The sequence below is a fragment of the Thalia democratica genome, chromosome 1, assembly GCF_965202585.1.
Source record: "Thalia democratica chromosome 1, ktThaDemo2.hap1.1, whole genome shotgun sequence".
NCBI classification, from domain to species: domain Eukaryota; kingdom Metazoa; phylum Chordata; class Thaliacea; order Salpida; family Salpidae; genus Thalia; species Thalia democratica.
Genome location: NC_139165.1, coordinates 44601555 through 44729273, shown reverse-complemented (window position 1 = coordinate 44729273; position 127719 = coordinate 44601555). Strand labels below are relative to the sequence as shown.

General features: G+C 26.6%; 7 protein-coding genes and 1 long non-coding RNA gene across 9 annotated transcripts; 5 read left to right on the top strand and 3 right to left on the bottom strand.

Moving 5' to 3' along the window:
• Positions 1-18024: 18024 nt before the first annotated feature.
• Positions 18025-30553, top strand: LOC145836368 (uncharacterized). Its single transcript, XM_082944180.1, has 21 exons — positions 18025-18159; positions 19144-19284; positions 19599-19798; positions 20097-20307; positions 20363-20563; positions 20950-21214; positions 23990-24095; positions 24168-24309; positions 24897-25150; positions 25421-25622; positions 25855-26398; positions 26560-26723; positions 27079-27143; positions 27205-27340; positions 27571-27663; positions 27966-28168; positions 28514-28708; positions 28974-29173; positions 29338-29489; positions 29685-29930; positions 30347-30553. The coding sequence occupies exons 1-21, from the start codon at positions 18042-18044 to the stop codon at positions 30475-30477; spliced, it is 3969 nt and encodes a 1322-aa protein (XP_082800306.1). The 5' UTR covers positions 18025-18041; the 3' UTR covers positions 30478-30553.
• A 1842-nt stretch (positions 30554-32395) lies between these two features.
• On the bottom strand, positions 32396-37910 carry LOC145843128 (uncharacterized). Its single transcript, XM_082950593.1, has 5 exons — positions 37029-37910; positions 36144-36277; positions 35751-35891; positions 35224-35380; positions 32396-33419 (listed from the first exon to the last, which is right to left on the bottom strand). The coding sequence occupies exons 1-5, from the start codon at positions 37883-37885 to the stop codon at positions 33086-33088; spliced, it is 1623 nt and encodes a 540-aa protein (XP_082806719.1). The 5' UTR covers positions 37886-37910; the 3' UTR covers positions 32396-33085.
• An 8123-nt stretch (positions 37911-46033) lies between these two features.
• LOC145848481 (uncharacterized) lies at positions 46034-48018 on the bottom strand. The gene is made up of 2 exons (XR_014371987.1): positions 47861-48018; positions 46034-46466 (listed from the first exon to the last, which is right to left on the bottom strand). It is a non-coding gene; the product is annotated as an uncharacterized LOC145848481 (long non-coding RNA).
• A 13758-nt stretch (positions 48019-61776) lies between these two features.
• On the top strand, positions 61777-71365 carry LOC145833962 (uncharacterized). The gene is made up of 14 exons (XM_082941252.1): positions 61777-61954; positions 62398-62539; positions 62740-62894; positions 63265-63402; positions 64043-64205; positions 64653-64816; positions 65481-65630; positions 65862-66042; positions 67028-67215; positions 68197-68313; positions 68728-69012; positions 69509-69660; positions 70155-70281; positions 70664-71365. The coding sequence occupies exons 1-14, from the start codon at positions 61777-61779 to the stop codon at positions 70945-70947; spliced, it is 2424 nt and encodes an 807-aa protein (XP_082797378.1). The 3' UTR covers positions 70948-71365.
• Positions 71366-75238: 3873 nt separating this feature from the next.
• Positions 75239-80951, top strand: LOC145847772 (uncharacterized). Its single transcript, XM_082953706.1, has 16 exons — positions 75239-75321; positions 75738-75872; positions 76098-76256; positions 76323-76437; positions 76498-76652; positions 77173-77358; positions 77732-77825; positions 78670-78821; positions 79077-79166; positions 79396-79543; positions 79613-79721; positions 79925-80086; positions 80173-80326; positions 80400-80501; positions 80605-80699; positions 80898-80951. The coding sequence occupies exons 1-16, from the start codon at positions 75271-75273 to the stop codon at positions 80923-80925; spliced, it is 1935 nt and encodes a 644-aa protein (XP_082809832.1). The 5' UTR covers positions 75239-75270; the 3' UTR covers positions 80926-80951.
• Positions 80952-87039: 6088 nt separating this feature from the next.
• LOC145847786 (serine/arginine-rich splicing factor 9-like) lies at positions 87040-91484 on the top strand. The gene is made up of 5 exons (XM_082953711.1): positions 87040-87204; positions 89538-89716; positions 90094-90266; positions 90614-90765; positions 91001-91484. Exons 1-5 carry the CDS (start codon positions 87047-87049, stop codon positions 91119-91121), a joined length of 783 nt encoding a protein of 260 aa, XP_082809837.1. The 5' UTR covers positions 87040-87046; the 3' UTR covers positions 91122-91484.
• A 5339-nt stretch (positions 91485-96823) lies between these two features.
• LOC145836357 (sulfotransferase ssu-1-like) lies at positions 96824-99263 on the bottom strand. The gene is made up of 6 exons (XM_082944169.1): positions 99039-99263; positions 98429-98567; positions 98154-98296; positions 97909-97994; positions 97453-97585; positions 96824-96997 (listed from the first exon to the last, which is right to left on the bottom strand). Exons 1-6 carry the CDS (start codon positions 99261-99263, stop codon positions 96824-96826), a joined length of 900 nt encoding a protein of 299 aa, XP_082800295.1.
• Positions 99264-116154: 16891 nt separating this feature from the next.
• LOC145844385 (uncharacterized) lies at positions 116155-118176 on the top strand. Of its 2 annotated transcripts, none has more exons than XM_082951793.1 (4): positions 116155-116251; positions 116329-116437; positions 116646-116766; positions 117546-118176. In XM_082951793.1, the coding sequence occupies exons 2-4, from the start codon at positions 116331-116333 to the stop codon at positions 117582-117584; spliced, it is 267 nt and encodes an 88-aa protein (XP_082807919.1). In that variant the 5' UTR covers positions 116155-116251; positions 116329-116330; the 3' UTR covers positions 117585-118176. The 2 variants fall into 2 exon arrangements, with proteins under 2 accessions (XP_082807919.1, XP_082807911.1); XM_082951785.1 differs by having other exon boundaries at positions 117487-118176.
• The last annotated feature ends 9543 nt before the right edge of the window (positions 118177-127719 follow it).

The window sequence follows — 127719 nt, the reverse complement described above, 5'->3', positions numbered from 1 at the left end:
CTTGGGTAGCAAACTCTACAACTGTTTGGTGGACCTACAAACTGGAAATCAACCCGACAGTTGGTGAAAAAATTTGGAGTTCTCTGTCAATTTCAACGACAAGTCGACAGCACATTTTCAGAAATCTAAAGCCTTCGACGTTTTACAAAATTACAATTCATCCGTACTCAAGGACGAAAAAGTTACAACCAACAAGTTTTGTTATCAATACAGGTTTTGAAATTATTACAAATTGTTTTTAAAGAAAACTGATTTGATTTTGTTTGCTTAACAAATGTATAAAACAGAGTCTACTAATCCGAAAAGTGTTAAAGCAAACCAATTAAAAGATGGAAAAAATGTAAGTTAATATGTAGAAAAGCTGGTCTTATTTTATTTTATTTTTATTTAATTTTCAGATAGCTCAAGTAAATTGGCTGGGAGATAACAGTATAACTTCATATTACGTTAGTTTTCCTTAAAACCTTTTATAAAGTTTCTGTAATGCTTTATGTTTCTTATTGGTTTTAAAATAATTAAAGATTACAACAAACCCCAAAAGTAAACCAGTACAAATAGCTGCTTCAACTACTTCCAAACATGAAATATCCGGATTTTTGACTAATTTGAAACTAGGTTACCGGTATCAGATTTTTGTGGAATCTAAAGCACCTCGTCAACTGAAATCAAAAAAGTCAAGAACAAATCTAGTTATTGGTTAGCTTAAAAAATAGTTTGAATACATATATTTCAGCTTAAGTGGTTTTGTTGATTACATGGTTATAATTAAGCAGCTTGTACACTGTTCTTAAAGAACTGATAATAATCACTACATATGTAAAATAGATTTTTGAGCAATTTTTTATAAAGTATTTTAAACGATAAAAGTAATGAGATAACTAAATATTTAAACTGTTGCTCATTCAACAGCTCCAGATTCAGTACGAAACCTGAAAGCATCTAAAACTGACGAACTGACTGTACTTGTCGAGTGGCAAGCACCTAAAACAGGAATATACGACTCATTTGTCATAGTTTTAAAAGATGACCTAAAAAGGTACGTTGAAAACATAGAGCACATTTAATAAAGTTAAATTACATCTATAAGTTATCTATTTTATTATACATATATTCAATAAATAAAGCTAGTTTAACATTCAATTTTTTTTGGTTTAAAAGTAGTCTGAGTAAAACATCAAAGTTTTTTATATGTTATTTAAGTGACAGGTGTCAGCAAGTCGGAAATGAAATGTAATTTGATAAATTTTCCATAGCGACTTTGAAACCGCAGCTATTTCCCTAAAATATTCAAACTATTAAGAACTGTTTCTTTTACGTTTTTAAAGCTTAACGTTTATTTATTTCAAAAAACTGTTCTAAAACTTAATATTTTTTATATTTTAGTTTTAGAACAAAATGTGTTTACTTTTTTTTAAACGTTAACAAACATTGCTTCAAAAAATACTACTTACAAATGATTTTTTTCTGAAGGAAACCAATCACCAAACGCATGAAGGCAAAAAGCGTAGCCGATGACGAAACTTCCTCGCAATACAACTGTACGTTTCGGGTTGATGACGCAACCCACAACATGCGAGTTTTCGTGCACACGTCATCGTTCAACGTCATCAGCATGGAGACGCCGCAAACTCGAGTTAATCAGAGCGAAGGGAATTCCGCAGGTAATAAGCTTAGAGTTCTGTACCAATGATAAGCAATTTAAAAGCATTTGAAAGTGAGAACATTGTGGTTAAAAACCTATTTTTCAGATTGACAAGACTTTTATGAACAACATAGAAATACTTTTATAGCTTTGAATTAAAATGTCAAACTTAAAAGTATAAGACAGCTTTATTTTCTATCAAAATAAAAAAATATACTAACATTTAAAAAATCATAATACCAGTATAAAGTCTAAACATCTTGTTGGTGTTCTCATAAATTAAAAATTTGTAAGTACTTAACACATAATTGAAACTTATACTATGCTTTTGTTTTAGGAACACTGTTAATATCTGGGTCTGGTGGTATATTTTCTTATAAACTTGACAATTTGAACACACAAACTGTTTATAAAAACCTCACTGAGCCTTTTGAACTTGACCAAGAAAGCGGCTTGAATGTTTGTTTTTTTTTAGTTTTTATAAAATTACTTTCTTTGTTTCAACATAACTAGAAAAAACTATTTTTAATTACATAACAAAAGCTGCTACAGATTAAAAACCAAGTAAAAAATTAGCTGAGTTGTAAGAAGGCTAATAAATAATTTTTCATGTACTTATAATTTCTAATGTTTTTTTTAATATTAATATTTGTCGCTTTTGATACTTTTGAAAATAATTTTATTTTTGTTACATGAAAAAAAAATAAACATGACATACTAAAGTAAAAATAGATACAGAAATTACTAAAAAGTTTGGAGTTTGCTTTTACAATTTAAATACTTAGAAAAATTAAACAACATAAACCCATTACTTATATTTTCATCAAATAATAAACGAGTGTGACCTTTTACCTTTTTAAAGTAAAACCACAAAAAGCAATCGTTTTGAGTTTTTTTTTTTTGCACATCTTTCTTATAAGCATCATGACAGTAAATGCAAACAAACACTTATTCAAAGAAAACTTTCCAGAAACTGGTGGACGTGCCGAGCGGTGTTGTGAGCTCCGTTTTGCACAATGACGGCACAAAAAACTTCATTATCTGGATCGATCGGTCGACGACTTCCATAAGGTCGACTACGTTGGACGAAAAAAACGAAACTTCTTCGATGTTTCTCGTGTCAGGTGCGAAAGATGCACTTTGTTTGTAAACAATCTGAGATTCTCAAAACTGTAAAAGTGTTTATAATGAAATGAAAAATAATGAAGTCGTTTAACTAACTAGCATTTAATTTTATCTTGTTAACTTTATAACGCTGAGAAAAATCTCAATAGTACCGAAAAACAGTAGTAGGGTATAAAACATAACTACTGAATATATATGCAGTTTTAAAAATATAGAAAACAGCATTGAAATTTACTGTTATGAAAAAAAGTTGAAAGTAATTTTATACTAATTTATCAAATAAAAATCATATACTTGTAAGTTTCGCAAGCTCAATTAAATAATTGTCAATTCATAAATTTTCGTGGCTATCGTTTACTTTGATGGTGTTGAAGTGGTTTTACTTTCTCATTACCTCATGATAAATATGTCATTTTAATCTATATTAAAAGCACATTTAAAAATTTCTTAGAAACAGAAACTTGTTCACAGTAAACTTTTGTACTCTTTAATTTAAGCAAACAGTTTTAAGAGTATCACGAAGAAAATTTTATTTAGGTCTTTTTCGTCCAGTGGCTCTTGCAATAGACAGTCTCGACCACAACCTCTACTGGTCGGACGTGCAAGCCAAGACTGTCGGAGTTTTGAGTCTTAAAATACTGACTGAAAGCTCGAGCAAAATCAAAACTAAGTACATCAACAAAAACTTGATTAAAAATGACATGGAAAACGTTGTTACGTTGGCTGTAGATCCTTTTGGAAGGTTTTAAAGATGAAAAATTTTAAGTATCATTTTAATATCTCTGCAAACTAAGAAACACTAACTGAGTATATAATTAGCTTCTTTTATGAAAAGTATTTAATTTATTTTTGTAAATTACAAGTAAAAATATTTTGTTTGGTTCTCATTGAAAAGCCTAACAAACTTTAGTTGTTATGATTGTTTACAGTGTTTAACATTTTAGGTATTTGTTCTGGAGCGATATGAATGGTAAAATAGAAAGAAGCGATCTTGACGGAGAAAACAGGGTAATTTTGTTGAAAAATAAAAACAGAAGGTACTTTGCGCTGACGTTCTGTTCCAAGTTGAGAAAACTTTATTGGATTGATTTTCAAACAAGTGAAGTTCATTCCATGAGGTACAACAACAAATATTAAATGAAAAAGTGTTAAAAATAAATTTATTGCACTTTTGTTTACCTTAATTTAAACTTTGTAAAAAGTTCTTTTAGTTAATCTTATTGAAATCCTAAAAAAGTGGTAAAAATATACTATTAAGCTAGTATGACGCTATTGTAGAAGCTAAAAGAGCGTACTTTTTATATAGGTATTTATATATATTGTCAGCTTTAAGTCGCTTGTAACATTATGAAAAAGCTTTTAGCTTCCTACTTTTTAAGATTAACCAAAACGTAAAAAATTACTTATTAAGCTAAAATTTCAAAGGTCAGACGGAAGTAATAAAACAGTTATAGTGTCAAGCGAAATTGACCAGCCGGAAATGTCACCTACTTTCATAACTTCAATCGGTAAGAAGCTTATTTGGCTGAACTCCATGTACAACAGCTTGATTGTTTTCGACACCGCGTCGGAGACTAAAACTGAGAAATTGCTGCATGGAATTTCGGAAATAACCTCGATAAGCTCGTTTGACGTTGCTCTGGAAGGTCAGTTATCACGATAAAGCAATACACCGCCTTAATTTTTAAAATACTTAGTTGCTTCAGTTTAAAAGAAACTCATAAACTTCGGAGCTTAACTTTCGAGCAAAACCTTAAAAATTCTAATTAACTTCATTAACAAATGTTTAGTTCAACAATTAAGCTTAAATAAACAAATTAAAGATCTTGTGTACAAAACGTTTTCACCGTGTTCCCTGCCGCAAGCTTGTGACGACATTTGTATTTCAATGGCTTCTTCCACAACCGTCTGCAGCGGGCCTTGCCAACCCTGGGAAAGTTTTTGTCCCGACAGGTTTTCAAACATTCCTATGCTAATTTAAATTTAGTTATTAATTATTTATCATAACAAACACCAAAAAAAATTGTTAGTTACAAATGCGTGAGCAAAGCGTTGTTTTGCGATGGCGTGGAAGACTGTCCTGGGGGCTTGGACGAGGAAAATTGTCACCAGCGGGAGAAGTGTCATTCCTTGCTTCAGTTCAAATGCGATTCTTCGGCGAAGTGCATTCCGCTTGAAAACATTTGCGACGGAAGGCTCGATTGTAGAGACGGGTAAGTTTTATTTAGTTGATTAGTTAGAATATTATAATATTGTTAACTTTAATACACTATAAAAATAGCGTTTTAAGTTATAAGTAGGTTATTGTTGTTTTTTTTGTTATGCGTAATTTTAGTGGTTAACCGTCAGATGCTTTTAATCAAGTAACTACTTATAAACTTGAAAGAAAATCAGTCGACTTACTTTACTAGTTTGTTATGTAAATATTACATATGTTAGATATACATTTGATTATCGTTTTGTATAAAAAAAATTTTCAAAGTTTAGTCAAAAAAATTTCAATCTAAAAAAAAATTAAAAAAAGACTTCAATCATGAGATTTAAGTATTTATAAAAAGAATACTTTACAAAACATCACGTGAATTATTAAAATGAATTATGCAAAGTTTTACTACAAATGAGGTTAAAAAAGTTTTATATTTGTCAAAACACTTGTTAACTTACTTAAATGTTTTTCTGATAGAAAACTTTCGTAACTTTTACAAATAATTTGGTATTATTTTAGTCGGTGCAAAGTTGTGCTAGTGTAAAGTTTGACAGCAGTGTTAAATACCATTTCATACAAAAGCTATACTCATACAATTTTATCCTTACTTTTTCGTCTACTTTTTAATTTTACTTTCTGTTTATACTGCCAGTAAAAATCGTGATATATTTAATTATGATTTTAAAAGACAATATCTACTAATTGATAATTAGCGGCCGTTTTTAGTGGAAATGATAAACAATAGATAAACAACAAACCAGTAAACTTCAACAGCTCTGACGAAGATGGTTGCCCTCAAAACAGCCAGTTTTGCAATTTCGAAGACGGATTTTGCTTGTGGAGGCAAGTAGATGTGGACGACTTTGATTGGATGATTGGAAGCAGAAACACGCCATCCAATCACACAGGGCCAAGTATCGACCACACGAACAAGCAAACAAATGGTGATGATTTGTCGTTGCACTAATTTGACTATTATGGATTGAGTTTACTAGTTTCAAGAAAAAAAAAGTTTAAGATTGTTTTTAACTTAATTTCATGTTTTGATTAAGATAAACCACTTTAAATTATCATAGCTCAATAATTTTTTTATTTTAACAGGTTTATATTTGAATACAACACATTGTAAATACTAAAAAAATCTTGATTTAAGCTTTTCAAGCTAAAAAATTATTCATCGCAATGAAACCATCTAAAATGTGTGTTGTATTAATATGTATAAGCAATAAAAACAACCTGTTGAAACAGTATTTTGTGAGCTCAGCTTTGTTAATTAATTTCATTTAAAACTATTACAACTATACTAAAATAAATATTGTTTTAAGGGCGCTAAAAATAGATAATATTATTTGGTTTTTACCGCTAATTTAATAAATCAGCAAAGTTTCTTTAAGTTAAATATAATACTTTATTGCTACTTAAAAAAAAGTAATTACTATGAGAAAAATTGCTATTTAAAAATTACAAACGGTACGTCTGCATATAAGATTTATAAACAACAGTTAAACATGTTTTTTTTAATAATAACACACCGATCGACTATTTATTATGATAGTATCAGTTAATATTACCAAAATATTTTACGTAGTTTATGACATAATTGGTAATACAAACATAATTATAGTGTTTTTACACAATTAATTCAAAATAAAGCATGTTTAGTACTTTTTCAAAATAAAAAACTTTCGTTAAAGCTATGATAAAATTTAAATACTTGATCCTTCACAATTTTGCTTAGTTTAAAATAAGTATAAAAATTAAAGTGTAATAAAATTAAACACTAAACTTTTAAGGATCTTACTTATATGCCGAGGCAACAAACAGGGAAATGAACTCAAAAGCGCAAATAGAATCGGTTTGGTTCACAACACCAACATGCGTAAGGTAAACTTATACATTTATATTCTACAGCAGAAAACTTAATTCGAATTTAATGAGATGGAAGTGTATTTAGTAATTGTTTGGAAGAAAAAAAAAGTATTTACTTGTCTTAAGCTGTAAATTTTAAATAGTTTTAGTTTAAATATAAAAAATTTTGAACGCTGTAAAACTAACTAAACTTAAGTAGATATATGTACTCTAAAAAACACTAACACTTATACGTCATAAAACAAATTCAGTTTCTTCTATCACATGTTTGGTAAGAACATGGGTACACTGTCCCTGAAAACAGAGGGTCTAGAGAGAAAGTCTAAAACTTTGTGGTACAAACGCGGGAATCAAGGCTTTTTTTGGAACAAAGCTAGTGTCTCAATAAAACAGCATGGACTGTATAAAGTAATTTTTTATTTTAATAAAAAAAACTTTACTATATTTTAAGCTTGACTTCTAAAAATTTACAACTTAAGGTGCTTAAGTTTTATAGGCCTTTTTCGAACCATAAAAGTTTATATTAGCGGTGTACTCATTTCAGGTTTTATATAATTCAAACTTAGGTAACTAAAAATAAAAAATAGGCTTGAATCTCTTAAAATACAAAGTGGTGCTTGTAACTTGCAAAACATAAAAAGCGCGAAATCGATTTCTTCGCACGCTCGTGTCAATTTCGGTTATTTCCCGAATCGTGCCGCTACGAACCAATTAACGAGTCGAGTTGCCTGCAGATAATTTTGGAGGCGACGCGCGGCGAGGACCACCGCGGTGACATCGCCATTGATGACGTCACGATAAAAACAGGTCTGTGCGATGTGCCGACGGGTTGCGACTTTGACGACTTGGACTCCTGCGGTTACGAAACAGGTAAGTTTTAACTCAATTGTGAAAACTGATGTTTTCAGTTTTCAAGTTTAAGTTGTTTATTTTAGAAAATTGGAGAACAGCCTTAGAGTTAGATGCGGCAACAAATACCGAAGACGATGACATAATTAAGAACTATGAATTTTTTAGCGGTCCGACGAACATAGTTGAAGAGGTTGTTTCGACTGTACAAAACAAATTATTATTTTCAATAAAAAATAAAAGAGTAACTAAAGTAGCACTTTATTTTAAGTTCGAGCTAATGAAAAGGTCACAACAGAATACTTATTCAATTATTATAAATCTATACTGTTACAGTTGTTTGTTTTTAATAGAATCCGTTCGGTGGCCTCGGGTCCGACTGGTTTTTCTACGATTTCAAGTTTGACGACAGCAGCGAGAGTTGCAGCGACTGCAACGGCGCCAAATTGATCAGAGAAATAAAAAAGAGCGGGAAAGCGAGGCTGGCTGGTGTCGTGTTGTGCGATGCATCGAGGCAAGTAGAAAATGTGATAAGAAACACATAATAGTAGAAATTAATATCTAAGTATATTCTATAATTTGTCTACTTTTGCATTGCATGTTTTGAGTGTTTTAATTTTAAACTTTAGTTAGCTAAAAAAGTGGAAGGTGATTGTTCTACCTTTTAAATTTTGATTTTCGCATTAAGCTTTTATAAAAGCCTTTTCAAGTCGGATTATTATACAAAGCAGAAATTTATTTAATTGTATAAATCATAATTACATATATTTGTTTTACAGGTTATTTTTTGCTTATTTTATGCTTACCAATTTTTAAACTATTGAAACTCAGGTATAAAATATATTTGGGAGACTCGCTTAACAGCAAGTTCAAGAACATAGCCGACGGAGCGGGTAACGGGGAAGATCATTGCGAGTTCATCGGGGGAAGCTCATTTGCATACGACGTGGGAAACTACCAGAAGTGCAAAGGTAACTGGATAAGTAAAAGTACTTAACTAATTGTATACAAACAACTTTTTTTTATACAGCTTTATATGTATAGCTTTATAAATTTTTCAAAAACATTCGAGAACTGCTATTTTTAATACGATGCTATTAATTAAAAAAACTATCAGTCTTTTATTTTTTTATGCAAATGATTTAAAAGTTTCATTAAGCAAACAATTGTTTTTATATTCATATACATTTCGAGAATGTAAACAAGTTATAATTAATTTCGAATTTGTTAAAAATATCTTTAAAGATAAATTTAATCAAATAACAGTGTTATTATTCATAAAAATACTTGGTTATTAGGTGCGTGGAAAAAGATTAATGAGTTTTTGTACCTGATTAATTGCGAAAATTGCCTTTACATAAGGATGAATCAGAACAGGCAAAAATACGATAATAATTTTTATTACAACACTGTTCAAAAGTGTAAGAGCTTAAACTAGTTCGGAAAACAAGACTTTCTTTATAAAAAATTGACTTAACATGACGACACGTCAAGTATTAAATCTTGGCGTGTTCAAAATTTTGGCGATTGCTAGCTACGATAAGTTACTAAATGCGTAGTTATCGCTATTATAAATTGAACGAACAATTTACATGTGAGGATTAGTATTACTCTCGTTTTAAACATAAATTACTTCTGACAGGAACGATGGATAACATAATAAATTATTCTTAAGTTTTTCTTAGTTTTAACTTTTATAACTATTATTTAATTAAAGAAGTTTATCAAAGTATTTTGTTTTGATTATGTGTTATAAACAATTCTCAAAAAAAATCAAGAAAAGTAATAAAAATTAATTGTTTATGAAATTAAATAAACAACGAACATCTAATTTAGAAATTTCATGTGAACTAATTTTTCAATTGTCTTTCATTTAGTTATTTCAGACTAAAAAAATAAGTTTCAGTTTTTTTCTAAACTATAGTAGAAAGAAACTTGGTTAATAATAAAGCTAGTTAAATAAAATAACTATCGATAAAAATAGTTTAATAATAATGTTGCTTGCTATTTACGATACAAAGTGGACATTTTTAACTTTTTCAATCTACTACTCATTGGCCTCAATGTATAGTTTTGTAACTTCCTATACACTTTTAAGGCAGCAGCGGGTATTTGAGAAGACTGTGGTTTGAAAAGGTCGAAGACGGCAAGTTTGGCCCTCAAACCTCGTACTTCTCCCCATCATACTACTCTTGCGACCTCGTGTTCCCAAACAAAATTCTACAAATCGATCCAATAAACAGCAACAACGACTCGATTGCGCACAAAAATAAAGTCATGGCTTTCCTTCCGTCTGATGAAAACTTTGAGGCAGTTTTGATCATACCGGCTTATCGAAAGACAAATAGTAAGGACAATGTCGACGAAGCGAGTGAAGCTCAATCTTTTTTGCTCACTTTTAGGTTTGTTTTACACTTTTAAAGATTAAACCTAAGATAAATGTTTTTGATAAATGTTAGGTTAAAATTGAAGGTGGGAATATCAAAGTTCGTTTTTAAATTAACCGTTTTTATAATGGTTCAGATAAAAGTTTGAGCTAAGTTTTAAGTTGTTTAAAACATAATGTTTATTTTATGCAAAGTGGAAATCATCTTTAAATTTATCAGCTACGTGACTCACGGAACTTATTTGAGTGTAAAGTTGAATGGAGACCAAACAATATGGAAAACAGACAGAAATTCAAATGGTTGGAGAAATGCAACAGCTTCCATACCTAACAATCACATAAAGTAACTTTAACAGTTTAGTTCAGTAAAAAATGATAGTATATGTGATTGTTAGTAACTCTAAAAGATAAGATTTGAAGTAAATTAAAAAAAAAAAACTTCTAAATCTGTTTTTTTAATATGAGTATAATTTTGACCTTAGCTTAACTTTTTATTTTTTTTGCTATAGCTGAGCTTATACCATAAGGTTTTAGTTTTATAACGGTCCCAACTTTAAACTTTACTTTATAAACTTTACAACTTTCGCTATAAGAGCTGCAAACTAAATTTTATTAATGATTTATCAAGTTTTAACACTTAGTGTAAACAAACTCATGAAACTAAAAAAATCTGCTTTACTCTTCAGGTATGAATTGAAACTAGCCTCGGGTAAGTTGCGCAATGCAATCAGCAGTTACGCATTAGTGGATGATATCACAATTTCCACTACATCGGTCAAACGAAAATCCCGCACAGTTTGCACGTTTGAAGACAATTTGAGGAAAAACTGTCACTTTGATATTATAAATGGTAAAACTTATGCTTAAATTTTTGTTTACAGTTTATACGGGTTATGCTTTTAAAAATATCTAATTTATTTAAGCTTAAAAGTTTACACCTTGTTTGTTTTGTAGATCACATGATAAAACATCACGTCAACGAAAATCACGAGTCACCACTCTTGGATAGGCATGACGTTTTTGTTCCTGAAATTATGAGGAACTTGTCAGAGCCTTGCGCGTATATTTCTGTTTGTTCTAACTGCTCGCAGATAAGTAACGTAGTGGGCGGTTTGCAGCAAATAAAAATATCAGCAACTTCTCTACCTCCGGTCAACTTGTACTATCCGAGCTACTGCGTCATGGTTGAATACAGGCGTGTTATTAAAAGTGTTTTCAAGTGCAGTTCTAATAAAACTTTAGCAGAATATTTTATTTCACATTACTGGATTCAGAAACGCTCATTTTTTTTTTGTAAATTTATGATGTTTAACTGTGTAACATTTTTCACTACTAAAGCCATATTTAAAAGATTAACATAAGTTTTAGTTAACAAAGTTATTTTCTACTACTACAATATCCTAATTGTGTCAGCCTTAAAGCAAATTAAAAACTTTGATAAAAATTGTAGGCGGCTGACAACATCAGTTGAAATAGAAGTTCTGATCAGGTTGAAAAATGACCAGCGGTATATGGACCATTTGGACGGGGGCAGAGCATCACCGCCCATGTCAAATGCTGCCCTTGAAATCAAGTCAATAAGAGACAGACTGGGACCTGAAGTTCAGCCTTGGGTCAGAATGTTTCAGGAAATTAACGAAGCCCAACTACTCGCCTACAACGAATTTATTTTAGGTAACATTTACATAATGACAAACAAATTGACAACATTACTACGTTTAATGTATGTATTATACTAAACGTCTTTCTATTTTAGTTAAAACTAAATTAAGCTACAGCTATAAAAATATATAAACTTAAGATAAAAAATGGTAACAAGTGTGCATGTTATACACATTAATTATATACGATTACTTAAAAAATGTAATAACAACATATTTTGGCATATGTTCGTAATTAAACATCTGGTGTGAAACAGGTTTTAAACTTATTTACTTTATAAAGATTGCTTTCCTTTCTCTTTTAAATAAGTTGACTTTTTTTACTTATAAAGAACATTTAAGTACATTATAAATACGACAAAAAATATCAGTATGAATTTTGCAGACTTCATTCTTCAGCCAGGAATTCAAATATCGCAAATAAGGGTGGATACAAAAAGATGTCCGAAACACGGAGAAAATGTTTGCAGTCACGGACTCACATGTTCCTTTTCAAACAAATGCGTTGTTCCCGAACAGCTCTGCGATGACATCAACGACTGTGGTGACTGGTTAGCTGTTTAAAATTTGATATTTAAATGAAAAAAATTTCTTGCATATAGTTCAAACTGTAGAAGATATTGAGTATTTTCTACTACAGATTTTATGCATAACAAGATTTATCTCTACACTTAAAACCTAAAACTAAGTAAAACAAAGTGATTTCACAGCCACATAAATCAAATATTCCATACGTTATTACACTTGAACGGTTTTTCAGGAGCGACGAAATCGGGTGTGCTTCGGGTTGTGGCGGCGTGGCAGACGTGTGGGTGAGTGAAACCGCCACGACAATAATGAGCAGCCTGGAAACTCCCATGAAGTCTTCAGCTTGCTTGTGGAGACTGAGAAGCAGCGCTCCTGATCCTCAAACAAAAAGTCTTTTAAAAGTTGTGTTGAGAATTGACAGAGAAAAAGCGTTCAATTACTCCAGCTCATCATTGGTAAGAATTGAGTTTTTATAAAAAATTATCTGAAGTATAAAAACAATCAGTAATTTCATAAATAGTATAACTTATGTTACCCATTATTCAGTTGACTGTGTACGATGGCTTAGTCGGGAATTTTAAAACTTCTATTTCTTCTGAAATCACTTATTTTGAACTAGATAACATCAAAGCTCTATCAGAAAGCCAAGAAACGTTTACTTTTGTCTTTGAAGAGAGTCAAATGTCTCTTCTACTCAACTCACAAAAGTCAGTGAAGTTTAAACTTTAATAAGAAAACTGTTTATATACAGTTGTTTACTAAGTTACTCGTTTAAGTATTGTTTCGTTGCTCAAAAATTACCGTAAACACTACGGGATCACAGTAAAGAGCTGCCTCGTTTAGAAATCACAGTGACGTTGATCGACGAGGAGGTTTGCGGTCACGTGTGTCCGGACAGCATGTGTCTCCGTGGAAACCACAGGTGCGACGGAAAGCGGGGGTGTTTGGACGGAAGCGACGAAAAAAACTGCACGTCTTTCGTGACCGTTGGAAACACTCAGGTCGATTTTAAAGCTTACTAATGGTAAAAAACAAATAGCTTTTATTTTTACGGATTTTTAGATTTTGCTACAAAAAACTAACAATCTATTGCTTTGTTTATAAAAAAACCGAGTAGTATAAAAGTTATAAGGTTTTTAAGAGTTGACAAATAAAAAGCAATAAAGAAAACTACATTTTCAGTATTATATATTTTATATAATATTATTATACTTAATATATTAACTATATAATTATATACTTTTAATTAAACTTATATCTTAAATAGTTGTAATAAATATTCAATATCAATAATTACCAATGAAATTACAGTTGTTCCAATTGAAACTACACGACAAGGACTTTGGAATAGTAGTTGGGGAAAGCATAAGTGAGGATTTTGCTAATTCTGCATGCCAACAACAAGGTTTTCAAAAAGCTACTTTGCCATTAAAGCTACTACCTGCTTTGTCTTTTAAAGACTACTTTCGTCAGTTTTACACTCTTAAGCAAAGTAAGTATATTTTTTTTGTTTGAAATTAGTTTTTATTTTCTTAACTAGCTGAAGTTACTTATAATGAAAAAATGTATATTACATTAAAAGTTTGTTTTTATTCAAACCAAATATGTCAATAAATATACTTTTTTCTTATTTCATACTTTGATGTTAAGCATTTATTCTTAACTCTACAATTTTTTTTTCTTACTATTTACTAATTTCTTTTTGTACTATACTTGATTAAAGCTTGTAACTTGTGTTTACATTTATTTTTTAAACTTATAAACAGAAAGTAGTCAAAATAGTGAGTTTCCACAAAGCCTTGTAGATTCTTTAAACAATGAAGACTCGTTTGTTCTAACTTTAGAAGGTAAAGGTTATAAAAAAATTAAAACTTTGGTTAAACTACAAACATTTACTAATATATCACATTACAAAGATTATAATAAGAAATAATTTTTTTTTCAAAAAATATTAATAAATGCAAACAAAATCAAAAAAAAACTTTTAATTTGTTTAGATAAAGTATGGGAGGCAAAATGTTTGCCGTACCAATGTGGAACAAGAACAAGTGATGTGGAAAAAGAAGACTCCGTTATTTTACGAATTATTGGAGGACAGGACTCTAAACCTAGACACTGGCCTTGGATGGCTTCATTACAAGTTTATTATAAAAAAAAAAAAAAAATTAAAAGTATTAAAAATAATTTTAAATAATATACCGTTTTTTTAATAATTGATATATTAAAAAACTTGAATACTTGTGAGTTTGGATAAATTTTTGAATGCGCAGTATTATGTCATAAATTAGTTATTAGCTCACTACAAATTGTAGGCGAAAGGCGTGCACCAATGTGGTGGTACTGTGATTTCAAACAAGTTCGTACTAACTGTCGCCCACTGTTTTGACGGGTTGGATCCGTCGTTATTTTATGTCATAATGGGCGACACTCGCTTGAAAGCGAACATGTACAGAGAAAAACATCAGATCAAGCGAACTATAATACACAAGTAAATTTTGACTTGTAAAGAATATTTATTTCAAATGATATAAATTTTAAATGATTTAATTTCTTAAAGATGCTTTTTAGCCTAAAAGTTTCATATATATCAAATTTCAATTTTAACTTTTAACAGGGAGTATAAGAGCTGGAAACACATACCAGATTGGGATGTTGCGTTGGTTGAACTGAAGAAAACCATTGAGTTTAGTAACAACATTTCCCCTATTTGCCTTCCTGATGTAGATAACCAACCTTTGAGAGGTTTGTTACTTCAAAATTTACTTTTTGTGCACATTATAGAAGATTTATTTCCTTAAGCATTTCTCGTACATACTAATCAGTACTAAGAAAATCAGAATAAAAACTGTGCTAGACAATACTTGATATTTTTGCGCTGTGATTTTATTTATACACTTATTTAAAAAGGACAAGTGTGCACAATCCTGGGGTTTGGAAGGACTGTGGAAAACGGTAAGCCGTCCAACGTTCTCAAAGAGGCGTCGGTCCCAATCGTCGACTACAGAGAATGTGAGGAAAAGTGGTACGCCGGAATGGTGACTCCCAGAATGCTGTGCGCTGGCTATCCGGACACTGGAGGAGTTGGAATTTGTCACGTGGGTTTACATGCTCGTTGCTTAGGGAGAAAAATTCAAAGTTTTGCTAACTATTGTCTAAATGATCAACTAGTTTTAGCATACATTTTTAATTTTTTTTTGTTTCACCGCTTACGCCATAAAAAAATTAATCTCTTTTTTAATTACGCCTACATACTTTTTCATATTTAAAAACTCAGGGAGACAGCGGAGGGCCACTGATTTGCCGAACTGAAGACGGCAGGTTCGAGCTGACCGGAGTCATCAGCTGGAGCACCGGTTGCGCGGTGAAAAGCAGCCCGGATGTGTTCTCTTCCGTTCGCTACTTTCTGAGCTGGATTTCACAAAACACAAACATTGGTTTGTTTCTATTGAACTTTTAAATACCATTTAGTATGCCTGACATTGACTTGATTTAATTTTTTAAATTATTGTTTTGTTATTGTTAATAAATTAAAAACGTGTTAGGTGGTACAAGTAAAAACTAAGGAAAAGTTTTTAAATACTTGTTTTAAAAGCAATGTTGTTTGCTTTATTAAAATGATCTAAAGCTTTTTTGTTAAACTAAATCTAGACGTACCTGTATCTCTACCGAAAAAAGAAGGATTCTGTAGCAAAACATTTTTCAACGTTAGCCAAGGCTATATTGCTAGTCCTGGTTGGCCAGAACCTTATGATAACGACATCAGGTTTAAAATAACTTAATGAAAAACTATTCTAAAACTTTTTAACTATTTCTTTATTTTTTTTCAAGGTGTGAATATAGAATACTGGGTCTGCTTGGTCAAAGCGTAGAACTGCATTTCGAAACATACTCTTTGGAAAACGATGAAGATTTTGTTCATGTTTACGAAGGAAGAGTTAACGATGAGTCTCTTCTTGCAATACTTACTGGGGAAGACTCCCACAGTAAGTTCGGTTTAATACTTTTTACAAAATTTTTAAGTTGCTGTTAAATGTCTAATTTTTTAGCGCATAACTGTTACGCATCAAAACATTTGTTAAGGCAGTTTTTAAATACTATATACAGTTTATTAAAGTTGTTCGTGTTAATTTTAGCTGTTTTGAAGTAATATTTTATAAATTAAATAAACATGACAATTGATTATTTAATATTTCAAGAGATAATCAAAGGAATTACTGGCTCGGCTGTAATAATTTTTGAATCAAATTGGAGTGTCGTTTCATCTGGATTTTTTGCTACTTTTAGTATTACGGGTGCAACTTACGACTTCGAAGGTTTCTTAACAAGACGCCTTTTTTTACTGTTTAATGTTTTAATATTTCGTTTTTACATTAAGAAAGAGTTTTAATTCGTCTAGTTAATATTTTATTTTAAAACATAAGAGTTATTAAACTTTAGTAGAAAAATTATTAGTTATCAATTTTTTTTTTTATTAATGACAATTTTTAGTATATAAAAAGCTTAATAATTTTTTCTTAATATCTTAAAAACCGTAAAAAATTTAAAGCATGTTAAACGTTTTCCCCATGTTCTTCAACTCTCAAATACAATCAATATACACAGTTTTTCAAAGTTCCTAAACCTACTAACTTAAATAAATTGACGCTGATACTTTAAACGTAATTGATAGGTCCCGACCATTCAATAACGCTAGAGGAACACAGACTAAAAAGCATACCTGAAAATTTAATTTCGTTTTACTACCCGACTAACAGTAAAATAGACCTATTTATCGGAACTTACGATTATGATGGAACTAACTTCGGGCAACGACCATCTTATACCCAAGTATTTTCACATTTAAATGATTTAAGTAATTTTTATTTTTTAGTTAAACCTGAAAAAGTTCAAAATAATAATATACTTCACAACATTTTGTATGCCTACAGAATAAACCAAACAAGACTGATATTCAACATAAACTATTTTATCATGAAACATCAGGCCAGTGGAGAATAGTTAGAACTAGCGACAACGGTATAGTACTATGTTTACTTTTTTTTGTATTTGTAAAGCGTTTTTTCGTAGGATCATTTATTTTTACAAAATAAATTTGAGGCAAAAATTAGGTAAAGTTTATCTAATATTCTTAACATGATAATCCATTTATTTTTAACTTCTTTTGTAGTCTAGGAATATCTTAATCTGAAAAAAAAATTTTGTTATAAAATAGGTAATTTTTCATTGTTGAAATCAGAAAAAGTACAATATTTTTGTTTTAAAAAAATATCATTTGTATAGTTACTATACTACAGTATATGCAATGTATATAGAGTAGTACATATATATTTATATACGAAGCTTAAACTTAAAGACTAACCTTAATTTATTTTTATACGAGTTCAATTAGATTTAAAAAACCAAATTTTTATGGTAAAGAGGAAAAACCCAACGACGTATGGATATACTGCAACGATACGGCACTCACGCCGTTCGACATACAACTCACATACTGGTTTGTAATTAACAACAATGGAGCTGACGAATTTGACATCAAAATACAACCTGTATACGGTTTGTTGATTATGAGTAACAAATAAGTCTTAAATACTCTTTATTGGATGTTAAAAGTTTATAGTCAAAAATTAAAACGAGTTGTTTGAGGCATAAGTCAAATAAAATTATATTGTATTAAAAACTGAGGGTATTATTTGTACAAACATTTTTATTTATGTTTAACTGTGATGTTTTTAATAATATCAGTACTAAAAAACTGTTTTAGATTCGGTATTTGACATGTCTAAACCTTTAATTGAAGATGAAGCATCAGGATTAGAGGATTTAGGTTTCATTGAGCAATTTGACGAGAAAACTTCAGATTACAAGCCTTATAAAAAACAAGAAATAATGCCAAGTAAGCGAAGTTTTATTCTAAAGTACTTTTGTTCATTTAAAAAGGTATATTCTAATTTTTGCAAAATTATTGCTTTATATTTCATCGCTAACAACTTAAGCTTTGTTGCCGGTTGAATTTACACTTCTGAGTCAAAAACTTAGTGATAAAAATGCGCTTTATCTTCTAATCTGAACATTTTAAAAATTTCTAACTTGACATGAATAAAAAAAATTTGTATACTTTAACCGAGTTGAACGGTTCTAAATGTAGAATAAACAAAATGTAACAAGATTAGGTAAAAATATGAATAGACATAGTATGTTCTTCAAATATATTTAACACTTCGTGACTGGTTATGAATATGTCCATATTGAATGCCCTATAAATGTATATGATTCTTTTATCATTGAGTCCCTTCAAGCTAAACCATAATTAAAAATAAATATGCTAAAAATCATATTAACTTTTATTTGTTTACAAAAATGAGAGAACATCGCGATTCAAATTTATTTAGAACTAAGCACTTAATTTAATTAATAAACTTTAAATTACAACTGGAGAGTCCGTTGGGGCAAAATCAACGTTTTATATTTAGAATTATTAATGAAATCTTAATAATTTGTCTCCCTCTTTATCTGCGAAAACGGAGAACTTTTATTGTTTATTTTAAAACTTAATACTTAATACCATAACTAAATAGTGTTGAATTTTTTTCTTATAGTAGCTCGTTTGGGGCAAGCATGTTCTTTTTGTTGTTAACAAAACGGGTTGAAACTTTCCGAATAACATGAATTTTAATAAAAATTAAATAAGATTGACGAGTTTAAAAAACATAATTGTTTGCGGAAGTTAAGGTTTAATGTATTATAAATAAAAACTTTCCTACTTGACAGTTCGCGTTTGTCGAGTTCTCATTTTTGTATTGTAGTCTAAGTTCGTAATCAGGTTACTCTATTTAAAACTAATCGAAGATCTCCATACCAACTTTTAAACTTTTATAAGTTGTTTTGCCTGAAACAACGCCATCAAGCGGACAAGTTATCTATGCAGTATCAAACTTGCAATCTCTTTATCCTAATTGGTTTACTTCTAATGAAAACAAAGCGGAACAAATGGCGGGAAATAAACACAATGTTGCACAAAGTTTGTGAAATTAAACTAGTAAATAGTAGTAGATTGTTTTAATAATATTTTTTTACTCTAGAATTTTTCATCTACAGTCATTTAAAAAAAAGATAATGTTAATGTTTTATTTCATTTTTCAGTTTAATTGTTGCAGTGTTTTGTATTTTATATGTAAAAGAAACATAACTCAAACGATTTACACAAAATAAGTATGTATAGAAAAATATTTAACACTAAAATTACTTTATAGTAATAAATATTGTCCTTTTTAAATGCTTACACTACACTATACTTTTTGTTTTTTAAATTAGATACGTTTTTTACATTTATAGAAAAATTGAAAAGCTCTAATGACTACGAAGACTATAAAGACGCTGATGTCAATGACGTAACAATAGAGGCGTCGTGCAAAGACACTTTTGAAGTACACGACTCTAAAAACCAGGTTTTCATTAAGTCACCACGCTATCCTGAAAACTATCCATTAGCAACCAAATGCACATGGAGAATAGTTGCTCCTGAAGGTTTCAAAGTTAGTCATTAGAAACACAATCATAATTAGATAGTATTATTAATTAGTAACACTTTGTGATTATTTCAAGAACTACTATTTTACTTGTATGTGTATCTAGTTTTGTATCAAATATAAAGGTCCTGGACAAGACGTCAAAAGGTATCGTTGTGCGCGACTACATGACCGAAAGGTCTTTTAATTTACCAGGACCTAGGACCAAATACTTAGAGCTAATTATTTTGTCGTTCAATAAACAGTAACCATTTGTACAATACAAATTAGCTTTTTTTTTCGTGACCCTCGGGTTAAACTTCAGGTTCATCTCGAGTTTAAAGTGCTGCAGCTTGAGCGACACCTTTCTTGCGAGTACGACTACATTCAAGTGTACAGTCACAAGTCCAACGACGACTTTGCCATTCTACATGGAAAGTTCTGCGACAACCTTAACGTCATGGACTCAGTTTACATTTCAGAAGAAAATATTCTTGTCGTAAAGTTTTTTTCAGACGAGCTCATTACTAAAAAAGGTTCGTATTTATGTTGTGTTATCAAAGTTTTTTGTTCACATAAAGAAATTGTTAGGGTTTTTGGCAACTGTAAGAGGTATTAAGCGCCAAGAGAAACAAGTGTCAATGTTTGAATGCGACTTTTCCAACGGAATTTGCGACATGAAGGAAAACAATGACAAATATTCTACAAGAGGCTACACTTGGTGGCTTCATCAAGGTCCCACGTTCACTCAAAACACTGGACCGAGGAGAGACGCGTCTGGACAAGAAAAAGGTTATATGGAAGTTTTTGATACAAAACAGGTCTAAAGAAAGTTTTTATAATTTAGTCTACAAGTGCTGCAAACATTTGAGGTGTTAATTAGTTTTAGAACTGTAGACTTTTCTAAAGACTTATACGACAAGTTTAAAAAGAGGTATTAAGTTTTATTGAGTCAATACGTCAGTATAATTGTTTTTTACTAAAAAAAAATTACTTGTCTAAAAAATTAATACTAGACTTTATGTTTAACAAAGGTTTTTTGACTCACTACGTTTGAAAAAAAAAGAGATCTAACGGTTCTTATTTGTAGTTCAAGTCAAAAACAAAAAGCTGTTTGTGTTGAGCTCTAAGCTTTATTTATATGAAATACTAATATATAGGACATAAAACACCTGCAGGTTCTTACTTGTACTTGGAAACGTCTTACCCTTGGAACAGTGGGGACAGCGCGCGCGTCGCGACCCCTCTGTTACCTCACAACAGCGGTGAGAAGGTCTGCCTCACGTTCGCGTACGACATGTACGGGAGGAGCATCGGCTACCTCAACGTGCTCGTTCAAATGGTGTCACGTGACAACTTCACAGCGGAAGAAGGTTGGTACGAAGGTGCTGATTTCGTTAACAGACACGGTCTCGGGGTTTCGCTGCCAAACGAAGATTTGAAGTGAGAACTTTGTATTAAATACAAGCTTTGCTTTAAATTTTTTTTATCCTAATAATTTTAAAGTTAGAGTTTTTGTTTAACATTTTTAAAGGTATTTTTTTAATGAAACTTAACTGCCAATTTACAACTACTACTAAAGTGTAGACGTCAAGTGAATAACGTTCTATCGACAACCTTTACATGATATAGAAAATCTTTTAACATTAAGGTACAAAAAAGTTTTTTTGTTACTAAACCCTATTTCGCAAAGTTAAATTAATTGACTTTAAAATTTTCTATTAAAATGCGACATGCACAGCTTATCCATCTTGAAAAGTTTGATTTAGATGTAAAAACAAGTTAAAAGTTTCAGCAACTTAAACTTTTTTTAATTCATCAAATACACATGTTGTAATTTTTTAAACTTCAGCTGTATTTTTATAATTTGTATGTATTTCTGTGGCCACTTTGATTGATTTGTTTATTAAGCTTAATCTAATTGTAGATGGGAATTTTAGAAATATGACGGTTATAATAGTATTTTGAAGCAAAAAAAAAAACTATATGGTTTTAAATAGTAAATTCTGTGTTTAAAACAAAATTTAAACAATAAAGGCTTAAAATTGATTTAAACTAGATATAAAAAAATTAAGTTAACACGAAATTAATAAAAAAATATCTAATAAAAAGTACGAATACTGTCATAAGTAAAAGTTTGAAACTTTATATTTAAAAAAAATTAATAAACAAATATACACAGCTTTTTAACTCGAAAAAACTAAAAAAAAATTCATGGAATACACCAGTTCTTTAACAGCACGTCTACAAGGCTCTAGTCAATACACTATATTTAAAGTGTATTATAAAATAAATAACTAAATATAAATAAAAATGTAATATAAAAATTCCAACTGTGCAGCAAATCTAATACTTAACAACTAAATTTATACACATCAGTAATAAGCCACAAATACTTTTTAAAACTTGTAGACTACCAAGTTTAGCAAAGATATTTTTACTGTCAATCGTACTAAAGCAAAAAATAGTTAAGCTTTCCTACTCATCGCATGTAGTATGAACAATCTTTATTATAATCTGATACAGTGTCCTTTTCACAAATTTTTTTTCTGTTTATGGACAAAAACTACTTAGTAGGATAATATAGAAAACTATCTATAAAATGTTGACATTGATTCATGAGAATAACGACAAGTTTACTATGTCGTTACTTATGGAGGTATTCTTTTTTCAACTTATTATATGTAAAATGTAGGCTAGCCAAACATTATTTGATTTATAAAAACAATTGTTACTATTTTTTATCATTTTTTGCATGTTTTTATTTTTTGAAGATTAGTTTTTTAATGCCAATTTTCTTTATCTCAAAATAGGTTTATGAGCGTCGATATTTATTTTGTTCAATAAATTAAGCTTGTGTAGCAGTGCACTGATGTTAAATAATTAAATTAGCATTTTAATAAGAAAAAAGTTTAGCATTACACAAATACTTGAAAGTGATTTTCCTTATGTTAATACTTCTCTTTTTTTTTTATTGAACTTTAAGTAAAATGTTTCATATATGCCTGCTATAGTATATTTTCAATAGTTTTACAATTCATAAAACCTTTAAAAATAAATACTAATTGGTCAAGGAAACAAAAAATATTTTTAATTAATTTCAGACACTTTATTTATTTAAGCTGCAAAGAAGTAATCTTATTGAAAAACTTACTAGTATGCACAGTGAAATCGTTTATCTAGGGTTTGAATTGAATACATATTTAATTCTTTTAAAGTCTGCTTTTATTTTGAAACTTATTCAACATCAATCATACTTCTTCAAACATACTGTTGTCCACAGCTGTTTTATAATTTTATCTTTAAGCTTAAGCGGCTTAAATACATAAAACTGATACTATAGTTGCTATACTACTGAGGTTTTTAACCTATCGTAAAAGTATACTTTTGATGAGGTTTTACGTGCAACTTTGATCTGTTTTGAGTTTAGAAACGTAAGTTTATTATTAGTTTAATAAATTTTTCTTAATAGAATGGTTAAAAAACCTATAGTATTTTTCATAAGTTTAAATTTTTCGATAAAGTTAACTTTTGTACTTGAAATTTTTTTATGCTTTATGTTAAGATAATATTGAAATTACGAAAAATACAAAAAAGTTTAAGAAAGTTTAAAATGTTAACGTTGGTATAAACTTCTTCATTAAAATAAATAAAACTCCCAGTACTTTTTGTCTTAAAAATTTTTACAGTTACTTTTTTATACATAAAGTGATATAAAAAAACAGAAAAAGAAAAATATTCTAAAAAATTGGATTCTTTTGCGTGACTTTTTTTCGGATAATCTAATTAGAACTTTATTTGTTTTTTTGTTCAATTTTATATACATTAACCTTTTTAAAATGAAGTTTTAAAGTTAACTGTCGAATAAAAATTACTTTATGTACTTAACAAGTTACAATGGAAAGTTCAACAAATAAGAATAAGTACAAAAAATAAAAGATAACGTTATTTAAGTTTTATTTTTAAGATACAATTTAAATTAGTTTTTTAGAAAGATAAACAAAAAAAGTTTTCAAGGAGCTAAATTTGAACAAACGATAGAATAATGTGAAAAAAATGTTAGAATAAAATACTAAATCCTGCTATTTACGCCGACTTTTGCTTATAACAAAACATAGACATAACTTTTAATTTGGTGATACCCACGTTAAGATGTAGAAATCGTTAATCTTCAATTAAAAAAATACTACATAAACTAAACAACCACAATATTTTTAGCAATCAGCTTTACTTGGTTTGGAGTAAGTATGGACCACAGCGCCTACATGCGGACGGAAAATGGAAACTGGCATCTGTTGAGATTCAACCTCACAAAAACTTTAAAGTACAAATTATATCTTGCCTAACAATACTTAAACACAATTTTCTTGTATCTTTTCTAAACTTACAACTTTAGGTTATTTTTGAGGGAGTTAGAGGTTACGATTTTCATAGTGATATTGCAATTGATGACATAAAAATCACGCAAGGAAAATGTTCTGAAGAGTGCACCGTACGCAGCAGTCAAATATTTTGTGAAAGTCAATTTTCTGAAAACGGTTGTTAGTCTTATCTTCGTATATTTTTATAAACTTTGACTTTTTATCGTTTAAAATGATAATGCCATTAACTAGGCAACTATAGTAAAAGTAATTAAGTTTCTTAGTAAAAAAATATCAGATCTTAACATCTTTTTAATTAAAAATTACTTTTGATAACTTTTGTACAAATAAAAAAGATACAAAAGTTAAGCTTCAACTTTCTCAATCTTTGTTTAAATTAAGTATTTATACTTTAATGTTTTAGTTTTCTTAATTTGCTTTGAAGTTATAAAAGTTCTTATAAAAGTTACTTTACATGAAATAATTACAGTCTGTTATCCAAGTGAAGTTTGTGGAGAAGTAATAAACACATGTGCCAATAGAATAGAGTGTGGTGAAAGAATTTCAGTAAAACAGCATTTGTGTAATCAAGGTTACACATTTTTAAGTACTAGAACGAATGAAATAAGTGTTTTATAAGCATTATAAACAATTTTGTATGAACAACTTTCTTAAGAAAAGCACAATTATGAGTATAACTTATTCTTATAAGTTAAAACTTTTTAGTCTTAAAACTCATTTAATAGTATTAAATAACGTTTCAGAAGTTTCAACGGAAAACGTAGACGTAAAAGACTTTATATGTACGAGCCATCACATAGTTTGCAATGTAAAACCTCACGTGAAAAGTTTTGATGACATAATATGCGATGGTAAAGTGGATTGTTTTGGAGGTGCTGACGAAAGTCAGTGTTCAACTTTTAAAAACAGAGAAGAAAGCTTGTTTGAAACCCTCAATGAAAAATGTGGTGGTAGAAGTGAACTAGATAGCATAAACGAAGAACTTAACGTAGCTCCGGTAATTTTTTGACAAAAGTTAATTAAAAAGTATTTAAACCAAAAACATTTTTTACTCCTGATGTAGTTTACTCACAATGTTCTTTAGTTTTTTTTTTTTTGAAAAGTTTTACAAATGTATTAGCTTGAATTATTTTTGTTTAGTTTAATGTCAAAATAAATTTTAAGCAGTTGAACTAATCAGGGTTAGACTGTTCTTTAGAAGTACTAATAAAGTATTAGTTAATTTATAAATAAGGAAAAAAAACATGTCTAATCTTTTTTTATTAAGCACCATACTTCACCAACCAATTGGCCTTGGATCGGTAAATTGTTCTTGAAAGGAAACGAAAGTTTTTCTTCCTTGTTTCTGTGCACTGTGGTTTTGCTCGATGTTAATTGGGTGATTTGCCCGGCTCACTGCCTCGCCCAATCAGAATTCTTGATGCAGCATAATCAAATAAAAAATGAGAATACTTTGTACCCTTTACATGGTGAGTTTACTATTAAGCACGATAATGAAATACTTGTTAAAAATAAATTAACTTAAGTTCAGTTATTTTCTGTTAAGATGTATATCACTGATCAATTCTGTATCTACTATTCTATTTAATGTTTTATTATTTCTAATACAACAAGGACTTAATTAAACTATAATACTAAAGTATTTTTAGGCTTTAATGCAAATAATGATTTTTACTCAAAAAGATTACTTAAAACTTTCAGACTACTTATCCAGCAGACTGAATCAAATTCAGAAAAACGAAGAATCAATCGGCAGCCAACGAGTAGAAATTCCTGATTCAAACAATGTCGGAGGAGAAAAAGTTAAAATCGACAAAAAAGAAGAGGAACCTCCTGTCTACTACATCACATTCGCCTCCGGGAAGACCGAAGAGGACGAGAAAATAGACGTGGAAAACGTGGTGGTGCACCCCAACCACGAGAAGAAAGACCGGGGCCTGAAAGACGACGACCATTTTTACCGATGGACCCACGACGTCGCGCTGCTCAAGCTGAAAATGCGCTCGACCGAATCTGCTTTGGCGCCTTCTGAAGAGATTGAAGTAACCGAAGACGAGTTTTCGGATTTTTACGAGGAAGAAGGTTATTGGATGTACGACAGCGTTGAAAATAACGTCTTTGAAAACCTGGAAAGAGAAGTAGCCTGCGTGAGGAACAGCTATCGAAAGTTTGAAGAAAATTCAGATTTGTTCTTTTTTGGAGAAAGCGACGGTTCGAACTGTGTAGTCGTCGGACATCATCAAGTGTAAGTATGATTTTAGTAAAACACTGATTTTTTTGTATAAGAATTGAGTTTTAGCTATATTATTTTAAGTCTTTAAGTAAAAAATATAATTTGAAACTAACAAACGTACATTTAACTAATACAGTTAATCTAGTTTGTTTTTGAACAACAAACTTTTTAAGATTTGATGAAGGAGAAATCAGTAATTGGAAGCTACACGAGCAGTACATAAATGTCAAGTCTTCGTTTAGCACTTGGGTGAAGCATTGGTGCTCTCTTCAAGTACAAGACGCAATGAAAGAAAGGCTATGTACTCAAGATTTAGACAGATGGAATAATACTTCAGGTTAAACTTTTTTTATCTAACAGCATTTTAAACTATTGATTTTTATAATTTTGTGTGATTTATTTGTTTTGAAAAAATACTAACGAAAATTGAACTCAAATTTTTTCTATAATTGTTTTACCAGTTTAAATATAGGATTAGATTACTAAAAAATTAGGTATGTATTTAAAAAAAAAGTTTATATGTTTTTCAAACCATAAATATCTATATAATAAAGTAAAAAAAGAAGCTTTTGTCTAGATAAGAATAATTTTTTGATGAAAGAAAGAATTTAAAAGTCCAATTTAGTGTTTATTAAACTAGTTGAAAATATAAAGCATTAGTATAAACTTGTAAAACTAAGTATAAAAAATAGGTACTGATGTGAAAAAATACTTTTTAACGAGTGGGTATCAAAGTCTAAAGGACACTTCTTTCGCTGTAAGTTATAAAGCTGTTAAATAAAGAATTAATAGTGTTTGTTAATTTATATTTTCTACAGCAAGATCCCGGTACATCTCTGTTTTGTAAGCGTTTTGATGGAAAATGGTACCTTGTTGCTTTGTACAACAGCATGAATTTGATGATGAACTCAATTAAAAATGATTTCACAACCATAAGTGAAGCAACTAAAAAAAGTTATTTTGCCTTATAACTTTATTATTTTTATTATTTTATACACTCTTAAAAATAAGTAAATGTAATCTTTAATCTTAGAAGTTGCTGTTTACATAAACAAGTACTAAAGTTGGGTTAAAATAGAAAAACGGTTTTATTGAAATGAAGCTGTCTTCCACCAAAAATATAGTTTAAGAAAATTGCTTCACATTTTCCAATCAATAATTTTTTTAAATAATAACTTCTCCAGCTGACTTTATGGGAGGTATTGAAATGGGTAAAACGCATCTGACACGTATCACTAGCGACATCAGCCGGTGGATTGTTTCTACTGTTAGAGAAGGTTGGCATTGTTGTAATTTGTTAATATTTTCATACTATAAAACAAACAAAATAGTAAGAAGGCTTTTTTTTTGTAAGAATACTGAATCAACTTTTTGTTAATGTAATACTAATAAATATTTAAAAGTAATTAAGAACCAAATTTTGTACTAGTAAGTAGATTACCTCATTTATCAAAAATAATTATAAACTCTTGAGTTGCCCAGTCTTAAAAGTTTACAATAAAATAAATTCACTTTAAAGTAGAATAGTTCTTACATTGAATTCATTTTCAACAATCGACACTGTATATTTTACAACCAGTTTGTCCTGGAGGAATCGTGTGTTCTGAATCTTTGAATTCTGACGACGGCATAAAGTGCATCACTGAATCGCAAATGTGTGACGGAAAGTTTGACTGCGAACTGACTTACCAAGACGAGATTTCGTGCTCTTCCGGTGCTTACTATGACGTCACAATAGACCCTTACCGAAACTACTATGCTGACTTAATCAAGAAAGAAAAGGTATAAATTTATGTTCTGGGCATTTTTACTTTTTGACTTGAGTATTTTTAGAACTTTTAATATTTAAAAATATTATTAAAGTTAAATATAGTTAAAAATAAATACAAAGTTGGATTTGAGCTAACACTTTAAATATTTTACAACTTAAGATAGTTTTAAATTGACTTATATTTCAAACCGATGTCCTGGTTATATGACATTTTGATTAATAAAACGTTACTAATATGTCAGTTTCTTATAGTTAAAGAAAAATTGCCTGTTTTAAATCTTGTGGTTTCACAAACTAAAATGATAGCAAAAAATTAAAAAAACTGTTATTTTGTAATACATTGAAAAACAAAACAGGTAATGATGAGCAACTTGACCGAGAGAGAAGACTTATTGCTTAAAACACTAGCAGACGGCAGCAGGTCAGTTGACGAAAGAAATTTCTGGATAACCCCTGACAGCTCTGGCAAAGTCGAAACTGTAATTTTTAATTCAATAGACCCAGATTCCGTGGAAATCGAGTCATTGAGATGGATAATAAAAGCTTCCAAAGTAAGCTTTAAAAGCACGACACACTAATTAATATCTTAAAAAGTTGCTTTTATAACTTTTCCTAATAATAAAACATACCACAGACTGATTTTCATTAAACAAATTAACTATATCTTTTAAGTTAAAATGAATGAAATTTTTTGCATATAGTTAAATTCAATTACAATATTTGTCTGTAATATATTTTAGTTTTTATAATACAACTGGCTTCATTTAAAAAGGTTGCCCGTATTCGAAAAAAACATTCAAGTTTTAACTATCTCAGGAAAAGGTGGCCGTAGTTCGAATTCCAAAAACGTACTCGAACATTGTCGAGGGCGGTGGTGAGTTTTCGGTGATAGTTGACGGACACAAGGTCATCCACCCGTGGACGTACGACACTCACTACTACACGTCCAAAATTGACGGATCAATCGCTCTTATGATCACTCCGGTTTCGACTTCGCCTTTTCTTAAACGCTTAAGGTACTTTTTTTTGATATGTTTAGTTTACTTATACACCATTGTCAACTAAAAAACTAAAACTCTAACGAGTAATTTAATTCTTTATGTAGTTTTTTTCTGTACAGTATCACTTATAACTCTTTAACGTCAAACACTTCAACAACAGATATACTTATTTTACACAGAAGCTCCTTCACGTTTTCCTACTGGGAAGAGGAGTTTGGGGCGTGCATGAACCAGCACAAGTGCTCCGACGGGACATGCGTGTCTCCTCTCATGGTGTGCGACGGTCAGCTTGACTGCAGCGACTTCTCAGACGAGCAAGAATGCTTTTCCGGTAAGATCTTACAGTCAACAGTGATCACAAAAATTACTTACACATCATGAAAATTATGACAAGAACGATCAACTAGTTAGAGATTTTTTAAAAAAGATCAAACTGACGATTTATAAATCTACTAATCTAAATAAAAAGTTTGAACTTTTGACCTTAAAGGCCTGTACTGAATGTACCAAACTTTCATTTCACCAGGCTGCCACGGTCCGAGCTTGCACGTGAACGAGAGCAGGGTGCAACTGATGAGCGCCAACTACCCGCACCCCCACTCCGGAAACGGCGACTGCATCTGGAACGTCGTCGCTCCGAACCACGTCATCGACGACTATCACGTCATCAACGACACGCTGGTGGCCGTCATCAGCTTTGAGGAATTTCACACGTCATACATGGATGAGTTTTTTGTTTTCGTTGAAGAGGAAAGTATAACCCGTCTTTATGGTTTGTATGAACGTTTATATATGCTTAAAATATGTTGTTGAACTAGAATTATATATTTTCTTACTTTAATACTTTTATTGCTTTATTTATTATTTGATCGAAAAATATTGAGTTAATGGTCTTAGCTTTTTTAGTTTTTACAATGCTGGTTTTTTTACTATTGTAAGCATTACAAATTCTGATACTTATAACAAAACATTGCATTTATTAAACAAACAATAAAGCTTAAAATTTTAAGTTATTTAACGTAGCATTACATACAACTTATAAACTTATTAAAGTTGAAGAACAGATGTATTTTGAAGGTCTTTAAAAAAATATAGTTATAAGTAACCAATAATTTACACAGAACTATAACGCGTAGCGTAAAAAAAGCAATTAGAGTTTTTTTGCATAGCGTTTTTATTTGTTTTCAGGCAAATTCTCTGGAAGTTTGGGTAGCAAAAATTTTGAAGTGATAGCGGAGAAAATCACCTTGGTGATGAGGAGTAACGATATGATAGGAGAAAGGAGAATAAAAGGAAATTTAACGTGGATTTTCAAGTGAAGTGTAACTACCAAATAATTTCTTTGTTTTTATCCGTTAGTTGGTGCACTAGGCTGCTACTTGCAACATCAGTATCGAATTGAACGCGTTTCTCAAACTTTTGGTTGTTTAAGTCATCGCTTAGAGATTCTGTAGATGTTACTTTTCCGATATTCAGGTTTATTGTTTCATCTGTAAGCGTTTTAATATTTATAGGTTTTGTGCAACAACTATGAAATAACTAGTAATAAAATTCAACATTTTTTTACGTGTAAACGCTTGTATAAAACGTATTATAAAACCGGTTTTTTATAATAAAAATGTTTGTCTTTGTTTAGGAACCTTTCTGACTTATTTATTTATATTTTTCCCTTCTTGTAGTTAAAGTTTTTAGTTTTTCTGTTTTTATTTTATTTTAAATTAAAGCTGTAATTCGAAATATATAAAATAAAATAAATAAAGCTTTTTACATGCAACGAACAAAAATTTAACAAAACAGTATATATATTACTATGTGTACAAGTCTAGTTTATTTTTTTAACACAGTTTCAATGTAATATATCATTTTCCGTGTGTTTCTAAATCTGTTATAAAAGTTAACTGTTTGATAATAGAATCCTTTTATCTCAGAGCTATTTTTTGTCTTATAACTATTTTTTATGAAAATATGCTTATGTTATAAGACATATATTTTTTTAAATTAATATTTAACAGAATGATATTTTAAATATATGTAGTAAAGTTGATTTTATCTATATTTAAAATAATTATTCTTGTTTCATTTTAAATAGAGTTTTAAAACTTTAGCTTTTAATCGACAAAATTGAAGTTGTACATTCTAAAAAACTTTTGATTGTAAACATATTGAAACTGAGGTAATCTCTTTAAAACTTCAGAAAAATCTATAGAAGTTTAAAAAAAAGATTAAAAAAAAACAATTAACTTTAAAATAGTTTTTAAAAAACTTAAGAAATATTTTTGATTCACAATGTCTATGGAAGTTAAGAGGGTAGGTTAGCTGCATTCTTATTTTAATGAACAAGATTTCTTATATCTTACTTGTTTTAAATAAGTATTTGTACATACTTACAAACTAACACAATTATCTCTTTTCCTACTCTTAATATACTAAGGTTTTACCTCAAAAATACTAGTTTTTTTTTTAATTTCAGTGAAGAAGCTAAAGAATAGGTTTGTTAACTTTTAAATTTCAATAAACGCCTAATAAAATAGACTAAAAAATATAAATCATTATGCAAATTTCAAAAAAATCAAACAAACATTTTATAGTATGCATAAGGTTTTTAAACCTATTCAAAGCTAGCTGATAAGAATTAAGTAACAGTTATTAAAATGCATTAAGTATGTGTATAAAGAGTGGTTGAATTTTAAAACAAAATACATACTGAAAACCAAATTTCTAACTTGATTTTTTATAATAGTTGCTTTACAATTTGATTAATAAGACTAATGGTAGCTGATAAACTAATGATAGCTTTTGTATCGATAATTAAAGAATATAACTATAGTTTCGTTATGAGCAGTATTTAATAAAGATATATTTAAAATATAAGATATAACGTAATGAATTTTAACAGTATGTTATAACCTTTGTATAATTAAAGCATATCAGACATATATTTTTTAACTAGAAACCTTTCAATAGCACTTGTTGTAACAGAAAAAGACTTGAAAAGATAAACAAAAGTTTTAAAACAACAAAATTATATGATTCAAATTAAATTGATGGTGAAGTACTTTTTTTAAACAGCTTGAAGTTAACTTTTAATATTGTTCTTACAGTTTCAATAAACATGCGTAAAATATTAAATTTATTTAAAAAAAAGAGTTTTTTTATTCCTTTTTAAATGTTAGAAAATTCCAAAAAATGGTATAAACTAGCTTATTAAGTTCAAAAAAACTTTTTTAGTACATGCTGATAAAAAAAAAATACTAACTTGTAACATTATAAACAAAACTTACTGCAAAGTTCTCTTAAAAACTGAAGGCAGAATGTTATCACAAATATGCATACGGAAATTGTTTTGTCAACAATAAAGTATAAAACTTCTAGAAACATTGCAAACGAAATTGTAATTGTAATTAGCAATAGTCTAGAAACAAGCTTGAAGTAATTTACTTGAATACTTTCATCAAAAATATGATCCATTTTTAATGTAAGGCTTGAGTTTTACTTGAACATTAAGAAATAAAAAACTTTCTATTTAACTTGAAACCGCAAAACTTATTATGACGTAAAACCTAATACTTACGTACAAATCGTCTTGAAAATAATTAAAACTTAATAAAGCTGACCTTAGACCTGGTTGTTATAGGAAACGTTTAAAACACACCCTTAAAAATTTTCCTTCATTCACATAAAAAATTAATGAGCAACTTAAGCATACCAAAGCAATTTTGCTCAACTGTTAACTGAACAAAAAAAATGTAATTGCATAAATAAAAAAATTCGGAAAAGAATACAAACAATAGTTTAAAAGGATAATTCGTAATGGCCTTAAATAAAAAATTTCATGATATATACAACTTATCTGTATGTATTCAATAAATAATACAAATTACTAAACTATTTCTTTTATTGATTTCAACGATTTAACTAAACAATGTATCATAAAACGGAAGCGACTTCCGATAACAGAAGGGAATAACCCTCGGTTGAAACTTGTTGCGACAGTTGCGGCAACGTCATCATGATGTCACTGTCGCATGTGTTTTTATTTCTTGTTACGTCACAGTTATGCCGCAGTAGACTTCGCAGCCCGGGGTCGATGTTGAGCTTGCTGAGCAACTTCGAGGAAATGGACTCGATTATGTAAGGGTTGTCATCGTGTAGCTGGTGCTTTTGGTAGTCGAGATCGTCATTGGTGACCAGTGTACTCTTTTCGACTTCCGTTTCAACTTGGTCATTTTCGACAATTGACTCGGTTGAATTTCGTTCCAAGCTGTCATAAAAAATAAGTTTAAAAATTTTCAAACACTAAGATATGTATACATTTTAAGTAGAGTATACTTTCATAAACTAAGTTTAACGAACTATCAAGATGTTGTAAAAAAACTTGAAAAGTAATAAGTTTTTAATACTCAAACATAATACAATTAAATAGAATGTAAAGAGTACTTTACAGAAGTCTACATTTTTATCGTCATTGAGATTGTTTACTTGTTTTTTTTTAAAAACCGTTTTACCAAGCTCTAAACACTACTCGAAAAATGAAAATAATACTGGTGATTAATTGAAAATTTACAAAAGAATTCTATTTGAAGTCGAAAGTAAACAAATATTTCATCAGCGTCTCAAGTACATTGTTTAACAAAAGTCCTACGTATTATTTCCAACCAACATATCCAACTTTCTTTGTTATGACAACATAAACATACATTGTTCTCCCGTCAAATATGGCTGGTAAATTTTACTGCCTCATTAAATTACGAGCCGTTTTTTGATAGTTTTAAACAAGACTTTGGAAAAAAAAAATACATGGAACTTGACATGTAGATAATAAAGTTTTTGTGCAAATAAAAATATTCAAAGTTTTTAAATCGAGCTGCGTAAATTATATACAAGTATATCAAATTTGTGTATTACTTTAACACAATTAAAGCCCGAATATATAGAATATTAAAACTTCAAAAAATAAGTTGTACCTTAAAACTTACAATATTTTTCATAGTTTAGTAGTATTAAAGTTAATAAATAAAAGATATCATAAAAAACAAATCAAAAATTTACAAGTAGTTTTTGAAGTTCAATAAATCAAAGTATGCAATTAGGCGATACATTTTAGCGGTGAAGTAATCTATGCAATACAAAAGACTTCATTTCAAATTCAACTTAATCCAACAAATTACTTTTTACATCATACGGGTGTACGAAGTATTTTAAACAGGGAGGTGTGGGGTTGAAATGATAAGTTACAAGGCTAATTATATGCTCCAGTGGACCAACGTTCTTATACGAGCTTTCTAGTTTGAAAATATTAAAGTGAGCGCAGCTTGGGTTGAACAGGTTTAAAGAGAATTTTACAAAGCATGTTTTAATATATGCTTATCGATAAAAAATAACACAGCACAACATAAAACATTTAATTAAAATTTAGAATTTAGTTTAGGTTTTGAATGAAAAAAGTACATATTGTTATTTACTTGTTTAAGATTATAACATTACTACAAAATTTTTCGAAAAATTAAAACAAACTCTTAGATGATAAAATTATATAAACATATTTTTTTTTAACTTATACAAACATTTAAAGAAAAATAAGTTTTTAAATAATACCTTTTAATTAAAAAAAAAAACGAGAAAGCTAAATATTTTAAATAAAAGGTATGCAAACAACCTGGAAAATAATAGTTAAATGAGAATACAGGATTAACTAAAACTTTCTACACTTCAATAAGTATGCAAGGATTAAAATAACGCATTGGCATTTATGTTAATTTTACTTAAGAAAAATTCTTAAAACGAATATTTTTATATAGGTTATTAAGTACGTTATAAACACTGCATTTAAAAAAAATATGTATGATTCACACGTTACCGCGACAAAAAAAAATTCTCAACTAAACATTTCTAAAGTGAATTTTTTTAAAGGTTTAAATAACATAAAAGTTTTAGTACAATTAGATACTAAATTTTAAGTAAAATTAAGACTTTTTTGAAACAATTTTACTTTAAGTACTTTTTCTTTAAGTTTAAAAAAAAGTTAAACTACAACCGTTTTAACTAGATATCAAAAAACGACCTACCTCTGGTTATGCTTTCTTTCAGCGGAATTGTTGTTGAGTTCAGATTCTACATCTTCGAACAACTTCCACAACAAGTTCACGTCTCCAGTAACTCGGACTTCCTCTTTTCTATCCTCGTAAACTTCGTTGTTTTGTCTATTTTCTACAGGTCGAATACCTGCAAGATAAAAAATACATGAATCTTAACTAATTTTATTAAAATGAAATAGTGAAAATTGTGGAGATTATAATTTGAGTTTGATTAATTTAAAAGTAATTTTTTAATTTTTTAATGATTTTACAAACTTCATAAAAATAATTATATGAAGTTTTCAAGCATATAAAGATTATAAGATTAAATAGTTAATTATTATTAAATCAGTAAAGCTATTCATTTTCTTTTAATTAAGCTAGATACGTAAAAGTTAACATGTTCTCAAAAGTCTACACTAGCATTGCATTTGTTGACTAAAATAACAGATTAATAACAATCCTACAATCAAAATAATTTAAATTGTTTTTTATTATCAAAACAAACTATGACGTACTTGTGACGTCATCGCTGTGTTCGAACAGCGGTTGAACTGGTGGGAGTGGAGGGAGGACGTTGTAGCTGTTCTTCACTTTTCTCTGTGGCTCCTTCCAAAAAGAATCTGGAAGTTGCCGCAACCGAAGCGGCACGATTTCATCTGTTAATGATAAATGTTTTGAAACATCTATAAACTACTTAAACATACTTTAAAAACTTTTAATTTAGCAGATTTATTTTTACTTTTATTTATTTGTTTTTTAAAGTAATAAAGTTCTGTATAAAAGTTTGGAAGCTTATGAGTGAGTATGTACAACTTTTAAATACTATAAAAAAAGATTTGATAAAAATAAAACAATTTATAAAACTGAATCTCTTGATTAATTAAAGTTAATTAAGTAAAGTAAGTAACCTTTTTCATTTTTAATAGGTACCGAAAGCGTGTTTACTGAACTGCTAGCATTTTCACTTTGCTTAACAATATATTCTTCTCTCCGTAAAATTTTTCGTCTTCTAAACTTTTTAACTAACGATGAAGTTTTTTCTCTATAAAAATAAAAATCAACATCGATTAATCAAACGAAATACACACTTTAATTCCTTAACGCTATATTTATTCTTGCAATCAATCTTTTAATTTAAGCTATTACACTAGAATGTTTACTTATTGACTAACGCGCGGTATTTATTGTATAAGTTATTTCCAAATTATCTTTAGAAATAGACATATTCAGTTTATAAGATAATTATAGTTTTGTAAATTAAGTACATGACTTAGCAAATAACTCTATGGAGTAATATACATTACTTCATAAAATTTTTATTAGTTTGTGTAACTATTAAAATAATTAAACTATAACAAAAATAGTTTAAATAAATATATGGTTTATGCTCAAACAAATTTTAAGGTTTTTTTACGTTCACCGTTTTTTAAAAGTTTATAAAACAGTTAGTTTTTTAGTTTACAGACTAAAAGTTTGATGCAGTCAATTTTGTTTTTCATAGCGATTATTAGTTAAACAAGTAACTTAAAAATCATTTAAAGTATTTTACAAAACTATTTTATTTTTGATATCAAAGATTAAAAAAATTTTCTGAAAAAGTAAGTTAGACATGAAAAAAATTAATATCAACACTTTGACAAAATCTAAGTCATTTTTATTTATTCAAATAAGTATTCATTTTACAAATAATAAAACTAAACAAACGATTTTAAATAACTTTCGAATTAGTACCTTATCAAAAAAAGATTTTGTTACAGTTTAAAACCACTTTTTAAATATTAACTTTATAAAACCTCGGTGCGGAAGGCGGCTTCACTTGCGGGTTGTTCTTATTCTCCTTCAACTTCAGACCGCCTTCGTTGTCGGAGCAGTCGGGGGAACTCCCCGAAGACAAACTGCACTCTGCAGTCCTCTTCTCACCAGAAGCCGGCCTCGAAGCCACCTTACCATTGGACGACGGCTTCAGGTTCGACCTCCTGGTCGTGTCCACGCAAAACTCGAAACAGCCGAAATCGTCGTGGTCGTGGCCGCTGGGGTCGCTGTTCCTGTGGACGCTGGCCACCAGGGAGTGCCACGCCGCCGTCAGCTTGTCGTTCTCCACGTCGAAGCTCGCATCCGGCTCCCCGTCCTCCTCGACGGGACTTTCCCGCTTCTGGTTCTTCTTCGGCCTGTTCCTCCGTCGCATCCTCGGCTGCGAGGTGCGGCTGTTTGACATGAAGATGATCTGGGTCTTGTGCGGGACGCTGGGGCGCGGCTTGTACGAGGGCTTGATGGGCTCGAGGACGTACTCGCCCCTGCGTATTATTTTGGGCTTTTGAGCGAAAATGGACGCTTCCTGCTTCGGCTTCTTTTCGGCTTGCAGCATGGGCTTGAGGGCCGGGAAGTAGCTTTTCAGATGTTTCTCCCTCGAGCCCACCTTGTTGGAGCCCATCTTGTTCTTGTTGACTTCGAAGAGCATCTTGTGGTTTTGCAGCTGCCTCGTCAGATTTTCTCTTTCAAATCTCGTGTTGGATTTTGAAATAATTTTGTCTGCATTTTTGTAACTTTTGTTTATGCGGATCACTTTTATCGGGCCAGTTATCAGTCTTGTCTTGTGGACGTTTTTCAGTTTTATTACGTTGTTGTCTTTTTGTGGCATGCAGGTTTCCATTTTTATATATAGACAAAAAACATCAACAAAACCTGTTACAAAACTTTTATTTTACTACTATAAATTGTTAATGACAAAAAAACACTTTAAAGCTCTGGTAACTTTATATGACAAATTTAAATACTTTTAGTGAGGATTAAAGAATAAATAAAAGCTTTCGTTAAGTTTAAAAAATGCTAAAAACAACCAATAAAAATACTAAATTATTTTTGGTATAAAATTTATAGTACTTTAAGTGTTAGCGAACATTCATTAAAAATTGTGTAGTTAATATTTTCAAATTTTTTCAAAAGTAAGTTTTACAGAGTTTAAAAAATTCTATTAATAACTTTTTAACAAAGTATACTTTATAAAAAATATTTAATAGCAAGTCATTTGAAATCTTAATTTGTTTTCGTAAAACATTTGTAAACATATAAAAGAAAACGAAACTAAAAATTTATACCAAAGTTAAAAGTTTACTAGTTCATACACGTTAAAAAAATGAAGCTGAGAAATTTAAATGGACGAAAAAATGCAATATTTTTAACTGGTTAACAAGTTTGTACGCTTTACATAACACTTGAAATAATGTGTAGTAAATAAAAACTACACAGTAAACAAAATAATTTACATTTATGTAATCAACTTAAAACCAATTGAGATTCTACTTGAACACTTTCAAGCGGGCTTTGATTAAAAAACATTAATTGTGTCTAATCTTTGCTGAGTAATTAGTTTGAAACAAAAAAAGCTTTTCAAACCACTTCAAAGATAGTTTTTAGATTAAAAAATGCTTACTAAATTATATTTACATATATTTAAACTGTTTTCTACGCTGAAGTTAATGAAAGTTTCGTTTTACAAGATTTGTAAAGCATTCTGCGTAAATAGTGAACAAAAAAAAAAAGTAAGCTTTACACTTATGTATGTTTTTAAGAAAAGATGTAAATAATTTATAAACACGCTAAGCGATAAGAAAGCTGTATGAACATTTGACAAGTGCTTAAAATAGCTTTTTGTATCATTTATTCTATTAAACTTCTCTAACTAGTCAATGAAAACAAACATTTTAAAGCTTCATACTGTTTTAATCTTTCTGACTTACACATGTCATAATCATTACTATCAGCTGTTCATTCAGAAAACATTATAATTTAAGCGAAATGGAGCTGTTTTATTTGACTTGACTTTTGTGCGTCAAGTCCATTCATGCCTTTTCACCAACTGCTGCTCGTATTTGTAAACACGCCGCATCGCTAGGCGACTTGAAAAATTTCCGTGTTTCAATTTGCTCAAGCGCGAAGCAAGCGGTTAGTTTGTTTCAACACATTGTTCTTTCGTATACATTTTATTATTTTATTATATATTCGTAAAAAAAATATTAATTAAAACCATATTTTTATTGTTATAAACTATTTAATAGTATGGTACTCAATGATGTATGCATTTAATATAATATGGAGCTTACGTATAATTATCACTATAGTTTGAAAATCATATTTAATAACAGTATACGTGAAAGTTTAATATTTTTAATAAATCTTAACTTTCTGTATATGAAAAATAACTTAGTTGTATTAAAACTGGGCTACTAATTTGAATGTTTTACTGCTTTATAAATTTGTACAAACTTACTTATTAAATTTTGTAAAGCATAAAACTATTTTTGAATATTTTAAATCAAGTAATTTAGTTATTTTCTTTTAAATACTCTGTAAAAAACTATCTAAATAAAACTACAGTTTGTAATCGACTTACTTTTTATAAAATATAAACTTTTGCTGTTTTCTTATTTTTATGCGAAGCTTTTAGAGTAATTTTTTAATACTTCACCTGCATAATACAACTGTTAAAAAAACCAACTACAATACTAAGATTTTATATCTACCTAACTGAATTTATGCAATAAAAGTAACAGATACCTTTATATAGAAATCAAAAAGGAAACAAATACATACTTTACTACGGATATTTCGAAATCTTTAAAATTAGTATTTTTTCAATTTAAAAACTATATATAACACTATAAAAAATTTATACTGTTTGATGAAAAGCAAGGAGTACTGAAGCTAACTTTTCATTATTAATATCATTAAAACTTTGATATTAATTTAACTGAAGCTTTTAGTAAAACAAAAGTTAATGTGTCAGGAAAAATGAGTTTGGCCAATAGTACTGGTCGCTTTCTAACTGAAGTATAACTTTTTTTAAGTAATATTACTAAAAATAACTTATTAAAATTGATAAAACAAGCTTATAACTATTTCAGTTTTTTTTATTATTATTGTTAAAAGTTTTAAAACCTACCACTTAATTCGAAAAATTTATAAAAACTGAAACAAGTTTAGAATAATTTCTGTTGTAAAATAACAAGTTTAAGTCACTAGATTTTGAGTAATACTAAATAATATTTTAAAATTTCTATTACTTGTAGATCTAAAATGTTTAAAATGACTCTTGTTAGCTATATAAACTGTAAACTTAGTAACATGTATGAATTTTAAAAGGTTAATAAACTAAAGGTTATAAAGCAACAATAAAACAGATAAGATTATTAAACTGATAAAGATCATAAATAAGATATACTACAACAAGATTTATTTCAGTAGTTTTCAATTTTGTATTTTTGTCTTTTGGTATTATCAGTTGTACTTATGCCTAAGTTTGAAAAAAACGAACAATAGTTAATAATCTAAGCAAATTTTTATTATGTATATTTAAGTTTAAAATAGTTTATATGTTAAAAATTTTCAAAAGATCCCAATACTTGCAAATTTGATAATAAAAATTCTGTGATTATAACTTATGATACTTTTAAATACTAATTAGGTTTAATAACAGAAAATAAAAACTTAAGAAATTTGTGCTTGTTTACGTAAACATTTAACTTTAAAGTTTAAACAAAATGCCTTGAAAAAAATACTTTTGATCATTAGCATGAACATTCTATCTATATCATTGATAATTCTATGTTTTGTAGTCCAAAATTAATTTAGTTTTGTTTATATCTGCATTATCTTTAACTTATATTATGGTTATATAGTTACAACATTTAGTCATGTGTCATAAAGTAACTTATACTTTGGGGTCGGCTGCAGTTGTAAGTTTTTTAAAATGTATTCGTTAATAACATTATGCAAATTTATGCAAACGAGGTAAATTGATAATAAAGCGGAATATTAAAATCATTATCCCTAGCCCATCTTACCCAAAAACTTTAATCTACACTTTTATCCCTAACCTGCCTTACTCAAATATATAAAAAGTAAACCGGAAAAAAAAGTTTTATTACTTAAAATAAAAATGAGTAAAATATTAGCCAATCAGAAGGGACCTTAGAACTGCAGCCGACACTATACTTGGTAATTATTTACATCAGGGTTTCCATAACTTGTTTTAAAAATCGCTTCCTTAGGCAATGAAAAGTTCAATTACATTTATCCATGCAAAACCTGTCAAAACTTTTCCGATTTAAATACTCTTTTTAAAGTTATAATCAGAGGCAAGAAGAAAGATTTACTAAGCATAGAAGCAATATTAATATTAAAAGAATAACAAAAGCGAAAAAGTCAGACTGAACTTTTGCACTTGTTTTAAATTACTGTTTTGACTTTTTCGCAGCACTCAATAGCATCCTTAAATTTAAGTTGTTATACTCATAATTTGTTTAACGCTGATTAGATTTAGCAAAGCCAACTAGTATTTAAGAACTAAATATTTAGAAATAATTCATTTTAAAGTAATTTAGTCTGTTTTATATGACATTTTTAGAAAACCGTTTTAAATATTTAAAGTTGTACACTGTCTTTTTTTACGATAGCAAATGACTTACAAGTTCAATTTTATTTGAAAAAGTAGCTTGTAAAAATTGAAAACAAAATTAAGATTCAAAATAATCATTTTACTTTTTTATTTAACAAAAAAGTTGCTTGTGTCAGTTAAGTTTGTTTTGCACAAGATTTCCTGTGTAAGTGAGTGGGTTTTTTCTGTTCTTAACACTACAGCTTACAGTTAAAGTTAAAAAACATAAGCTTTAAGCTTTTAAAACTTTTGAAAATTCATAAATAATGCAATAAACCAAAAAATAACTAATGAAAAACTAATAAAAACAATAAAGATATCGACGCTTAAAAAATCTTGTCAAAGGACATGTTTATAGAATTAATTTTTAGTCATTGATCTGAATACTAAGATAAAATATAGAGTAACATTAAAAAAACTTTTAAAGTTTTAAAAAATAAAGCTGAAAAATAAAATTTTATTATTAGAGTATTTGAAACTATTTAGGACTTAAAGTAACATTTTTATAATTATTTTAAACTGTACAAATTATCTAAAACCAAACAAAAGTTGTAATAAATTGACATTGTGTGTTATGTTTTTAGCTTAAAGGTTTTGACACTTTTAGTTAAGCTTAAAAATTATCTTTAAAAGTTGTTTTTTTTTTTTTGTAAAATGTCTGCTTTTTATTATAAATTTAGTCTTATAATCAAGAAGAGTTTCATTAAAATAAATCTATGAGACATAAAAACAGAACCGAAATTTATGTTTAAAACAACTAAATTTATTTACAAGTAAAAATTTGTTTATAACAATATCATTATATTGCAAGTAGTTTTTTAGTACTTTTATTTAACTATTTTAATCAAAATAAAGATTACACCTTCTAACTCAGCTAAAAGAAGTTATAATAATATGAAGAATACTCTAAAGCGTTTATTTGTAAGGCTTAAAAAAAACAGTTTTTGATAATAATTATTGGCTTGGAATATAGTTCTTATTGATAATTTAGTTATATAAATTGAAATAAAAAGTTTAAACACCTAGTTTTGTTATATAAAAGCGTAGATTTGCCATCTATTTTTATCACTACTTTAAGAAAATAAATTTGATATCATTACGTACGTTAACGTTAAAAGTTGTTCTAAATATTTTTGGTTTTAAAAAATTTTAATGGTACCTTTTTTTTTAATTCTTCCGATTGTATTACTTTAAATAAAAGTTAAAAGAATAGAATTGGATACTTTTACTGACGTGAATAAAAAAATAAAAGATTAATTTCAACTTTTATTTAGAAATTAATAGTTGCTAACGCAGGGAAATTATAGTTTTCTCTGAGTTTTTTGTTTTTTTGTTGCTATAAACCAGCTGCTTAGTATTGTTTTTTCTTAAAGTTTAAAACTGATATGTTTCTAAAAAAATTATACATTTCAATAAGACGAAAATACTTATTTATTAGTCTAGAGAGGTATATTTTTAATAAACAACAAAGCGGGCCGAAATCGCGTTTAATTGGAAATAGCAAGTAAATTATCTACAAAAATTAAATTTGATTTCAATGTATTCTAAAGTTGTATCTGTTGAATTTTCAAAACTAAATTAAAAATTCTAGTAGACAAGTTATTTTACTTTAAGTAGTAGCTCTTATGAAATGTTTTTTTGATTACAAAATATCTTTGGTTTAAAAATAAACTTAAGAAAAAAAACTATAATTTTACAAATTTAACTTTTTACAAGCTTTAAGATTTTGGTATATAGTAAATACAAAGTTTTAAAAATAAAAAAGAAATCATTTTAAATACCAAAATTCTTTCATTTAAGCTTTTCTAATAGATTATATAACCTATAAAGTTTTTTTGAAAAAAAATGTTGTCTTATTCATTCTAGAATTCTTCTTATTGAAAATATTCGGCTTGAGTGGAACATGTTTTGTTAGTGTTTTTTTAATCTACTAAATCTGAGTAATTTAAAAATATATTCATATATATACTCTACCCCTGCAAAAAAGCTATTATTTTAAAACTTGTAGTAAACAGCAATAAATAAAATGCTTTACTCATATAGTTTGTTGAACAATAAAAAAACGCTCAAAATATTTGGTCCTATGACCTTGTGCACGAAGAACTTTTCTGTTATCGAGTCGTATACCACGGATACCTTTTTATGTCTTGTCCAGGACAAATAAAAAAATTTAACAAAAAAGAGTTTTTTTTTTATTGTTTTGTTTTAAATTAAACAATTCATTTAAAAATCAATTTTAAACTCTGAAAAAAGTAACAAAACACTTTGATGTTAAAGTAGTTTTTTAGAAGTTTTTATTCAACAGCTGACTTTCGCTTTTTAGAGACATCAAATGTTAACTTATCAAAAACCCTTCAAATTCAATTTTCAAGCTAGCATCGCTTTGGCTATAGATGGAAATTTTTAGTTAGTTTAAAGCACTAAATGCGCTAGAATCTCGGCTTTCTATCTACAAATTAAAAAAAAAAGAAATTAAAATTCTAACTTATTTTTTATTTTACGTTGTAATAATTAAGTTGCAAACTAATTAGAACTGAGTTAAGTTGGAACTAATTTTATAATAAATTCAGTTAAGAAATACTCGATCATCATTTTAAACAAAAATAAAGATAAATAGTTTAATGAACGACAAAAAATAAGCTGAAAATATTTAGTCCTAGGACCTGATGCACAAAAAAACCTTTCGGTTATCGAGTGTCACACCACGGATACCTTTTAACGAATTTGCCAAGACAGGAGGTCTTGTCCAGGACTTGTTGGTGTTTCAAACAACAAAAATATACTTGTCAAAGTTTGCGGGTTTTAACTGGTTTATTAAATATCAAAGTTTTATAAACATAGTTTAGGTAATTAAACGTTTCTATAACAACTTTATATTTGCTAAAAGTTTGTTTAACTGTAAAATATTCATATTTTTTATTATTAGATTAAAGCTTAAATAGAAAAAAATCAATATTTTTGTATAAAGAGTGCTTTTATCGAAAAAATTGTTTTGAATACGATTTCCTGTGTAAATGAGTGGGTTTGTTTTTTCTATTCTTCCCACTACATTTTATAGTTTAAATGGAAAATATAAAACTATTGAAAGGTAATTCCTTTTAAAATTTTAAAGTTTAAAAAATTTTGCTAAGCAATTAGCTTCAATATCTTAAAACATTTGAATTGTGGCTAGAAGAATACAATTTTATATACTAAATAACTTTACAAACTTGTTGTCTAGATATTTTTTCAAAACTTATTTAAGCTTTACGACTTATTTAAAATAAAATCAACTGCTTTTAAAAAAAAAAAAAAAAATTAACTAAAACTTACAAATTCACTGCCGACACTTTTGATTGTGGCTTAAATTTTTTTTTTTTGTTTTTTTTATATTGTCATTAAAATTTTCTATTGAAAAAATTAATTTTTTTACTATAAATTTAGTTTTGTGACATACTTTTAGTAAACAAAAAAAACAGACTTTGCTTAAAAAACACTTATAATAAATTTTTCAACGGCTTGCATGCGATTTATTATTATATTGTTGTAAAATGTTTGTTGCTATTACCAATGCTTTTTATTTTTAGAAAAAAAGCATTAATATTTTATAATAGGATAATGTTCTCTAAACACTAAAATAAATGTTATATGAATCAAGTTCAAAATATTTTGTTATAAATTCTAGTCTTAATTGTTTAAATGTTATTAAAAAAGTTTATATTTTTTGAAGAGCTACAGTAAGTTTAAGAGCTAATTCTGATACAAAATTTTTAAACACACCTTCACTGACTCACATACGTGTGAAAAAAGTAAAGCAGCATTTTTTTTTAAATTTACAAAGCTTTATATGTTACTTTATATTTATTATTGATATAGTTTAGTTATTTTTCAAATTTTAGACATATTTATATACAACTTGCCGTTAACAGCTATCTAAAATATCTGTGACCAAGCTTGATGTCTTAATATTTGTTGAATTGTAATATTAAAAATTATTAAAGTTGGTATAAGAAGAAAATTTAAACAAATTTCAATATTAATTGTCTATGATAAAGATATTTTATTTTTAGAAATATATAACATTTAATCAAAAGTAAATTATGCATTTTTGATATTACCAAAAGTTTTGATGGAATTTAAAATTAAGTATTGAAATTTTAATTTTGTTTAAAACTAAAACTTAGTCTACTACTGCAAGCATGTTTTTTTTATAAACGTTTTAACAAATTATTGGATAAGTTTCTTTTTTTAAATTAAGGTCACTTAAAGTTGATATTGAAATACTTTATAAAACAGGTCCTGTTTAAAAAAGAGTTATGAGTTTAAAAATTAAAAAAAAAATTAACAGTCTTAGCTATAATTTACAAATCAACAGACACAGCTGGTTTTAAACTTTATTATAAAATCTGAATAATATATATTATAAGTAAAGACATTGGTTAACAAAAACACACTAGCTATATTAAAATGAAATTGGCATTGTTTTAAAATGAAAGTTTTAAAACAAAAGCTTAACTTTGTACAAGCTAGGTACAAAGTAAAAGGAGTAATTATCGTACAACAAGTACAAAAACAAATATTAGACAAAAAATCCTTATATAAGAACTTTACGTAAGAACTTAAAGGTTAATTTTTTGCAAAACGTTTTAAGGAAACTTTTATTTAGCTCCCGAATATAGAATATTATCACTCAAACTTTTACACGCTGCCGCCTTCATTCCAGCTTCCAAACACATTATTTCATATTTCGCTGCCTTTATGGCATTTGTTTTGCAATTTTTCTTTTTTGCCAGCGAGCAAAGTAGTAAATTCCTTGTTGCTAAAAAGGTTATAATTAGTTTAAAGCATTTTTGATTTATTGTCCATTTTAAGGAAAGACAAAATGTTTTTAGAAAGACAAAATTAACTAACTAAATTACAGGAAACGGGTCAAAGTTGCACGAAGACAAATTTGCACAAAGGGTTAATTTTGCACGGAGGGTCAGTTTTGCACGAGAGTAAAAAAACATTTAAAAAAAACATATATGAAAAATAAGAAAAAAAATAAATTAATTAATTAAAAAAATAAAAATAAAAATTCAACCCGTGCAAAAATATCTCCGTGCACAAGTGTCTTCGTGCAAAAGTATCTTCGTGCAATTTTGTCCCCTCCTGCAACTTTGTGCACTCGTGCAAATTTGACAGCTCCCTAATTACATGTGTGTGTACGTACAGAACAAAATTTAAATATGTAAATACAAACTTATGCTTTATACGCTTAGCCTACTGAGAAGGAATTTTGTATAAGTTTAACGCAATGGCAAAATTTAAAAAATAAAATGTGCGTTCAACCTTACTTATCTTCAGTTATTTTACTATTCTTATCATTACTACTAATTTATTTCAAAATTAAACGTTCATAATAAACACAACAAATAAACTAACTAATTCAATGTATATACATATATTATATACATCTATATCAATGTATATTTTAATATATTTCCATGTATAGTATTTTAAAATAAATATCTAAATTGTGTAAGCAATATTGTATCTTTAAAGCACTTAACAACTTATTGTAACGACAAGACGTTTAACTGTTATGTTTTATTTATTTTAATTTAGTAATTTTCTTTGAGAATCAGTATAAACAGTGTGCATTGTAAACAATTTTCAAATGTAGTTTATTTTGTTAATAATAAATATATTTAGCTACTTTTAGTTGCATATAAGCAATAAACTAAATGATAACTTTAAAATAAAAACAGTAAAAATAAATTTGTTGTTAACAAGCAAATGTTTTTTAGAAGTAAAGTAATTTTTATTAATACTCTGTTTCTAAATAGAAATATACTTAATACCAGGTGATACTTAACACTTGGTTGTTTGAAACTGAACCCTAAAACTAAACGAACAAGAAGCTTGAACTTTTAAAGTCTTTTTTTATTTAGAAAGTGTCATTAAAAGTAAAACTTTTGCTTTTTTGTTCATCAATTTTTTAAATCAATTAAAATCTTACAAAAGATTTTATGGTTTAAAATTTTCAATTGACTCAATGACCGTTATAATCTAAGAAATTTTACTAACAGATAAATTGTAAATATCTAAAATTGGTAGTCATACATTTTTTGATAAACATAAATTTTAAACTACAAAAACATAGTTTTTAAAATTGTAAAACCGCAACTTTATGTTTTACAAAATTTCTAAACTAAAAGAGATACTAGGAACCTCTTTGTTGCGAATTCATTCCGGCATCACTTTTTTTTCCCTCATCTTTCAACGCATCCGATAAAAGTATACAGGAGACAAAAATTGCAAAGATTAGTGCGGTCCTGCTCATCGTGAAAATTGTGTATATCAAACTGAAGCCTTAACGTTGCACTTTAACTTCTAAAGTCAAATGTGTCGTTCAACTGTAACTTGTTGTATTTTTAAAAGAAAAAAACCCACTCATTTTCAAAACCCACTCGTTTATCCAGGAAGCCGTGGTAGAAGCATGATTCAAGTATGAACTGAGAATTTTAAAGAAATATTGTGAAGGTTTAATTTTTTATAATTAAACTTTTGATATTAAAAAAAAAGCTAATCATGCAAATAATGGTGCAGCATTAGTTTAGATATTATTTACAAGTAATAGCTATTGTAAAGCATGAAAGTAAAATATTTTAAGTATTAATTAATTAAGTTAACGATTATAAAACTAAATACTAAATATTAAACATTTCTTAAAGGTTCTAAAAAGGCATAAATACTGAAAATTTTAAAAGATTTAGAAAATAAAATTTTTTTAATACAATTCATCAAAACCTGTTTTAGTTGTCCTCTACTGATTTGAAGAATTAAAGAAAATTCTTTAACAAATGTATTTGTTAGTCAGTAGGTTTAAGTCTGTTGAATCAAGCTTCTACTTTAGTAGCCAAGCCAAAAAGACTTTATACATTGTTTTTAACAATATGCTTTTAGTTGAAAGGTAAATCGTGGGCTGCATATTTTTATGCTTTTCAGGCAGCATTGGACTTCTGGCTGCAATTTGTATGAGGTTTAGACCATAAAAGTATTATAAATATTAAATACATAACTTGCATAAATTACGTAAAAATTTTTAACTTTTATCTCAATAACTTATAGAATTTTCTTTTGTTTTGAAAAACTTAATAAATTTTACTAATCAATTGGTTGAAAATAAAACCTCTACTATTATATCTTTATAGTTTAGTAGTAAAAAATAACTACAAGTTGTTAAACTTTAACTTTTACATAGACTTAGAATTTAGATAATTAAGTTATCGTATGTACAAAAAACAAATGACTCTAACAATTGTGGAGAATTTTCTGAAACTTAGAAGAAAAAACTATTTATATGTATAACTAAAAGATCTTTGTGTCTGTTTTAATATGTTTTACTTTAAAAGTAGATTGTATAAGCTTAAAAATTAAGATTCAAAATAATCATTTTACTTTTTATTTATTAAAAAACTTGCTTGTGTCAGTTAAGTTTGTTTTGCACAAGATTTCCTGTGTAAGTGAGAGGGTTTTTTTTTGTTCTTAACACTACAGTTTAAGAAAAAACACATAAACTTTAAGCTTTTAAAACTTGATTAAAAAACGCAGTAAACCTAAAAACGATAAAAAAAAACTATAGAATATGACAGTGGCGTTGCGTGGTATTTTTCTTAGGTGGTGCAGAAAAGTAAAAATAAAAATAACTGCGGAGTTGCCTGTGCTCAAGTTGCCTCTACTCGATTTGCCTCTACTCGAGTTGCCTCTGCTCGAGTCGCCTCTGCTTGAGTTGACTCTGCTTCAGTTGCCTCTGCTTGAGTTGACTCTGCTAGAGTTGTCTCTGCTAAAGTTGCCTCTGCTCTGCTTAGCTTTGTTTTTTTTTTTTATTTGCAACAGCTTGTGGAATGATACTTAAGCCTGTACTGTTTTAGGGAATTTTCAACTAAGCTTACTTACCACAAGATATTGGTTGGTTTCGCGGTAATTCTTGAAGAAAATTTTGCTTTTTTGAGTTCATTTGCGGCAGGCAGCTAAGAGTTTGCGGCAGTGTTACAAGCAAAATGGTCGTTGTCTGAGTTGGATTTTATTTTAAAAAATAAATAAAACGTCATAGATACTTAATTTATTCTTACAAAAATTTAAGGTGGTTTAATTGCGGCAGTGCAACACCCCACATGACGCCCCTTGGCGTCTCAATAACTAATAATGCAAATACTTGTATCTACTTAAGTAGGATCTTAAACCTGTTGTTATATGTGATATTGTTTGTCAATATTTAATAAAATTAACATTTTAACTTAACCTTTTATGTAGTGAGCTGTCAACTAGATGGTAATATAAATTTTCAAGCTAAACTTTTATTTTGAAAGTCTGTTTATTTAAAATTACTAACATGTTTTCTAACTCATATTTTTCATAAGTTACATTAAGTTTAAATTCGGATAAAGTAAAAGATCTCACTTTGAATGAAACAACTGTAAAAGTCAGATTAAATGAAGAAAAGGAAGAAGTCGAGATTGATAAGCTTAAGCTAATAGAAAGTTCTTCATACTTTGAAAACAATTTCAGTTCAATGTATAATGATAACAAGAAAGAAATTGTTGAAGTCAAATATCCAGCAAGCATTGATACTTTTAAAAGTGCCATGCATTTTGTTAGTACTGGTCATTTTTCTTTAGATGAAGAAAATTTTTACAAGCTACCGTAACTTTATAGTCTCACGACAAAAATAAAAAGTCTTATGTATATTTACTATTAATATATTTTGATATCTTTCTTAAACGTATTATTGTAAATACATGATTATCTTTTAAATAATCTCTTACAAATATATTTTAATGAAAAAGTCTTATAGTCCATTTTGTGCTAATAACTTATTTTATTGTTTCATTTTGTGTTGTTTATGCGTTGAAAACATATAAAGGCAAAAGAAGTAAAATAAATTTCCAAATAAATTTGAGTATGTTTACCTCTTTCTTGTCACTTTAAAGTTTGTGTTATAATCAAAACCATTTAGTTTCTACAAAAAAAAACTTTGAGTATCATAAGGTTTCAAGTAATAAAAGTTTATAAATATAAGTAAACTAAAGACTGCTAATATTTAAAACAATAACCAAACGTAAAATGTTGATATAAGTTTTTTTTTTTTTCGTTTTGTAGCTCATAGTTTTGTTAAATATTTAGTAAATTAGCAAAAAAAAAGAGCTGTATTTTATTGCTAGTTTATCAAACAATAAGTGCAATAAAAACTTAGTGATTAATTTTAGTATTATTAGTGTAAACAAAATAAGTTCAAGTACTCAGTTTAAAATATTACAGTTTATTTTAATCGTTGTTTTTTTTACAAACTACATCGCTTTTTAGTAAGTACTTTAAGAAAACTTTAACAGCTTTCTTAAAGCATATTTTAAGTTATCTATTTTTAAAACACTTATGTTTTTTCATACACACTGTCTTCTATTCAGGTGTTTAATGGCACATAAGTGTTTATTTTAAAAACTTATGCTTAAAATATTCAGTTGTATTCTGATATGGCTTTATTTTTATTCCTATTGTTTACTTTAGAAACATTAAAATATTTAATAACAAGAGAGTATATTATAACTTAATTTTTTTCATTAGGAAATTTTGTTTTACTGAACAGTTGCTAGGTGATATAGGAGTTTAGTTATTATTTTCGTATACTAATATATTTAAAGCAAATACTAATTTTACTCTAGTCTGCAGTATTTGCAAAAAGTATTTCAGATTTTAAAGGAAAAAATAATTACTGTCAAAGTCAGCAGAAATAGATAAAACGAACAGGTTAATAGCAACATTATTTAAACAACCTAACTTATTTTTACCTAATTTTATTAAAAATGATTCAGTTAAATGTTTATTTTCTGCTTGTAAACAAATCTTTAATAGTTTTTAGCAAATTTGAAAAGTTTACGGACATTGTTGATCAACTTGTTTTTCTATATAAGAGTTTACACATTTATGAACCTTTAAACTAAAGTATCTTACAAATCTTGACGCTCAATAATTACTTTTTGATAGATTTGAAAAAGTTTTCAATACGCATTATATCAGTAATAAAATCTGCATAAGGTTTTAAGATTAGAATCATAATCATAAGTTTGTTGGAATTATATAAACAAAAGAAAAATTCTTCAATCTAAATAAATTACTTTTTGTCTCCAAGTAAAGTTTTGAAACAATGACTTACACATAGAAACTTTGTAAAAAAAAAGCATTTTAACTCAATGATTATAATCTGCAAGTATTAATCGCAGTATTTCATTGTGCTAAAAACACTTAAATATTAAACACTCAAAAGAAAAGAAAAAATATAAAAATATATAAAAAACACAAAAAACTTTCAGCTAATGGAAGGTTACAACCAAAACGCGAGATGCTGCTCAGTCGACACTTTGCTGATCGAGCAGCTGCAAAGGCTCATACCCAATTCCCCGCGGCAGCTTCAGGTGGCGGACAACGTCGTACGGCAGACCATATACTACATTAAGTATTTGGAGGATTTCGAAAAAGTGGTGAGAGGCAACCCGGAGGTCTACGGTCCGCTTTTTAAAAGTAAAAACAACAAGGCCCCTGGCAACAAAAAATCCCCTAGCAACAAAAATGCCTCTCAACCTTCAGACCAGTCGTTTGAGGAGGCGAGGCTGGGTCACATGACTTCGGATATAAATCACACGGTGGCGCAAGAGGGCGGTTTTGTTCCCGCCAAAACGAAGAAGGTGGGCTTCAGCGAAGACGGTTGCTATGGTGACCCGGGCGCGATCGGAGATCCTGTGTGGGTGCAAACATTTGAGGACCCGAGTTTTAGCGGTTGGCAGGATCAGGTGCAAAATTACGGTTGGTGACAATTTGAGACGTCTTGTTTTTAATTAATTTTCTTAATGACTTTTTTCACAAAAGCGTTTTTTTTATACAGAAGAGTATGCAAAGTATCTAGTTGAAGATGGAAGTATGTCTTATTGCAAGGGCAACAACTATAATAATAATAATAACAATAATTGCAATGAAAAAAATTCAGATCCTGCTTTAAATTACAGCTTTTCGTCTTCAATTGGAAAACCTAAAAGTTTGTTGATGTTTCTAATTAACTCACATGCTTATAAACTTATTTCAATTGAGAATTACTCTTAATATCAAAAGCACAAAGTTAAGTAGCAGGATAAGTAACACTCTAGCTTTCTAGTAAAAAACTTGTAGATAATGTTAAGAGACTTATGAAGTTTTTAACTGAACAATAAATGTATAGTTGTTATTTATTAATCAAATTATTCACAGCTTACTTCTACTTGTTGTAGGTGTTTATTTTTTATCTTAATAAAATAATAAAGTTAAAATTTTCACTACTATAGGTGCAAACAAGATGTTCCTCACTAAAAAAGAAAAGCAGTCATTGAAGAGAAAAGCTACATACATTAAAATATGCAAAAGTCTACGAAAACCAGTTTCAAACAACAACTCATCGTTTTTATCAAGAAAGGCAAAAAGCAAAGGTTACTAAATAAAATGTCTTCAACTAAATACTGCATATTAGTGCTTTATACACATGAAAATATGATAAACTCTTTACTTTTTATACTTTAATCATGGTGTAAAAAAGTATAACTTTCTTTGATTTTAGCAATAGAAAGAATTATAAGTGTTGAAGTGTTGTCTTATGTTTATAACTATTATTTAAAGCAAAAATAAATAAAAAACATATAAATAGATTATTACTTTATATTTGTAACTTTTTGAACTTTACAAACTGCCAAAAATGCTATCTAGTTAAAAAAAATCTATTAGTTTAGTGACAACACTAGTTTTTTTTACATTGAAAGTTTGAATGCTTTCTAAACTAACATAAATTGATGTTCACAAACGAATTTAAATACTTTTAACAAGCTAAGTTCACGATATTGAAGAAAAAAAGTAGTTGGTAAAAACAAATTTTGTCTTATTCTTTTGGTAAAAAATACCTAAATCTATGCATTTAGCAAAACTAAAAATAGCTATGTTTAGAATTGAAATTTATATAGCATATATTATTTATAGAAACTTATCAAAATTTGTCACCAAGACTACATGAATCACCAAGAAGTTCTTGTAAAGTGACTGTACCTATAACCCATTTACCAGAAAAAAATGATCCAACAAAAAGTAAGAAAAATCTTAAAGCTTACTGCTAATAATTAGAAAACCAAATAAAATTACTTTTGAACATTTCTTGTATTAAAGTATCTTAGATTAATTTTGATCTTAAAAAAAACATTAAAATATTTTAGTTGTATTTATTAGCTAAAATAGATTTAACTTGAAAACTATTTTATTCGAAAGATTGTTTGTAGTCTTATTACAAAAATGTAGTTGTTAATCAAGAAAAATTGTATAAAATTATGATTACTTGTTTTAACAATGAAAATTTCACAGAGAAAGAATTATCTAAAGACTGGATTTTCAAAAATTACAAATCTTTTCTTCAACCAAAAAAGTTTTCTTAAAAACACCAAGATGGCTTTAAAAAGCTTCAAGCAATTATTCTCTACTTTTTCAATAACTAATAAAGTCAACCTTTTCTGAACAAAAATATCTTTATTATGTGCTTTACAAAAAACTATTAAGCTTGCAAATAATATAAATTCAGATACCTTTTGAAATATTTGTTGTTCTATACTGTAAAGTTTGAACTTTTTTTTGTATAAATATTCATTTTTTACAGTTTTTTAAACTTAAAAAATATATATATATACCCTACCTGTTTAAACAGACCATAAAATGTAAAATAAAGTACTAATGTAAACATAGATAATTAATTTACTAAGCAGTATACATATACATAACACAAGTACATTTTTTATAAAAATTTAAAGATAGATACATAGGTTTTTTTTAGTATTAATAAAAGCATAAAATTACACTTCTACAGTAACAATTTAATGATAATATTTTTCAATATACTCTAAAATAAATCTTAATTAACACATAACTTAAAAGCAAGTCATAGCAGTCGAAAAAGTTTCTGTTCACAACTAATAAACACGATACTTTATAACTCTGTGTACTTTACTTGTAACTCTGTGTAGTTATGAATATTTTTATTTATTCATTATAGTAATAAAACAAAACAAAATTTATATCAAGTTATATTATGTTTTTAAGACTTAGTTAACTGGTATATAAAATAGAATGCAAGCAATTAGCTTTAACAGTCTTTATTAACTTCTTAAATTATTATTTCATCGTTAAAAAACCTAGTTAAACTAGTTAGTGGTATTTTACTTTAAAATATGTTTAAATAAAGTTTTTTTTGTGTATTTTGTTTTGTTTTTTTTACTATTGTTTTTTATTGAAACTTTATTTCGAAATTTTGTGCTAATAAAATTTTTTATGGACATTAATAAATAAGAATAAATGCAAAACTAAAGAAAATACTTAACGTGGTTTTAAAATACATATATAAGTTTTATAGCATGTTAAACATCTATATAGAATCAAAAAAATAGAAGAACCAAAACTACACCTTAAAAACAAACTCAACACACTTAATATTTATTTCATTTGTATACATCTTAATTTAGAAATTGTATCACAGATTTAATTTTGTTTAATAAATTTTAGTCACCTGAAATTCAAATTAAATTTTTTCCCCTATCAAGTATAAAAATAGTTTTCTATGTTTAAGAACACACTAGGCGTAATTATCTTCATACAAAAATTAAGCAATTTTTTTGGAATTTCTAAAAAAAAAGGAAAAAAAAATTGTTATATTTTTTATATCTTTCTTTTTAATAATATAGCTTGGTGCAACGACCTTTACTCGGCAGTTTTTTGTTTTCTTCTTTTCTGCAACATGCTATTACAGAAAACTATAAGTCTTTACCTCAATAAAGATTATTTACCTCAATTACGTTTATTAGAAAAAAAAACAACAAAAAATAGCTTCAAAAATTTTATCAATCCAAAAACAAATAGTGCATCATAATACATAAAAAACTACCATAATCTTAACTAAGACTGAGGATTTTTAAATTTAAAGTTTCGAAACATTTTTTATGAATTAAAAAATATATCTTATGTGGGAAATTTCTATTATCAAACAAAATAGGATCGCTCTAGCAGGAGCTCGTATGAGGCTCCCTCGCTTCTCTGTGAACCTCCGCAATGTACGTTTCCACGCGCCTGTGAAGTCGCTTTGAACTGTCAACATCGACCATTCTGCACATCATGACTGAAGCAGGTGTTTTCGAGTTACGAACCTCGGAAAAAGTTACGCACGTGTTGTTGCTGCTATGGTAACTCTCTACAAACGTGTCTACCTTGTTTAAACTGTACAGTCTTTTGAGCCTGTGAAAGACAATGTTTTAAATTTTTTTAATTAGTTTTGAGAATTGCGAAAGTCTTTAAAAGTTGTAAACATCAAAAATTTACTGGAGAGTATTCAAATGTATAAGACTAAGATAATGGAGTGTACTTTGTTTGAAAACTAGTTAAATACTATAAAGTAAAAAAATCCGCAAATCAAAATATAGCCTAATAAAATAGTTTTGTTTTATTTTTAAAAACTCTCTGGGTTTAGCTATTTACATTTTTAATTAGCTTTATACATTAATTATATGCAAAATGATGAGATAAGCTTTTTAATACAAAATAAAAGGCTATAAAAGATACGTAAAAAGATATCTTGATAAACATTATTACTTTAAAACTTATGCTTTTGAAATTTATCAGTTGCAAAAGTTTTACTAAATAGTTCTAAAAAGTTTAAGCCAAGTATCAAAACTTTATAAAACTTTCGACTATTTTTTACTAATTTTTTTTTCCTTAACTATAACAAGCAAACAAACTTTAAAAGAAATAAATTTTCTTTTCAAAAAGAAAATTAAGATTATATGCTTTTTTTAAGAAAAATTATTTTTAAATCAACGTGTCATTTGTGAAAACTATGTTTATTAAACACAATTTAAACATAACAAATTATTACTTAAATTTTTTTTTGGTTTTTAGTCTAACCTTATGTGCATAAATCTTTTAGTCAAAGTTTTCAGACTATTTTTTTTTTTTTCCAAAAAATTAGTTCAAACTAAAACTATAACCACCAAATCAATGTAGTTACAACAAATATAGATTTCTTTTTGTATTATTAAGAGAATATACGTGCTTGGGTTTCACAAGAATAATATAATGAAAGTGTGGTGAACCAAATTAAAGTTATTGTCAAAAAATAAATTTATAAGGTAGATCATATCTTATATGTATAAAATTTTATTTCTGTAATATATTCATTGTTTTAATTAGTTCCCTTATAAACATTTAAAAGAATTCACAAAAAGTATGTTCTGCAACATTTATATTGCTATTGTTTATTATGATTTAATTTACTGTTATACTTAAAATATGTATCAGCTTTTGAGTGTAAAATAATATTATAAAAAACAGAAAGTTTCAAAGTAATAGGTAAAAAGGTCTGTTAGTTTTGTGATATGAGCGTGTAATGTTTCTATAAAATTTAAACAAAAATTTTGTTTTCACATACTTGCGATCAGTTTCATTGTGAACTTTGTTTTATACTATAATAACATAATTTGTTCTATTGTTTGTTTTGCTTTAAACACTTACTTTGTGATAGTTGTAAGAACTTTTATAAGATTAATATATAAATTAACTTTAATCAACAGATTACTAAATCTATGTTTCTGGTTGACTTGTTAAACGAAAAGTATTAAAAAAACAAATAAAACAGTTTATAAAACAGTTTTTTTATTAAACAGCAAGTTTTAGTTTAATTTAACTATAAACAATCAAAACTTTTCAAAATACTTACATGTAAAAGCACCTCATTCTCCTAAGCGTATTGGAGTTCTGCTCATTGTTAACTAAACAGTGAAAAACGATGTGTTATAACCCATTTTTATAAGTATATAAAATAGTATATTATATAAAGCACAGCTAATTAATATTTCATCGACTTAGTTTATCAATCTATCAAAGGGTAGACATAAATACATAAATGACGTAGAAATAAAATAATGTTATGTAAGCAAAATAAGATTTTTTTTTGTGCTCAGATTTTTAAGATTTTATTATTTATAATACTTTTTCGTCAAGAGGCTTTTGAAATAAAGTATCACTAGATAGAATATTTTATTTTCAACTACGCAAGTTTACAAACTTCCTTACCTGTCCTTTTCTCAACATTGTGAATAGATTTAGCCTACCTTTTGCGTATAAAACTTTTTAAAGTACAATATTTTGAAAACCTTTTACAACAATTAAACAGTCTTTCAAACAGCTTTTAAAATCATAATTTCATGAAGAAAAAAATATATTTTTGATAGATAGTAAAGTTTTTATTTTTTTATTTTATACAAACCGATAGCTATGTAATTTAGATTTTTCAAAAAAAAATTGTTAATTATAAAAATGTTTTAATTCATTTTTTTCAAGTTAAAAAATAGAAAAACATTAAAAAGTTATTTTTAAGAAAAACCTTGTGTTCATTTAAAATAATCTGTTTATAATAACTTTTTTATACAAATAAACTACGTTTGAACATTATTTTATTGTTTTAAGTATTTTTAGAAATACAAGATTATTTATATTAATTAAAGTATTCTAAACTTTTTTTGGTCATTTGTAACAAAAAGAAATTAGTTTTTAGCATGTACCTTTTCGTATCTTTCAAAAACGCTTTAATAACAACTTACTTGAAAAAAGATTATTATGATTATTTTTCAAAGCTGGTATGAGATATTTTAGCAAATGTATACTTTTTTAAAAGTCATGTTCTAAGTTTAAATTTGCAAAAATTTTACCAAAAAAAATACTTGAGAAAAAAAAATTATATAACAGTGTAAAAATTTTGGTTAAACTTAAAATGAAGAGTCTTCTAGTTTTTTTTTGGTAAAAAGTACAAGTTTAAATTTCGTTATAAACTCTAACTCTTGTCTTTAATTTTTTTTTTAATTTGTTTAGTTGAAGTTAAGTACTCATTGTTCTTTTTCTTATGATGTACTAAACAACAATAATAAAAATCTTATTAAACTTAGAAAAAGCTATGGAATTTTTGCAATTTTATTTTTTTGTTGCATCAAAATAAAAAATGGTTAGTTTGGCATTGTACCAAAATACGTATGTTTTAAGAAAAAATAGTAATTGAAAAACTTCTAAACATTACTCATCCAACAATTTTTAATTTAATCATACCTATTGGATGGTTAGGTATTATATAAAAAACAATCAAAGCAACGCGAGTTTGAGTAATGATGAGTATAACATTTCTAAGTGTTCCGATTATTTCTTGAACCGTGTAACTTTTTTTATTAGATGCATATAAAATCTAGTAGCATTTAAAATAATTTTTTTGAAAGTAAAACTAAAATTTAATTTTAATATTGTTATTTAATTAGTAGTTTTCGTTAAAAAGTACGAAGATAAATAAATATCAGTACACATTTCTTTCTCGTCAATCGATTGAGTTGAGACTCATTTTAAATATAAAGTTTTAAAAGGTTCATAAGTATCAGTATGAAATAGATTTTTTTTAAAGAAGTTGAAAGCACACTTTTCACCTAAGGTTAGTAATCGCATTCCTAATAGTAGAGTTAGCTAACAGATGTTTTTGTGGTATACTTATTTTGATTAGAGAGATTTAAATTAACTGCTTTTGTTTACTATATATTTTAATGATAGAGTTATTAAAATTTAAAAAACTTTTTTGCGTATCACAAATAGTTATTAAACTTATTTGAACTGTATAAACTTTGTACTGCTTAAACATTAAGGGATATTTTAGATTTTAAATGTTTTAAATTTTTTACGCAATTAAAATATTATATGATTTAGATATTAAACATAATACAAATGTTCGAGATTTCCTTTCATTAGTAGGTTAGTTAGATTATAGGTAATTTCAGTGGATTGGTAGACAAAGCAACTCTAGTAACCAATACTTTCTACTGTTTAAGAGTGACCTTCCAATTCAAGTACATACTTTTAATAGTTAAAAAAAATTCTAAATTATAGTTTTCTAAACTGATTTGTTTGGCAGACTAGTTTTTTTTTCTTATATAGCAAAAACTTATTTTTTATAACAATTATACTGAAGTAAAAGAAGTGCTATTTAAATAACTGTCTTAGTAAGTGATTTTTTTTATAAATTGTTGTTACATAATAGTTATTAATGTTTCTAATAAGGTCTTATCCACTAATAAACTTTAATTGTTTAAAAAATTCATCATATAAAAACTGTTTTATAAAGTGTAAGTGTCATTATGATTTTTTTACATTTTTTTTTGTTTTATAATCTTGACATACTTGCAGTACTAATTCGTTTATCAATTTTTTTTATTCTTTCTTTTAATACTTTTATATTTCGCTTGCTTTTATAATTTAAACTTAATTCTATATCTTAGTGTCATTTTAGAAACTAAACATATTAGAACTATATTTATATATACACTAGTTGTTTAAAAAACTAGCTTATTTGTATAGTTATTATCAACTTTAATAAAATAATCTTTAAAATAAAAAATCTTATTACTTAAAAAAGGTTTTACAAAAAGGCTTTAAAAATAGTTACTACTCTTATTTTAAACTATTAAACTTTTGCAAAAAAATATTAAGTATTTAATTTCAACTTAAAATATGTTGTTCTACATAAAGTGCACCAATCAACAAATATTAGGGAGAAATTAATTTTATCTAATAATGACCCGAGGGTACGCTGGACTGGTAGTTTCTCGCGTGACGCTCTTATTTAGTTTTGCAACTACCAGGCGTTTAGCAAAGTGCTGTGCTTTAAGATTTCAATTTTTGCCTCTAAATCGTGCCGAACATTCGTTTAATGCTAAGCTTTAATTGGTATTTGTTAGCATCATTTCTGTTTGGCATGTGTTAATCAAGCTTGCCTTTAGTACTATTAGCTTTGAAACTTAGCTAATATTTTTTGTTTGTGAGGAAAAAAAAAATTATTAATCTTAAATATGCATTTATCTTATTAAATATTAATCTTTTTAAGGTGGGGATATGTTTGGTATTACAATATGTTTTTAGTATAGTCAGTGAATATTAAAGTTAATATGTGTTTTTCAGCAATATTTAAAATTAAAATAGAAGAAAAAGAAAATTTAGTTCAGTTTTTATAGCTCACAATAATGAATTTATTTTAGTGCTTAGTTAATGATGTTTGTTTGTAAATATTAAAGCTTTAAACATAAAAGTATATAAGTATAATGAGAATTCTAAATAAACCAAAACTTGTTGCATGCTATTTTACATTCTTTGTTTATAATAATTTCAAAAGTAAACTAGATAGCATTTTTTTTTGGTCTCATTATAGTATTTATTTCAAGCAAATATTGAAACATGTTTAATCTGTGATTTAAGTTATCAATTAGTACCAGCAATCACTACCAATAAAATCTCTTTTTTTCTACTTAAATTTTACTTTACTGATAAACCTTAAAATGCTTTCAAAAACCTCATACAGCAGATTTTGTTTACTTTAACTAAAAGCAAAATAAAAATGACCAAAAAGTTATTAAATATTTCCTTCTTTAGTATTTTTATTAGCTCCAAAGCGCTTTAGAACTTTAATAACTAGAGCTTAACACCTGTTTTAGCAATGTTTAAGTTTTGTGATTGCAATTTAACAAAGTAGTAGTGCAGTAACTAAAGCAAATACGAAAGAGCATTATCATTGTGAGTTAGTATAAAGAATGTCTGAACTTAAGTTAGATCTTATGAATTTGCTTTTGTTCAACAATCCATCTACACAACATTGCATTTATAAACACATATATTATCAAGTAAGTATTGAATAAGAAGGTTTATGAATTTTAAAGTCAGACTGATAATTATAGGTATTCCTTAATTGTCTAGCTGTAGTATTTATCAAAAACTTTTATTTTTTAACAATTGTTGTCATAAAAAGTAGTTAAAAAATTCAAAAGTATGTTAGGTTTTTAAAAGCATTCTTAACCAAAAATTAAATCAAAACGAAAAGTATTCTAAACACTATTGTTTACAAAATTCTATCAAACTTATTCAGAAAATTTAAGTTATACTTATTTTCAATAAATTATAACTAGCCAGTATTACTGTTGTAAGAACATGTGATATTTTTTTTAATAACACAAAATTTTAGAACAATGTTTAAACTTCTGTATAAAGTTTTGATTTTTTTCCTGCTTGAGTCCATAGCGAGTGCTGATGATCAATGCAGCATACAGAAACGGGTACCAGCCAATTGTACCACTGACATTAATTTGTGTGATAAGCAGGTTTCTGTTGAAGACTTGAGCGAAATTAATGGGTTTACCGAGACTGGTTAGTTATATTTGTACATAATATACATAACTTGTTAGAAACTCTGTGTTCAGTACTAACAGTGTTTGTACTTTTATTAATTTAAAAACCTCATAAGACTAACTAACAGAAATGGAAGTCGTAAGCGTTTATTGTAGACAGAATAACGATATTCTAATAAACAATACTAAAAATTTTAATTTTTTTTTCCTAATACTATACTATATATGTTTTTTAGTTTATAAGAACAAATTACAACTACATAAAGTTTAATTGATACTTCATGATACTTTTTTTAATAGTTACATGATGAATGTACTTGAATATTTTTAAATGTATTTTGTTTTATCAGATTTAAGCGTAGAAAACCTGCTTTTTTAAACAGTTTTAATGAGTTTTAAAGTTATACAGCTACTAAATGAGTTTAGATTGACACTATATACTTTTCTTAAATATTATTTCAGAAATACTTAACATTGCTAAAAGTCAATCAAAACTAGTAAACTTTGGATACGACAATAAAAATATCCACTGGACTAACTTCGATACAATACCATATCATTATGAAATTCGACTGACTATTTATGGGAGAAACAGCAGCTTAAAGTTTTTTTTTTACATCTAAGTATATTAATTAAATGTAAAAAATAAAGCAAAAACTTAATGAAGTTTCGTTATTACTGTGTTAAGGTGTTCAAAGTTGTGCATATAAAATCAAAAAACATTTTTTTGATAAGCACAATATCATTATTAATTCACAAAATACAACAATATGTTTAGTAAATAAATAGTGTAACTTTTATTAGTTCACCAATGCTGGTCCCTATAAAAAACTGTTGCAACATCAAACTTGACAATGAAAGTTGCCCATTGGACAAGTCTACCATTCCAGTATTAGCAGTAACTCACTTAACGAATACTAAGAAAGAATCAATTTATCTTTACACTTACGAATTCAAACGTAAGCACTCTTTTTTTATTTTTTTAACTTAACTGGTTTTAGCTTTTTTTTTTGTTTGAAAGACTTCATAGAAGAACAAAAAAATCTTTTTTTTATTTCTTTTCAGTACTTTTTTACTTTATTTAGTTTTCTACATAAACCGTTTAATTTTTTGACAACTTTAGCAATGAGTTGTATTGATATTATAACAACAGTCTGTCGTTTTGGTTATCAAAATTTTAAAATGCATATAATGTTTACTTAATCAAAGATTTTTTTCTACAGTAAGCTAGCTTATATGATTTGTATTTTTTTTTAAATCATTTGAATTTGCTAAGACTTTCAAAAAAGTAATATTTTTTTTTGTAATGATTTATGGTTTTTTTTACAGGTATAGAAGATGAATTGTATAATCAATGCAAAGACATTAAAGTTTATGAAATTAAAAATACTTCCTTGAATATATGTGACAAATGCTATTACAACAAAAACATACAAAACTACAAAGAGGATTTCTTTAATATGATTGGTTAGTATTGTAAACTGTACAACAATCGTTTTATTTTTTTATTATGTTCAATCTTATTATTTTAGTAATGACCTAAACTTATTTCAATCTAGTAAATTGCTATTACTTTTAATTTATTATTAATCTAGCTGAAAAATCGTGTAAAGCTGCTTAATATTGTAGTTGAATACACCGTGTCAGTAGATAATTTTAAGACATATGGCAGTTGCCCAGAAACTACTTTCGTAATTACACTTTATAACTTAATGAAATTTTTATTCCTAATAAGTACAAATATTATGTATCAAAAGCTTATGTTATAAAACAATGTTTGACTCGGTTAGAAATCTCATAATTAAATTTAACTTAAGTATAATATATTGTGAGTTAATTTTCACAGTTTAAAAATAATATTTACAACCTACGATCTCTAATAAAACGAAATATTGTTATAACAGAACTCTTTAAGAAATAGAGCTTTTATTTATTTCCTTTAACTTGGAGTTGCACTCAAAACCAAATGTACTACTAATAACTATAATGTTTAGTAGTTATTTAATAGTGTTTAAATTTTATATGTTCTGGTTTCAAACTAATCCTATCAACGCTTTTCACTTATTTATTTACTTTCTAGTTATCTTTTTCTCTACAAAACTGACAGTATTAGGTCTTGTGAAAGATGATGAAAATGCCATATCAACCCCTGGTCACTTTATACTTGACGAAAGCCGAAGTGTCTTCACCTGGAACTCATCTCAGAAGAATGAACCGGATGGTTACAAAATTTTCATCACTGCATACGGAACAAATTCTACTGACCTGAGGTGAAGTTTATCTAACCAAAAAACTGAGTCTATTAAGTGTAAAATAGCATGTAAAATAGTAAAAGGTTTTTTTATCTGTGTCTATGTTTACTTTTGTTTTACAAAGATGCTAAATTTTTGTTAAAGAACAAAAAACTTCTCAAACTAAAATTAAATTATCAAACTAATTACTAAATTGTTTTATAAAGCCAAAATCCAACAAAAACTAAGAGCGACGTAAGTTAAGATTATAAAAAACATATCTTAATCTCAATACAACTCTTGCTTTACTTAAAAAATAGTAAAACTTTGTTTAACTATCAATTTTACTATACCTTTTATGTTTAATGTTACTTTGTTAAATTAAGTTTGAAATTCTGCTTTTAATACATATTTTAATTTTGCTAATCTAATTGCTTTATTTTTATTGTTAATAATCTGCATTGAAAAAACTTACTTAATGTACAGATACTATCCAATTGACTCATGTTGTGGAGTTCCTTATGAAAATAATTCTTGCCACGTCGATTCTTCGTTTTCTACGTACTACATTAAAATAGGAGTGGCAAACACAAGTAAAAGTACGGTTGTACTTACCTATTTGACACCGGTACCGACTGTCGAAGAGTTAAGTCAGTATCAACAAGTTTTCTTGTGTTTAATTTAATATAAATTAAAAATACTTTTTATTAATAATAAGTTTGTTTTTCATGCTGTTCAATTTAATTTTCTAAAAAAATTTTAATGTTTGACATTTGCTTAAAAATTAATCATAGACACTTCAAATCAGCGAAGCTACTTAGTTTTATCTAAAACAAAGTATTTAATCTAGAAATAAAACTCTCAACAACAAAAATTTTGCATCAATGGCAGCGTTACTGATAAAAATATTAAACTATATTATTAAACTAAAAATACTTTTAAGCGCATTTAATCAATTAAAACTTAAACTTTTTTTTAATATTAATAAGGTATAATTATAAAACAGTATGATAAAAATAGATATAAAAACAGAAGTTCACAATATCTCAAAACTGTCATAGTTTAAAGGTGTGAATTTGAACTTTCTGGGTTTTCTTTTGCCTTTATATTTATAACATATAATTCAAACTGTTTAGTAGCACTTTTACTACTTAACAAAAACATTTTTAACTTAAAGATATGACTAATAATTGAATTTTGAATACATTTTTTTTAGATACTTTCAGTGAAAATATTAAATTTTAGGCAATAAATATTAAGTTCATTTACTATAAATTCAATGTTATTTTTCTTACTAAACTCATTAATTCACAGACAAAACTTCTTACCATTTTTTGTCACCTGAGAACGAATTTTCAAGCTCGTCTAATTGTAAGGAGGAATCTTCATTTGCGGAAACTTGCGATCTTTGTACTTTCGAAAACAACTCGACTATAATGAGTTTTTCAAATAACACAGATCAAAGTAAGGGTAACAAATTTAATGGTTATAATACTAAAAAATAGTTTAGGTTACAAAAAAACTTTGGGTTTTGCCAGTGTTTTATTTTAATGGTTGCACATGTGAGCAGTTAATTCTTAGAAATACTTGATTATACAATTAAATTAATATATTTACTCAGATTTATCTTTTTATAAAGTTTTCAAGTAATCTTGTATTGTCACTCATAGAAACTACTTTAAAACTAACTAACAGATAACATCATAAGTTCTTATCTTTCAAACTTGACTGTTAATGAAGTTGTCAGCTTTCTTTCTTTATCGAAATCCCAAATTCTACTGTGGGACTACAATGGAAGTATTCCTTATGAACAAGAAATATTTATAACGGCTTACGGCCTACCCACTCATGAAGACCACATCATTAAACGAAAAGAGTACGTTTTGCTTTCTTTGTTTTTTGTTAAGTTGTTTCCAAAATAGACACTGTTGTAACAAGTAACTATCAAAGTTTTTTTAGCTTTTATTTCCATAATCTCTCTCTATCTGTACTTAATCAAGTATTGTATTCTAAGTATAAGTTTTACATTATAACATTTCAGTTTTACTGACTAAAATTGTTTTAGTTGGTACTTTAAGAAAAACAATTTTTATTTTTTTGTTTTTTTTTGACAAAATTGTGTTGTATCTGTCTATTTAGTTTAAAGTTTTGTTTTTATTCAAAAACTTATAAGTATACTTGGCTATAACTTCTAAATTTTAAATTTGATTCCATTTTACTGAAGCCAATAATATTTATTTTGAAACTTTTTGAATTCTTATATAGTCTCACTTTAGTATAAAACCTTAAAATTTGTAACTTTTACACTGATTTTATTCAAACAAAAACTGACTCGTAGTCAGACAAAAAAAGTAAATCGTGAACAATACTAATAACTTATGGCATTTTAAAGAATATATTTAACTTATTAATTAAAAACTGTACTTTTACGACAATATCTTTTTGCTTTTTATATGATTAAAATACTATCTATTTTGTCTTATTAAGCTAAATAACTGGTTAGAAGTTAAATATGTATATTAATAAAAATAAACATTTACTTGTATTAATGTTTATGTATAGTAAATAGATCTATTTCACTAAAATATTCTTTTAACATTATTTTTTAAAGAAAACTTTTTCTGTAATCAGACCATAAAGTTATTTCATAAAACAAATGTTTTTAACTCGTCATTTTTAATTTTATAAGCACATTTTGTGCATAAATAGTAACAGTACGAAAATATCTACATAGTTTATTAGTAGTTATTGTAAAATAAAAACTTATACAACGACTCAATAGTTTAAACACAAAGTAATACATTATGCATTTTTGATACTTTCTAAAAACCTACACTTTCATTAAATGTAACTTCTTCTAGCGCTTCTCCAACAACATTCTACCCTTCGAAATCATGCTGTGGAGTTCCGTTGGGAAGTAGAATGTGCAAAATTGATCGTCATATGCAAAACGTGACTGTTAAATTGTCCATGTTCACCAAATTTGTCACTTTGGTTGTAAAAGTTAAATTGGTAGAATTTAAACGGTTTAGAACTCATATATACGAAAGTGAGTTGTTTTTGTTTTTATATCGAAAAAAACTCTTCAACTTTAATGCAAATATAACTTGCATATCGGTTGAATTTCATTAGATAATGACTTTTTACCATTACTGTTAAACTTAAGCTCTAACATTGATAACTATAGTTATCAAAGCAAGCTTTTTTTTTAACTATAGTTATTAGTTTTTAAAGTTTTTACAAAGTTTTTGAACCACTTTCTAATAAAAGTTTTTTAATATATTTTGAAGTAATTGAATGTAAACATTTATTTTATAACTTTTAATTGTTTAACAAAACTTAACATGTAAACAGTTGATAAATTATCAAATTGAAAACATTCTATGCAACGTTAACCAAGTCTAACTCATTATCTAAGCTTCTGAATGAATTTTATGTTTAATACTAACTCTTCGTGATTACTTTTAAGCAATATAAAAACTCTAAAACCCAATATTCCAATTATTTTTATTAACAGTATCTAATAAAATTCATGACAAGTTTAATGATGTGTAGAAGATCTAGTGAATAGAATTGTTTTGTTTAAAAAGTTCTTTTAAGTTTTCAAGATAATTTCTAAGTTTTGAATTATATAACTTTTTTTAACATACTAACATCATAACTAAGCTTCCGTTAAAAACTTACTAGCTTTTTTATGTTTAGTGCATCAGAACTACTTGTAGGTATTTGGAAAAGAACACTAAAGTTTTAGATATTAGTTTTGTATTTAAAACTTTTAAATAAGATCTGTTTTCACTAATACTGTTGTTAGTTTAAGATGTTTAGTTTACTAACTACTTGCTTAACCTTGCAAAAAGAATAATAACATAAAACTATCGATAATTAATAAAGTTTTGCCTCAGAAGTATTTTTGAACTTGTAAAATTTCTGACTTTATTTTAATGTTAATTTTAAGATAATTTACGGTAATTATTCCCTGGTATTATAAAAATAAAAATATTTTAATGCAATACACGTTTTTACAACACAGCTGATTTTACTACTGAAGAAGCAAAGAAGTTGCTGTTTGTAAAAAGCACTATCGAACATTTCGAAATGGATTTGACTCACAGAATAAAGTATCCATGTGTGTTCGAAATGAATAAAAGTCTGTCAACTTTTCTCACTTCTTAAACTGTTTATTAAAAGCTTTTTATTAAAAAATTCTTCAAAACTAAAATAAGTTTTTACAAATTATTTCTAAAAATCTACAGAAAACTATAAAATAATTAAAAATTTAGTTTCGAAAAAGGATATTATAAGCTTATTTACAAGTAACATTTAACTTTTTTATGCTAAGTAAATAAATATATTTAAATTTTAAAATTTTAAGTTTAACTAACATTAAAAATTAAATGTTTGATTGGTTTAAGACTAAATTTTAAAACAACCCTATGCAGAAATAGCTTTCATTTTGAAAAGTGCATAAAAGATTAAAGCATTATTTACATCAGTATAACTGGTAGAGTTTAACTTCGTAACTTTTAGCATAGTTCAAACCTATTATTAACACTTTGTGCAGGTAAGGTTGTGAACGAACACGTTGGTAAGGACCTCTTGATAAGCAGGTTATTCAACAGAGACGTCTACAAAATGGAAAAGCACCGTTACCAAGACAACCTGCTGTACTCGCCAGTCAATTCGACGAAAAGATCAACATTCGAATGTAGAAAGCGCCACATTGAAGAAAACTTGCTGACGCTGGAGTTTCACCGGAAGACTGTCAACTCTTACACGTGTCTGGCCCTCGTACTGGACTATCAGGAATCCAGCAAACTCAGGGATGTGTACTGCATGCCTCACTCCGGTACTTGTTTGCATTTTGTTGTTGAATATGTACAAAATCCTCCTAAAAATAACTTTGTCTTTAAAAGTAACAAACTTAGTACTCATAGAACAAAAAAACAAATTATATTTATATATTTATTTAATTAGATATACAATAAACCACAGTTCTTTACAGTTGTTTCATACATGAAATATTTTTTCTCATACAATCATAAGAAAAACTTTACTTTATTTACTTAATAAATAAATATATATATTTTTTTTTATAGAAGTAAATAAAGTAAAGTTTTTCTTGTGATTATATGAGATACATACATAAGTATTGACTTGTATGCGTTCTACTTGCATTATCGGAATGTAAACTTTATTTTGAATAAAAAAACTTTGTTATTGCTTTTAAAATCAAACTTTTTTTTCTTTTAAAAATATTTTGTGTACAGTACCCTTATACAGCCTATAAATCTTAATTATTATTCTTTCAAGACCGTCAAAAATAGTTTTGATTTGTTTTTCAGAGGACAAGTACTCAGAAGGGTTGAGTTTTGATGAAATGATGATCGTTATTGCCGTTACGGTTGTACTTTTTCTCACATGCTTTTTCGTAGTGATTTTCAAATGGTACACAAGAAAAACCAAAAACGTAATAAAAAAAATTCCAGACAATTTGGTTCGTTATTTCAAGTTTGTAAATACCATAAAAATATAAAGTAAAAGTTTATTTACAATAAATGCCGCAAAGTTTGTTTTTCAAAATTTTTAAAGATTTGATTACAAATACTAAATATTTCAGTTTCTATGCGCTTATTTATCTATATATTTCTCAGTGACCACAAAGTAAAAATAAGTTTCTTCATGGTTCTGTAAACTTTTTTTGAAAGTAAACTTGAAAATAAATGCACTGTGTTGTTTTTTGCTTGTGCAAGTTTTTATGGCTGTTACAATGGTTTTGCACTTAATACTTAAATATTTTATACGTTTACCTATAACCTATACCTATACCTATATTTATACATGTACCTATAACGTTTTATACGTTTATAGTTTTGTCTTTTAATATTTTTTAGCTTTTTTAGCTAAAGTTTTTACTAAAAAAAGCAAACTTTTCTTTAAAAACTCAACATTTTGTTACTTACTTGAGAGAAAGTTGAATTTTTTCAACAGAAAGACGTGTGTAAACCAGATAGCAAAAACTACCATTTAAACATCATAATAGAAAACACGCATATAGAGCGGGAAGGAGAAAAAGTGTCGAGAATAACTTCATATGATAAGGAGCTGTATCAAAAATGTGTGTTTTAATTATTATTTTAGCGTATTTAATTAAAGTTAAATTAAAGTGTTTTAATATCCTTGTATAGCTTTTTTATGTACATTGTACTTAATAAAAACAAGTTACACCTTTACAAACAAAAGTTAAAATTGAATATTAAAATTTGTGTTTAGAAAATTTAAAACTTTATTTGTTGCACATACTTACTTCAAAGTAGTTGAAAGATAATCAATTTAATTTTATGTACTTTATTGCTACCTAAAAAACATTTTTTAATTAACAGTAAGTTGTAAGCCAAATAAAAGCTTGTGAAAAAATTATTGAGTGTAATTTAGGGGTTTATAAAACTAAGATGATTTTATAAAATTGGTCAACTTAAAAAAGTGAAATAAAATTGCAGCCGTTAAAAATACCGACAACGAAGACGCGGTGACAGTGGAGTTCGATTCCAGCAGGTCTGTGACGTCATCACTCAACAGCGTCACAGACAAGATTCCAACCGGCAGCGAGAGCTCATCGCTCAGCAACTGTTTCACGCAACCGGAGAGGACTGATCCGAAACCCGACTCGAGCAACTCGTCTCCCATCGTTTATTCTCGAGTGAACCACGGCTATGTGGACGACTCTTCGGACGACGAAAGCCCGCAATCTTCGCCTTACACGACCAAAGATGCTGCCATGTGATTGGCTGTGTTGTAAAACTTTGTGTAGAAGTATACATGAACTAATGTTGTTATATTTTTGCGTATAAATCAAGTTTAGACCTTTGAGTTGTGAAACTAACAGGTTACACTATTTCTCGAATAATTTTTTTCTTTAAACATAAATTTGTGAAATTATTAGATTATTGTTTGAGGCAGCTATATATTTAAATAAATTTTTGTAATTCCAACGAATGTTTTTATGAATAGAAAAACTACAATTAAAAACTATTTATAATCCGCTTTTTTTAAACTATGACTAACATTCTTAGTTATTTTCAGTTCTTAAATTTTTTTTTTTTGCAAGTATGATGTTTGTTTGAAGTATTTAAACTTTTTTAAGAAAATAAATGTCAAGTAGCCTTTTAAAAAACATGTTTAAGACCAATAGGTTTAGTTATTCGCTTTTAATTAACTTTAAAACTTGTGAATTTTTTTAGAATCTAGTAAATTTTGTTTTGTTTTGCCCCTTTTTTTATGTCTAAAACTAATGAATTGATATTTACTATCAAACTACTAGCTAATACTTGTTTTATTTCTTTTTTTGCTTAGTTGAATTTTATTACGTTTTTTTATAACTTTCTTTATACAAGCTTTAGAGTCTGTTTCAATGAAAGAAACAGTTAAAAATCTGTTTACTGCATAAACTGTGTTAGTTATGTCGATATAAGTTTGTTTTTCTTACTTCTTTTTTTATGCATTTTTGTGATTTATATTGTTTCTACATCAAAAATTTTTTAAAGTTTTTAACATTTTAAATGACTAATACTTTAGTTTACTGAGTTGTATAGAAAAAAATCCATCAATAAAAAATTTTTGAAAAAATTTAAATTGGTTAAATTTAAAATAAAATAAATTATTTTGTTTTGAAATCTTCACAAGTAATATACTGTTGAAAAACTGTTTTAAATCGATCGTATGTATTTATAGAGTAACAAAAGCATACAGAAAATATTCTATCTTAAATGTATATCATTTGAGTGGGCACTGGGCAATAATTGAAACTTAAAGTGTTTAACCTTAAAAGCGTCTCTAACATTTCTGAAAAAAAAAAGTTTTTAAAATAAACTGTAAAACTCCCCTCGCCACATCTAATCCGTCAAGGAATGTTTATCAATTAAAATATTTTTGTTTAAAAAAAAAAGCACAAGAGAAAAGTAGTTTCTTTTAATTTTTCAAAAACTAAACAAGGTGTAAAAACGTGGCTATTTTTTTCAATTTTTTTAGATTATTTCATGTACTTTTCAGTAAAAGCAAAAATATTCACTGAATATTTTGAAATATTTTATTAAAATGTTTTACAATTATGGATTTTTTATAAATTATGTAACTTTCTATTTTCGATAGCGTTGCAACTAAACTAAAAACACTAAAAACATTAAATTTGCTATATATTTCTAAATTTTATAATACAAAAGTACTTGAGTTTTTTGTTCATTTTATTATTTTATTGTTCCCTAAAATAATAAATGTTTTGCTAATATATTGGCAGTACACTTAAAATAAAAAAACCGAGTTTAAGTAAAAATTTCTAAATCTAAGTTTTAGAAAGATATTTACATTTTAAAGTTATTTAAAAAAAACAGCAATTTAAATACTAATCAAGTTTTTTAAAAGCAGAATTTAGGATTTAAAAAATATTTTTTATAATAATTTTATTATAAGTTGTACATGTTGAAGTATTTTTTAAATATAAAAATTTCAACGTAGAAATATAAACTTTTATAGTAGTTGTATACTAATTAGCTTTTTTGTTTCCTTTGAAATTTTAAAGCTTTTGGCATAAACACTGAAGACTTTAAACAGATAAACTTTATTTTTAATTTTATCATTAACATTAAAAAATGCCATACATTACGTTGTAGGTATTTAAGTCCAAATTTGTTATTTTAATGACTATTCAGTTAACGTGATTTTAATGCTGTTTTAGTTTGTTTCTATTGCTTAAAGCTTGAAAAAATGTTAAAGTTATTTTGTAAATTTATCATGTGCTTTTTAAACAAATCGTGACTATATCTATTGTTAAAGCATTTTTTATACAGTTTTAGTCACAAAAAAAATTTAAGACTACTTCTAATTATTTTAGCACAATAAACGTTAATTAACAGTAAGATTTTTAGTTAACTTTATAAATAGTATCAAGCTAAAAATGGTTACAAACTTTCCTAGTTTTCTTAGTTATTAATTGAATTAAATATATACTGTTTTAATCTTATACGATGGTTTTCGTACTTATGTAAAAACTTCTATAAATAAAAAACAAAAAATACTTAGCTAAAAATTGTTAAGCTTTAATCTTTTAAGTTTTTGTAGAGAATTTTCTTTAGATTGTAATGCAGACAAACGTTTTGTATAGTTAATTGAAGATAAAAACATTTAGTTTCATATTGCTTCTTTTAAATAAATAGGTTACAAAGCTTGGTAAACTTTTAAATTTAAGTTTAAAGAAATATAAACTCTATCTGTTGGAAGTCTTTTATGATTAAGATATAAGCCGACTTGAATTATCATTCTGAAGAATTTTAGTACAACTTGAACATTTAATCAATTTTTTATTTAGAGTAGATAATGATAAATTTAATTTAGTAAAACCTCCTTACGATAGTACGCATCAGAATTTCAATTTTTTAATAAAACATATACTTTTTTTTATTTATTTTTACTTCTAATGAAAACTTCTGGGTGCAATAATTTATATAATGTACTAGATTTATTTAACATACTCAAAAAAACAATAGTTTAAGTTGAACTTTAATTTAAACTTAGTTATTAACTTTTTATAAATAACAAAAACTTAGATAAATAAAACATCAAAATAAAATTTACAAAATTATGATTTTTTAATTTTAAAATAGTTTTACATTTTATTTCTTTAACTCTTTTTTAGGTTTTTATTATAAGTATCAATGTTAATTTCTTTTCACGTCAAATTAAGCAGTTTCTTTTAAAATTTTATTTCAAAGTTTTCTTATAGGTAGTTTGCATTAAAGCTTTAGTTAAGTATACATTAAGTTAAAAGCTAAAATATGTTCTGTTAACAGTGAGACTAGTTTTTATAAAAATAATATTATAACTTTGTTTACAATGGATATTTATTTGTTCCAAGTATTTAAAACGGTTTTAGTAACTACATGACTAATTAGGCAAACCATCAAAAAACATGATTACTAATTATCAATTTAAATAGCAATGAGTTACTGTTTAGTTGTGTGTCTGTGATAAACAAATAGTTTAATAAGTGCATGATGACTAAACGGTAAAGGGGCAAATAAAATGTACATTTTTTTGTTTGATGGTTTTAGATAACTCAATAAAAAAAATTTATGAACTAATATAACTTAAGAAAAATCCTTTTAAACGAATTCAAAAAACAATTTCTTACAAAAGATATATATCATAAAATAGCAGTCTACAGTTGTGTCATACAAGGAAGTAGAAAACTTGACAAAATCAATTTTTATTGTTCCTGTTTACTTTTTGCTGACTAAAATCAATTATATTTAACGATAAGTAAGAGCTTGTTTATCGTTAAAATAAATTTAATGTTTAAAAAGAAACAAAACATATATATAAAAGAAGCCTGAAAAGTATTGGAATATAACATAAAAAGTTTTAGACTCGAAAAGACTTTATGAAGCTAGATTTTAGTCTGTGATTAACTAAGGAGTTATTTTAAGATAGCTTTATAAGAGTAAAATTAAATCTAAAACGTAAACATAAGCTTTTTTAATTTGTATGATTGTTTTAAAGAATGTTTTTCAGGAATTTGTAAGGTAAACCTAGTTGTATAATCTATTATAGACTTAGTCTTTCTCGAATCCTTGAAAATTCTAATTACAAAATTAAGTACGTGTCTAAACTTAGTTGTTTAAACTGTAAATGTACTCGTACTTTTTACATTTATAAAACTATGTGTTTAATATTTTAATACTATTATTTTCAGTTAATTAATTTAACAACAGTTCATTAAACTTCAAATCATTAAGATGTAAAAGATCAGTTTATAAAGTTTAGTTCAAACTTTAAAAAAAATATTATAGACTTACAAGCAGATTTCAGTTGCTTTTATTTGGAAGCAAACTAAAATTTTATAAAAAAATTATTTTAATAAATGGTCGCTTGTGTAAAAAATATTATAGTAAAAATAACTTATTTGTGTGTAAGTTAATATGATATATGACATAAACCTACTTTTAACTTTTTTTTATCTTTTAAATAAATTGTATTTCTTTTATTTTTAACAAAGGTTAAGAGAGAAAAGAAAAATCTTTGCAGTTATATTTCATAACAAGTCTAAAAGAACATTATGAAAATAGTTTTGTGCTTTTTGGCACTTTTAGTTTTGTGCTCAGCTCAAGTAAGTGAACAATTATTTGAAATTTTTTTAGTAAAAAGTAATCTCAAACAGTTGATTATTATTCAAAACTTTATAAGAATTTTTTTTCAATGTATGTAACTATAAAGTATTGTTTGTCAAACTAAAATTTTGATCGTTTGTGATAAAATAGCATAACTTTTCCAAATCAAACATAGCATTTTTATAAATCATGGTTATTTTTAATAAACAAAGTAAATCAAAAATTGGAACAAGTCATAAAATTGGAATAAGTCTAAATCTTGTATAAGTATTCTTAAATAAGTATGTGCAAATAAAGATTATATCTACAACTTGAACAAAGAAAAAATACAGCAATTTTCGTGGCTTTAAAATTCAACTTTTTTTATAAATAAACTACTAAAGTATGTCTAACTTATACAAAATGTTGATAACAGAACACGAAGCAATACTATATGCCACTTGATATTGAGATTATGACCAAAGATAAAAGCGTCATTTCAACAAAACTATCCTCAGCTATTGACGACATTACTAAATATTATAATGAAATTAACCAGGAAATACCCGATGTACCTTTATTTATTACGTTTTTAAATTAAAATTTTTTTTTATCAATCTTAATTACACTACGCAAAGTATTTAATATACGCAACTATTTGTTGTTTTTAAACTTTAATTTCCTGTATTAGCTTAAAGTCTTTTTCTTTAAAGAAAAGTTTTATAATAAATCGGCATGTTATTTTATACTTATGACTCAACTAGTTAGAATGTAACAAAAAATCATCTACTCACAGTTCTTACACTTTAATCTTCGAATGCCCTTTTCTGATGATTCATTCATAAACAACGTAAGCACCAGAGCATTCTTTGAAATGGTTAAAAACGACGGTGCTTTCAACACAACTAACGAGTATGGAGCTCTTGTCTTTGGAAACTTCAAACAAAATGCTCTGGTAAGTAATTGCTCGCATCGTCTGTTGCATTTTGTACCTAAATTATGTTAACTCTCCTTTTTACAGACCGTAGTTCAGTTCTTCGACGAGCCGGAAAAATTTAACAATATGAGCGCAATGGCAGTTCACGATTTAGACTACTACGACAGAAGTAAAATTTCCTACTTGAAAAAGCTTTCAGGTAAGTTTGACCATCACACCGAGTTTAGATTAACAAGTAAAACAAATATTTTTTAATCAGGTGAATGGAATGGAAAACTAGGTGTACTTGTTAACTACAGAGATTTCAGAGCCACTGTCATTACAAGAGATGGCTTTTTTATTTCGGATGACTTAGTCAAAGCTCCGATGCTCACTAAAGAGTATCATGAAAATAATGGCCTACCAATGCCAAAAGTTAGTCAAAAATTTAAACTAGCTTGGTTAAAGTTTTATGTATGGCATATAAAACTCTTTTACTTCCAAGTTTTTAAGAGGTAAAAGTACAGATTAAAAAGATCAATAAACCTAGAGAGTTTTAAATGTTTTAACTATTATACTCTTATAGTTTTTAAAGTATAAATAATGTAAGCTTGGACAAAAGACACGTTAGAATAGTTGATTTTATACTTTTTCCGTGAATAATATTTAAAGTGTATTGCTGTACATACATTATAAGTAAAGTCTAGCAACACCTGTTAATAAACTCAGTTTAAATTTAAGTTAATAAAGTGATAGAAGTTTTTTTTTAATAAAAAGCTTTTCATCTGTAAAACATATCAAGGTGTATTTATATAAAATTACTAAAGAGTTAACCAAACGACTAAGATAATTTCTTAAAAATTAAACGTCAAAGTTAAATTATTTTAAGCAGCATTCTTATAAACCCAAAAATAAAACAAGTTACAAAGTGATGAGTTAAAAAAATTATCAACAGTATTTGTACATTAAAACGGAGAACCTTTATGGAATATCTAAAGGAAAAATAGAAATGTTTCAACTAAATTGGCCTGAAAGTAACAGTTTATCTTCAACTGAGCCCAACTTACAGGCTTGCAAGTACCTAGGAAAACTTATCTCGGATAGAAATCAGAAAGTTAGGCTCGAAGTTTGCAGATTTCTGGTTAGTTATATTTCGTTTTAAAGATTTTCTCTAAAATGCTTGCTAAACTTGTACATAAACTGAATTATTTACGTTGGTTGATAAGTCGTAGTTATTTTTGATTTATTATTTTGTTTAAAACTATAAAATTTTTAAAGTTTTTTATATTTTTTTACATATGTTAACAAATAAATTCGAAATTTAAAACCTTTGTTATAAGTGTCAATACTGTACATAATTAATTAAGGTATAATCTTTGTTTTTAAAACTGTATTATAACACTTGTTTTATTTTTTTTGTTAAACTAGTCTATAAATAAAAATAATTCATTATTTTTTCTATAGACATTTTTAAAGTTTATGCTAAATTGGTTGTTTATACTTGATCCAAACAGGCTATATACGTCGAAAGTAAAGATTATCGAAACATCAAACAAAACTTATTTGTTGATTCAAACTACATGACTCGTGAAAAAGAAAATTTACCAAGTGAGTTCTAAGTTTTTTAATATTATAAATGTACAAGAAATTGTCAAAGACGCTTTATATCTTAAGAAACAGAAAACTTTTATGTATAAAAGGAGGTACAAACTATTGTTAGGACCGTTAATCAAGTTAACGTATTTGTTTTAGTTAGTCTTGTTAAAATGGCTAATGTGACAATTGCAAACTTTTATAAATGAAATCTTTAATTGTCTTAAACTGGTTTTATAATGACACACATAAGCAAAATTCATAAAATTAATAAGTTATTTTAAACAATTTTTAACTTATTTTTATTTTATAAACAGAAGCTTTTTTTTTCATAAAATTTACTAATAAAATAGAGCTTTATAAACTAGTTTCTTGTATGCTTTACTAATAAAAATTTTATAATTAAAGATAATAATAGAATATCTCAATTTCTTTATAAATAGAATACATAGTTTAGCTTCGAATATTCTAAAATCTTATTTTCAAAACAACTTTCACTCAAAAAAGGAGATTATCAGTTAATAATAAAATCTTTCTAAAGTAGAATTCTATTTGAATATTATTTCATTCTAATTTATTATTTTCTTTGTTATTATTACTAATACTATTTATCAAATATTATTTCATTTAAATAAGATTTTGTCATTAACTGGTTATCATTTTTTATTTTATTGAAACATTGTTTTGAAAAAAAAACTCAAAACATTGGAAGTTCTATTAAAAGCTTGATAAATAACTTATTATAACTTGCTCTGTCATAAATTGACCGAAAGTATTTTTCAAACGAAAACTATCAAGTAAAAAACAAAATTAATCGTACTTTCATTGAACATTCCTGGAGCAGTTTTTTATGTAACAGCGGTAGAGTTCGATAACGGGTTGGGGCACGGCCGTACCGGGTTCGCAGGTGAATACAACGAAGGTTTTGACGTAACTTTTGTGGTCGATCAAACTTTGGCGTCGAGCTTAGGACCGTTGTACAGAACAGTTGTTCAGTCTATTGTTAAGCAGGCTTGTGGTTATATGTTTAGTATCTTGACGAAAAAAAACTTAACAAGGATTTTTTTCTCTTCGTTTTAAAACACTAACTTTTAAGCAAACCATATATAAAATTAAAAACATTTTTATTAGTTTTAGTTTTTCAACTTGGTTTTTTTATTTAAATGTTTAAACTTTATAAAAATAAGAAATATTTTTACCAAAATATATTTAGTATTTTTTATATTTTCTCATGGCTATATTTAAACTTTTGTATAAAAAATAAAGGCAAATTTCTACTTCCAACTACCGAGGTTTGGTTTTCAACGTAGAATTCAATTATACGTTAACGGCATTCTTCGACTCAGAAAAAAAGAAGTAAGACAAAATTTCACACTTAGAATTCATCATAGTCTAAAAAAAAAGTTGTAATTTACATATAAAAGTATATTCGGTAATGATTTTACTTAAGTTTATTGTTAGACTTATTATTTAAAAAGTCATATAAAACCTAAAAAACACTATAAAAATTTCTAATAAAATCTAAACAAGTTGAATATTTTCTGCGTTTTTTATATGCTTTTCTTTACTAATTGCTGAAACACAGTCCAAGAAACTAAAAAACAAAGATGACAAAAAGGCACTTAGTTTATTCAAACAATACGTAAAGAAAAACAAAAAGTTAAGAGCGAAAATGGATACAGAGACCACGGACATCACGATCCTTCTTCGTAGCAAATACGAAAGTAACTTCGGTAAGCTACAGTTTGAAACAAGCCAGTAAGTTTTTAAGTTTAATGAAATATTAATTGCTTTGATAACAGCAAAATCTTATTTCGGAAAAATTGACGACAAGAAAAAATCGCTGGCAGTCGTCAGCTATGAAAATATCGAAGAAGCAGCCAGACTTCTAGCAAGAGAAGTATCACACATGTAGATGTGCTTTATGTTACTTACTAAAAATAACTATTGTGTTGGCAGTTTCTTTATTTAGATTAAAACATAAGTTTAAAATATATTAAAAAAAATTATTAAAGAATTTTGTTTCTGTTTTTTTGCACTTTTGAAAAAGATAAAGTAAAAAAGATTAATTGAATCTGTAAAAAATTAATCAAAAAAATCTTTTATATTTGCAGAGTTGGAATTGAAGACATTCGCAAGCGCCATGGGAAAAAGTTCGCTGAAAGTCCCAACGTTCAGTATATAATGACCAGAAACAAACATTACAAAAATTTTGACATCAAAAAACAAGTAGACTGGAGCACAAGCACCCAAGATCAATCTCAAAATTTATTAATGTTTGTTTATTTACTTTTAGTTTCAATAATAATAAAAAGTTTATTTAAAAAAAAGTTATAATGTGTTTTTAATAACTTCTTAACAGGCTGTGCAAAAATCAGCTAAGTGATTCTTCTCCGATAAGAATGAAACCTATACAAAAAACGTTGACTTTCGAAGATCAATGCCGATCAATTTTTGACTTTGATAGTCAGTCAATGTCAGAAAGTAAATTTTCGGTTAAAGTGGTAGATAACAAGGTAACTTTTTACAATATTTTTTTTATAATAGTATTAGTAAAAAAACTTTAATGTAAAATTTTAAATTTTTTAGATGGACAAGTGCAAAGTACTGACATGTAAATTGCGTAGCGACAAAAAAACTCATGAAAAAGAAATCATTCCATTGGATGGAACGCCATGTGGTTACAACGCTGTAAGATTTTTTTATTTTTATTTGTCCTATTTTGTAGATAATAACATTTATGAGTTGGTAATTTCAAAGATAAGAGTTTATTGTAATTAAAAATAAATTCCAGGTCTGCACTAACGGGTATTGTAGAAACAAAATAAGTTCGGATCTTTTACTAGATGGTGGGTGGTCGGATGATAAATCTGAATGCAATAATCCGATGTAAGTCAATTCAAAAAGTATGGGTATTATGAGATAAATTAACTAGTTTTTATAAAGAAATATATGAGCTAGAATTATTAAGAAATCAACAAACAATAAATTTCTTTCATTTCTTGTTTGGTTCAAAACTACAAGCAAAACAAAGCAACTTATGTTTGTTATTGTAAACTTTTTTTGATAGTATTTTTTACACAACAGACCTCAAAATGGTGGTGAAGATTGTTAAAAGGAGAAATGTTTAGAATTTACAGAAAACTATAACAAAATGTTTCTATTTCTTATATCATACATAAATATTTTTTTATCGACAACAGTTGAATAAAAATGTATTTGTTTTAAGAAAACTTTTGTGTTGAATTGAACCTATTAAAACTTTTACAAATATTTTTAAAAATAACAAGTTTTAAATTGTCAGTTTAAGACTAGAGTAAAAGTTAATCAGTCAAGTATATATTAAAAATAAGAATTATATAAGTAACATATACACAGAGTTTTTTATTTGGAGCAGGTCACTTTGAAAAATCACTATGTTTTTTAGTTAAACATGAAAGTATGCTCTTAAAAAAGATAAAAAGGTTAGCTAATACGAACAACAAACATATTAAATATTTAAAAAGAGCTACTAAAAAAGTATTAAAATACAGTTTTTTCCAAAACTTTTTATCGTGTTTATAAGGAAAAAAAAGGAATATTATTAATTAAACCAATTGTAAAAAATATTTTCTATATTCTCATGCAAAGTAAGTCACCGAAGAAAAATTTTTAAAATACTGTATTCTTCGAGACTGGTCAGTTTTACACGATTAGAGTAACGAATAGAATTACATACACTTTTACTCCTAGGGTCACTTTAACACAAGTGTCAGTTTTGCACTAATGTTAATTTTTCACTACCGCCTAAGGTTAGTTTTACCGGCTAAGGGTAAAGGTTAGGAGAATTAAACATAGATAGTAAAATAAAAAATAAATAAAATGTTTAATTAAATTCCTTGCTAAAGTGATAAAGGATAAAAATTAGGAATTAAAACATTAATAGTAAAAAATGTAAGTCAAAAAAAAGTTTAAACTTGTGCCAAACTGACCAAGGGTACGGTTAGGGGTAACATAATTGTAAAAAAAAGTAAATAGATAAAAATTAAACTCGTGCAAAAGTGCCAATTCGTTTGAAAACAACCCTTCGTGCAACAGTGTACCTCAGGGTCGTGTTTTGACTGGTTTCCTGTTCCAAACTATGTAGCTTTTTAAGTTTTTTGTAAATAAAAAATAAGCTAACGACTTAGATTAAAAAGTTTTATTTTTATTAGAAAATAGAGTATAAACTATGTTTAAATTTTAGAATTAAGAAAGTTGCAAATTTTGAAAAGAAAACTTTTCATTAAGAATAAGCCACTCAATATGTTTTTAGAGACTTTTTTTGAATAATTTTTCAGCTTGAAAGGTTTACTTTTCAAATGTGCAAATATCGTAATTATAAATTTTTTATTTAGTTTTTACTTTTGTTTTAGGGTAAGTAGTTTACTTACATATCATTAAACTTGATTTTCTGCTTTTAAGACAAGTTAATTACTAATTTCGTTTTGTACTTTGTTTTTAGTTTCTTGTGTATAAAAGTTTTCGTTACTAATGCTAGCTTCACAGTGTAAGAAAAATTTTCACACTGCGAATATAAACGAAACTAAGGTTTATATTTTAATTAATTTACTAAAATTTAATGATGTGCACTATTTATTAAGATTTCTGTTGACTGGTATTTAAAATCTGTTTAAAGTTTTAACAATTTTTCTAAGTAAAAAAGTTTAGACAGTTAAGTAATTTTATAAAAGTATTATTAAAAAATATTTCAGAAAATACTCTATTTATAATAGATAAAATTGTGCTTACTCACTAAAAAAAAAGTCTAGAAACACAGTTTAGTGGCCCTTTTTGTATACCCTTCATCTACCCATAATTTTTAGGGTATACTCGCAATTCCGATCCGTACAAATTCCACCCGCGCACAGTTCTCACCTGAAACTTTTTTCAACTATTTATTTATTGTTTTTTACTACCACTTTTACTGGTAAGCTTTACCCTTGGTCTTCAAGTGGTTCTTAGATTTGACTGGGTTGGATTTGAGCATGCCTAATTTTTTAGTATGAACTACTTAAAGAGAAATTACATGTATTATGTTTTATTAGTATTCTTTATTATACTTATACGAAAACGGCATGTTTAAGTTTTTTGTTATGGTTAAAACAACTTTAAAATGTAAAAATATTTAACTTGTAAAAAATAAGTTTACAACTCGTCACAGTAATACGTGCACTCTTTTGGAGGCACATCACTAACCAATGGCCTATATGATTTCAAAACAATTTTTTCTAGTTTGTCTCTGATTCAAAAACTTTGTTAGTTTACCATAAAATTTTACCATTCAAAAGCCAAACCTACACTACAACTTGTAACATTGTAAACAAAATCATCAAAAATTATCATCTCAAAACTTTAAAGAACAGTTATTAGTATTTTATAGATTGATTAGTTAAAGGTTTGTCAATAAATTTGATTTTTTTGGTTAGTTTTAATAATTTCTCAATTAATATCACTTTTTATTATCTAATACTAAAATAAAAGTTTTCATAAAAAAATTGACTAATTACTCATGACAAACTTATAGAAGTAAGTATTTAACTTATAAAGCAGGGTTTCCCAAACTTTTTTTCAAATTGATCCTTTAAAGAAATTAAAAAGGCGATTGCCTCCTCCAACAAGACTACCATTTATAACACCTAAGACCTTTTTTTTTTACTCTTCATCTGCAACTCAAGAATATCTAGTGTAAATTTAAAAATTGCCCCTAGGCGGTACTGCCCACTTTGAGAATCCCTGCTATTCAGTGTCAATTTAATAACTATCAAAATATTTTTTTTTGTAAAAAAATATCTTGCTGTAATTTAAACACTTAAAGACTTTGAAAACCAGTATAAAGTTTGTAAATTTAAATTTATAAAACATTTTATTAATGATGTTAAACCAATATCAAGTTGAAAATATTTTACACTCAATGTTTTTTTAACCATTAATTTAGGCTAGAAATCAATGTTTTAAGCTTAATATTTTTAGTCTAAAAAGATACTTTGATTTAAAAAAACTATATACATACAAAAAATAGAATTAAATTAATTTCCATTAACTAAATAAGGTTAAATACTTAACAGCTTTTATTTTACATTTTCATAACCAATATAAAGTGCTGTATTGATATAATTGCTGTGCGTTGTGAAATAAAGAGCAATTAAATATTTAAGTTTTATTACTTTATGATGAATAAATTTAATTCTATTGATGAATATATAAAATATCAATTTTTAGCCTAATATTAAGGTTAAAGTAAACTTCAGCTATAATATAATTTCAGCTCAATATTTGTGCAACATCTTTTTTTTTTGTTATGAACAACTTAATGAATGTACATTGTTTTGTTAATACAATAATTTACACAAGACATTTTCAGCTTAAATTTTAATTTGTTGACATAAAAGTTATGAATTTTAATGTTATTGTGGAAACAATTGTTTATAGTCATACTGATATTGGCAGGATTAAAGTATCTTTCTGAACAACAGTGTCATTTCACATAAATGTCAATTCAAATTTTTTCAATAGATAGGACCAAAAATGAATCATATTTTAACAATTTTTTATAAGAAATTTTCATTAGCATTAAAAAAAAACTGACTAAAGGTCATTAAAATTCAGAATGACAGCATAGCTCATTTTATAAATATCATCAGTCATAGTGTTATATTGAAACCCTTAAATGTATTTGAAACCCTTAAAATGTAAATGAAACCCTTAAAATGTAAATATGATAAAAAAAATTCTGAAAACTTCCAGTGAAAAAGAAAAATGTGTGCACAATAGCACAACTTATTTTTATCTATTAACTTTAAGTTTCTATATTTCAAAGTTCATAATCCATTAGGTTGTTTAATTATTATTTTAAAGTCTTCAGCTGGCTCATTCTTAATTCAAGGTTGCCACAAAACTAGAAATCCAGTGAAAATCTTAAAATATAGGAACTTGATAACTTAAAAAAAAAAGAACCAGAATCACTTGAAACCTTTAAATTTAAAGCAATTTTTACTTTTAAAATAATGTAAATTTAAGTATACACAGAAATCTTTTTTTCAAAAGTTTTATTTATTGAATAACATCACAGTATTTAAAAAAAAATTTCTTGTACTGTTTAAGGGCATAGGGTGGTAAATCATCATTTTGACAATTTAGTCTTATTTTATTAAGTTTTAACTAAGCTACAAGTTGCTTTTTACAGACTTATAAAAATGAAAATAGTTTTTGAGATATAGCTGGTCAAAGTTTGAGACTACAACAGCTTCCTTATGGGAGACACAAACTAAAAAGAAAATAGCTAGAAATTACTAAAAGTCTATCTCCTACTTTTTTGAGATAACTAACTCAAACTATCAGAAAAACTTGCAATATTTAGAAAATTCTGTTGTATTGCAAGGAAAATTTCTTGAACGTTTGAGGTAGTTATCTCAAAAAACGTAGGAGAAGATATATTTTTAGTGAAATAATCTTTTTTTGCAGTTTTAGTTGCACCTCCTATAAGGAACCTAATGTTGCCTCCAACTTTGACCTGCTATATCTCAAAATTTTTTTTGAATTTAAATATTAGTAAAAAGCATCTTGTAACTTAGATAAAACTCAATAAAATAAGATCAAATTGTTAAAAAAGTGATTTACTTCCCCTACACTCTTAATACAGTTTTTTATTTAAAACTTTATTCATACTCAAAATGGACAAGAAATATGTACTTTTAGAAACCAATTCATAAAACCTGGAATGTTTTTTTAACCTTAGGCAACCCTGTTATTTATTTAAAATATTTTAGAAAGACATATCACAATATATCTTTATAGAGACGTGTTCTTGAATTAAGTATAGCTGTTTTGTATTATAACAAAAACTTTGTAAATGTAATAATTTTTAATTAATATTTATAAAGTTCACTTCTTTATGTTATGGTTTTAAAACAAAAATAAAGTTTTATTAGCAAAATATTATCTTTGTATAATAAAGTTTTTGGATAACACAGTTTAAAAATATGCAATTGAAAATTTTTATTAATCATTTAAAAAATAATCTCTACTAGCATATTGTATTTCTTTTTCTTAAATACAATTAATCTTTTCCCTGAATTTAAACTTTCTGGACAAAATCATATTAAGTGAAGTTTTAAGTTTTTTATTTATTTACTTAAATGCATGCAACTGTAAAAATTATGTAGTTAATAAACTTTGTCATTTATTATGTGTTACAGTAAAGTATTCATTTTAAAGCAGCAGGTTAAAGCTGGAAGGAAAGTTAAAGTGTTATTTTTTCCAGTTTTACCAAAATAACATTTACTATTCAATAGAAGCTTTAAGCATCAAACTTGCCACAAACTCAAGCTAGTTTAAAAAGTTCAGGATGACTCAGGATTGTATAATTTTTTCCCTAAAACTCTGTCTAGTTTAAATATTTTTCCTAAATCTCAGGCTATTTTTTAGGAATTGAAACTTTTTTTTTTGAATTAAATTTTTATAAAGTCTTTATGCTATTATATTTGTATTTTTATTATTATATTGGTACAATATATTATATATTGGTATTTTTAGGTATTTAAACTTGAATATATTATTTTTCCAGTTTTGGTTTTTGTTAAGTGTTTTTAAAATTTATCATAATCTAAGACCAACTCAGAATAGCTTTTTGTAACTCAGACTGGTTTTTTAGCTTAAAATAGTGGCAACCCAGTTACAAAGAGTTTTTCAAAATGAAAAATTATCATTTAAAATCTCCATTGTGGCTGTTTTTCATAAAATGTGTAATTCTCTAGTGCATAAAAACTATTACCAGGTAATTGAGTAAGATAATACTTTTTATTGCACACTTATGCAAGGGTATGTTTTGTTTTTGTGTTCTTTGCGTAAAAAAGATATTTCAAAGTTTTTTCAAAAGTTTTGGGTAATGGTATGCTCAAATATCAGTCTTGTATTTATTAGTTGTGATGTATAATGAACTTGATAAAAATAAGGACAAATAATGTTTTTTGTGTACTGCAACACCCTTAATCTCATGCTAGCTTTCTGTCACAATTTCCTTTTTTTTAATACTAAAAAAAATAGCTCATATTTTTACTACTGAATGATTTTAACTACTCTTTTACTTTGTTGGATATATATATCAAAACATTTTATTGACTTACTTATTTTATTAATTAATACAACTTTTGTGAAGCTGTTTTTTTAAGTATTAGTTTTGTAACCATTTATTTTTTTTGATTTTAGTTTTAAATAAAATGAGTGATAAAGAAACACGTATTTATGTTGGTAATTTACCACATGATGTTACAAGAAGAGATGTTGAAGACTTGTTCTACAAATATGGACAGATAAGAGATATTGACTTGAAAACAAGAAGAACTGCTTTTGCTTTCATTGAGTACTATGATGCTAGGTAATTTGCATTATGATAAAGTGTAGAAATTTATCTTTATAAATCTCAAACTTTGTGAACTGTTTTTAAGTATGAACTAATTAGTTAGTATGACATCAAACAAATTTATCAACTTAATAATAAATACCTTTCATTATCAAACATAGATAAATTTAACTTCTTATAAAATATTTAATTGTTTAAGTTTTATACAAGTTGAATAAGTTGGAAATTACACAAGCATGAACTATTTATGTACTAACAGGATTACCAAAAAACCTAGAATCCTGAAAAAACTTGAAATTTGACAATTTAGGCAAAATTAAAACTGGAAAATTTTAGAAGTTAAAAAAAAAACCTTGAAGAACCTAGAATTTTGAAGAACACTACTAAAAAACCTAGAATTTGAAACCAATTTACATGCAAAGTAAAGAAATTTTAATTATATACCAATAATCTACCACAGTAAATAAAGAAAATTTGTTTTAATAAAAATGTTTTACATAAAAAAACGCATTTAAAGTAGCTTCAAGGAGTTTTTTAAATGTTGTTATGCTTTTATTACAGTTTTTTACCTTAAGTTTAATTTATAATAAATATGGACCAAAAAACTTGTTTTTTGAAAACCTGGAAGAAATTTACAAGACACCTTTGGTAACCTTAATATTAAGTAATGTTGTTTATGAAATTTATAATGAGCTTTAAAAAAATCAAGATTTCTAATTTCTTATATCATAGTGGAAAGAACTTATTTTCTCTTTAATTTTCTTAATTTCTTTAATACATAAATTTTTTTTAAAGTGATATATATAAAAACAGTTATTCTTGCCTAATATTCCGTGTAAATTAAAAAATTATGTATCCAATTTTTCTCACTATTAGTTTACAAGGAGTGTAATCAGTTGTTTGATAAGTATTATAGCACACAAACTAAATTTGTTAGTTTTTCTTTTTAAACTCACTCTGACGGTGTCTCTAGGCCTTTATTTTTCTGTTTCTATTTTAAAGAAAGTCAACTGGTTGTTTTCTAAACAAAAGTGTAAGAATGTGCTACAAAGCTTGCACAAAGTAATTGTTTAATATAACATAACAAGACCTACTTTAAGGTAATTATTTTCTTAAACCTAGATGTTTTGTTTTTATTATTTTTAAATCCAGTCCAGTTGTATTTTTTATAAGCATTTTCAGTTTATTTAATTAAAATTTGAAATGTCATATTTTATATAGTTTTGTTTGAAATATCCTACTTGTATTATTTTTCAAAGGAAAACTGCTAGGTGAAAGTTACCAATAAGGAAATTAAATAGTTTTACAAAATAAATAAGGTTTTGTATAAAAATAAACTTGTACAAACGATGTTTGCTTAACAGTTTAGTATAAAATTGAAATAAATCTGAATTTTATTAATCTTCATTTTGTCACTAGTTTAAAAATTCCTTTAAAAAATAACTTTCTGTAATCGACTTGACTGTATTTTTCTAGATAAAATTAAACGGGTCACTATCAATTAAACAAAAGAAATCAAACTAAATTTCCTCAGTGCTAAATCTATAAAACAAATACATAAGTTACAATTTTATATTTCTATAAAACATTTTACTTATCAGATTTTTTTTTAATAAATCCCAATAAAAATATAAGATCAGAATTTTTCATTTAAATCGTAGATATTAACGATCTGTTATCACACTTAATAAGTTTAGTTTTTATTTTCGCACATTTTTAATTTTCCAATTATGCATATTATACATATGCCCTCATTTTAAAGTTATGTATTGTAACAATCAAATTTGTTTCCAAGTTGGAACTAGTGGAAGGAAGGAATAGTAGAGTATAAGGGAGTAATGGAAAAAGAGGAAGGAATATATTATAACGTACATAGCAATGTTTTTTATCTTTGTTACTTTGGTTTAACTGTTAACCTTTTTAGATAGTTACATTTATTTAATGGTCAAGTTTAAAAAAATAGCTTTGAAGTTTCTTTTCTTAAATGTTGTATTAAATATATGTTTACTTGTTTGGTTTAAAGGGATCAACTGTTTCTAAGCAAATCAAGCATTGAAATAATAATCTTATTCAAGTAGACTAAATAAATTTTATTCTAATTATATTAACAATAAAAGTTTATTATGGTTGATAATTTACCATAACTGTATTAGTATATCTAAACCTAAGGTAAGTTTAGTTTGTATACATTAGCGTTTTTTGAAATAGATAAATTTGACATTTTTTAATTAACAAATATATGTTTTATTTTTCAAATAATTTTCAACTGTATTAGTGTTTAGTAATTTAATAGTAAGGTACCAATCTTACAAAACAAGCATTCATTAACTTTTTCATATGAAATATAGAGACGCGGATGACGCAGTAGATGGCAGGAACAACTACAATTTTGATGGGTACCGCCTGCGTGTTGAAAAGACCAGAGGCGGCGGACCTCGTTTTGGTGGAAGGGGCGGTTCCTCTTACGTCCCCGGTAGACAAGGTGGTCCACCTTCGAAAAGAACCAACTACAGAATTAGAATTTCAGGTTTGTAGATAATTTCAAAAATTTTATTAAAAAAGTTCTTATTAGTTATACTTTTATAACTAAAATGCACTGTTTTTCAATTATTTTATGTCATATAGTTTACTTTGTTTCAAAAAAATTAAACATAGATTAATCTTGCATCAAAAAAAAAAGCATTATATTTTTAGGCCAGTAAATTATAATCATTTCATGAAATTTATTAAACATTTTAAATATCAGAAAACTTGTTTTTCTTTTAGGCAATAATTATGTTTCACTTATTACCTGCATTGAATTTTAGAACTGCTTACATTTAAAAATCGTATATAGAGTTTACTTAGCTTTATTTCAAACTTAACTGAAATAAAAATATCCAACTAAACAATCAAATGTTGCAGGGTTGCCGCGCTCTGGGTCGTGGCAAGACGTGAAAGACCACATGCGAGAGTGCGGAGACGTTTGTTACGCCGACGTGTTCAAAGACGGCACCGGAGTCGTTGAATATTCCAACAAGGAGGATATGAAGGACGCGTTGAGGAAGCTGGATGACACGAAGTTCACCTCTCATCAGGTTGGTGCAATTTTAATTTAGTTTGTGTGATAGTGATGCTGAAAAACATTTATTTTAGTTTTAGTATACTAATAGGTTTTTTTACTTTCGTATTCTTAATTAGTATAAAAGTTGAAAATTTCTGAGTGGTTGATAAATTTCAGTTTATGTTGTGTGATCTGAAAATATAGTTGTCATAAAATAATGCAATTTTTTTATTTTACAAATTTTTAGCTTATATTATAGTATTTAATGTTATGTAAATATAGTTTATTTAGCTTGTCCATAATTGTCTTAAAACGTACTCCTACCAAACGCATTTACGTATGCAATTTTTATTAGTTTACAAACAATAATATTTAATTCAGCGCGAGTCTTCATACATACGGTTGCGAGACGACAGCAGAAGGTCTTCTTCCAGGTCGCGATCCAGGAGCTACTCGAGGAGCAGGTCGAGGTCGAGAAGAAGATCCGCTTCGAGGAGCAGGAGCAGGTCCAGGAGATCTTATTCAAGATCCAGGTTGCTAGCTTTTAGTCGTACACAAATTTATGTTGTAAGATATTTTAATTATTGTTATAATGTAGTTTAAGCTTTTAAGACTTAGGTAAACAAGAGTAGTTAAAGATGATATGTTTGCTAACTTTTAGTTGTACAAGTTTTAGCCGCATACTATTTTGTTATCAAGTTTATAAGGTGCTGAACAAAACTTTCTGCGTTTGAGTGAACTCAATAAGATTTAAAACGTTGTTCTCAGATCACGCAGTCGTCGCGATTCGAGAAGCAGGTCGAAGGATTCAAGGAAAAGTCGCGACTCAAGGAGCAGGTCCAAAGACGCCAGGAAAAGGACTCGCAGTCGCTCCAGAAGCAGATCTTAATAAATCACCTTTAAATCGAAGATTTTTGCTATAATCTGTAGATTGAAGATCTTTTCTATATATTTTTTACTAACCGACGGGATTAACTCTCCATATAGTGCATAGTTGTAACAAATTCTGAAAAGTGATGTTTACATTTATGATTAATGTTTTTATTTGCAACGACTTAGCTTTTAATGTTAGATAATTTTTAAAATAAAGTGTTGCTTATAGTAATTATTCAAATACTATTATGATTGATAGCTTTTTGATTTTGTCTATAGTTTTAATTCACATTTTACAAATATACCTATTATGTGTTTCTGGCTAAAATTGAAACATTGTTATTGAAAAGCTGTTTTTCTATTAAAACTTCAATACAATTTTTAGTTTTCGTCTTGTTTCATAATCTATGTCATGATGATTAAAATATCTTATGTTATTGATGGAATAAAATCTAATTTTACACAAGAAGTATTTATGCAAATTTAGTATAAATCTCAGACTTTATAACATATTTATCGTTTTATTATCTGAAATAAGGCCATAGAGATTTTTTTACTAAGGATTTTTTTACCAAAATTAATTTTGGCACTTTTATGAAAGCTTGAAGTAAAATAAATACACCTTACTATTTATATAAAGGTTCAACTTATTATAAATACTTTTTAAACTCACTAACTATGATAGTTTTTATTTTGAAAGAACTTGGTGAAGCGATTTGAAAGCAAAGGTAAAACTACTACATAAGACTAATTTGTTGAAAACTAGGTGTAACCTTAGTTAATATACTTCCCTGTTGAAAAAGTTGACTTTCATATTGTTTTTTTTTGAAAAAAATGTTTATTCTGTAAATTAGTACCTTTCATGTATTATAACTAATTATTTAATATAAGATTGATATACTTCACGTAAATATATTTAAACTAAAAAAAGTTCTTTAAATATCTTCATTAAAAATGAAAATTCAAAAATTAAAGTTGATAGTTTTTTAAAACCTATCCTAACAAAGCAAGTTCACTGGGATATAATAATAACAATTTGCACAGTACTTTTCTCAATTAAACTGGCATATGTATTTCCGTATTAAACAAGTTAACACACTTCCACCGAATTCTGTAAAAAATTGTAAGTACTGCAAGAAAAAAAGATAGTAGTGCATTTTTTAAACAAGGAAAAACTTACTGAAGATTTACACCAAAACGATTTCTACTCGCCTAAATTTTTCAAAACTAAACTAGATTTTTCTGAAAACTTTAATTATCTAGACTCTAGAGCATGTCCCTTTAGAGCTATGTACCTCAAGTTTTAGAAGATTTCTTTTGTATATAATGTTGAGGAATGATGTTTAAAAATAATAATATATGACAAAAATATATTACAACGCATAATTATTTACAAAAACAATACGACCCATTTTCTTTTTCAAAAATACATTACAACCAAACTTGAATTATAAATATGTTTTTAGTTTCACATTTCATTGTTAATAGAGATTAGAAATTGAATTCCTTATTTGGATTAAAACTAAGAGATTAAAGGGTTAAAACTAAGAAAGATTAGTGGTGTACGACTCGATAACCGAAAGGTTCCTTTGTACACCAGGTCCTTAGACCAAACTTTCTGAGCGCTTTTTTATCGTTCAATAAACAATGTATATACTTATACCTTAATACTATTTCTTTTGTCAAAATGCAAGTTTTTTATCAGATTAGATTTAATATGAACTACTGTCAACTGAAAACTAGTTCCTCTTTCAATTTACAAAATAAATCTGAAAACGTGATGAGTTAGAATTTGACAGCTTTTGTTACAGTAAACTATATGGCTTTAGAATATTTTAAATAAAAATAACAATAAAAATCTAAAGAATTTAAGTCTTTTGAAATTTTTATTTTCTTGATTTAAACATACAATCCAATTATATATCTATTCTTCAAATTATGTAGTTAAAATAGTTTGTTTAGTAACTTTTGCTATACTATATCTTTTTATTTGAATGTTTTTAGTTTCAGTTTGTAATTTTCAATTCAAAATTAAAGTGATATATATATTTTTTAACTCCGTATATATTTTTTAGCAGTTAACTTGGTACCTAAGTGCTACTTCGAGTTTTTTATTTATTGTAATCTATATAAACGTTTTTATAAAATGTGGAGTACACTTTCTACAATGATACCTAATACTCTTAGAAGAATTTAAGAAATTGTTTACTGTTATAGTGTTGTCAAATGTGAAGCGGTGGTTGCGTTATAGGACTAATTTCGAATCAAGCAGTTTTTTTTAAACTTAATTAATTTATCTACAGTAGTTTAATCTTAATTTTTAAGTAGCTTAATTAAAAATGCTTTGTAGCTTAATTTTAAAAATGTAACTTTAACAAGGTTTTCTATAAGTAGTTTTTTAGTTTATTTAACCCGTAATCGCTGAAAAGTTTGTAGTCATTATTTTATTTGTTTTTTTAACCATAAGTTTTTCCTAAAGATCTAGAAAAGGGTTTCCCAAACTTTTTTTTGCAAATGGCCCCCTTTAAAGAAATTGAAAAAGCAATGACCCCCTTCAACAAGATTACTCATAAACTACGATAAAAAACACCAAATACTTTTTTTTTGCTCTTCATCTGCAACTCAAGAATCTAGTGTAAGTTTTTAAACTACCATAAAATACACATAAGACCTTTTTTTTTGCTCTTCATCTGCAACTCAAGAATATCTAGTGTAAATTTTAAGTTATGGTCTCGTGGCCCCCCTGTGGCTCCTTTACTGCTCATTGCCCCTAGGGGGCCACTTGGCCCACTTTGGGAAACCCTGATCTAGAAGCTAACACTGTAATTTTTTTTTTCTGCATCTTCACTGTAAATTAACAAAAGTATGGAATGACTCTGTCTCAAAACTGCTAACTTTTATTTATCAAAAGAAAATATATAAATAAAAAGTTAAGTTTTGAACAATGTTTGAAACTTAACTGGTCATCTTTTGTTTTTTAATGATTTAAAACCTAGTTGGTGTTGAGTATTAACTTTTACTGAAGAAATTATTTGTCTTAAATCTTTGTACTAACTTTGCTTTTAAAAAACTTTCAAAAATTTAACAGCATGGATTTTATATTGTATTGAAGTTATCTTTGTGACTTTAAATAAAAAACGAAGCTCAGTTGTTTATTTTGTTTACTTATTCAAATTCTAATATCATATATAAATAGTCTCGGTGTAAAAGTTTTAGTCAAATCTAGCCTAAATACCTTTTATATGGTCTTTTTATAATTATTTTATGACAATAGGCTCATGTATGTATTTTTCTCATGTAAAACACGATAACTAATAATACTAGTACTATTGAACTAAATTTTAAGACAAAATGTACGACATTTTGATTAATGTATACTATCAAAGTTAACTGTTTAATGAAATGAATAATGAGAAATCATTAAGCAAATCCCAACAAATATTCTAATAAGTTGAAAATACTAAAAAGTATTTGACCAAGACTATTGTGCTACTTTTTATTAAATTTCGACATCAAAATTTTGTTATAAATCGAAAACATTGTGCTTTACTTGAGTTGAATCATTGAAAACCTACATGTTTTATAGCTAAACAATACAACTGTGTATAGATTCAGATTTTTTGCACGTTACCAAGCAGTCTAAAGTATCTTTTTATCATAAAACTCTCAAAACCCAGAAAAAAAAAAGTTGTTAGAAGAACACTTTTTCATATGCAAATAAATAATTAACCAAAAAAATGTTTTAAGAAAAAGCATTGCTTATAGTTTACAGTTTACTAGCTTTAGAGGTGTTGTTCAGCTTAAGAAATAAGTTCTATTTTTTATATATTTTACTTATGATAGAATTACTTAGAGCAGTGGCCTTAAACTTTTTCAAAAAGTTTTGTACAGTAAATTCGTGAAAACATTTTTTATTTTGCACATTAATTAGATAAAAGTGTTTTGTACTTAAACATATACTATGAAGCTTTAGTTTGAGGTTTTTATCACTGACACAAAAGTTGTAAAATAAATTGAAATATGAAATAGGACAAACATATGTTTTTAATATAAAGATACTTTACTAACATCAGAAACTCTGTGCAAGCTGAATATAACCGGTGCACACTTTGAAAAACACTGACTAAGAATACAAAATTAGTTTTAATTGATATTAATTTTTTAAAACTCACGTAAGTACCTTCTTAACATCTCTATAAGTAAATTTGAATTTTCGAAAAAAGTCGTTAGTCAGCTATTCTAAACTAAAAGGATTAATACAAGCTTTAAGTTTTGATAAAAATTGATCAGGTTGGTCCATTAGTAGCAATGTGTTATATAGTATGAATTAAAAGTAGATACTATATTTATGTATTTTTAACTTTGTAAAATATAACTCTAATAATATTAACATATATTAGTAGAAATTTTCATAGAAACTAATAATTTCATTGTTACTGTAAATAAAAGCTAGATATTACCACACTCACTAGTACACATTTAAAGAAAAACTGGGTAACAAAAAATGTTATGTAAGCTGTTTCGAATCTTTATTAATGAAAAAAACTTGAAGTCTTAAACAAATCACACATACAAAAAGTAAAACCAAGAATAAAAAATATTATGAAAATTTACAATTTATTCAACTTATTAAGCTTTTAGATTTTATTATAAATATATTAATAACCCGTGAAGTAAATTTACATAATAGTTTGTGTTAGTTTAAAATAACTTCAGTCTTGAAAATAGTTTCTGAAATTGACTAGATGAAAGCTTGAGAGTGCTATACAAAAACTTAAAAATAATTCAAATTAAAAATTTACGTATTTATAAACATTAAGCATTTAAAACCAATACTTGTTAAGAATATTTTATAACTTTTCATAACAAGCATGTAGTTATATTTCATTTTAGACAAACATTATATCTTTATATATCTATACGAATATCTCCACAGCTGATGAAGCTTAAAAACAATTAAATTATTAATATACAAACAATTTTTTGTACGACTTAATATTTTGGATAGTCAAATCAGGTTACTAATATTTAATAAGAACAATTTTTTTAAACATCTTTAATGGTTATCATAATAATGATTAACAAAACTTTATCATAAACAATTTTGCAAATAAAGTCATATATCTACAGGTTTTGGTGATTAAAATTGTGCAGAACTTTTGCTTTCAGTATATTAAAACTTTACTCTTTAAAATATGGTTAAAACTTATTTTATTCTGTTTAAACATGTATAAAAGTACTTTCTGAAGCATGTTGAACATATGTAACAAAAACTATATAGTCAGTAAAAACAACAAACTTAAAATTAACTTTGAAAACAAGTCTTAATATTGTTTTTTTCACGCATATTTAAATTGTTTGAAAACGTCTCACCTTATATGGACTTAAGTTTGTATCTTTAGTTCAAATATATAAAATTTTAGGAAAGACGAAGTAAAACAATAAATAAATAAAACATTCTAATAGTTTTTAAATGTAAAACAAAATACAGTTAAGTATAATTTTTTTCACATAAAATGAAAATGTAAGAGTAAAATTTACTTTTGCTATACAATCTCTAAAAGTTTTAATACTGCCAAATCTAAAATGATAAATTAACTCAAAATATACGTATCAAACATATTTGATAATTATTATTACTATATGAAAAAACAAAGTTTATATATTATGATTTTATTATTATTTTTTGTTTAAATTTTCTGAAACTGAAAAAAAACCTCACAAATAGTCTTCGTAGTTTTTCCAAAGATCAGAAAACCCGGCTACATTTTTATTTGTGTTTTTCATCAGATTATCAATTATCCTACTTTGCTCTGCAGATAGTTCATTTTTCCAGTCGCCAATTATTCCCTTTCTCACGAATGGGATATTATCAGGTCTTTCATCCTTCATCTTAAAAAATAAACTTAATAACTGCAAGTTCTTAATATTAAAGTTTTTATAAACTTTGTGTTTTCTTCCTTGTCTTTGAAACTTCTAATTAAATTTTAAAGTCAGTTAAAAAACTTAATTTGTTTTTAGTGTAACGCTTTTCTTTCTTTATAAGTCTAGTAAGGTGTTGTTGTGATCAAATAATGCTTATACTTAGCTTTTACTTAAATTTTTTTTAGAGTTTCTTTAATAGCTAATTAAAAAAAAATATTGTTATACTGGTTTATTGAACGACGAAACGCGCTCAAAATACTTGGTCTTAGGACTTGGTATACGAAAACCCTTTCGGTTATCGAGTCATACACCACGGATGCAGTTTAATGTCTTTTCCCGGACACATTATCTTTTATTTTTGAAATTTATAGAAAACAATATTAATTGCTATTGAAGTATTTCACTTAAAACAAATAACTTACCATTTGTGTTGACTTTTTCTTCATATTTTTTATAGATGCCTTTTCCATAATATACTTCAGCAAACTTTCATCATTTTTCAGAAGCTTTTCTTTATACTTACTTCCAAGAAACTCAGATAAACCTATCAGCTCACTAAAAAATATTTGAATTTAGTCAAATCACCAAGTTTAAAATGATTTAAATGTACAAATATAAACTTTTAATTGATTGTTGTTATGTTTTATAGTTATAAGAGTTGAGTATAAAAACTATGCATCAAAATAAAAAGCAGTCAAAAAACTTAAAAATAAATAGTATTGAATTAAAACTGCACTAAAAAAGTATAAATTATTAACTGTTTATTGTTTTTTGGACATGGAAAAATACTTAAGTATAAACAGATTTTTATTAAAACTATGAAATAAAAAATTCACGCTCTTAACATGAATATTACAACAAATTACTCTGACAACTACTTTTGAAAATTAGACTTGAGATCTTCATACAACAAAAAATGAATATTGTCACATTTTATGCTTTTTTTGAACCAGTTTGGCAGAATCTATAAATTGTTTTTTTTTTCCAAATGTTAAAAAAACATATTTTATAAGTTAACCTATGATTTAGAAAATTACAAATAAACATTAATATCACAGTTAGAAGTATTCTATTTTTGACTAATTTAAAAAAAAAAGCTTTTTTTTATGTATACATATTTTACCTCAAAATAATTTCTGTAATCACATTCTCCTTTCACAAAAAGTTCAAAAAAGTCGTTAAACTTTCCATTTTTGAAGTTGTAGTGCTGGTCAAAGCCTACAGTATGATAATAAAACGATACCAAACAATCTTTCGGGTTCCTTGCTATAGAAAATACTTGTTTCAGACAGCTATTTTTTTTAAAGTTCACTAGTTTAAATCAGATGCATCAGTTAATAAAAATCTATAATACTGTTTTTTTTATTAGTACAAAAATCTTCGTTTGTAACTTTTAACCTATGAAAATGTATTTAGTCTTTTCGTTCCATGGCACAAACTCCACAGGCAAATGAGACTTTATCAACTTTTTTATTTCTTTATTTTCAGAGCCCTCAAAATCGAGAAACGTAAAATGATTCTCCAAACAATCGTTATCCTAATAAGAAAATATTTTGACTATGCTAATCTTATTATATTTTTAATGTTTTAAATACAAGTAAGTTTACGAAAATGTAAACATTTGTAAACTACATAGCGTTTGAGTTTTCAAGAAAATTGTAAATCGATTTATTTTTACTTTCGTGTGAAAAAAAAGTATTACAAAGTTATTTGAAGTAACTCTTACCAAAGCTTACTTAAACAAACATGGTGTAAAAATCGCAACAACTGTTTTTAACGTTTTTATTAAAATGGTTTAAATATAATCTGTTCCTGTTTACGTACTGAATACTTTTTTTATGTTAAACACGAAGTTTAACGCATTTAAATTAAGCTTTTTTTCAGGAAAAAAACTTCAAGCTTATTGTTATTATAAAGACTCAATGTAAAATATATCAAATGAAAAAAAGAAAGCTTGACTAAATATTGTTTTAAATAAAATTTTATGCTCGTAAACAAAATCAACAACGTTCTCTGTGCAGTCCGCTCCGGTCAAGACCATGTTGATGATGTGCAGCATCCAGGTCGTCCCGCACTTCGGGTATGACGTCACAAACACGTCGTCGTCACGCGGTTCGTACCTGAGCGCCGAATCGAGCGTTCGCTGGTCCACGCACGCCGACATGTTCATCGGTGTTTCGTCCGGAAGCTTCAGTGTTGAGTAGGTGGGCAGCAACGCGTTTTCATTGCTCATTATGGTGAAATGTTGGTTCATAAAAGTTAAGTAAAACTATTTTCTTGAGAATACATATAACAGAACTTGTGTGCGATTTTTTACTCTTAAATATTTTTTAGTGTTATTCAAATAGTTCATTTAATTTTTACTATCTAATGTTCTAAAGCAGTGATCGGCGTGCTACTTCGAATCCGTGAACCCTAAATCACAAAATTAAAATTCTGTGCACCCCAATTTTCATTCTTTAGCGCCGCTAGTGTTTAAGAATATGTAAACACTTTTAATATTTTTTTTTTATTAATTTGGTAACGACTAGTTAATTTTTACACTCTAACTTTAAATTTACCAGTTTACCCCAGCCATTTTAATAAACTTTTAATATCGATAATTTAATTTTTACAACAATGTGTTACTTGTATCACCCAGGTCTAAAATACTAACTAGATTTATTTAATACATTGCCACTACCCCAATTAACAATCAGTAGTCTTGGTACTTTTAATTGAATGGTAAATTTAAATGAATTTATTTAATGGATTTGCTCACTTCGGTTTTTCTTTGAGCGGCTAAGGGTGGAAGAATTTTTACATAATGTAACAAAATAGAACTAGGAGAGTACAAAATTGTCGTTTTGTTAACAACAAAATGGTCAATTAGATATCAAGGTTGAATATGTCTTAGATGTAGAAAGATAAAAAAAAACTTTAATTTAGTTTCTGCACAAAAAAAAAATCATGTACCCCAAAATAAGTTTCATGCACCCCAAAAGTCTCGTCCACCCTAAAAGAAACTTTATGTACACTAGTGTGCACCAGTGTACACCGTGCCGACCGCTGTTCTAAAGCATAGTTTAAGTATAATTTATTTAAATTTTTTCCCAATTTTGTTTTAGTTTATAAAATTTAGCATTATTTTTAAGTATGTACAGAAGAGAGTTTTGGATGCTGAAAAAAACAAAATTCAGATGTAGTTGTATCTAAATATTACAAATTTTTAAGTTAAATCAACTTTAGTACTATTTTAATTTATTAAATCAAATACCTTTAACTGAAACTTTCTTTTAATTTTAATCTTAAATATATATATATATATATATATAACTGTTCAAAATTTAGGTTTAATTGTTTGCTAACAAAAGATCCTAGTGAAGTAACTTCACTGGAATATAAATAAAAACAAATTATACAATAATCTTCCTTTATTCTACCAACATTTGTTACGAAACTTAATATATACATTACAGTGTATCTAAATATTACAAATTTTTAAGACAAACCAACTTTAGTACTATTTTGATTTATTAAATCAAATACCTTTAACTGAAACTTTCTTTTAATTTTAATCTTGAAAAAAAAAAAAAAGTATATATATATATATATAACGTTTTTAGGGGCATTATGAAAAAGTTGATTAGTTGTAAAAAAATCAAATGTTTTCTGAAGAAAATAGTTAATATATAAATTTTCTTTTTAATAGAAAAACTAAGCAGAAAATTTTTTACAACTATAAAAAAAATAAGATAAACACAAACAAAAATTAAAAACTCAATAGAATCTTTTTTTGTCAAAAATTTCTAAGAAAAACTTTAATGTTTTAACTTAACCAAACTATGAAAACATTTAAAGAGTTTATTAAATAAATGAATACTACAAAACTAACTTTCAACTTATAAAAAAGTAAATAATACTGTTTGAAATAAAAACTTTTCACTTACTACCGAAAATGAATAAACTAAATGTGGTAATTTTTTACAAACTTTTAATGTTTAGTTTTGTATTTGTTGCACAGTTTAGTTCATTACAGTGTTGCAAAGTAGATCCGCGAAAACAAACAGCTTTTTTTGTGTTTTATATTCAACTAAAGCTAAAATTGTCTAATTTACCTTGAAAAAAAACACTCAGTCTTTGTTTGATGTAAAATTAATTTAAATATATATCTTAATTTTCTGCTAAGTTTCGTAACAGTTCTCCAATGTATTTCAGTATCTAAAAATAAAGCAAAATTAAAGAACTCAAAGAATATTATTTTAAAAAAAGAAAGAGTTCAATATTCAACATCATCAAAATATTCTGTTAAACTCAGCTCGATACATATCTTATTAAAGTTTCATTAAGCAGTAAAGTAGAAGAGCACTCTTTTTTTCGATCAATAATACATAGTAAAAAACTCGTTCATTTAAATAAATTCTTTTTTTGAGAAATTTTGAAATAAAGACTGTTTAATAAACAGCATTGTTGTAAACTAATTCAATTAGTTCATGATTTTGTATACAAGTAACACATAAGTGTGTGTTTAAGTAATTAATTTGCAAATTCCGAAGCATAATTAATCAATAATCTAATAAAACATATCTGACACATAGTTGTACAACACTTTGTTCTAACTTAGATAAAACTAGTTTTGAAACAAAATTTATGAAAAACAAAAAATAAATGAAACTAAATTAAAGCAACTTTGTTTAGCAACTGATACGAGTGCAAACATTCGAAAAGTAAACAATTTTATTTTCAAACTGTTTTACAAAATTTACGGTCTATCAACTCCACACATTATAAATTTCTTAACGCAAAATTTCAAGCTTTTCAAAGCTTTCATTAAAATAGTCAAGTGTAAATTGAATAATGTCTAATTTTCTTACAATTTTTGGTTGGTGGTTATCACATTTGCTAGGAGTTTTTTAAAATACTTTTATGAAAAATATTCTAGTTAAAAAACAAAATGTATTTCAACAAATCAAGAGTAACAGACGAATACATTTTTTGTATAAGAATTTTAGGTACATTGTATTTGATAAGTATTTATTGAAGAGCATTGTAAATATATCTTTCAGAAATACTTTTGCATACCTTTTTAAAACTAAAATTTAACTTAATGAGCAAGTAAACTATTTTATGTCACAATTATGACCATAAAGCCAAAACAAAAACAATAGCAAACAAAAAAAAAACATGGTAAAAATAAAACAATTAAATTAATTACAGATTATAATGACTTAACAAGTTCGATTTATAAAACTAATTGTTGTTTACACGAGCTAGAAAAGTATTGAATAAAAAATCTTGAACATATTGTCTATATAAATTTCCAGACTAAATAAAAGTTTAAAATTTGCCATCATCGTAATGTTTTGATAATTCAAGATTGTTTGATAAACGTTCACCAATTGCGAAAACACTTTTCTTGGGCATATTAGTGCCAACAAGTTTCTTATTTCTTATTGTATGCGTTGGTCTCAATTAAATGGAACGTTTTGGTCTTTCTACCAATAAATACGCTTCCACAGTGACATGTAGATTTACAGATAGCGTTGCTTGTTCATGATCGGGAATAAAGTATTTGTAAAGTCTGTTCATAAGTTTTCTAGTTATATTGAAAAAAAAGCATCAGGGAAATTTTCTCATATTTACAATTAATAGTGACTTTTGATTTTATGTCTAAGAACTTAGCATCTTTTTATAGAAGGCGAATTATCAAAAAAACTTAAGGTTTTTGGTCGTTAATGAAACGGTTTGTTCAACTTTAAAATGTTGTTGTTAATTGTCTTTGTTACAGTATCTGAAAGGTTGCCTAGCGAGCAACAAAATTTTTAATATATGTTATCTCATCTGTTAATAATACTTTTAACAGGTTTTAAATACTCGGAAAACCAAACAAAAAACTAGTCCAACTTTTTGAGATACCGTGAAAAAAGTTTGCAAAGCAATGCGTTAGCAAATAATTTTTTATCTTCTATGATCAGATGTAACAGCAAAATTCGATGTACACTTTAAAGAGACATTAGATAAAGCTATAAACTTTTAATTTAACTTTTAATCCTAAACTTTTAATTTAAGTTTTAAACTTGGAAAATTACCAAACAGCTCTTTCAAATTTTACAAAAAAACACCATTGTCGATACAAAAATATCATAGGTTTAACCGATGTAGTTCATCAGTTTTTTCAATGGTCATGAGCAAATTTGATACAAAGTAGAAAACAAATATGTTTGAACTGTATAAAATATTTATGTATTTACTTATTTGACTATGCCAAAAGTTTATACAATCATATGCACGACAGTAGTTATACAACTTTTGACAAAATGTTTTACACACTTTTAACTTTTTATTATTTTTTAAATAATTAAACTTCATAAACATGTTTTAGTTACTGTTTCACATACAGATGGTACAATAAACTGGTGCTCAGGGGCAACTGTACATGTTATTACAAAAAATAATTTTAAGAAATAACTTTAATTTATGTAGTAATCAATTTCAATTATTCAGAAAAAATGTTTAGCTTAATTACAAAAACATCTGTATAAATATAATTTAAAATTCAAACCAGTTGCGGTCCATTAATATAGAAACATAAAATTCATGAAAAGGATTTTTAATAAAATAATTCTAGATTTATACTTTTCGAAGAAAAATCTTCACAAGCTACGGTTCAGTCTAAGTACATACAAACTAAGTAAAGAAATTAATTAAACCTCTAAAATAATTAAGTTTTATTTTAATTTAAGTTTTTTGAGTACTTTTTTTAAGTTTAAATGCCCTAATAAAAAAACAATATTGTACCAGCAATGTAATAATTTAAAACCTGTTTTTGTTTATTTTACGTTTTATTATAACTATAAAGTATTATAATGATTAACATTAGATATTTTTTCAGACATCCAACAAAGTCTTCTATACTAAATATCAAATCTTTTAACTTTGACAGCTATGTTTTTATATCAAATTATTAAAATTTTAGTGCGTACTCTTAACGTAAAACTACAAAAACTCGAACTTTTATCAAAAGTTTTATATAGTAAATTTCTTGCTTGATTTTCTTAAATGACAGTAAAGCTGTACACAAAGATATGTAAAATTTTAGTACACTTAATAATTGAAAGAAATTAATATTAAAGTTACCTTAGTTTTTTTTTGTTTTGTATGAAGTATGTATATTTTCACATTATTTATGTTCAACGAAATTTAAGTATAAGTACTACAATATAAGATTATTTTTTTATTTTTATTAGTTAAAAAAAAAGTTTATTTTAAAGATAGATATATTTTTATTTCGTTTGATTAAAAGATATTTTATTAATTCAAAGATAGAACAGGTAGAATGATAAGTGATGAGCTCAAAACTCACTTGCTTGAAGTTCAGAAAACTTTTATTGTTGCAGAGAGGAGAGTGAGTTCTTAGTTTTTTACCTTAGAAAAAACTTGTTTGAATGCAGCATTTTAATTTGCATATATTTTATTTTTGTTAATACAGTACACTATCAAAAAAATAATTATATACCAATCTTCATCCTTCTCTTTTAAATTATTCTTAAATAAACCATTGAATGTACTGCAAGGGGTGCGAGAACAAATTAAAATATTTTAGGAGTGTGGGGTATTAAAATTTTTGGGAACCACTGCTTTAAAAGATATTATATACTTCTTGTTAAGCTTTAGTATTTAGTTGCTTTATGTTGAACTTTTATTAAGCTTGTTTTATTATAAAATTTTCTTAGTTTCCTATCACAAAGTATTTTTTATTATAAGTTACGTACAAAAAAAAACTTTTACGAAAATTAAATATTTATTTGTTTACTCTATCTCAGGTTCCAATTCAAGGTTTTTTCTTTTGTGATACATAACAGTTATATAAGAATAACTAAGCAAGTGTTTTTGTTTCATAGGTATTTGTATCCGCTTGAAGCGCTGTTATAGTACTTAATTTTAACTTTTTAATTTAAACCTTTAGTTTTCGATTTTTAATAAAAAGTTGTTTTCCATTATAACTAATTTACTTCATGGGGAAAGTATCAATAAACATATTTTATTAAAATAGTTACTGTAAAGTTATAAAACTTACTATAGATTAATTATAAGAATTTTGTGGTGAATTCTAGTTATTTGTAGTTTTAAAACAACATTTTATTTAAAATAAAGCTTTCTATACAGAATAAAAAAAAAAAACTAACATTTTTTCACCAGTTTTAAAACAATAGTAAGTTTCCGATTTCTAAAAAAAGAACTTTTTCATAAGACTTTTATAAACAGCATTTTATATAAATATTAATAGTCTAAACTACTTGGAAATTTTTACATAATCTTAGTTAAATCTTACCAAAGATAAAATATTAAAAAAAATTATATTTTAAAACTCGACGGGGGGTTTTTACCACAAGCTCACGTTATTTTTTCAACGTAAAATACGTTTTAAGTCTTACAATGATTAATTAGTACACTATTTAGTGACTGTAAATATATGTTTGTTGTTATATTTAACAAATAATAATCTTACTTTTCAGACTTTACAAAGCTAGAACTATTTGATAAATGTTTAATGTTCTATGTTTAAATAAAATTTTTGTTTACTTATAAGGTATTTAAAGTTAACAAAAATATATATTCGAAAGTTTTTCGCTACTGCGTTACATCAAGTTAGAGTTTTTATTTTGAGTGATAGATACAAAAAACTAAGAACACATGTTTCGACTTACAACTTTTAAAATTTTTAAAAATTTTTACAGGAAATTCTGTAACATTCTGCAAGACTAGTTAAACTAGTCGTTAAACTACATTTATTTAAAATAGTTTTTATTGTCAATACTTGAAATTAAAATTCAGACAAACTTATTTATACATTATATAAAATAACTTTTATAAACGAACTTGAATTGGTTTGTTATACTTCTTGAAAATATTTTTTTAATACACTTTACTATTCTAATAAAAAAAATACAACTAAAACTTTCTACTTTTATTGTTAATTAAGTTAAAAATTACTTTGCTTTTATTAGCTTAAAAAAACATTACAATTACAAATGGAAATTAATTTCAAATAACTTCTTGTATAAATGTTAGTGCTAAAATAAGTTTTACACAAAATAATAAGTTACTAAAATTAAAACGAACAGTTTTTTCTAGTTACTCTAGAACTAAATAGTCATCATAAAATTTTTAACAACTTGACTATGACCAAAAAAAAAATCCGTTAAACAACTAAATAAATAAAAATGAAAAACTGTGTATGATTCTGTTCATTTATTATAAATGTATTTATTACAACAAATATTGTTTTTGTGTTAACAAAATTATAAAAATATTGAGTCTATTTGTACAACACTATTTTACAATTATACATATTGTATATAATTGGTGTTAGACAAAAGTCTAAAATTATTAAATATCAAAAAAAACATTTTTAAAATTTTTACAGGAACTTCAACTTAAATCAAAACTTTATGGTTAAAGAAATTTTGTCTTACATTCAACTTTTCATAATACTATTTTGATGTAGAATTTTTTTGTTAAAAACGATTTTCATTAGTTTTTATTAAATCATATAAACACATACGAAATATCAACTTAAATTTTGTAGAACAAAAAAGTTAGAAAACTAAAATATGTTTTAGCTGTTGGTCTTTACTTCAGAAAAGCTAGTGTAAAATGTATGCTAAAGTTTAAAAATGTAGATGAGCATTTCCATAATCTGAAGTAGGTAAGCAGAATGACGTTTCTGAGGAAGGGTTCAACTGGTTTCAGCCAAATTGCTACCCATCTTAATACAAGCAATTAAACATTGCATTAAAGATGGCAAATTACAAGCTCAAACGGTACAACGAAACCGCGCAGGCTTGAAGCGGCGTAGTAAAGTATTTGCCCGCATTAAAAACTTGTACTCTGTCGAAACAGATGTCACAAACTTGAACTGCACTTTCGCTCGTCGCTCAGAATTCAGGATTTTTTTTCTCATATAATTGCTGCGTTAACTAGAATTCAAGTTTATTATAGAAACATTATGACATTTCGAGGTCGATTTAGCTTGCAAGTTTGAGCATGGACATAGGCAATTACGCTTACATCGCAAAAAATGCTGATTTTAGATGCTTTTAGATGCTGAACTTTAAATTTCAAATATGAATTAACATAATTGCGAAATAAATAATGACAGGAACGTTCATTGTTTGCAATTCCAATAGTCTTATGTAAATGGTAAACTGCCGTTTTGCGTCGTTAGCGACAAAAATAAACTGGTATATTGCAAATTACGACAAAATAAAGTTAAAATTTTCACGTTTTCTGCATCAGATGAGCTTAATGAATTTATTTTTAAATGCGTAAAATTATAAATTGGTAGCTTACTTTCTCTTAGTAAATTTTTTAGAGTTATTTTGTAACAATTTAACCTTAACTTATTATTATGTTTGAGAATCTAAACCGAAACTGAATACTTCTAACTTCCACTCTTAAAAAAATATTTTCAGTTATATGTTAGTATCTTAAGAATACTTAAATATAATAAGATATTAAAACTTCCTTGTATAAAACTTAAATTTCGAAATGATCTTAGTTTTGTTTGATTACTATGCCCAAAAGTTATATTAAAATCATTATCAAAAAAAGTATAGTAGTGCAAGTTTTAGGTAATATGAACCAAAATTTATAATTTATTCTTAAACATAGAAAACAAATGAAAACATTGTAATGACAAATAAACGGAAAAAAACTATAGGGCATATGTACCTAAACAAAAGTGTATGCACTATCATAAATAAAAATTACCATGTAATACACTACAGACAATAGAGATGTACATTAAAAATTTTCTAATAGCCAGTTACAAAGTTCATAACCCAAAGCTACAACCCTTTAACAATAGACAAAGTACTAGAAGTATTAGCGTTCTGAAAAAGTACTTATTATTTTTAGAGAAAAGGCGTTGCTTAAAATTTTACCAATGATTAAAAGAGAAAAACTAAACAATTTTCTGATATATTTTACTGATAAATGTTTTAATTGACTCAGAATTTATAAGCTTTATTAGAAATTGTTCAATTTCCTTTAAATGAAACTGTATCAGCTCGGAGATTAATACACAAGTTAATTAAACGATAAATAATTGATTTGTGCTAAATGCATACTATACATTAATAAACTAATATATAAATCATTGTTGCAATTATATTTTAATGTAAAAAAAAAATGTAAGTAGTAATGCAAGAAGCATGTGACTCAATTAGTTATAAACTAGTATAAAAAATAAGAGTTTTCGAATATATTAGTACTTTAAAACAAAGTAGTTTTAAAAAAAGTATACATTTTTTTAGATTTTATTTTGTATACTTCAACTTGTAAATATGTTTTATTCTTTTTTATCAGTTATGTTATGTTTCTTTTGACGTATTTATCAAAGTGTTTTATTAAAAAAAACATTAACATTGAAAAGTAAGAGTTTTTCTTTTAATACGACAAATTATACTGTCTACTTAACTTTATTTAAACCGTACTTTAAAATAAATTAGTTTAAACAATTTATTTAATAACAGACAACATTTAAACTAGAGTTTACATCACTGTCTTTAGTGAAATAAGTTTATTGACAATTGCTTTTCCTTTTTCTCGTGTAGTTTTTCATTTTATCAATTGTTAGTAAATTTTTCTTAACAATTCCGAGAATGATTACACATTTAACCATTATATATATTACAAAGCATCTCGACGGCTTTTTAAGATTTAAAAAATCATGTTCGAGTTGCTCACACTTTGTTTTTAATCGTGTCATCAAATCACTAAAATTTATATACAAAAATTATAACTGTCAAGCCAAACACGTATTCTGTTATGTTATTTAACAACCACTGTAAAAATTAAGCGTAAGGCTTATTCAAAATTTATAACGGTTTTTTGAAAAAGTGTTTTGTTTTGCAATGTAATTGTGACGTACAATAATCACGATCGTGTTTGTGTTAGGTCAATGTAAAACTGCCTCCGTGTAATCTGAAGAATCAAACCTTTGTGTTTGTTATTGAAAATGCGGTGTTTAAAATCTTGTATTATAATTAAGTTATAATTTTTCTTTATTTGTACTATGTACTAATATATATTTCTAACGTATGAATTTAACAGTTCTTTTTTCGTTTTTGTATTTTATTTTAAAGTTGTTTATCTACTTAAAGTGTTGCAAGTTTAGACTTATTCGATGTACCAATATAATCTAATCTATTAATACACACTACTTTTCGTATCTTTATATATTTCAATAGTTATTAATAAAAAAATATTAATAACATTTGCTTAATTTTATATCTTCCTCAAGGCACAACCTTCTAAAAATAGTAGTTTTAATAAAAGTCTGCATTAAAAAGAATGCATTTTACTTCTAAGTAATAAGTTATTGGTAATTGATGAGTTATAGATAGTACTAAAATGGTAGTATTTCTTTCAACTGCTGTTAGATTTTGACATGCGACAACTTCGTAGATCTAACTGATAAGGCAACCTTTCAAAAACAATCGCTTCGTAGCCTTTTTTCTTGTGGCTTTTTATCATAACATAATTGGATGAATGATAGCTTAGCAGAGATTATGTACAAATATATTTTGGTTTTTGCTAATTCGTCAAGTTCAAAGCACCATCACTACCATTACGTTATCTCTAATTATAGCAGCCAGCAAAATACACCGAGAGTTACGTCAAAGGTCTTAGGGTTGTAATTGATCGGTTTTGAAAACACTTGTCGCCCACAATAACTTTTCATTGTTTCAGTCACCCCTCTTAATTGTAAGTCGACCGCGAATGCGATTACCCGTTGTCAGGGTCGAAACAATTCACGGTGGCTGACGGACGCGCGGAAGAGGTTTTGAACTTTGAAGTCGACATGTTTGTGTTTCGATCGCGGCAGGCAAAACAAACGCTTGCGCACTTGAGCGTCACGGATTACACTACTTTTTGTTACATTTAGCGATTGAAAACGTTCGAAAATTGAAAAGTAGCCGCATTCCGCAGGCAGGTGGTGGTTAAAACTTCCACCCGAGAATTGAGCGTCGTGTTGTGCTAAAAGCTGAAAGTTGTGTAAATAGTTCCTTTCGGAGAAAACTGAAACTTTTTTGACTGTTTTGTGTGTTTTTCCTCGGATTAACGGTAAGCCTGTGATTAATCACTCCGAAATGGGATGTCCCCCCATGTCGCTCCCGAATCATCATAAAGAGGTTTAATTTGAGCGTCCCGTAATTTGTGGGTGCAGCCTCGGTTGTTATGGTAACTGAACTTACAGTCACCTTTTGCCCCCATCGTTGCACCTCTAATTTAAACGTCATCGCGCAAGAAGTTCTGCTAATATCTTTTATATTTGTTGCTAGTGATCGGATTATGAGTTTTTGTAACACTCTCACGATATTTAGCGAGTCTTGTTGTCACGCTTTTATTAATAGTAGCAAAGTAATCTCACCAAGTATATATTAATCTATATATATATAATATTGTTAGAAAAGTTTTTTTTTTGTGTTTAAGTTTTTGTTTAACTTATAACTAAGCATAATTCATACCTGATGGCTTTTTTATCAGTATTAAATCTTAATTATATAAAATAAACATGTTATCAAATTTAGAAAACATAGCAAAGTAAAGCTTCCACGGAGGTTAATTAAAGTTTAATAATAGTTTAGATTTGTGTAAAACTAAATTTACTGTAAACGGAAGAAATTAAGAAATTGATTTTCATTAATAGCAAGACAGACTTTTTTTTTTCAAAACTTGAAGTGATAAACTGAATTTTTCAAAAAGGTAATAAGTTTAAAAAATTATAGACTTAAAAATCTTAAATATAATCGCTAACTTTTCGTTATTACAAGAATATAATACTTATAAACGTAAAAAAGCTTTTAAAACAAGTTATTTGTGCCATATATTTATTCCAACAACTTTTACTACTTTTTTCAACAACAATTACAGTGTATTTAATTTTTCATAGATCAAGCTTTCTAGGACTAGTTAAGTTTAGTTTTACTACAAATTAAGATAAGAAACTAATACAAAATACATATAGTTCTTTTGACTATTAATTAGAATATAAAAACTAGATCGATTTTCATTAAAACTTAATGTTATGTAAAAATAAAAAAATTCATAGTTTGATCAAGATTTCAACAACTAGTACACTTAATAAAACATTTCAAATGTATTTTAAAAGCCTTTCGTACAGAGACTATTACCTAATATAGTTTAAAAATACTTAAATAACTTAATTATTTATCATCTTGCTGTCAAAATATACATTTTTAAATGTAGTAAACTATATATAGAAATCAAATTAAACTAGTATTTAACAAATTATTATTTCCTGACATTTATATGACATGCAGAATTATACGTACGTGAACGTTTAATAAAGCTTTGTGCTGTTAATGGTCGTTCTCAAGTATGTCAAAACATTATCAACCTCATAAGCTTCTAGTTTTAATTTTAAACACTCTATAAACTAATATTAAGCACTTGCGAAATCACTTAATAAAAACGTAACAAGCAAAGAATTTAATAAGGTGTTTTTGACCATAGAAAAACTTAAGGTAATTGAAAAAGCTAATAGGTTTACGTGGTGCATAGAGTCATTTAAATATATTTTAAATTTTATACTTTTACAGCTTTATAAGGTTTTTAAAGTATTTAAGCACTCCTAAACATGATGCAAATCTTACATTCAAAAACTTCTTTTATTATTTTGATGTAGAATATTTTTAGTAAAATTTTTAAAATTTATTTTTTAAATTACATATATAGCTGCGAAATAGAAGTATATGACTAATCTAAATATTTTAATAATTTTTTTAAGCTGCTAATGAGACGTAAAAATTATTTTTACTAATAAAATAAATATGTCTACCTCGTAATAAATAATGACTTCAACAAACGTTTAACACGGCAATAAACATTTACACTGTTTTTTTGATGGTTTAGAAGCGTTTTAAATGTAACTTACTCAAAAACAAGCTGTAAAAACCATTGCGGCAACTAACTGCCATTAAGAAAACCAAACGTTTAACACGGCAGTTAAAGCTCGAAACATTTCAGTTTAATACACTAAGTAATCCATCTTTAAAAACATAAAATTGAGTATACACTTCCGTTTGAAAACGCTTCTAGTAAAAGCTGAGCAGCAACAGTTTGTGCAATTGGAACGACCTCAAAGCGAAAGGTTACCTAATTAAATAATTAGTCAGATAAGATTGCAACCACAACTTTATTGTTTCAACTGTTAACCTATTAGCTTGTACGGAAGCCTGCGGTTTAGGATCAGAAAATTTCTATTTCACGCATTAAAAAATTGAGGCCAGTATAAAAGAATACGTAATCTATCCGGTGTGAGAAATCGGTGTATTACGATGGGCGGCCGTGTTTAACATCATGACCTAATGATTAAATGAGAACTTGCGAGAAACAGCGCCTTCAAAACAAAATCGCCTCATCCCATTGTGCGAGAGGCGGTTATCTATTATGACATCATAATCGGCGATTTGCACCTCGGAGAAAGTGAGCGCTGCTTTGAAACTAGATAAATTTTGCTTTGTTGCACTGAGTTATATTGGATACTTCGGACTATGATGGCGTCCGGTTGTGTCAAATTGAAACGGTCAAGTTCAAAACGTTGCCATGGTAACGAACATGAGGAATGGCATGTAGTAACAGTTTAAATCTTGTTACCAACGTCAGTAGTGTCAAAAGCCTTTGTGCACTTTTGGAAGCCGACACATCACTTCAAAGGCTACCTAACAAATGAGCGAAGGCAGATCATTTTTTGCTAGAGCTATTTTGATGGAGGAGAAAATAATCAATTTTCCAGCGAAAGTCCTTTGTTATTTCACCTTATTATTTTTGGTGATATCATTAATCCATACGACTTTCGATATTAAATTTACCATGTCAGCGTCGTCAGCCTAAAAATACAAATGTCGCTACGTTTTTATTTATAGACTTTTCGAGCAACGTTTAACCTTCTAAATTTTTAACTAGTCATGTCGCAGACTGCTTGAAAGTAAATTTGCGGAATATTTTGGTTTTGTCGTGGTTTTTAATAAAACGTGATTATGCAATTTTACATTTAATACCATGTTTATAATTGTTGTTGTAAAAAAGTATTAAGTAGTCAAAATTTACAGATAAAAAGCTAACTTTAACTTAGATTTAGTCTCAAACAGTGAACAACCATTTGAAACTAAACTTTAAAACGAATTACATAACATCAAACAAACACTTACTGTATGAATTTTCTTTAAGAATGATTTAAAGAGGTAAACTGTTGAAAACTTTTGAGTTTGAAATATTACCATTACAGAATTAACAGTAAGACTAAAATAAAAAGTTATTTTATCGAGAGTAGAATGTATTTGCATATTTTCTTATCAAGAACACTTTTAAATTTTAGTTTAATCAGTTTCAAAATAAAAATTCGCCATATTAAACTGTTTTAGTTTTGTTTATTTTTAAGATTTAAAAAAATGTTAAAATACGTATTATATTATAAGTGTTTAATAAAACTAAGTTTAGAAAAAAAATACCGAAAAATTTAGCTACTGTTATAATGTATCAAAAACTTACTATATAAATTAATAAAAGGTTTTAAAAAATATTGTTTTAATTATAATTGTCGAATATAAATTAAAATTTTCAATGAGCTAAACACTAGTTAAGTATAATTTCTACTAATAAATTTTTTTCGTAGCAAAAAATCTAAAACCTGTTTCACCTTAACAATTTATTAATATTTGTTTGATATAGATAAATAAAAAACTAAGTTTTGCTTATAAGAACTATTTATTAGTATTTGTGTTTATATTTTTCAACATAATGTATATCTTTTAATCTATAGACAGTTGGATCACTAAATTTTTTGTCTTTATTTTTATGTTAACCAGTTAAAATCAAAATTTTTCTACTTTTTGTACACTTGTTCTTATAATGTTTTTTTAAAAAATAACCCCTTATAAACCCTTTTTTATCTACATAACATCAAAAATCCTGGAATTTTTTTTGTAAGTATTTTTTTTTAGTTTATATTCGGCAGAAAATTAGTCTAATTAGTTCTTTTAGTAACTAAAACTTAACAAGTCATTTTTAAACAGTTTGACCAAATATGTTAATAAAACAATATAAGGGTCAAAGTAACTTATCAAAACAGTATAATAACAAAAAAACCTAGTTTACAAACTTATTTGTTATCACATGTAAAACATGTTTTCTTTTTTCTTGAAAAATAGTTTTCAAAAAATATAAATTGTTTTGTATTATTAAATTTATACCATTATCATGGTTATATACGTATCATTAATTTAAAGAATTATTTTCAAGATTAAAAATTGTATGTGGTACTTAAAAGTTAAAATTATAAACATGTTTGTAACAAAGTTTGAAAAATAGAAGATGTTTTTTAATACTAAAAAAAGTACATTTCTACAAGAACTTTTTTTTTTGTTACTTTAAAAAAATTAAAAAACTACTTGTGTTTACTTAATTAGAATCCATAATAGTTTAGTGATAGGAGTTAGAGGTAAACATTTTAAGTAAAGCTTTTATTTTATCGAAGTTGTTTAGCAGCGAAATTTTAATGCTATTTAAGAAGAGAAAATAAATCACTTTCAAATAGGTTACTACTAATTCATTTTCAGCAGCTGTTTATTTTTTAAGTTTAAAAAGTTTTTTAATTATATAGTACTTATTAATTTGTAGCTGTTCGTAGATATATACCACAATAAAATATTTTTCCATATACAGTTAAAATAATTTGAGAAAGATATATAACTGTAATTAAATTAAAACTACATATAAGCGTAAAATAATAAATTTGTATATCAAATGAAAAGCTTTTATTTTTTATTCAAAAGTTGTGGAGTACAATAAAACAAAATTTCAAAAGTACTATCATAAAAGACATTTGTTTTAAAACAGAAGACATAAAGTCAAAATTTAATTAAAAGTCAACAAAGTTATCGGTTTATAACTAATAGTCATACTTAAAAGCCAACCAATACAATACCTTATTGTAAAAATATTGATAAATTGACTATAAAGTTTTTCAGATATTTTGTATTTTTGTCTGGAAATTTATTTTTCTTAACTAAGTTATTACAATTTGTACTACACAAAATTAAAAAAATTTTTTTTTAGCAAATAAGTTTAAATTTACAAAATTTTATAAAAAAATTTACACTGAAGCACATACATTTTTTTTTTCATATGTTTATCGCTAATTATGAAGTTTTTAATAATAACATATTAAAAATTATCAGTTAAGTAAGCTAGTGAAATATAGTTATGTTATTTATTTTAATTCTAAAACTTTTTTTAGCTTATTTTATTTTAGCCTATAACTTATTTTACTTTTCTACTTTTTGTTGTTTATTTATAAGTCAAAGTTTTATTAGTTGAAGGAAAATTTCAGTTTGTTTGTTTGTTTTTATTTTTTCTACTGAATGTGTTTGTAATTAGTTTGTTTTTTAGCTAAAAGAAAAAATAAAAAAGAATAGATATAAAAAATTCCGTAAGTTTTTAATTAACTTTTTAAAGTTACTGAATTTTAAGTCTATGTTGTACAGTATGGCTACTTCTAAAGTGTTAATTATTTTAAATAAATTTATAAGTTAGTAAAAACTTAGTCGTTATTATACTGATAAAATATAAAATTACTTTTATGTCTATGTTGTGTTGATAGTTGTTTTAGTTTATTCAACCTTTTAGTTTAAAAAATAAAACAAGTTTTGCTTTAACAAGTACATAATAAGTTTATTAACAGTAGCTTCAAGCAGTTCAAGTTTACTGTTATTATAAAAAAAAAATTAAAAAACCAATAAATTTTATTTTCTAATAAACAAAGTACAACTTAAAACGTTAAAAGTTTTTAAAAAATTATAATATCCATTTCTCTAAATATCGTTGAAGTTCAAGTACAGCAACTGAACATTTAGATCAAATTTTTTCGTCGATTTTTTCCTTCCGTTTCTTTTTTTAGTCGTTGTTCGTTTTTTCGGTGAAGCGGTATAAAAGGAATGCTTCTGTATTTCGATGTATTAAACTTATATTAAGCTTTAAGCTGAACTAAGCTTGTATTCAAAAACTTTATTAAGCTTAAGAAAAATTTTTATTTTAATGTACAATTCTTTTTTTTCAGCTAAATAAATTACGAACATTGCCTAGTGTCTAAAACAGACTCTTGAAAAAAAAACAAGAAACAAAAGTACAATTAATCGCAACAACTAAACAAAAGTAAGTTCAACATCACAGTTTTATTCTATGGTAATCGTATCGTAAAGTTATTGATTAAACAACGTATCTGTCTACAGACATGAAAATTACTGCAGTTTTGTTGATCAGCATCTTGTTTGTGTTTGCATCTGCCAAACCAACTTCCAGAAGAATCGACTTACCACAACACCTTCCTACGCACCGCAGGTTTGATTTTTTGTTTGTGAAAACATTCAGTTGTTTATTAATGTATAGAAGTTTATTTTTTGATTAGTCTATTTTGATCTATAATTTTTCTCGCTTGCATTAAAACTAAAAGTAGAATTTGAAAGTCAAAAAATGATTGTATCAACAAGCAGAATATTGATTTTGTTTTTAATAACCAATTCAACTAATTGAATTAATAACTGTTTAGGACTTCAATCAGAAAAAGAACTGCTGCCGAATCATTTATAACTAAAATTTTAGCTATAAGTTTACACAAAAAAAATATGATGAGGAGAGTTCAAAAAGTGCTTGCACAAACACAAAACAAGGTAGATTTAATTTGCATGAACATTTTTTTTGTTTAATAAATTGATTATTTGCATTTCAAAATTGTTTAAGCATGAATAATGACTTAGTTTACTTATTTTTTAAGCAGTTTAAATGTTAATATAGACAACAAAAACGCTATATCAACATCTTTTTTAACATGATAGTTTGTCTTATTTTTAAATTCAAAACTGTTTATTAAAAAAAAATTTTAACACTACACAACTAATACATAACTAACTACAAAGTTTTTTGAACGTTTATTATAAAAAATAAACACTGTCAACATAAAAAAGAAACGATACAAAAACTTAGTTAAGCTTGATACGTCTAAGTAAAAGTTGTTTTTTTAATTTTATTATATTCATATATTTTGTAAAAAATATAATGAAATATAAAATTTCAAGTTTTTATGCTTTTGTAATATATAAATGGTGACATAAAAGTGGTGTAAAAAGTAAAAACGTTGTTATGAACTTTGTCAAATTTGTTTTTTTAAATCTAATAATTGGTAAATTTTTTCAACATTAAAACCGTTTTACCATTTCAATTTTTAAAAAATACACTATTTTCAAATTTTATTTTCATCTTAAAACGGACATAAAAACAAACTAGAGTTAATAATAACAACTAAAACAAACAAAGACAAAGTCACTAATGTTTTTCTTTTTTTTTGCTCCTTTTTGGTGGTGTTGCTGACTTGCATGGTGGTGGATAAACAGAAGACACTGGCGAAGTGCAGGACTCTGAAGCTTATTTTCAAGTTTAAAATTGATTGCAGAGCGCTGAGAAGATGAAGTCCAGGTTCTACCGCATCTAACAACTTCTAACAAAGAAATAGTTCCAAAATCTCGGCAACCTTGTTGATATTTTCTGTATTGTCCGAGCGTTTTCCTATTTTAATCGAACTTTGTTCTGTAAGAAAACTGCACCTTTTTGGAAATGTTTAAAAGTTTTACTGATAAAGTTCTTATCAGAAGTTTAATGACGATATTTTTTTTCACTTTTTTGAAATGTCAAAATCAAAATTTTAAAACAGTCTTTAGCCCTTATAAACAGAGTTTTCGCAAAAAGGAGTTTTTAACTCTTACTAGAACACTATATTTTGTACATTATTTATGAACTTTTACTCAAGTTTTACATATTCTCAAAAATATTATTGCAATTTAGCCTGACTTCACTCCGACAGTCAGTTTTTTACGCTTTTTTTACACTAATCAATTAAACAGACCTATCCGTTGCAATGTAAATTTGCAGGATCGAGACACCAACTATTAACCATGAATCATTTATATTTATTTCTCGATTAAATTTTTAACCAAAGCAAAACGCACACATATTAGCATTTGTTTCTTTATTTCTATTTCAAGCAAACGCCTCATTCGATGTTAATAAATTTTGTTGATAGCATACGAACATCTTGTTTATATTGATTGAACTATTTATAAAACGTAAAATTCTCCTGTTTTATTTCTAGTTATTTATTTTTTGAATTTGATTTATGTTTTTTTATTTGTTTTATTTTTATCACTGTGCATGTCATAATGATTCCAAGTAAGCATCCTACTAAAAATTTTAGTCACGAATAAACCTGTAAAAGTCCATGAAACTATCGTGTCAATTGAAAATTTATTAATGTACTAAAACACGTATATGCAAAATACATAAAAATCTATAAGTTTTCAACTACAAACAAAAGTTTTTTTTTAATAATTTGACATTATGTTATTTACTAACATAATTAAAATAAGTACATTTATAGTTTTTTTAATTGCACCTGACAGTCTTAGTACGTATTAGATCTAAAAACGAAAAGTGCTTAGTAATTAATTTTAAGTAAACACAAATGTGCACTTTAAATTTCTAACAGATAGAATATTATTCATTACTTGAAAACTAAAAGTTTCAAGAAATAAAAAACAAGTGTTTATCATAAAAGTCTTACAATTTTTTATTTTTAGTTTGCTTATTGATCATAAAGTATAGATTGAGTATCTAAGTTTTTGTAAATTGAGAAAAAAAAAGCAATTCAATTTCTTGTTTAATTCTATTTTGTTACCAAAGAAAACTTGTTAAAATTTAAGAGATTTATAAGAGTATATGTAGCTCAAGTCGATACCTACTTCTTAATCCTTTTAAACTTAGGTCGATAATATGAGGAAAAAGGTTGTTTGCACATAAATGTATTTTACAAAATTAAATGAACAAACACATGGTTCTAGGGCTGCTACTTTGACAAAAAAATCACATCACAGTCTTTTACTTAATTAACAAAAACTTTATTCAATGCATTTGCTTTATAAAATTATTTTTTTAAGTCTTTTTGCATTAGGTTTTAAACTTGTTGTATAAGCAACAGTTTTGTAATTAGTAAAAAAGATATAATACTTATATAAGGTACACTTAAGAAACAATTAATTGTTATGTTTAAGAATTTCAAAGGTTTTCTTAGTTAAAATTACTTTAAGTTTAGCGGCAATACAGAGTATCAATGTTAAAAGTTAGTGTAAACATAAAGTTTTGCAACTTTAGTCTTTATTTTTTTAATTAACAGACAATCTATTTTTACTTAAAATTTAACTAAACAAAATTACATTATATATACTAAATGTTTGTTTTCTAAAAATTTATATCTATGTACTTTTCTATATTTCTTTTACTTAAAAATATTAGCTAAGTATATAACATACAAACTATTACAAACTTATATTTGGCCTAATAAATTACAAATAATCCTACTAAAATAAGCAGAAAAATAAAATTAGTTTACGTAAGTTATTTGAAGTTAAATAAATTATCAATTCTGAAATATATAGTTCCAGATTTTTAGTAGTTTGTTTTCATCTTTTTGAATGCTTAGTTTAAACAAACTGCTAAAGAAGAAAAAAAATTGTAAGTTTTAATGAAGTAGTAAAATATTTATAACTTAACCATTTTAAATTGAAATGTCGATATTGAGAGTTTGAGAACTAATAAATGAAATATTTAATTTTAAAACAAAGGAATTAATAAAAAAGGTTGCCTTATTACTTCTTTTAAGAAGTAAAACTGTAAACGTTTTAATTTAAAAGTATTTTTAAGTTTTCAACTTATGTATAAATTATTTCAATCTAATAATCAATAAAAAGTTTTACATACAGCAAAGTTGTAAACTATAAATAAGGCATGTATGAATTTTTTAGGTACAATTAAGTACTAGACAAATAATGTTTTTGATAATAATCTATTAAACTTTTATCTAAAATGAATTTTGGATTACAGTTGTGCTTAAAAAATAATAGCAGTTAGTTTTCTTGATTAAAGCTCCTATTTTTGGTTTTCAAGCATATAATGTTAGTTAATTTTCGTCACCATTTTTTTAACTGGGTCTAAACTTTAATAACTATTTACAACAATTTTAACTTTATTTAAAAACTTAACTTCGTTTTTAAATTTTAACAGTTTTAATAGAAACAACTTTGATTTATTCGAACTAACACATTTCAATAGCTTTACTTATTAAAACTTTTTACTTGAGCTTTTTTATAAAATGTTTAGCTTTTTTTATTAAGAAGATTCTTATAAATTTTATCCCGACGTTCAATCTTCGGCTATGAAAATTACAAAACAATTATAGGCATTTGCATGTTTTGCAACATAATAAGTTATATTTTGATTTGTATATGAGATGTTTAAGCTTCAAGATCAAACTGTTTTAATTTTATGCGTTTGAAACAATTTGAAATTCAAATTTATCTATTACGTTACTTTTCGACCTTTTAATTTTTAAAAACAAGAACACTGTTGATTTTTTACTTGAATAATATTAAATAGGTGCATTCATAAAAAATTGTAAAATAGCTTTAAACTAGCTCTTTTCTTTTTTTTTCCTTCGAATTTGGTAATTACCAAACTTAAACAGGCTAAGCGATATCAGTGACCTTATGATTTGCTACTTTAACTTATTTGACCTGGTCTACAAAATATGTAAGTAGTATTTTTAACATGTCTTTTTTAAACTTGTAAATGTTTATAAATAGTTTTTTGAGTATGTAAATATTATAGTACAACCTAAAGAATAGCTTTTGATAGTCCTTTTCAATTCAATGTTAAATTTATAAATCTAAAACGCTTTTTGTTTAATAACTTTAAACAAGACATACTTATCAAAATAATTAATTAATTAATTTTACAATGATTAAAATGTCTTGTCATTTAATGTTTTTTAGTGTTTTTATTTTATTTACATGTTTCGATCGTTTTCTGAATATGTTTACGAATTTTAAAAGCTTAAATTTTCAGTTTTGTTTATGTTGTAACACAAAAAAATGATTTGTATGAAAATCAATACTATTTACTGCTTTTTATTACATTAGTTATGTTACTTAAAAGGTTTCTGAATATTAAAAAATTAAAAAGTTGTTTTATATATTGATTATTAATATTAAACTTTTCAAAAAAAATAAATCAACATAGTGCTAAAATACACCAACTGTTAAAAAACTTAGTATGTAGATTAGCTTTAAGTAAAACAAATGAAAAATAGACTGAGTTTACAATAAATATTTTCTAAAGCTTTATCAAGACTTGTGCACATAAGTCTAAAAAATACCAAGTTGTCATGAAGATATTTGGCAGTCAAAATATGTATCTACTACTGAAAAGGTAATTTTTCATTACTTAAAAATTAGATATATATATATATAATTTATAGTAATAAAACAAATATTACAAAGGTTTGACGGGGTGCTTCAATTTAGCAAAATGACCATCTGAGTTATCTTCTATACTATCAACTCCAATCGAATCAAGTTTCCATCCAATCAGTTGTATTTAATTATTTTACTAATAAACAATTTCAATACAACTTAAAAATATTTTAAACAGTATTAAGGTAAATAAACATAGTGAGCTTCTAATAGTAAGCTTATCAACAAACAAGTAACTTTTATTTTGTTTATTTAAAGCAGGGTTTCCCAATCTCATTCACTAAATCGCCCCCTTTTTAGAAGTTTGAAAAAAGATCCCCCCCATGATTTTATACAGTAATTTTCCATTTGAGTACGCACTTTTGAGCCAAAAAAGTTTGAAATATTATTTAGGCTGGTATTTCTTAGGCACGCTTTTAAGGCTGTGTTCAAAGTAATCTATAGGGCTTGAGAAAACAATTTGCAGTTATTTTTATATAAGCTTGGTAGAGTGTTTTAAAATACTTAGTTTTTAAAAAGCCTTATGAATTCTGTAATCAATTCTGTTCAAATACGAAATGTTTTTAAACTTGTGAACCCTTTAGGTTAGTGGTGGACAACTTTTTTAGTCAGCAGGTCATATTTGTTAAAAAATCCTTTATCGTGTCGACTTGTTAAAAAAATGTACTTGCGGGCTGTGTTATTTAAAAAACTAGTATATAAGAAATTTAAAAAAACTCGAGCAAAAATATAATAAAATGATCTAGTGTAATTGTGATCTAGGAAGTCCTATTGTGAACTTAAAACCAGTTTGAAAGCGTATTTCAAAATATAAAGTATCAAAAAACTGATTTTTTTTTGTTTTGCACAAGTAGTTTTCAAGTAACTTAGCGGGCCGAAATTTGACTGGATACGGACCGTACGTTACCCATCTGAAATCTTAACTGAAACCTGAAATTATAATAATCTCTGATATAACTAATTTTGGACTTTTAGCAGTTAATGCTAGGTAACTTATTCAAGCCGCACAATACAATTAAATTATTGTGATTACAAATACTTGTAATGATATCATCAGGGTCAAATATTCAACAGCAAGCTACAGTTAGTAAAATAGCCAGCTAAAAAGTAAAAATTTTACGACTGCCCAAAATTTTAAAATTTCCCCTCCCCCCCTTTCGCCCTTCTATTCGTTATTGCCCTCCGACTTACTAAAATCTACCCCAGGGGGGCGGTACCGCCCACTTTGGGAAACCCTTATTTAAAGTAAGGCTGGAATCGGTGCAATAGATGAGCTAATGCTATCTGGTTTAATCTTACTTTTATTCTTTTATAACCTTTATTTACAATAAATCATAAACTGTTCCTTTACATTTAAAACTAGTTAAAATTTTATTTACATAAATTTTTCTAAATAAACATTTATCTCTTTTATTTTCAGAACTAGCTAAGTAAAATATAGTACTTCTAAAACATTTAAACACCATACTAAATGTTCTCGTAAGTAAGAATAAAATTATATATCTAACTTTGTAAAATAAACTTGAAGACTTAATTTTTTTTCAGTGCTATCTTGGACCTATTGTATATCGAATTTTACTTCGAAACTGTTTTTATGACGATGAAAATTTAATTCAGAGTTTCCCAAAGTGGGCGATATATTCCCCTGGGGGCGATTTTAGTAAGTGGGGGGGAAAATTTTAGTAAAGGGCCGAAAGGAAGGGGGGCGATAACTTGTAAGGGGGCGAATGGAGAGCGATTTTATAATTTTGGGCAGTCATAAAGTTTTTACTTTCTATATTGTTATTTTACTAATTTTAGCTTGCCACTAAATATTTGACCCTGTGGTAAAACTTTAACAAAAAAAAAGTCTATTTTGTTTACGTAGAGAATAGATTTCATTCCGAACATGTAGATAAGAATGTATAGTTTTTCAGAAAACGTTGAGATGAGAAAACAAAACAGTGAAAAATCTCAAACATGTTCAAGCAATCTACACAAAGTATTGAAGATGGACAAGTAACTTCTTATTATCTGCTCACATAGTTGCTAAACAAGGACTGTCTCACACCATTGGGAAAAAAAACGTTTATTTCTGTCTTAAAATCTGTTTTGGAAAAGATCTTTCATCATAAAAACACTAGTAATGTTTTACAACCTATTCCTTTATCAACAACACTGTGAAAAGACATACAGATAAAATGTCAGAATATGTTGAACAAAAATTAGTTCGAATGATGTGCATTAATTTTTTCGATGCAGGTTGACTTAGTCCAAATAAATGTCTTTTTCTTGTTTAATAGTTGATGATAAAACATACGAAGAACTAGCGTACTCCCAACTAATGGAAACGCATAGCACAGGAAGGTTTGTGTTTTAAAAATTTAAAAATATTTTAAAGTAAATAAAATACCTTCAAAACATCTAGGAATTTCAACAGATGTGCTCCGTCTATAATAGGAAAGTATTGTGAATTAATCACATATTACAAAGAGTTAAACCCTGATATATTTACTTTTCATTGCGATATACATCGCAAACATTTAGTTGCAAAAAATTTGAGCGTCCGTTTAAATTACTTATTATATTTTGTGATAAAAGCTGTCAACAAAATAAAAAGGCATGCTTTACAAAGTCGTTTGTTTAAATAGCTGTGCAATGACAATAATGAGGTTTTTGATAAGTTTATAATGTATACAAAAGTAAAATGGTTATCAAAAGGAAACTGTTTAGAAAGTTTTTGGCTGTTTTTTATTCTTTTATTTTCAGAAAAGGATAAGGTATTGGCAAACAATCTTGTTAAAAGAAAAATAGACATTGCTTACATGTCAAACTTAACAACATGTTAAGATCAACAATCTGAATAAAACTTTACAAGGTAAGAACTTAAATTTTGTAAAAGTCAAAGGTAAGATAAACAGTTTCAGAAACCAACTTGAACTGTATGGAAAATATTTCAAAAATAGTCAGTTTTCACAATTTGCAAGTTTGAAAAACTTCAAATATGTGATGGTGAACTAGAAGTATTTTCATCTCATCTGGAACAGCTTAAATGTAATATTGATAAACTGTTTACTGACGTTTTTCAATTAAACGTCCCGAAGTGGATTATGGATCCCTTCGAAGCATATCTTTTTGAAGTAAACGTTGACTTACAGAAAGTTTCTCAGACTTACAATCTGACCTTGAACTTAAAGTAAATTTTTCCAAAGAACGATATGAAAGCTTTTGGACTCAAAAAAATAAGGCGAAAGTATCCAATCATTTGGGAGGAAGTTAAATTGTTGTTTATAACTTTTCCTTCTAGCTATGTTGTTGGAAAAGCTTTCAGATCAATATCTTGAGCAAAAATATAATCTAGATATTTGTAAAGGAGGTGACTTGAGGCTTTATTTGACTGATTTGCAGACATTATTTTCTGTAAGGTCTTCAATTTTAGTTGTTTTTATAAAAGATTTCTTATTTTAGCTGTTTTGTATTGTATTTAAATAGTGTTTTATAACAAAAATTTTATCAAGTTATTTATTCTTCAATAGGTTTGCTTAATGCCTAATGAATATTAATTACGGTAGACTTACTCTTGAGTTCGCACTTTTTACCCAAAAAAAGTGTAAATTTTTAATTTCTTGAATTTAACTTGAATAAAGTATATAACTAAATAAGTATTAATAAAACAAACATTTTATTATTCTTATCAGCTTATATAGACCGATCTTTTTAATGAAAGTTTATTTTATATTTTAGTGGATTTTAAGTTTATTCATAACATTATTGAATTATAACATATTGAAACTTGCCATTTTGTAAAAAAATATTAATGCATTTTTGAGTTCGCACTTTTTGATTTTGTTCAAAGTGCAAATTCAAGCGGAAGTCTACTGTATTTATTAAGTGGTTTATGTTTTAAAGATTCACTTAAAAGATTCTTAAAGTCAGTTTTATTTTCTAACTTGATTTATTATTGTTAAAAAATCTGTTTATTAACGAAATTTAAACTATTAGTACAACTGTTTTATGTTTGATCTTAATTCAAAATATTTCTACAATTAAAATGTGTTGTTTTTTTTAATATTTCAACCCTAGTTTTTAATTTTTCACTGTTTTCCTCTGTTAAATTATTATAGGTTGATAGCTAAAAAACAAAATAATTTTTGAACAGAGTTAAATAATCCATCGAAAAGACTGCTACGGTTACAAAACAAAATTTTAATCTAACAATTTTTTCTAATTGATTACTTTCTGTTCACAAAATTAGCATTAAAACCTTTAATTTTTTTTTATTTTAAATAAAGAAAACAAAATGTTGTTAGGATCAAAGTTTAGTTTTTTAAAGGTTGTTCCAAGTCAAATACTGTTTCATGGTATTCTACTCCGAAACATAAAACAAAATTTTTTAATTTTACCACCAACTTGCTTATAATATCTTTTAACATTGAAATTATTAATTTTTCTGCATTAACAGAAGCTATTGATAAAAAAATTTATCATGTGAGATAATCAAGCAGTCGGTCAAATTTCCTTTAACTAGATCAGTAATGATGTTTTAAAATTTATTTCATTATGTGTATAATAAGCTGTTCATTCGTTTGTAGTTTTTTAATCTATGGTAAAGTAATTTTAGATTATGCCTATTTATAAAAAATATAAGTTATTTCTAAATTCGTTATATAAGAGATTATTACAATGTCAGGTATCAGTTAAGATTTTAGATGGGTAACGTACGGTCTAGATCCAGTCAAATTTTGGTCCGCTAAGTAACTTGAAAACTACTTGTGCAAAACAAAGAAAATTTTGTTTTTTATACTTAATTCTTTGAAATACGCTGAAAACTTGGTTTTAAGTTCACAATAGTACTTCCTAGATCACAATCATAGAAATACAATTTATTAAAATTTGCTCGAGTTTTTTAATTTTCTTATATGTTAGTTTTTTTTTAAGTTATGCAGCCCGCAAGTACATTTTTTTAACAAGTCAACACTGAGAAGGATTTTTTAGTAAAAACGACTTGCTGATTACAAAATTTGTCCACAACTAACCTAAAGGTTTCATTAGTTTCAAACAATTCATATTTAAACAGAATTGATTACAGATTACAAAAGCTTTTTAATATTTAAGTATTTTAATAGAATTTACTGGGCTTATAACAAAACAACTGTAAATTATTTTTTAAAGCTCTGTAAATTACTTTGAACACAGCCCAAAAGTGCGTGCAAAGAAGTTCCGGACTAAATTAATTTTTGAATACAACCTTTTTGGCTAAAAAGTGCTTACTCAAGAAGAAAAAAAAAACTATAAAACTAGGAGGTCGATATTTTTTCAAATTTCTGAAAAGGGGGCGATTTAGTAAATGAGTTTGGGAAACCTTGGTTTAAGCTCATTCAGTAAAGTTTTTTGTCTTAAAGAGTGGCAACCCTGATGTACTAAATGAGCTTGATTTAGCTTGTATAATATCTATTAAAGATGACCTTACCAATTTATTATAAAACTAATATTTCATAGTTCCAATATCAAATAACTACGAATGATAAAAGCATAAAACTAAAATATAGAATGAAGGCGAGTAGTTATATTAATTTAAAACGTAAGTTTAAAAAAAAAACTTTTAATTAAATAAAAACTTAAAACATATTGTAAGTATGACAAAAGTTTTGTTTAATCTAAAGTCTAAATTATTAACAAATATCAAATCTCATAGTCAAATATACTTTTTAGTGTACACTTACTTTTGTATCAATCTTATCCTTTTTTTAAGACTTTTTTATATTATAAAATTGTCTATTATTTAAAACTCTAAATGCTTTGCTAAATAACATATTTGACTACTTTATTAGAAAAATGTACAAATTTTTAACACCAAAGTAGTTAATCTGAAGAAGAAACTAGTAAGAACCAGAAAAAAAATCGTTTATTTAAATAACTTATTTACTTTTTTTTTTTTGATACTAAAGAGCAATTTTCAAGTTATAACTAACTGTTATAAAAAGACTTCTAAGTACTTGTAGTTTATTTAATAAAAGAAATAAATACTAATTAAACTTGAAAAAGTTTTAACAATATTTAACATGAATAAAATATGCTCAAACTTATTTACTGACTTTTTTATATTAAAAAATAAGCCTCAAATTATATTTTTTCCAATGGTAAACGTTTTGTGGGCGAAAGCAATTTTGTTACATTATGTTTGCCTTTTTTGTATATTAACAATTAAGAAATGGAAGATAAGCAAGATATGGTATACTATAAAATTATATTTGTAACTTTGTATTTAAGAAACTTTCTAAAATATCT

Excerpts from the sequence above, each read along its gene's own strand:
- LOC145836368 (XM_082944180.1), top strand. The coding sequence starts at position 18,042 with ATGTCTAAACCTTTAATTGAAGATGAAGCATCAGGATTAGAGGATTTA. Across the intron at positions 24,096-24,167 it reads AACCTCACAAAAACTTTAAA|GTTATTTTTGAGGGAGTTAG; the intron begins GTACAAATTATA and ends TTACAACTTTAG. Across the intron at positions 27,664-27,965 it reads TGTTTCTACTGTTAGAGAAG|TTTGTCCTGGAGGAATCGTG; the intron begins GTTGGCATTGTT and ends TTTTACAACCAG.
- LOC145843128 (XM_082950593.1), bottom strand. The coding sequence starts at position 37,885 with ATGGAAACCTGCATGCCACAAAAAGACAACAACGTAATAAAACTGAAA. Across the intron at positions 36,278-37,028 it reads AAGCCGCCTTCCGCACCGAG|AGAAAAAACTTCATCGTTAG; the intron begins GTTTTATAAAGT and ends TTATTTTTATAG. Across the intron at positions 35,381-35,750 it reads ACACAGCGATGACGTCACAA|GTATTCGACCTGTAGAAAAT; the intron begins GTACGTCATAGT and ends TTTATCTTGCAG.
- LOC145833962 (XM_082941252.1), top strand. The coding sequence starts at position 61,777 with ATGTTTAAACTTCTGTATAAAGTTTTGATTTTTTTCCTGCTTGAGTCC. Across the intron at positions 62,895-63,264 it reads TTACACTTACGAATTCAAAC|GTATAGAAGATGAATTGTAT; the intron begins GTAAGCACTCTT and ends TTTTTTTTACAG. Across the intron at positions 67,216-68,196 it reads TAGAACTCATATATACGAAA|CTGATTTTACTACTGAAGAA; the intron begins GTGAGTTGTTTT and ends TTTACAACACAG.
- LOC145847772 (XM_082953706.1), top strand. The coding sequence starts at position 75,271 with ATGAAAATAGTTTTGTGCTTTTTGGCACTTTTAGTTTTGTGCTCAGCT. Across the intron at positions 75,322-75,737 it reads TAGTTTTGTGCTCAGCTCAA|AACACGAAGCAATACTATAT; the intron begins GTAAGTGAACAA and ends TGTTGATAACAG. Across the intron at positions 79,167-79,395 it reads TTCGACTCAGAAAAAAAGAA|TCCAAGAAACTAAAAAACAA; the intron begins GTAAGACAAAAT and ends GCTGAAACACAG.
- LOC145847786 (XM_082953711.1), top strand. The coding sequence starts at position 87,047 with ATGAGTGATAAAGAAACACGTATTTATGTTGGTAATTTACCACATGAT. Across the intron at positions 90,267-90,613 it reads CGAAGTTCACCTCTCATCAG|CGCGAGTCTTCATACATACG; the intron begins GTTGGTGCAATT and ends TATTTAATTCAG. Across the intron at positions 90,766-91,000 it reads AGATCTTATTCAAGATCCAG|ATCACGCAGTCGTCGCGATT; the intron begins GTTGCTAGCTTT and ends CGTTGTTCTCAG.
- LOC145836357 (XM_082944169.1), bottom strand. The coding sequence starts at position 99,263 with ATGAGCAATGAAAACGCGTTGCTGCCCACCTACTCAACACTGAAGCTT. Across the intron at positions 98,568-99,038 it reads GAGCGGACTGCACAGAGAAC|GATAACGATTGTTTGGAGAA; the intron begins GTTGTTGATTTT and ends TTTTCTTATTAG. Across the intron at positions 97,586-97,908 it reads CTCAAGTCTAATTTTCAAAA|TGAGCTGATAGGTTTATCTG; the intron begins GTAGTTGTCAGA and ends AATATTTTTTAG.
- LOC145844385 (XM_082951785.1), top strand. The coding sequence starts at position 116,331 with ATGAAAATTACTGCAGTTTTGTTGATCAGCATCTTGTTTGTGTTTGCA. Across the intron at positions 116,438-116,645 it reads CACCTTCCTACGCACCGCAG|GACTTCAATCAGAAAAAGAA; the intron begins GTTTGATTTTTT and ends ATAACTGTTTAG. Across the intron at positions 116,767-117,486 it reads TTGCACAAACACAAAACAAG|AAGACACTGGCGAAGTGCAG; the intron begins GTAGATTTAATT and ends GTGGATAAACAG.